Below are 118,013 nucleotides of genomic sequence, written 5' to 3'. Positions count from 1 at the left end.
CTCATCTGGCTTCTGAACACTTGCCTGTCCCTTGAGCTTGCCAAAATCTGATTAACTATGTGTCCTCTGGCGGGACTGCTGTTTCCCAGGCATCTTACTTTTGCCAGGAAAAAAAATTGAGCATTGGCTAACATACACCTAGAAAGAGATTAACTCCAAATATTTCTTATCAATTTCTCATGAAAACAGTGTTTAGTAGAGCCTTAAAGTTTTAGGTGTCCCAATATCTGAAACTCGGGACATACAGCCTCCATACAAGTGTGGGGTAACGACTGTCCCTTGAATTTGGGGACTTTGCCAAGTTTCCCCTCCATACATTTACCTTTAGCTGTTGGCCAAACTTTTCTTCAGTTTCCCTTTGATGCCTACATTGGTATGTAATTACACCAAGCGCCATGCACTTCGGGCTTACTACATGCCTGATACCGCAGGAGGTGCTTTACCTTGTATTCTCTTTCACTCCCACAGCACTGACAAGTGAGCATTATCCTCATTTTACAGGTGAGGACCCAAGCTCTGAGACATTAACATGTCCAAGGGTCAGAATTGGGATGGGAATGCATTTACACAACCCGGAGCAGATGGCAGTCTGTCTCAGCTGAAACGTAACTTCCTCAAAGACGCTTCGTCTGAAACTCCAGACAGCTGAATTCCCCCCATGACACACTCTTACAGCATCCTGAACTTGCTAGAACTTACCACATTTGTTAGTATTGTATTGTTCCACGTTGGCCTCACCTACTGGATTATAAACTCTGTGAAAGCAGAGATGGGGTTTGTCTTGTCTACTGCATTCATCGAAGCTCACAGCACCGTGCTTGGCACTTAGTAGGCATCCAGTCAATATTGAGTAAGCAAATGACACCAAAACCCTTAGATTTTTCTGCTTAGATTGTACCACCAATAAAGTAATAAATAAAAATGGATTGTTTTGAAATTTATGTCTAATTTTCATAGATCTGTCTATTCTTAAGCAATTTAAAAGATTTTTCCCCGTGCTGCGTGGCTCGTGTGATCTTAGGTCCCCCAAAGTCCCCCAAAGTCCCTGACTAGAGATCAAACCCGGGTCCCGGCAGTGAAAGTGCTGAGTCCTAACCACTGCAGAATTCCAGAGAATTCCCATTAAAAGTTAAATGTATAGTTAATTGAGGAAGGTTACAGTTTGGAGATTTTGTGTGTATGTATCCATTACTTAGCAACTGTGCAATCTGAATCAGGTTTCTATCCTACAATTACACATAAGAAAAAAATTCATATATAAACACCAAGCTACCAGGGGATCATATGGCCACAGACATGAAGATGGAAAAGCAGATGCCTGGGCTCCTTTTCTGCCTTTGTTCATACAACCTACCCCACTCCACCCATGCCCCTGTTGTCATGGGGCAAATCACATCAATTTCTTTGGAATATTTGGACGAATTTGAAAACTGATCATGGCAAGTTTTTTAAATAGTAAATCCTTGTGACATGGTGAGATGTGGGTCAGTGCGGTCCACATGTGAGTTACTAATATGGAAACTGGGAAAACATAAATGAGGAAGTGAAGAAAAGCGACTTGCATAAATGATGGCTGAGATCAGATGAGTTCCCAGCTCCTGGATCTAAGCTGGTTTGATTCACTGCGCCAGATAAGAATATACAGGCACATAGAAGGGAGGCTATGTGGTAATATTAAAAGAACTTGTCATTTCGGAGAGACTTTATAATTAGATACCTTATATTTTTATGGCAAGTCCAGCTTACACACATCCTAGCTAGAGCCCTTTTACATGCATCTGAGGCCTGCAGCTTGAAAGGGTGTGGAAGCTTGGGCCAGTTTTTCAACTTCCCAGAGCCTCAGCTTCCTCATTTGGAAACTGGGTGTAATAATACATATTTCACAGTGCTTCTTTTAAGACTCATTTAACCTAATATATGTAACACATCTAGCTCCATATGCAGTATGAAGTACGTGTTCAACAGATGAGTTATTATTATTACTCATTTAATCTTCATAATAATCTTGTAAAGTAGATTTGGACCCAGCTTTCTGATTCTAGGTCCAGAGGTTTTCCACTACTATCTCCCAGATTTAGTGACTCACAAATTATGTGACAATAATGATTTAGAAGTAAAAACCTTTAAATGAACTATGACCACTGCATGCAAATCATTTAATAATTATGATGTAACATCATTTCCATGTGGCCTTGGATTGACTTTCAGTAGTGGCATTGGACTAAAAGCCTAAAAGGGACTCACAGAAAGTTTACCAGGTCAATGACTACAAACACTTGTAAGACAACAGCTGACTGCAGGGTGTCTTCAGAAAATAATAATCTTTTCACTTGTCTGTCTAGAAAATTAAGATTTTCCTAATGTAGAAATCCCTTAGTGATGGCAATCTCTCAGGCATTTGTGGCTCCCTTCAGACTGTGTAAATAGTCACAGATAATATGTTGTTTTCAGTTACTGGGTTAAGACTTACTAAAGTTTTACTTTTAATTTTTCGACGATCAAACTATACTCTAAAACAAGGGGAAACTAAAAGCAAATATATGCTAGAGACTGAAAAGAAGGAAGTTAACATGCACTGAGCATATGTTACTCTTCAAGGTGATTTCACATATTTGTTTATTCATCTAACCATTCAAAAATGTATTGGGTGCCTATCATGTGTCAAGCAGTGGGCTGGGCAGCAGGAAGTAGCAAGCAGGAGGGGTCCCTGCACTCTGCAGTTCTCAGTCTCCCTGGGGAGGCAGATGGTATTAAAACATAAAAATCACACAGAAGTGAAATTGCAAGTGTGACAGATGTTTCAAAGATGATCATGGTGGTTTACACGCGTTATGTTGGAAGATTTGAATTTGTGTGGGTGGGAGAGTTCCAATGGAGATAAAACAAGTCGAGAGCTGAAAGATGAGTAAACAACTTGGAAAAGTTGGGGGCTGAGAAGCATTCAAGGCCAAGGGGATGGCATGTGCAAGGGTGAGGGAGCCAGGAAGGAAGAGGTTAAGAGAAATCTAGGGGAGCTGGACAGAGAGAGTGAGGGGACTGGCATTGCAGGGTCTTGCAATATCCTTGCAGTGATGGGGTTGAAGCTCTGGAAGGGCTTCAAGCTTTCAGCAGGCAGAGTGGGGATGTGATGTGATCAGATTTATATTTCATTTTATTAAAAAAATTTTTTGGCCACGTTGGGTCTTCGTTGCTGCGTGAGGGCTTTCTCTAGTTGCGGCGAGTGGGGGCCACTCTTCGTTGTGGTGTACGGGCTTTCTCATTGCGGTAGTTTCTCTTGTTGTGGAGCACGGGCTCTAGGCGCGCGGGTTCAGTAGTTGTGGCTCGCGGGCTCTAGAGCACAGGCTCAGTAGTTGTGGCGCACAGGCTTAGTTGTTCCATAGCATGTGGGATCTTCCCAGACCAGGGCTTGAACCCGTGTCCCCTGCATTGGCAGGTGGATTCCCAACCACTGCACCACCAGGGAAGTCCCAGATTTATATTTTAAAAAGTAAACTATAGATGTTCTGTTTCCTCTCTTGTGTGTATGTCTGTTCATAGAACATGGATGTGCATTTCTCTATAGCTCTAGACTGGGTTCCCAGTTTTTTTCTATTAAGTTTATGTCTATGTATACCTTATAAATATGTATTTCACTCTGTGTCTGTAGGAAAGTAGGTACTTGGGGCCAGGAAGTGAGCCTGGGGGTGTCAGAGAAGGCAGGAAGTGTCTCTAGAATAAGGATTTATAAATCCCAGTGGTCACACACAGTAACCAGGTAGGTTACTGTGGTGTAGGCTGAAGGATTATTCAAAGATCCCCAGAGGAAAGCTGACAGCTCAATTTTGGTCACCTGTCTCTGGGATGGTGAAGGCCCTGGAAGACCCTGTTAATTATACTTATGCCAAAAAAAGCACAATAAAGTGAGTTAAGTGGACATTATTTATTATTATCTCCAGGTTCTATAAACAGTATAAACAATACAAACATGGGCAAAGAAGGAAATTTCCAGCAAATGCATTGGAAATAAGTAAATGGTTGGGAGATAGGGAGGAGGTGTCCTACCCCCACACTATATGTAAGACAGACTCTCTACTATGTTCTTGACTTGGGTCCAGGCATCAGGTAGTTTGGGGCCCTCTCAAGAAATAAGTGCTATGAAGTGGGGTGAAAGTATTCCCTGCTTTGTTGACTCCAGATAAACAGTTAATAAGGAAGGTGGCCTGTGTAGGAAACTGTCCTTGTGATGGAACTGATTTAGTGCTGGTGACTTAGGCATTGTAATGGCTACTGTTTGCGTCCAGATTGTGGCCAAAGTGCATGTTGGAATGCTCCATGAGCTGGGCAGGCAATGGCTTCTACAACTTCCATTGAATAGTTGGTTCAGGCATGATTGTGCAATTATTTGAATATTGCATTAGATTTTGTCATTATTTTATAAAAAGAATAGAAAATGGAAAATACTATTGCTGAGAAGCATGCATCTCATTAACTTATTTCATTTGCAACCAGGTGGGAAATCGTTAGGTGTGCTGATAGAGAAAAATCTTTTTTTTTTTGCATTTTTTAAATTGAAGTATAGTTGATTTACAATGTTGTGTTAATTACTGATGTACAACAAAGTGATTCAGTAATGCATATATATTTATATACTTTCTTTTTTTTAATATATTCTTTTCCATTATGGTTTATCATAGGATATTGGATATAGTTCTCTGTGCTATACAGTAGGACCTTGTTATTTATCCATTCTGTATATAAAAGCTTACATCTGCTAACCCCACCCTCCTACTCCATCCCTCCCCCAACCCCCTCCACTTTGGCAAGTACCAGTCTGTTCCCTATGTCCACAATTCTGTTTCTGTTTCATATATAGGTTCATTTCTGTCATATTTTAGATTCCACATATGAGTGATATTATATGGTATTTGTCTTTCTCTTTCTGACTTACTTCACTTAGTATGATAATCTCTAGCTGTATCCATGTTGCTACAAATGGTATTACTTTGTTCTTTTTTATGGCTGAGTAGTGTTCCATTGTGTATATGTACCACATCTTCTTTATCCATGCATCTGTTGATGGACATTTAAGTTGTTTCCATGTCTTGGCTATTGTGAATAGTGCTGCTATGAACATAGGGGTGCATGTATCTTTTTGAATTATAGTTTTGTCTGGATATATGCCCAGGAGTGGGATTGCTGGATCATATGGTAATTCTATTTCTAGTTTTCTGAGGAATCCCCACACTGTGTCCCACAGGGGCTGCACCTAGATACAAATTTTTATCCTCAATCTGAAGCTCTTCAGACATACTCAGGCCAAATGTGCATTCAGTTCTGAAGGAAAAATTTATATTAAAGACTCTATTCAAAAAATGCTAGAAATAACCTGATTCCAATCCCAACTCAAACAAATAAACTTTGTTTTAAAAAATTTATGAGGCAACTAGGGAAACACAGACTGGATATTTAATGATACAAAACAAGTTATTGTTAATTTTTTTTAAGGTGGGATAATGGCATTGTGGCTGTTTTTCAAGAATCTTTATGTTTTAGAGATATACACTGAAAGTATTTATGGGTACAATGATATGATGTTTGGGATTTGCTTCAAAATAAACTCAGCAGGAGGAGGGAAGTGGGTTTGGGTATGGATGAAACAAGAGTGATGGGACTTCCCTCGTGGTTCAGTGGGTAAGACTCTGCACTCCCAATGCAGGGGACCCAGGGTCAGGGATCTAGATCCCGCATGCATGCCACAACTAAGAGTTCGCATGTTGCAATCATGAACCTGCGTGCCACAATTAAGACCCAGTACAGGCAAAATAAATAAATAAATATTTTAAAAAATAAGATAAAATCAAGGACAAAGAATAATAAAAAAAAAGATTGACTGTGAGTGAATGATTATTGATGCCAGGTGATGGGTATGTGATTTTATTTTCTAAATATGGAAGTAACAGTATTTCCCAAACCACATATTCTTCTGTAATTTGACCTATCCAACCTCCCATAGAAAGGTGGGGATCTATGTTTCTTCCCTTTGAAAATTAGGCAGGCTTATAATGACTTTGATCAATATGGCATAAGAGGAATGACACAAGGTGACTTCAAAGGCTAGGTTATAAAAGCCACATGGCTCCCACCTGATTCCCTTGGTACACTTGCTCTCCAGACACTCCCTCTCAGGATGCTCCATCTGGGAACCCAGTTGCCATATTATGAGGAGCCCAAGTCAAATGGAGAGGCTATGTACAGATGCTCCAGTTGACAACCTCACCTAAATTCAGCCTCGAAGTCACCCCAGCACCTGGATGGATCTGTGAGTGAAGAAACCTCCAGATGATTCCATCCTTGGTGATTCAAATCACACCAACCATTCTGTTCTTTTCACTTGAGGCACCAGACATTGTGAAGCAGAAATAAGCCATCTCTGCTGTGTGCTGTCCAAATTCCTGACCTTTAGAATCCATGAACATGGTAAAATGGTTCTTGATTTCTATCATAAAATTTGGGGTTATGCAGCAACAGAGAAATGAAATAGAGGGGCATTTTGTTCTTTATCTTTTGTATATATTTGAAATTGTCCATAATATAAAGTTTTGAAAAGGTTTGTATGGACATTAAAAAAAAGAATGCTAGAAATACACCATCAGGTTGTCTAAAAGGTGAGATGCAATGAAGGATTTTACAATGGTTTTAGCTCTCTGGGGACAGAATCCCCCTTACGGTACGGTAAACTCTCAGACCCCTTGATCATACACGTGCAGCCTGTGAGAAAGTCAGAGACTGTCTAGATGAGATTTCTTGTATTAAATTGGAGAGGAGAGAGTGTGGGGAGATAGTGGGAAGGGTAGACTCCTGTATTCAGAGTGAAAGGTCAAATAGAGTAAATTGCAAGTTCTAGGTAGATTTCTTTTTTTTTTAAGATTTTCTTTTTTTGATGTGGACCATTTTTAAAGTCTTTATTGAATTTGTTACAATATTGTTTTTATGTTTTGGCTTTTTGGCAGCGAGACATGTGGGATCTTAGTTCCTCGACCAGGGATCAAACCCACACCCCCTGCACTGGAAGGCGAAGTCTTAACCACTGGACCGCCTGGGAAATCCTAAGCTTCTGGGTAGATTTCTATATTTTATGTGTCGAGAAGCTGTCTAAGCCCTTATTTCTTCTTCATGAATATTGAGATTGTGAAGTAAAGTTCATATTTTATGGAAAGACAAGAAAAATTTAAATATAAAAAATGTTCTCTGCCCTTTGCCCTCTCCTCTCCCCGCACTGTGCACTGTGTATCTGCATTATGCAGTGAGCAAAACTCTCCCGTAGGCAGAAATACCTGCTCAACCATAAAAGAGCAACATTCTCCCAGCACCAATAAGACAACACCTTAAAAGACAACATTCCTTCTTGATCATGTAAGGGGTCACGATGACGCTTAGATCTGGACTGTGTGAACTGTCAATAATATGTCATTTGATGTACAGCCCTTGGTCTCAAAAAACTGATGTAACTCTGCCTTGACTTCTAAAGTTCTCAGAGCTTTCTGAGATGTTTTTCCTGAGTTATAATCCTCAAATTTGGCTCAAATAAAATATTCCATTTCTTGCTTAGATCGACTGCTTAATTTTTCATTGACAAGATTATGGACAATCTTTTCTTTTCCTTCATAGTTGACTAAATTCCCAGGAGTCCTGCACAATAGGCTGATCAGCTAAGTTAAAGACCTTTATACCTCCCTTTCCTTCTCTTTGTTACCTGTGCTTTTCGAGGGAGAATGTGTTGTCTTTTTCCAAAATGGATATAGCCTTATTTTATTTCTATTTATAAAGTGAATTCATGTTCTTTAAAAAATTAGTATGTTTAGAAGCAACTCAAATGTCTATTAGTGAATAAATATGTAAACAAATGTGGTATATACATACAATAAAATGTTATTGTCTTAAAAAGGAAGGAAATCCTGTCACATGCTATAACATAGATGAACCTAAGTGATATTATGCTATGTAAAATAAGCCAATCACACACACAAAAACCAAATATTCTATAATTCCACTTATATGAGGTTCCTAAATTAGTCAGATTCATAGGAACAAGAAGTAGAATGGTGGTTGCCAGTGGCTGGGGGCTGGGGGGAACAGGGAGTTTTTGTTTATTGAGTATAGAGTTTCAGATTTGCAAGCTGTAAAATATCTAGAGGTCTGGTTCACAGCAATGTGAATATACTTAGCACTACTGGACTGTACACTTGAAGAGGCTGAAATGGTGAATTGTATGTTATGTGTTTTTTACCACAGTAAAATGTTTCAAATTAGTATATAAAGAAAAGGAATAAAGAAAATAAATATCTTCATAATCTTATAACCTAGAAATACTTAGCATTAATAGACATGTATCCTTCCATACATTTTTCTCTATGGGTATACACACACACACACACACACACACACACATTTATTTTAATTAAATATGGGATCACACCATACCCATTTAACAATAAAGAAGATATCTTTTCATTCAATAGATATGTTTCTATGCTCCATTTCAGTGGTTGCAGAGTTTTCTGCCATACTGGATGTGTGGCAGAATGAAACTTTGGCAGTGGTACTCAAAGTTTTTGCTCGTAGGAACTCTTTACACAATTATAAATTATTGGGGCCTCTTCGCCACGTCTGCCTCCCTCTCCCTCCTACGTGGGCATTGCTGTATCTCCCGTAGAACAATGAAGGGCTACCAAGTTTGCTAAGACTCCCAGGCACATTCTTTGGACTTCTGTGATAGTCTTCAAAATGTTTTGCCACTGACGTTTACAAGAAGCTGTTTTTTTAAAAGCCCTTCCCTTCATGGATTGCTTTGTCTGAAGATTACTCAGGGTGACCATGGCTCAGCACTTTAGCTTCAGAAGGCAGCTAATCAGGAGTGTTTTTGTGTGTGTCTATCTGTTGAGACTTAGGAAACTAGCCACAAATGTTGGTCTCAACAAATTCTCTTTGGGCAAAATTGAAAATCTGACCGAGGCTATTCAGTATCTAGTGCCCAAAATGCAGCATCCGGGAGCAAAGTTTCACACTTGGAACTCTGGTCTGAAGTACCAGGTGGAGGCCTCTGCATGCAGCATCCTATGAGCAAGTGAAACTAGATGAAGCACAAAGGAAAACAAACAAACAAACAAAAGATCTAAGGAAACCAGAGGCTGGAGATGTGCAGTAATTGTCCCAGCTCTCAAGGTGATAGAGTGAACATAAGTGTTTGTATTTCCTTTCTCATGCTCTTCTGGGTATTGTCAGAGCCTAAGAGCTGGATTTAGAAGAGGCAGCAGTTCAAACCCTAGTAACACCACTTCCAAGCTGGGAGACTGGTCTTTGTGCTCTGGCCCAGTGGCAGGCCTGAGCCTCTGAGGTGGGAGAGCCAAGTTCAGCACATTGGTCCACCAGGGATCTCCCAGCCCCTCATAATATCAATCAGTAAGAGCTCTCCCAGAGACCTCCATCTCAATGCTAACACCCAGCTCACTCAACAACCAGCAAGCTCCAGTGGTGGACTTCCCATGCCAAACAACTACCAAGACAGGAACACAAACCCACCCACTAGCAGAGGCTGTCTAAAATCATAATAAGTTCACAGACACCCCAAAACACACCACCAGATGTGGTCCTGCCCACCAGAAAGACAAGATCCAGCCTCATCCACCAGAACACAGGCACCAGTCCCCTCCACCAGGAAGCCTACAAAACACACTGAACCAAACTTGTGCACTGGGGGCAGACACCAAAAAATAAAATGGAAACTATGAACCTGCAGCCTGTGAAAAGGAGACCCCAAACACAGTAAGTTAAGAAAAATAAGAAGACAGAGAAATACACAGCAGATGAAGGAGCAAGGTAAAAACCCACCAAACCAAACAAATGAAGAGGAAATACGCAGTCTACCTGAAAAAGCATTCAGAGTAATGATAGTAAACATGATCCAAAATCTTGGAAACAGAATGGAGAAAATGCAAGAAATGTTTAACAAGGACCTAGAAGAATTAAAGAGCAAACAATGATGAAAAACGAAATAAATGAAATTAAAAATTCTCTGGAGGGGGGCTTCCCTCGTGGCGCAGTGGTTGAGAGTCTGCCTGCCAATGCAGGGGACATGGGTTCATGCCCCAGTCTGGGAGGATCGCACATGCTGCAGAGCAGCTAGACCCGTGAGCCATGGCTGCTGAGCCTGCGCGTCCGGAGCCTGTGCTCCACAGCGGGAGAGGCCACAGCAGTGAGAGGCCTGCGAACCACAAAAAAAAAAAAAAAAAAAAAAAAATTCTCTAGAGGGAATCAATAGTAGAATAACTGAGGCAGAAGAACGGATAAGTGACCTGGAAGACAAAATGGTGGAAATAACTACTGCAGAGCAGAATAAAGAAAACAGAATGAAAAGAATTGAGGACAGTCTCAGAGACCTCTGGGACAACATTAAATGCACCAACATTCGAATTATAGGGGTCCCAGAAGAAGAGAAAAAGAAAGGAACTGAGAAAATATTTGAAGAGATTATAGTTGAAAAATTCCCTAACATAGGAAAGGAAATAGTCAGTCAAGTCCAGGAAGTGCAGAGAGTCCCATACAGGATAAATCCAAGGAGAAACACACCAAGACACATATTAATCAAACTATCAAAAATTAAATTCAAAGAAAAAATATTAAAAGCAGCAAGGGAAAAGCAACAAATAATATACAACGGAATCCACATAAGGTAAACAGCTGACCTTTCAGCAGAAACTCTGCAAGCCAGAAGGGAGTGGCAGGATATATTTAAAGTGATGAAAGGGAAAAACCTAAAACCAAGATTACTCTACCCAGCAAGGATCTCATTCAGATTCAACAGAGAAATTAAAACTTTTACAGACAAGAAAAAGCTAAGAGAATTCAGCACCACCAAACCAGTTTTACAACAAATGCTAAAGGAAATTCTCTAGACAGGAAACACAAGAAAAGGAAAAGACCTATAATAACAAACTCTAATGATTAAGAAAATGGTAATAAGAACATACATATTGATAATTACCTTAAATGTAAATGGATTAAATGCTCCAACCAAAAGACATAGACTGGCTGAATAGATACAAAAACAAGACCCATATATATGCTGTCTACAAGAGAGCCACTTCAGACCTAGGGACACATACAGATTGAAAGTGGGGGGATGAAAAAAGATATTCCATACAAATGGAAATCAAAAGAAAGCTGGAGTAGCTATACTCATATCAGATAAAATAGACTTTAAAATAAAGACTATTACAAGAGACAAAGAAGGACACTACATAATGATCAAGGGATCAATCCAAGAAGAAGATATAACAATTATAAATATATATGCACCCAGATTAGGAGCACCTCAATACATAAGACAAATGCTAACAGCCATAAAAGGGGAAATCAACAGGAACACAATCATAGTAGGGAACTTTTAACACCCCACTTTCACCAATGGACAGATCATCTAAAATGAAAATAAATAAGGAAACACAAGCTTTAAATGACACATTAAACAAGATGGACTTAATGATATTTATAGGACATTCCACCCAAAAACAACAGAATACACTTTCTTCTCAAGGACTCATGGAACATTTTCCAGGATAGATCATATCTTGGGTCACAAATCAAGCCTTGGTAAATATAAGAAAACTGAAATTGTATCAAGTATCTTTTCTGACCACAACGCTATGAGACTAGATATCAATTACAGGGAAAAAACTGTAAAAAATACAAACACATGGAGGCTAAACAATACGCTACTAAATAACCAAGAGATCACTGAAGAAATCAAAGAGAAAACCAAAAAATACCTAGAAACAAATGACAATGAAAACACGACCACCCAAAATCTATGGGATGCAGCAAAAGCAGTTCTAAGAAGAAAGTTTATAGCAATACAATCCTACCTCAAGAAACAAGAAACAGGGCTTCCCTGGTGGTGCAGTGGTTGAGAGTCCACCTGTCAATGCAGGGGACACGGGTTCGTGCCCTGGTCCGGGAGGATCCCACACGCCGTGGAGCGGCTGGGCCCATGAGCCATGGCCACTGAACCTGCGTGTCAGGAGCCTGTGCTCTGCAACGGGAGAGGCCACAACAGTGAGAGGCCCATGTACCGCAAAAAAAAAAAAAGAAAGAAACAAGAAACATCTCAAATAAACAACCTAACCTTACACGTAGAACAATTCCAAATAAGAAAAGAAGTAAAAGTGTCACTGTTTGCAGATGACATGATACTATACAAAGATAATCCTACAGATTCTACCAGAAAACTACTAGAGCTAATCAATGAATTTGGTAAAGTAGCGGGATACAAAATTAATGCAGAGAAATCTCTTGCATTCCTATACACTAATGATGAAAAATCTGAAAGAGAAATTAAGGGAACACTCCCATTTACCACTGCAACAAAAAGAATAAAATACTTAGAAATAAACCTACCTAAGGAGACAAAAGTCCTGCATGCAGAAAACTGTAAGACACTGATGAAAGAAATTAAACATGATACAAACAGATGGAGAGACATACTATGTTCTTGGATTGGAAGAATAAACATTGTGAAAAGGACTATATTACCCAAAGCAATCTACAGATTCAGTGCAATCCCTAACAAACTACCAATGGCATTTTTCACAGAACTAGAACAAAATATTTCATTATTTGTATGGAAACACAAAAGATCCCAAATAGCCAAAGCAATCTTGAGAAAGAAAAACGGAGCTGGAGGAATCAGGCTCCCTGACTTCAGACTATACTACAAGGCTACAGTAATCAAAACAGTATGGTATGGGCACAAAAACAGAAATATAAATCAATAGAACAGAATAGAAAACCCAGGGATAAACCCACGCACCTATGGTCAACTAAATTATGACAAAGGAGGCAAGAATATATAATGGAGAAAAGACAGCCTCTTCAGTAAGTGATGTTGGGAAAACTGAACAGCTACATGTAAAAGAATGAATTTAGAACACTCCTTAACACTGTACACAAAAATAAACTCAAAATAGATTAAAGACCTAAATATAAGGTCAGACATTATAAAACTCTTAGAGAGAAAAAAAGACAGAACACTCTATGACATAAATCACAGCAAGATCCTTTTTGACCCACCTCCTAGAGAAATGGAAATAAAAACAAAAATAAACAAATGGGACCTAATGAAACTTCAAAGCTTTTGCACAGCAAAGGAAACCATAAACAAGACCAAAAGACAACGCTCAGAATGGGAGAAAATATTTGCAAATGAAGCAACTGACAAAGGATTAATCTCCAAAATATACAAGCAGCTCATGCAGCTCAATATCAAAAAAACAAACAACCCAATCCAAAAATGGGCAGAAGACTTAAATAGACATTTCTCCAAAGAAGATATACAGATTGCCAGCAAACACATGAAAAGATGCTCAACATCACTAATCATTAGAGAAATGCAAATCAAAACTACAATGAGGTATCACCTCACACTGGTCAGAATGGCCATCATCAAAAAATCTATAGACAATAAATGCTGGAGAGGGTGTGGAGAAAAGGGAACCCTCTTGCACTGTTGGTGGGAATGTAAATTGATACAGCCACTATGGAGAACAGTATGGAGTTTCCTTAAAAAACTAAAAATAGAACTACCATATGACCCAGCAATCCCACTACTGGGCTCATACCCTGAGAAAACCATAATGCAAAAAGAGTCATGTACCACAATGTTCATTGCAGCACTATTTACAACAGCCAGGACATGGAAGCAACCTAAGTTTCCATTGACAGATGAATGGATAAAGAAGATGTGGCACATATATACAATGGAATATTACTCAGCCATGAAAAAAAGCAAAATTGAGTTGTTTTTTTTTTTTTTTTTTTTTTGCGGTACGCGGGCCTCTCACTCTTGTGGCCTCTCCCGCTGCGGAGCACAGGCTCCAGACACACAGGCTCAGCAGCCATGGCTCATGGGCCCAGCCGCTCCACGGCATGTGGGATCTTCCCAGACCAGGGCACGAACCCATGTCCCCTGCATCAGCAGGCGGACTCTCAACCACTGCACCACCAGGGAAGCCCCAAAATTGAGTTTTTTGTAGTGAGGTGGATGGACATGGAGTCCGTCATACAGAGTGAAATAAGTCAGAAGGAGAAAAACAAATGCCATATGATAACACATATATATGGAATCTAAAAGAAAAAGAAAAAAAATGTTTCTGAAGAACCTAGGGATAGGACAGGAATAAAGACGCAGATGTAGAGAATGGGCTTGAGGATATGGGGAGGGGGAAGGGTAAGCTGGGACGAAGTGAGAGAGTGGCATGGACATATATACACTACCAAATGTAAAATAGATAGCTAGTGGGAAGCAGCCACATAGCACAGAGAGATCAGCTCGGTGCTTTGTGTCCACATAGAGGGGTGGGATAGGGAGGGTGGGAGGAAGACACAAGAGGGAGGAGATATGGGGATATATGTATACATATAGGTGATTCACTTTGTTATGCAGCAGAAACTAATGCAACAGTGTAATGCAGTTATACTCCAATAAAGATGTCAAAAAAATGATTAGGATCCCAAATAATTTTTTTGTAGTTATATCTGTGATATATGATGTACTAGATATTAAAACTGAGGAAGTTAAAATATCTATTCATTTAAAAATAACTATAATAAACACATTTTAAATTAATATAAATAACATTATTGTGAAAAAGAACTATATTTTCTAAAATGACAATTAGTGAAAGAGGTGGCATTGTTTTACATTTCTGCAAATCCCTTTCATGTCTGGCTTAATAGAAGACGCTGGATTCTCATATCAACTTCTGCAGTCAATCTGTTAGCATATCACATATGTAGCTCCTGGAAAACTGCACTGTTCTCTCATGAGAGAATGAAAATGAAAAGACCAAATAACATTTTAGTATTGTTATGAAAAGTGCTTTGATCTCACAGACCCCCTGCATGGGTGTCTGAGACCCTTTATGGACTGTGGACTACATTTCAAGAACAGTCTTTTTATACAATAGATATTACCATATGTCCAGTTCAAAATTTTTTTGAAAATTTCAGTTCTATTGAAGTACTCTTGCCAAAATTTTAAGACATTTAACGTGTACATGAGGACTTCCCTGGTGGCACAGTGGTAAAGAATCCACCTGCCAATGCAGGGGACACGGGTTCAAGCCCTGGTCTGGGAAGATCCCACATGCCGCGGAGCAACTAAGCCCGTGTGCCACAACTACTGATCCTGAGCTCTAGAGCTCGCGAGCCACAACTACTGAGTCCCTGAGTGCCACAACTATTGAGGCCTGTGTGCCTAGAGCCTGTGCTCTGCAACAAAAACAAGCCTCCACTATGAGAAGCCCGCGCACCGCAATGAAGAGTAACCTCCGGCTCACCGCAACTAGAGAAAGCCCGTGCACAACAACAAAGACCCAACACAACCAAAACAATAAATAAATAAATAAGTAAATAATATTTAAAAAAAAAATAAAGTGTATGTCATGGGAATTCCTTGGTTGTCCAATGGTTAGGATTCCGCGCTTTCACTGCCGAGAGTGTGGGTTCAATCCCTGGTTGGGGAACTAAGATCCCGCAAGCTGCGCAGCGTGGCCAGAAGTAAAGTGTACATCATAGTGATTTGATACATGTTTGCACTGTGAAAGGATTTCCCACTCTAGTTAATTAATACATCTATCATCTCAGGTATTTATTTTGTGTGTGTGAGAGAGAAAACATTTAATTTCCACTCTCTAAGCAAATTTCAAGTATACCCTACAGTGTTATCAACTATAGTCACCATGTTTTACATTAGATCCTCAGACTTTATTCATCTTATAGTTGAAAGTTTGTACCCTTTTACCACCCTCTATATGTTTTGTTTTGTTTTTTCTTTCTAGTCTTCCCTTTAGAACAAGTAACCAGCCAGGCTCATTGCCCCATGGTAGGGATGTGACAAGGCAAAAAAAATAAATAAATAAGAAAGATAAAAGCTTTCATTTCTAAAAGCATATGCCTAAATCCTCTAAGGAGCTTATATGATGTGCATCAGAGGTAACATGTCACCGTAGTGCAGCTGCCCAACCTCGTACTTGTTTTGACATACACAGGAAACTACAGCATTTGTAGGGCACTCTAGGGAAAGCTAGTGCTTTGGAGGGAATCTATATATACTTGGTGAAAAAGCATTCCATTTTGTATATTATATAATTATGATAAGAAAAATAAAATACAGAGCATATGTTTCTTAAATATTTGATTTGTACACAACTTCCAAATACTGTCTCTTCCATTTTCTTAACAAAAGACTTAAGCTTGATTCCATGAACAAAAATTTTTAACATCCAATGTTGTGCTTGAAATGGCTGGCCACCATCTTGGTCAAAAGCTTTAAATGATGATCTCTTCAAATTCTTGAGAAAAACTTTACTCACGCAGTATATAATTAAAAAAAAACTTTTTTTTACTAGTTGTAATTCTGTTACAAGAATCTTACAGCAATTCCTTTTCTTTCATGACAAAGATAATGTTGAAATTTCCTGTGATAAAGTGAATAGATTTTTAGATATAATTTAACTTTTCATAGTAAGTATTTCAAAATACTGATGAAGCTGTAATTGGCAGAAAGGGCTTGCTGATGACCAAGAGGCAGATGGGCCAGTAGACGTTCCAGCTGACACCAGAGTGGACGGATGCCCGGAACCTCAGTCCCATCCATCACTTGCCTGCTCCCTCCAAATACCACACCTTGGCACTGTGCAAGCATCCCCAAACTCAGAATAATCCTACAGAAGAGGGAAAATTCTTTTTTTATTTTTCTTTTCCATTATGGTTTATTACAAGATTTTGAATATAGTTCCCTCTGCTATACAATAGGCCCTTGTTGTTTATCCATTCTCTATATAATAGTCTGCATCTGCTCACCCCAAACTCCCTCCCCCTCACCCCACCCCACCGTACCAACCTCAAGTCTGTTTCCTGTGTCTGTGAGTCTGTTTCTGTTTCATAGATATGTTCATTCATGCCATATTTTAGATTCCATGGATAAGTGATATCACATGGTATTTGTCTTCCTCTTTCTGACTTGCTTTGCTTAGTATGATGATCTCTAGGTCCATCCATGTAGCTGCAAATGGCATTATTTCATTCTTTTTATGGCTGAGTAATATTCCACTGTACCACATCTTTTTTAAAAAATGCCATTTATTCTATGAGTATTATTTTTTTGTTTTGTTTTTTGGCCGCGTGGCATGTGGGATATTAGTTCCCTACCAGGGATCAAACCTGCACCCCCTGCATTGGAAGCACGAGTCTTAACCACTGGACCACTTGGGATGTCCCACCACATCTTTATCCATTCATCTGTCAATGGACATTGAGGTTGCTTCCACATCTTGGCTGTTGTAAATAGTGCTGCTATGAACATAGGGGTGCATATATTTTTTGAATTATAGTTTTGTTTGGATATATGCGCAGGAGTGGGATTGCTGGATCATATGGTAACTCTATTTTTAGTTTTTCGAGGAATCTCCATACTGTTCTCCATAGCTGCTGCACCAATTTACATTCCCACCAACAGTGTAGGAGGATTCTCTTTTCTCCACACCTGAAGAGGGAAAGTTCTTAATTGACTGAGATTTTGTCTACCCTTCCTATGGAATGGGCTCAAAATAAAAATTAAGTTGTCATAGAAAATGTGTTTAAAGTTTTTTGTGTTTTTTTTTTAAGGTGGAACTCTATTCTCTCATGTTCTTTTTTCTAAATCTTTATTGGGGTATAATTGCTTTACAATGTTGTGTTATTTTCTGATGTATAACAAAGTGAATCAGCTATATGTATGCATATATCCCCATATCCCTCCCTCCCACCCTCCCTATCCCACCCCTCTAGGTCATCACAAAGCATCGAGCTGATCTCCCTGTGCTATGCAGCAGCTTCCCACTAGCCATCCATTTTACATTTGGTAGTGTATATATGTCAGTACTATGTTTAAAGTTTTATACTTAAGGCACACCTTAATTTGTGCTCTGGGATTCATTTCTGTCACAGTATTTTTTAGGATATTTCCAAGTGTTTTGCTATGATAAACAACACTTTGGGAAACTTCTTTCCACATACATTTTTTTCAGTTAAGATATGATTATTTCCTTAGATTAAGTTGCTGAACAGACTTGCTGGGTCTAAAGTTTGTGGTATCTATCTATCACCTATCATCTATTTATACTCTGTTTTTTTATTTTTTAAAAATGTCCTTGATATATGTTGGTAAAATCATCTTAAAAGTTGAATAAATTGATCATTCGGGGTTTTTTTCATCATTTTGTTATAAAAGCTGCAAATATACAGAAAAGTTGAAAGAATCATACAGTGAACACTCATAGCCACCACCTAAATTCTACTATTAACATTTTGCTATGTTTGTTCTATCACGTGTCTATCCATCTAACCATCCCTCTATCCCATCCATCAATCCATTTTATTTTTCTCACTGAGGTACAATTCTCATATTATAAATTCACCCTTTTAAAGTGTACAATTCAGTGGTTTTTAATATATTCACAATGCTGTGCAACCATCATCACTATCTAATTCCAAAACATTTTCATCACCCCTGAAAGAAATCTTATACCCATGAAGCAGTCACTCTATGTTGCTATCTACTTCCTGTCTCTATGGATTTGCCTATTCTGGACATTTCATACAAAAGGAATCACAATCTGTGGCCTTTTGAGACTGGCTCCTTTCACTTAGCACAGTGTTTCCAAGGTTCTTCATTGTTGTTGCATGACTCAGTATGTTGTTCTTTTTATGGCTGAATGATATTCCATTGTATGGATATATACCACCTGTATTTATCCATTTATTGGTTGACAGACATTTATGTTTTTTCCATTTTTTAACTATTATGTATAGTGCTCCTGTGAACATTCATGTACAAGTTTTTGTATGGACATATGTTTTCAATTTTCTTAAGTATATACCTTAGGAGTGGAATCGCTGAGTCGTATAATAACTCTGTGTTTAATATTTTGAAGAATGTTTTTCCATGGTGACTGTACCACATTCCATTTCCAACAGCAATACATGAGGGTTCTAATTTTTCCACATACTTGCAAATACTTGTTATTGTCTGTCTTTTTTTTTCATTATACTTATCCTAGGAGGTGTGAAGTGATATTTTATTGTGGTTTTCATTTGCATTTCCCTATTGAAAAATGATGCTGAACATCTTTTCATGTTCTTATTAGGCACTTGTATATTTTCTTTGAAGAAAAGTCTACTTAAATTCTTTGTCCATCATCTTATTTTTTTTGATATTGCAATGTAAGCTGCAGATAGTATACTTTAAAGACTTCAACATGCACATTATTATCTATAGTTCAATATTTGTTTATGGCTTTTTTATTTTTAGGAAAATTTTACATACAATATGTTAAAAACAACAGTCCCCAAATGGAGTCTTTTAGGCTAAAACCCATGTCACTAAACCTAGATAGATATAGTTTCAGCATCTCCCAGAAATGGAATCTTCAACCAGTCAATCAGGAATCACTTGATCAGCACTAGTTAGGTAATCGGCCTGCTAGACCCCTGCCATCCCCTAAAGAAAAGTGATCTTGCAGTAACCAACCTGCTTTTTTGCCTAGGATAACTTCCTTGTTACCACTCCCTTCTGCCTATAAAAGTCTTTCATTTTGTACAGCTCCTCGGAGCTCCTTTCTGTCTGCTAGATTGGATGCTGCCTGATTCATGAATCATTGAATAAAGCCAATAAGATCTTTAAAATTTACTCAGTTGAATTTTGTTTTTTAACAAGTGAAATGCACTAATTCTAAGTGTAACATTTGATGAGTTTTGACAATGCGTGAACCCAAATCTCTATCACTCCAGAAAGTTCCTTCAAACTCTTCCCCCGTAAATCCCTTCTCCCATCCCCAAAGGCAATCACTGCTCTGACTATATTCATCAAATATTAGTTTAGCCTGCTCTAGAACTAAAAAAAAATCACTAGAATCATACATTATATACTCTTGTGTAATACTCCTTTCACTCAGCATAATGTTTTTTAAATTAATTCAGGTTGTTGCATGTATCAGAATTTATTCATTTTTTTTTCTAAGCAGTTTCTTTTTTTTTTTTCTTTTCTATACGCGGGCATCTCAGTGTTGTGGCCTCTCCCGTTGTGGAGCACAGGCTCCGGACGCGCAGGCTCAGCGGCCATGGCTCACGGGCCTAGCCGCTCCGCTGCATGTGGGATCCTCCCGGACCAGGGCACGAACCCGCGTCCCCTGCATCTGCAGGCAGACTCTCAACTGCTGCGCCACCAGGGAAGCCCTAAGCAGTTTCTACTGTGAATATACCACAGCTTGTTTATCCATTTTTCTATTGATGGGCATTTTAGGTTGTTGCCTATTTGGGGCTATTATGAGTAAAGCTGCTTAGGACATTAGTCTTTTTGTGGACATATATTTGCATTTCTCTAGGGTAAATAGCCAGGAGTGAAATTGTTGGGTCATAGGGTCATTATGAAACTGCCAAAACTTTTTTCCCAAGAGACTGTACCATTTCACACTCCCTTAAACAATGTTTGGGAGTCCTGGTTGTTCTATGCCCTCAACAACATTTAGTGTTGTCACTTTAAAAAATTGTACCCATTATATGCCCATACAGGGCGTATAATCCTATCTCACTGTGGTTTCAATTTTCATTTCTCTGATGACTAATGATGTTATTTATGTGCTTATTTGCCATTTGAATAGCTTCCTTTATGAAATGATTGCCCAAAAGTTTGTTAACTGTATAGCGTTTTAATATATGTAAGGGTTGTATGCCCTTCAAGGTAGTAAAATTTTAAAAAGAACACAGAATTCTGAGAATTCAGACACATATATCTGAAGAGCCAAGGAAATGCAAAATGCATTTGGCATGAGGGGCCCATCTAGGTGGGATGTCAGAGTTCTGCAGATTGATTTAAGAATTAGGTCCTGATAGAACTCACACACAGGGAAGTGGGCTAAGTGACTAGAGTGCCATTATGACTTCATAGACTCTGGGCACTTTTGCCTTTATGGAAAAAAGATATTAAAATTTGTATTTTACTACTGCATTGGAATAAAGATGAATATAATCCACGCTTGATTTGATATTATATATTCATTACTGTTATACTAATATTTTTCTTCTGATTTTAAAAGATATTAAAATTAGAATATATTTGTGGGCACCTAAAAGTATTGTAGGTCCTAGACACTGTGCCACACAGCTTAATGGATAATTCATCCCTGTTGTTTGTCGCCCCTTCCTTAAATTATGGCATAAAACACCACAGTGATTACAGATGGGAACTCAGCCTAGGCTGGGATTGTAAGAAAAGCTGGTCAGGTTGCAACTTCTGGTTGATCTGCAACCTCTCAAGCATCTGAGAAGATAATTCCCTAAGAGTGTGGAATGACATCATCTTTTCCTTGGTGGGTAAGCATCTCTCAAGCTCAGAAAGCATTAAGTATAGGAGTTTAGGAAAATCACACCTATACATGAATATCTTTGGGTTAAAGAAACTGTACATATTTGATATTTAAGTGTTTAAGGGAATTTGGCCTCTTTTCTTAGTATTTTAGCTTTGTAACTCCCAGTTAAATGTATAACTGAGCAACTGATTTAGCTCCTGATTTTAAGTTGAGGTGTTATATAAATTTAATTTATTAGATTTTAACTCACCTAAGAACATAGGAAGGTTTTGTTTGTTTAAACAGTACGTGAAAGGTAAATCCAATATGTTAAAAGTATAAATATAGTTGGAAATATTTAAGGGAATCTACTCCCTTTAAAAATCCATCTTTAAGGTGAGTGTTAAAATTGTCTAGAAATATAAAGAGAATTATATGTTTTAAAAAAACTGTGACTTCTTGTGTGGCGAATCGGGAGATTGGGATTGACATATATACGCTAATATGTATAAAATGGATAACTAATAAGAACCTGCTGTATAAATAAATAAATAAAATTCTAAAATTCAAAAACAAACTGTGACTTCTTAAAAGCTTAGGAAATAATCGGGTTTTAAATAAATGAGATACTAATTTTTAAAATGAAAATACCTTTCTGTGCACAGAAACTACCCATGAGGACATTAAAAAAAAAAAAACAAAAACGTGTTGACAATATATATTGCCACAGTGGAGGAAACTTGCTTTAGATGAGTGGTGAGGAGAACAGGTTGTATAAAGCGGGGATGCCAGGAACACAGTGAGAATAAGAGCCTGCTCCTTTTACCCAGATCTCAGACTTGCCATTCTGGGGGCTTAGTCCTAAGCTCAAACATGTATCTATGAAGGCATATGTGCTAGATAATGACACCCCAATATCAAAGCCTCGTATCAATCAATTTGTATGGTCACCCTCCCACAAAACACACTTTAAATCTTTCCATCAGTACCCGAGCTCTCAAATACGACTTCTACCTTGGCCCAGACTGTCTGCTTTTGCTTATTTTTCTGCTTATTTATCTAGCTATTTATTCCACCCAGACTCTTCTTTGTACTCCCTGGGTGCAAATTAGAGCTTTTGGAAGGAGCCTCAAATTTTTCAGTCACTAGGGTCCTATTTACCCTCACTTCTCAGAATAATAATTCCTCAAATGGTGCCCTGGTGGCCTGAATAAATGGAGGCCCCTTCCACATGGCCTAATTTGCGTCCTGAGCATGATTTAGCCACCTAGCAACATCTAGGATTCTGTTTCTATTTACCTCATTAGTTAACTTTCTACTTACTTTGATAACTATTCTCAGAGTAGCCATACCACACTGCTTGGATAAGAGAAATATTAAAGCCACAGAGCTAATCTGGGTCATTTTAAGTTGCCGTATGTGAATACACATTCATATGCAAAGAGTATCATTTTTTAAAAGTAAAGCATGATATTCCTATATGTGGGCAGTTTAAGAGTTACATCAATTCCACATTAAAGCTACAAAGTCCTTGTTCCCTGGGACATTGTCATGTACATACGACAGTGTGTTTACCTGCTCTCCATCCTCCAAGAGCTTCTCCTCCCACCCATCCACAGCGTTGATTCTGTGCAGTAAATTTGTCCTGTGTGATGGCCACTGTTTCCTGCCACAGTTGATTGACCAGGGATGGGAAGGCAAACTAAACGTGGTCATTCTGGGAAATTAAGACTTAGAGAGCCAGGAAAGTGTCTACTGGTCTGCAGACGAGAGGTCCTAGGAACGAGGTTCTGAAGCTATGGCTGTGGGGCAACCATCCTGCACCACACATCTGTAGAGACCAAGGACTCTGTCTGCAGAGTGAGAGAGAGAGAGAGAGAGAGAGAGAGATGCAGAAGTGCTGAGCAAAGCAAAGGTAGATATGTGCTAGGCAGCATGGGAGAGACACAGAGCAGCTGTCTGATAGCTTTCTAGCTCCTGGTTCCATCCCTTATGAACCTGAGGGCACATCCTGTCCTTGGAGTCTGTAAAGTGACCCTGCATTTTATAACAAACCCCCCCCCATTCACCCTACATTACTCTGCTTGGGTTTCTCTTACTTGTAACACAAAGAACTTTGACTAAGAAATAAAGGCCACTTACTGGGACTTCCTTGGTGGCACAGTGGTTAAGAGTTCATCTGCCAATGCAGGGGACACGGGTTCGAGCCCTAGTGCCAGAAGATCACACATACCGTGGAGCAACTAAACCCGTGCGCCACAGCTACTGAGCCTATGCTCTAGAGCCCACGAGCCACAACTACTGAGCCCATGAGCCACAACTACTGAGCCTGCGCTCTAGAGCCTGTGCTCCGCAACAAGAGAAGCCACCGCAATGAGAAGCCTGTGCACCGCAATGAAGAGTAGTCCCCGCTTGCCGCAACCAAGACCCAATGCAGCCATAAATAAATAAATAAATAAATAAATAAATAAAAAAGAAAGAAAGAAAAGTCACTTACTAAATAGTAGTCACAGAATCTGAATATCATTGTAAAATTAACTTATTTGGTTAATTCAATCTTAAATGAAAGAGGTGTCACGGTTTCAACAGTTTAATTAGGTTCTACTGTGTAGGGATTTCCATTCTCAGCTTAAAGCAAATATGTGTGAATTCTGTAATACACTGTGTTCAACAGCTCAGTTCAGACCTTTAACAGACATTTGATGAGCATATAATAGATTGTGCCAATATTAGGGATACAAGATGAATAAGAATGGTCTTTTGCTTCTAGAGGAGTGTCCAACACAGAGGGACTGTCAATAACTATAAGTTCCCTTCCTTCCCCTTCTCTGCTGTAGGCTCCATGGGGAGGTGGGGCGTGATCAGCAACCCACCTTGGATCAGCTCCAACCATCCTTGGAGTCTGCTCCAGCAGAAAAGCATTGAGCAGGACACCGGGTTTCAGGCTGGGCTTTACCAAAACTAACACAGCTCTGTGACACCTTCTCCTAAGCCAGTTTTCCTGTTCATTTTCACAACTGTAAATGGGAAAAGGGAGACTGAGAAAGGGGCTCACGTGGGTAGATCACTCAAGATTCAGTTGTGGGAAACAGACGCCACTCCATGTACACTACGCAGAAAGGGATTTCTAAAAGGTAATTAAGCACTTAAAAGTTGCTGCAGGGGCTATAAGAGAGGACTCCAGGCTGGGCCTCTGCAATGAGTCTCAAAAGCATGTTGCAGAATTGGCCCACCAGGGAATCAGAGGCTGAAGCAGGACTTAAAAGTTGCTGCAGGGGCTATAAGAGAGGACTCCAGGCTGGGCCTCTGCAATGAGTCTCAAAAGCATGTTGCAGAATTGGCCCACCAGGGAATCAGAGGCTGACGCAGGACCCATTGACTTCAAGGACATACTTCCCCTGCCTTGATCCATGACCAACTGCCTCAGGACACCTAGGAAGCTAATGATGGACACCAGACCCAGGCTGTAGAAAACCCAGGACAGTACTTGGCAGAAAAAGTCAGCTACATAGCAGGAAGGTGGCCTGCACTGCACTTCCACCTTCAAAATAACCACCACAACAAAGATGATAATAGAGCTAACATTTATTGATACTATGTGCCAGACTAAGCAGTTTATAGGATTTAATTCACTAGTTCTCATAACAAACCTAGAGGTAGATGCTGTTATTTCTATTTTAAAGACAAGGAAGCTGAGGCAGAGAGAGTAAGCATCTCCAGGTCACGCAGGTAGTAATAACAGTAGAGGTGTGCATGCATTTTATGGTGTAACCTCTTTCATGTCTAGGACCCTAGTTGCAAAGAAGTCTAGGAAACAAAGCGTGGTTTTTGTTTTCCCATCTCTGGAGCTTTCACGATCACACTACAAGGCAGTCAGGCTATGCTGCATCGATGTCCACGACATCCATGCCTGTGAAGCAGCTGCAGACCCAGGGCTGAACTTGGTAAAAATGCTGCAGCAACAGTAGTTCAGTGCAAATAGATTCAATACACCTAATCTCTTTGTCATCTGTTACCCAAAGATTAGCTCACCACAAAACCCTAGCAAAGCAATACAGACAGCTTCTAGATTGTGTCTGACATGTATTCCTGTTTGAATAAGGCTTAAATTAGTGTGTTGCTTGTGTTTATTTCACCAATACAAAATTACAGCCTTAAGTTTGGTGCTTCAGATTTACACATTTTTTGGGCAAAATATGAAGTGTTTTTCTTTAAAAACAAGCAGACCAACTCTGAATAATGATTACAAGCTCACTGGGTGTCAACAATTCCCCTTTATTTTTCAGAACCAAAGTCAAAAGTCATCTCTTTTGTGAGGATTTCCATTCTGGCTTTGCACACTTTTATTAATTGTATTATTTTCTGTAAAATACCTTGTACGTGTATGCGTTAGTTTGCTAGGGCTGTTGTAAAAAAGTACAACAGACTGTGTGGCTTAAACAACAGAAGTATATTTTCTCACTGTTCTGGAGGCTAGAAGCCCAAGATCAAGGTGTTGACAGTGATGGTTTCTATTGAGGCCTCTCTCCTTGGCTTGTAGACCACTGGCTGTCTTCTCCCTGTGCCTTCAGGTGTCCTTCCCTTTGTATGCCTGTGTCCTAATCTCCTCTTCTTATAAAAACACCATTCATGTTGGATGAAGGTCCATCCTAATGGCCTCATTTTACCTTAATTACCTTTTTAAAGACTATATCTCCAAATACAGTCATATTCTGAGGAGGAGTTAGGGCTTCAACATTTGAGTTTAGCGGGACACAATTCAGTCCATAACAAATCCTTTGCCAACTAAACTATTTTGCTCTCAGGATTTTTCATACCAAATACATTTTTTTCCAAATCTAATTTTATTCTTCCATGTAGGGGATAAAACATTTTATGTAGTCAAATATGCCCATCTTTCCTCCAATTCTTCAATTACAGTTTATTTTTTGTTCCGTTTATTTATATAACTTTAAAGTATCTTGAGCTTATTCAAGTGAGAACCTAGTTGTTATTCCTCTAAATTTTTAACTAATTATCCCACCACCACCTTCTGAATATGCCTTCCTTTACTCAGTTGAGTAATAACTAAATAAATAATAATATCAAATGAATAGTAAAATAAATAATAAATAAAGTTGTATTTTTATGTAACTCTGTTGTTTTGCACCCAAGACCTGTATATAGGTTCAAACCTTCACCAGAACAAATGGCAGAATGCTTCTTTATGTTTTCAGCCGGCACATCCCTCGGTCTGTCTGGAGGCGGCTGAGGATGGTCATTTGCCAGTGGCCCTACTTCCCTCCTTGCTCTGGTCTCCTCTGCTGCCCCCCCGGGGTGCAGACTCCACCTCGCTTCACTGCTAGCTGCTGGGGTTGGTGGAACCATTTGCTCTTGGCATCTGAGACAGGTAGGACGGATTTTTTCCCCATTGTCCTGGAGGGCGATGCATCCTTACAACCTTCAGAGATCTGATGGGTACGGAGGCTTGAAATAGCCGTTCTGTTGAGTGCAAGAGGGAGTTGATCAGAGAAATGCAGTGTGATTTCTGGGCAGGGCTGAGACCATTTGAGGTTGGTGATCATGAATTTAGAGTGGAAACCAGCAACTCCATCCTGTGCATCTCTTCAGTGGGGACTGGAGAGCTTTGAATTCTTTTGTGTGGGGATTGAAAACAAGCGGAGTGGAGAGGTTGAAATCAGAGGAGAGATGGAGACAGTAGACAAGAGAGAAAATACTTCACCCTCTTTGAGGAGGGAGGAGAGGAAAGGGAGTGTGCGTGTACATGTGTGTACGTTTGTGTGTGTGTGTGTGTGTGTGTGTGTGTGTGTGTGTGTGTCGGGCAGGGGGCATGTGCAGAAACTGAGGGAGTCCCTGCCTGACATGTCACAGTGCCCTCCTTCTGACAGGGGCAGCGGAAATGGGAGGATACCTCTCTCCCATCCCTTTGCAACCAGGGCCAGGTCATATGTTCCAGGCTCCCTCCATCTGATGCTGACCTGGGACTTTGAATCTGGAACAAGCAGCTGTTCTTTGCAACTGCAGTGATGTTCTGCTGAGGTGGCAACAGTGTCTGGTGTCACAGTGTCTCTCCCAACTGTCGCAGCTAAAAGATGACTTTATATACTTCCTTTTTTGTTCCCCAGAGCTGCCTTGGTTCCAGCTAATTTTCCAAGTCTGGTCCTCAGGCCTGAAGCCAATATCGTAACCCCCCACTATCCTTCTGTTATAATAGTCAGTGTCAGTTTCTGTTACCTGCAACCAAGAACCCTGACTGTTGCTTGGGGGTGGGCTTTGGAACTAAGCACAAGTTTTCATCTCAGCCCTGGTACTAGCTTTGCAGCCTTGAGCAAGACACTTAAGCATTCTAAGCCCCAACTTCTCTCATTTTGTACAATAAGAATATGTATCTTACAGAGTTGTTGTTAGATCAAATGAAACAATAAGTGTAAAATAGCCTCAAAAATACCTACATTTCGGTAAGGCCTTGATGAAGAACAGTTGTTTTTTCACAACGTGCTTTTATGTATGTAATCTCACATGACCTTCATACAAGGCAGGGTAGAAATCCCCATTTCACAGATTTGGAAACTGAGTTTCAGAGGGGCAAGGTGACACCCTCGAGCTCACACAAGGAGTGAGTGAAACTGAAGTTTGAGTCCAGGTTTTCTGATTTGTGGCCCAGCTGTCTAAGAGCCCTGGCTGCAGGCTTGTAAATGGATAGGAGAGTTTCATTGGGTGTTCATGGAGACCTTTGGGCAAAGGTAATTTGGGGCTAGGAATTTGGAACTTAGGACCAGCAAGAGGCATTGTAATCCTACAATTATAGTGAAGAGGGGGAGAGTGAGTTCTATCTGGTGTGCACCAGCTCAGAGGGTAAAGAGTCACAAATAGAAGGTATGGAGTAGTTCACAGAGAAAAGAATCGGCGTCTTTACAAAGCCTGAGAATAAATAAATAAGACCATGGGACTGCTTGACAGAATCAGGCATTTCAAAGAGGTCAAACAGAATGAGGACTGAGAACAGGCCATTGAACGCAGCTACAGAGACGTCACTGGTGTCCAAAGACTCCTCAATGTTCCCTAGTTTACTCACCAGACTTATCTATATCATCAGATCAACAAACTTTTTTAAAATTGAAGTATAGGTGATTTACAATGTTTCCAGTGTACAGCAAAGTGATTCAGTCATACATGTATATTTACATATTCTTTTTAAATGGACATTTTAAAACATTTGTTTCATTCACAAAAGTAGACAGAAATAAATAGAATAACATCAGTGACATCTTTCATTAAATATACTGTATTATGGTTTTCATTAATTATCATTAATCTTCTAAATATTAATGTTCCCAGAAATGGAAGAATATAATAATAATAATTTCTAAAATCACTCCATTTGCTGAATTTCAGTACATTTTTCTATTGGTCCCTGGAATAAAATGAATAGCTTTTCTGATACATGTAAGTGCACAATGAAAACATTTTAAAAAGCCAGCTATACAGGTAATGTAAATCTATCTCCTAATATCTAGAAATAGGAAGTATGTAATACCAATGAGCAGTTTGGATTTTTTTTGCAAGGTTCAGGAATACAAATGAGCGCCGAGACTGACAGGTTCACTCAGCTCTAAAGTCATAAGTTAAAGACTGAGCACAGTATTTGCAATTGAGTTTGGAGGTCAATCAACACAGACAAGCAAGAGGATGGATGTTAAAAAAAACCTTTCTCTGGTGCTTCGCATTGTCTCCTCTATATCTTCTGGGGATAATAATGACACTGGTTTCTCTTTATCACTATGAAAAAGACATTATTTGGAGAATATAGTGTTATTCTATTTTCTTTTGCTAGTTTTTGAAAATCTATTTTCAAATATATTTTAATATAAAATATAAATATATTTTTACGAGAACGTATTACTCCCATGTTTGCATCATCAAAATTTACTATCTTTGGGCTTTGTTTAAGGCCAAAAGAAACATTGGCTACTTTGACAGCCTTAAAACAGACTCCAGGAAAGCCATCAACATTGCGGCCTTTGAGACCAAACACAGCAACCTAACTTCTTCGTTTTCCTCAATACAGTTCAAGCAGCCATCACTGTTAGGTCTGGTAGAATTTGGCTGTTTGAGTTCAACCCTACTTTTCCCAGCACCTCCAAAGGGCCTGGCTTTCAGGGCTGTGCCAGACGGTTTTCTTGTACTGTTTACCATGCCACTCCTGCTCCTGTGGGTGGCTCAGAGCTTCCTAGCAGTGGGAAGACTGCAACACTGGCCCATCATGCCAGCACTGCAGGCCTGAGCAAAAAGGCGAGGTAACGCAGGCTCTTTTGTGAATTTGAGGGTAAATATTATAAACACTCAGAAAGAACAGAGAGGGCTTCCCTAGTGGCGCAGTGCTTAAGAATCCGCCTGCCAATGCAGGGGACACGGGTTCGAGCCCTGGTCTGGGAAGATCCCACATGCCGCAGAGCAACTAAGCCCGAGTGTCATAATTACTGAGCCTGCCCTCTAGAGCCCGTGCATCACAACGAAGAGTAGCCCCCACTCGCCTCAACTAGAGAAAGCCTGCATGCAGCAACAAAGACGCAATGCAGACAAAAATAAATAAATAAATTTTAAAAGAAAAGGGATGGAGAAAAAGAAGAAAAGCCCAGGAAGGTTTAGTGTCCAAATGTGATCTTAGTGTGTGTGTGAGTTATCAATTTACTGCCCATCAGCTCGAAAGCTACAGTTATCTGTTCTGTGATAATGGGCTTGACCCTTGCATCACTTCTCGTTTGCAGAGTGCGCATTGTCAGGCTTTGTCAAGAAAAGACACACGGGAAGGACGCGCAGGAGGAAGGGGCTGCTCCTGGTTCTGGTTCTTCCATTTTATTTCCCCCAGTTACACACATTTGCTCACTCAGACAGAAGCTGCCCGGACTGCAAAAGGCTCTCTGTGGTGGAGATGGCTGTGGGACCCAGATCCGCTTTGCCATCAGGTGCGCCCACCCCCTGCTTGCTGGCAGTGGTGGCCGATAACACCCCACACTTCCTGCCTTCGCCAGAGCATTGCCCACGGCCACATAGGGCTGCCTCAGCCTGCCCAGGAGGCTCTGCTATCCTCTCACCTGCCCCTGAGCTGTCCAGTGACTGGCTGATGAAGGAGGGTACAAACGGCCTCAAAACAACGAATTCTGTGTTGCCATCTGTGCTCCCGAGCTGCTCTGTGGGATTAGACTGAGCTAGGCTCCAGTGAAGACCACATGCTTGCCTCGCTTTATTCCCCTCTCCTGCCCGGCTACCCTCACTCTGCCTCTCCTGAGAGCGTTCCCCCGATACAGCAATTGAAAGTGAATTCGCAACTGAGGTTCTGCTTCTGGAGAACCCAACAAAAGACCCACCTCCAAAGGGAGGTCAGCCCGATACCATTCACAGCTTGCAAGAGCTGAACAGGATGGAGGCTCCCTGAGGGCAGGATCATGCCAAAGAGGAAACTGAGAGAAGACAGATGTGGGATCCCAGCCCTGTTCCTTATGCCAAACTCAGCAGGGGGAAGAGTGAGTAAGGGGTGGAGAAGGCAGGAGTATTCAGGAGTGTTAGAATTTCAGTGCTCCCTCCTTCCACGGGCAGAGGAGACCAGGTGTGAGGAAGAAGCATCAACACCAACGTCATCAAACTGTTATTTATTATTATTATTATTATTGGCCTCGCCAGGCGGTTTGCGAGATTTTAATTCCCTGACCAGGGATTGAACCCCAGCGTGGCATTGGAAGTGCCAAGCCCTAACTCCTGGACCGCCAGGGAATCCCCAAACTATTATTTTTTAAATGTTACACTGTTGTATTCGTTTCCTAGGGCTGCTGTAACTGAGTACCCCAGACTGCATGGCTTAAACCACCATAAATTTATTCTCACAATTCTGGAGGCTAGAAGTCAGAACTCAGGGTGTAGCAGGGCAATCCTTGGATTTCAGACGCATCACTCCAATCTCTGCCTCTGTCACAGCGTTCTCCCCCTGTGTCTTCACATCGTCTTCTTATGAGGACATCAGTGATACTGGACTTAGGGCCCAGCCTTCTCCACTATGACCCCGTCTTAACTAGTTACTTCTGCAATAACCTATTTCCAGATGAGGTCACATTCTGAGGTACTGCAGTTAGGACTTTAGCATATCTTTTTGGAGGACACAGTTCAACCCGTAACAACTGTACAGGTCAAATAAGATGCACACGAGGGCCAGATTCAGCCAGAAGGCTGTCAGCCAGCTGACAGGTACAGGTATTCCTCCTCTGTGTTACTACAGCACCTGCCTGTGTGTGCAGTGTACCCGTCTCTAGCACAGCACCTGGTACACTGTACAATAATCTTCACTCTGCTTTGATTTCCTCTTATACTGCAATGCCTTGAAGGCAGGAATAATTTATTATTTGCATCCTCAGCACCAGTATGAAACCTGCCACATAGGATTCACTCACCAAATGTTTGTTGAATAGAAGAAGAATGGTTCTAAGACCCTCTAATATTACACTTTGGCTCAGATCACTGGGCCCATTACTTAACTTCTCTTAGTCTCTAGTTTGCTATTTTGTAAAATGGGATTAATCAAATCCAACCCGGTAGAACTTCTGTGAGTAAAGAACCCAGCCCAGTGCCATGATTCAGAAAGGGTTGGCGTACATCCTTTTGCTGCTTTTCCATTTCTGAAGGTGTGGGGACCCACTCAGAATGCTCAGAGTTGTTCTAAAGATTATTTTAGGCTGAAGACATTTGAGATTTAACAGATGTAGAAAGAAGCCTTCTCCAAGCTTCCCCTTATCTGACTAAAAGTAGAAACTTCTGAGAAATGAGGCTGCCCTAAAATCTCTCTTTGGCTGCATAAACAAACAGCACAAACTTTCTTATCTCCCATTTGATTTTTCTCCTAAAAATCCATGTGTCTGTCCTAAAGAAATGTATTTGTTCTTCCCATAGAAGCTGTTAGATATACAAGCCTCTAACTTTAACCATTTAACTAGCCAGCTGCTTCTTTTATTGGCTTCTGTGTGTATACCAATAAACCTTTTTTCTCCTGTTAATTGTCTGTCAGTTTAATTCACAAGCCCCAGGCACTAAACATAAGAGGGTAGTGAAAAAAACTTTTTCCTTCCCTATAAAGGCTTTGGAAAAGAGCTATTTTTTCATTTGTGGCTGTGTGGCTTGACTATGTATAAATGCAAACATCCCAGCATATTATCTTAACAAGGATGGACAATTCTGCCAAAATAAGTGTGATCATTATTACTCTCATCAGCTTCTAGCAACTGCTAGATCATGTCTGTTTTTTTTAAAATCATCTTTATTGGAGTATAATTGCTTTAAAATGGTGCGTTAGTTTCTACTTTATAACAAAGTGAATCAGCTATACATATATGTATATCCCCATATCTCGTCCCTCTTGCGTCTTCCTCCCACCCTCCCTATCCCACCACTCTAGGTGGTCGCAAAGCACGGAACTGATCTCCCTGTGCTATGCGGCTGCTTCCCACTAGCTGTCTATTTTACATTTGGTAGTGTATATATGTCCATGCCACTCTCTCACTTCGTCCCAGCTTACCCTTCCCCCTCACCATGTCCTCAAGTCCATTCTCTACGTCTGCGTCTTTATTCCTGTCCTGCCCCTAGGTTCTTCAGAACCATTTTTTTTTCTTTTTCTTTTAGATTCCATATATATGTGTTAGCATACAGCATTTGTTTTTCCCTTTCTGACTTACTTCACTCTGTACGACAGACTCTAGGTCCATCCACCTCACTGCAAATAACTCAATTTTGTTTCTTTTTATGGCTGAGTAATATTGCATTGTATATATGTGCCACATCTTCTTTATCCATTCATCTGTCGATGGACACTGAGGTTGCTTCCATGTCCTGGCCATTGTAAATAGAGCTGCAATGAACATTGTGGTACATGACTCTTTTTGCATTATGGTTTTCTCAGGGTATATGCCCAGTAGTGGGATTGCTGGGTCGTATGGTAGTTCTATTTTTAGTTTTTTAAGGAAACTCCATACTGTTCTCCATAGTGGCTGTATCAATTTACATTCCCACCAACAGTGCAAGAGAGTTCCCTTTTCTCCACACCCTCTCCAGCATTTATTGTTTCTAGATTTTTTGATGATGGGCTGGACCATGTCTGAACCACAGATGTCCACAGTGACACCTCTCTCCCTTACACAGGACTAATAGGCAGCACATTCACTAACGGTGTTAAAAATGTAGATGCTTGCAAGGGAAAAAGAAAAGAATACATACCAGCATGAGTTATTTCTGGATGAGACCATTTTTAAATTTCCTTTTTTGGGCTGTATTTTCTAAATTTTCAGCAATGAATATTAGTATTATAATTTTAAAAAGCTATTTTCTCCACAATAAATATTTAAAAAACAAAAGTAAGTGATCGGGACTTCCCTGGTGGGCCAGTGGTTAAGACTCCGTGATTCCACTGTAGGGGGCACGGGTTCGATCCCTGGTCAGGGAACTAAGATCCCACATGCTTCATGCTGCAGCCAAAAAAAAAAAAAAACAAATGATAGTAAAATTTTATAAATAAATAAAAACAAAAATGTAAGATAGGCAATGTCCTCTAGATCAGTCTTGTTTGCTGGTTTTTTGTTGTTGTTTTGTTTTGTTTTTGTTTTACCTTCTACCCAGATTTGACATTGTTTTTAAAGCATTTACTGCATATTCAGCACTCCTCACTCTTTGGATAGTTACATTAGTAGTAGAAGGTAAAGTCATTTCCTCTGGGATTTTGCAGTCTATGCAGAGGTTCAACATTTGCCTCCCAAATATGAAACTAGAGCTCATTTAACTTTATTTTATTTTATTTTTGCAAAAAAATACGCCAGCTAATCACTACTTCTTTCTAGAGCTCAGCTATGGGAATTACTTTTATTAAGTATAGTTACTATTAATAAAGAAAAGGAGAAATTTTAAAAAGAAATGAGTAGAATGATTTCTTGGAAAGGAATATGAAACAGTAAAACTTCCTTTTGAAACAAAGGTGATTGTAAGACCACATATAAGTTATTTGAAAATAATACTAACATTGTAATTCGGTTAAGGACAGCTTATAAGAACATTTAAACAACAGAGAACTTAATCTTGAATTGAATCAAGATGAAAAGAAAATCACAATGAATTGGTGTGAAATATCCTTATCAGAAAACCACGGAGAAATGTGTACGTCCACATGTCTGAGTTTTAGAGTTTGCCCTTTAATCTCACTAATCAATTGGCATTTACTGGGGAAATATAATTAAAAACAAAATATCTTCACAGCCCGGAAAATCCGTCTACGAAGGAAAGAAAGAAAACAATTGTTATTATTGAATAAGCATCAACCAGAATGCGATTCACATGTCGGGCCATCTGCTAAGAGATGGTGGAGACCGAAAGTCACCTCACACTCACAGCAGAGAGGGTGCAGCCCATGGTGTTAGGTTGGGTTTGCAATTTGCAGTTGGGGACAGCTGACGTTAGGCCCACCTCCTCCTGGGAAAGTGGGAGATGGGGTGATATCTTCCTTGATGCAACTTTCTTAGATATGGCTCCCAGGTTCTTGGGAAATACTCCCGAGTTGTGAGACCAAGAAGAGGTTTATCTAGCCATTAAAAGGATTTACATACAAAGTGTAGTGGAAAAACTGAGGACATGGAAAGGAGACGTGACCCATAGGCCAGAACCCCTCTGCAAAGCAAGGGGCTGGCACCCCTCGGCAAACCGAGGGCTAGCCAATAGACCAGAACCCCTCTGCAAGGCAAGGGGCTGGCACCCCTCGGCAAACCGAGGGCGGGCGAATAAGCCAGGACTGCAGGCAGTCCTGGATACTTTGGGCACTGATCCATGAAATGACCTCAGTATAATCAGAATACAAGGAAACGTCCGTGTGCTACTTTAGTATAATCAGAATGATGGGAACACAAGGAGATGTCCTTGTGCTGTTTATGAGCTCAAGGACGAATGTCTTCAAGAAAGCCCATTGTTGCTTGTATAATAAATAAAAGCATATGCTGCTGCTTTGGCATTTCTGGAATGTTAAGAAAACTAAGTCTTAAGATGTAAACATAGATAATGCTTAAATAAAAGCTACCGCAGCAGGACAGATGGCGCTGTTTTGCCTGAGCGAGCGGCAGCCCTCTACTGCTGTGCTTCGGCACAATTCATCTCGAGTGATGAGCTTGCTTTCAGAAACCCTGTCATAAGATAAACTGCAAAAACAAAGCAAGAAATTTTTAAAGAAAAGGGAAAAGTAGGGGGGTCTTTCCAGCAAGAATTAAGCCTCTTATTTGCTCTCACACATACTGTGGGGTAATTTACCAACTCAATTTACATCCAGTAATGAGCAAAAATAAATAAATAAATAATTCAGTAATTCTGGTTTATAGTTTTTCCTTTTTTGGCAAAACAGAAGAAATGCACTCTTTTCTGATTGCCCGGACCAGGGTTTTTAAAGTGTGGCACTATTAACATTTGGGGGCCAGATAATTTTTTGTGGTAGGAACTGTCCTGTGCACTCTAGAATGTTTAGCAGCATCCGTGGCCTCTACCCACTAGATGCCAGTAGGACATCCCCTCCCCCCAACCTATGACAACTAAAAATGTCTCCAGACAGTGGCAAATGTCCCAGGTGGCATGGGGATGAAAACCATCCTCCATTGAAAAGTCCTGGCCTAGACAAATTATCAAGACACACAGCCCAGATAGTTGAGCCCAGACTGGGCTGGGATGCCAATTGAAGCCTTCTGCTCTCACTCCATGAGCCACACCTGTCTGATTCATGTTGCAATAATGTTTGCTGTGGGCTGAGCACTGCAATTCTTAGAGGAACTTAGAGTCAGTCCTCTTAGTGGAAGACATCTCTGACCAGCCCAGAGTCAACCTCTTTTTTTTTTTTTTATTAAAGTAAAACAACACCTTAATTGTCTTTCTCAGTTAGTCCAGGGAGGGGGGTTATGACCCAAACCATTGTAGCTTTAGGGGTTGTCTCGTACCCAAGGCCTAGTCAATTGCTTATCCTTCTAGCCACCATGAAAAAGTGTGAAAGAGGAATTCTTTTCCTTAGCTGTGAGGATGAGCCTGACTGAGAATGGAAGCAATTCACAGGAAAGCAGAATTAAGATAAAAGGAGACAGTATCCTGGGGAGAAAATTTGAGTCCTGGATCTAGCCATGCCTGAAGGCATCTTCTGAATTGTTTGTTTATGTGAGCCATCAAAGACATGGATTCAGTAAGCAAGTGGCACACAGCACTCACAGACTCTCCATGCTTTCCTCTTTTCCCAAATGAATCAGGGAGGTGGAGGTGGAAGAGCTTGGGTTCTTAACATCCTCTTCTAATCTAGCTCAGAAGTATGCTTCTATCTCTGCTCTGAAGTTCCTCTCCTAATCACTTTTGTTATAGTTATTTACACGGATGGCTTCTCTCTGCTACTGAGCTACATGTTTCTTAAGGACCAGTTCCTATCAGATTCACCTTTACATCCCCTGCAGCACACAGCTGCCCCTCAGTAGAAAGTACAGATTGTGTAAAGCAACTTCAGCAGGTACCAAACTCTGTGATCGACATGTATCTTAAATTGATGCCCTTCTGGTTTCCACAGTAAGATTAGAGGGAAATTTTCAGCAGTGTTCAGATTCTGGAAGCTGGGCCTGTTTATTCCCCCTTAGCCCTCTGGACTCCATCTTTCCTTTCTGTCTTTCTTACTCATAGTTATGGACAGACACAATGGCCAAACAGCTCAGTTGTCACTTTCTTTGCCAGCCAGTCCATGTTTCTTTGCATTTGAGAGACCTCCACCATGCATGAAAACTATCAATATAATTTTATGTTGGTTTATAAGTAACACCAAATTGACGTGCTTAAATAAACTACCCAAATAACACTTGGAAGCCTCTTAACTCACAGTATGGATGTGACAAGTGCCCCCCCCCCCCAGAAAAAAGGAATAGAGCTCATTCTTTTCCAAACAATTTGAGTTACCTATGAAACTGTTACCAACCAGGGTTCTTGGCCTTCCCCAATCAATAGAAATTGATAAGAGGCTGGACAAGACATTCAGGCGAGGCTTTAGTGGGGCCCCTGCTGCAGCAGTGGGGAGCGAGAACAAACAACAGTTTCCCTTGCTTGCTAGCTCCCTGGGGGAGGGGTGAGGCAAGCTTATTTCTTACATGGGGTGTGGGTAGGGGTGTGTCCAGGGGTCAGGCCAGAGGGGTGGCTTAGGTGTTTTGCCCACACCTTAGGTGGTGGTGTGTGCAGGGGGCATGAGAAGTACCTTGCTTTTGCTCCCAACACCCTGTTTTTGCTCCAGGCTCTTCAAAAGCGGCAGTTGGGTTTTTTGGTCTCTTTGCGTTTTTTGGGTCCAGAATTTGGTCCTATAGAGTTTCTTTGTATTTTGTTGCTCAAGGAGAGGTGTGTCCAGGTCCAAGCACTGCAGCACTGCAGCAAAGGGTCCCAGGTCCCAGGCTGTCTCAGAACAATTTCCCTACGGTTCCAGCAGAGGCCAGTCAGGGCACCTGTTTCCAGGAGTAGAATTCAAGCTTCTCATTCAACAGAGATCACTGAAGTTCACTGTGGAGGAGCAGAAATCTGGGATGGGATGCCTTGATCTTAGCCTGCTTGGTGGCCTGCCTCAGACACAGGAACCCAATTGACCACTGTGTATGAATGAAACCACTAGCCATTATGAATCAGGAACATGCCAGGTATGCATTTGGAATAAATAATGGGAAAGATGCTTTCTCTCTGCTGAATTGACAAGAAAGGTTTCAGCAGCATCTGCTAGAATCTGCTCATTTCGCAGGAAAAGATAACAAAAAGGTCACCTCACAAGTCAGCCTCCACCGGAATTACGCACTGCCCTTGGTAACAGAAGGGCAGACGCAGCCACAGCCGAGCTTGTTCTTCTGCATGTGGGACCATTTGGTGAGGCAGCACATCATGCTCACCTTTTTCTATGTGTGGATTCATGTCCTCCTTATGTGCTTCTCTCAAGAACTTTCAGCTTCTCCTGCAAGAACACGTGCTCCTCCAGTGAACATCTTGGCAAAGGTGAGTCTTTTTGGCAGCGGGGCCATTAACGATAGTAGGTGCCCGCGTAAATCTAGGAAGCCAGGGCACAGGGGAAGGCTGTGACCCAATTACTGACAGCTGTTAGAGCCTCGTTTCTCTGCATTTTAGTTTCCCCAGCAGAGTGGCACAGACACCACCATCATTAACATTTAATTTTGATTTAGTACGTCTGCACAGGCTGGAACAACTAAAGTGCAGCCTGTTGCCTATAAAAGTTCAAGCCCCCTTGAGGTCACTCTGGACCGCACCTGCTCAAACCCAAGTGGTTGGCAGACAAAGCTTTTCAAGGTCGCTCCAGTTTCTGAAGGCTTCCTTCTGCTGCAGGAGTTCTGAAAGGTGAACTTAAGAGCTATGTGAAGAGCTGGAATAACTCATGCAAAACCCCCTTCCTACTCCCCTGTGATCACGCTGAGAAAAAGAACCAAGAACTAATATTAAAGGCCAAGGTCTAGGTTTCATAACGTAGATTGAAGGAAAGCAAATATCAATCTTAGTGATGGCATGTTTTAAAGTGAGCTAAGTGGTGCATGTGGAACAAACCTTGGAAGGTGACAAAGATTCTCTTCTTGACCAAACTTTAAGTGGGCTCATCTGAGCCCTCTTTTCGACCAGGCCTTAACTCTGGCCTAGAAAAACTGCAGCCTCTCAGCACAAATGATTCTGTCCCCCCACTCCCCGCCCAGTCCCAAGCCCCCACTAAAAGATTTGAACAAACACTAACATAGCTCCTAACAGCTCAAGGCTGCACCCCTAGGATGACTCTACTCCCCCCTTAAACTGTCTGCCTGAGAAAACTGCCAGGAGGATTACTGTTTGTTCCAGCCCAAACCTGGTAATAGGCCCCTGCACGGCCCCCATTCCTGTTTAGTAGGCTCTGGGGGGCTTGCTCTGACTTACACCACTACCTCCTGTCATACAGATACTAGAAGCTTGATTCTCCTCTGGATAAGCACCAATCAGTAAACCCAGTCTCTGCTGGAGGGCCCGCTCTTTCCCCTCCTGTCCCCCATTCTTCCTTGAAAACGCCCATCACCTCTGCACTTAGTACTGAATAAATTCTATCCTTAACGCTTTACCTAGTGTCCAGCTTATGTTTGACAAAGCTCAGATCTACATTTTCTATCTGTCCTCAGCAGCAAGGACTAGACAGACAGATCACAGTGCTAACAAGGCCAAGCTTATGAACTTGATCTCCATATGGCTCTGTCCATATTGTGGTCACACGTGTTCACCCGTCAGGTGTTTCACCAGGGCCTTGCATTGATCACAAGGTGAACCAGATGAGCACGTAGAGATGGCTCAGCACAAATCATTTGCTGCTGCTTTTTTGGTTCCTCATTACTGCTTTAAGAGTGCAAATATACAGATGGTGCTTGCAGCCTTTACTCTGTATAGCTCAGCTAGAAGAGAACCTTCCTGTTGTCGATCATGTTCTCCCCTCTCCCACCCACCCTTCTCCCTCTGTCTCAGACATTCCCATCACCTCCCACTTCTGTCTCTAGTGCCTATAAGCATTTATCTTTTGTACACTGTGCTTCATGATGTAACCATCAGTGGCTCATGGTTCATGTATTTATGCTTTACTGCGCCTGAAAGCAACAAGAACCAAATATTCCCTCTTGTTTTCCACCAGCGTCTAGCATCAGGCTAAGCACATCAAAACTATTCACTAAAATGCATGTAAATATTTTCATTGAGCTTTCAGATGACTTTGACAAATTTCAGCAAAATGATATTGAATTCCTTCATCATTTCTAGGATGGGCAGTAGACTCTCAAAGTGCTTACACATTTATAAAGTAAACTAGTGTTATTGTACTTCATGTAGAGTGAGTAGTCTTGTCTGTAGATTTTTTCCAATTTTATGTGTGATCATACAGTAATACTATATTTAACTACAAAGAACGATCGTTTAGCATGCAGCATTACAATAGCTAGTTCTTTATACTTACATTGCAGTTAGCCTACATTTTCCTAGTTTTATACATATCTCTTTATCATGATAACATACTTTTATGCCCCTTTGAAGACAGAAAAGAAGGTCTGGGGAAATATCATAGACTAGATGGCTCATAAAACTCCTCAGAAGTTAGGGATTCAAACTTCCAATCTCTGTGGTAATTGGATCTTTTTTGTTGTCATTTTGTTTTAGTCAGCTAGGGATAGGACTTTTTTACTTAAGTTGTTGAAGGAAAAAAAAAAAATCTTTTTACTGGAGAAAATGCAATTAATAAAAATGGTAGGGGTACTTCCCTGGTGGTGTAGTAGTTAAGAATCCACCTGCCAATGCAGGGGACACAGGTTCGAGCCCTGGTCCGGGAAGATCCCACATGCTGCGGAGCAGCTAAGCCCGTGCGCCACAACTACTGAGCCTGCACTCTAGAGCCCACGAGCCACAACTACTGAGCCTGAGCTCTAGAGCCTTCGTGCCACAACTACTGAAGCCTGCACACCTAGAGCCCGTGCTCTGCAACAAGAGAAGCCACCACAATGAGAAGCCCATGCACCGCAACAAAGAGTAGCCCCTGCTCGCCGCAACTAGAGAAAGCCCGCACACAGCACCAAAGACCCAATGCAGCCAAAAATAAACAACAAATATATTTAAAAAAAACGCAGGCATTCACCACAGTTAATTTCTATAGTTTTCAGGAACACAAAATAATCCTGTCAATGGGCCTAACACATTTAACTGAGATTGCTCATATGCTAAGATCCAGAAGGGGTCCTGCAGAATGGTAGTTCCCCAATTGTGTTCCAGGCTATTTTCAGATGTGTTCGTTTCCTATTGCTGCTGTGACAAAGTACCACACATTTAGTGGTTAAAAGCAACACAAATTTATGTTACAGTTCTGGAGATCAGAAGTCTCAAAGGGTCTCAACGGGCTAACAGCTGGTGTCAGCAGAGCTGAGTTCCTTTCTGGAGAATCTAGGAGAGAATCTGTTCCCTTGCCTTTCTCAGGTTCTAGAGGCTGTCTGCATGCCTTGGCTTGAGGCCCCTTCCATCAGTGTATTAACTTGTGCCGCCAGGTTCACATGTTTTAGTGCAGCCCTTAGACTAAAGCTTCTACTGCCCTCTCTGTGCATATGGATCATTTGGGGGAGGTTTAATCATCTAATACGTTTGGTTCAGCTGGAGCAAAATCACTCATTTCCTCTACAGTGGTAGTTTTAGTTCTAATAGCAAATTTTTTATACATTACAAACATCCTGAAAGAGATGTATGTAATTCTCCTGAAAGAGAATGATCACATCTTTAAGTTTTACTCCAAGTGACCACATATCACTTGGGTAACCACTTACTGAAGAAAAGGATCAAAAGACTATTTTAAAAATGAAAAATGAAGCATGCTAATTCATCACATCAAATTTGTATTTTTAATCACTTCATAGGATTTTAGGCAGGATGAGGGGCTATTATATTGATATATGCTGTCTGCCATCTTGATCAACTCCTTTCTAAACACACATAGGGTAGCTTATAATGCAAATACACAATCAAAGAAAGAATTATCAGCATGACCTAGGTGTGACCTAGGCTCTGTCTCTTATTAATGGAGTGATCCTGGGCAAGCCACACTTTCTTCATTTGTAACATAGGGTAAAAAACAACATGTACCTCAGATGGCTGTAAGGAAAACAGTGTGGAATTAAAAAGCTGTAGTGATTCTTGTGTGGGAAGGTTCTTACGAATGGAAGCAGAAAGCCCAGGAGAGTCTTACATTAGTCCTTCCTGAAAGGACTGAAGAAATATCAGTTTTGATATTTGTTGAGAGGATAGCTGGGTTTGAAACGCTTAAACTTGACCCAAAATTTGATGTACCCAATACAATAGAAAAAAAAATCCTTTTTTCTTTTTTGGTGGTGGTTATTTAAGCTTATAATGCAAATCCAAAGAAGCCAGGACATTATAAAGATCTTGGTGAAATTAAACATTCTAGAAATGGGCAAGTTTGAAAAAAATACAAAAAGGAAAATTTTTTTCCTTTTTCCTGGACTTGCTGAAATTTTAATGTCTTGAAGCTTGATACAAAGGAACCGTGGGTACACTCCTTGATGCTTCATGCAGTCAGATGATACCATCAAAAAGTCCACATTCAAATCTTTTCATTTACCTAGAATTTAACTTGGTTTAGGAACATAGGAAGAGATTCAGCTTAATATTTTCCTAAAACATGAGATAGCCACTGTTTGAATTCCATTCACTGAGTTATCCATCTTCTCCACTGTGACTCAAGTGTCACCTGTAGTAGCTACTGATTTCCATGCCTACCACCCCTCCCCTCCAGCTTCTGAAAAAACTAACACAAAATAAAAACTCTACGCCCTGGCCACAGAGGTGGGCAAAGGACCAATTAGACCAATGAGAATCCCTCCCAGAAGCTTCTCTACCTGGAATGGCAGCAGAGAGCTCATTTTGCTTTGATCTTGAAGCTCTCGAGTCAGTCTAGAGTTGCCTGACAAAGAAGAGGTGGCAAGTTCTGAGGCGCTGAGTCTCCGGCTCCAGTTGCTCCAAGGCCAGTTCTATGGCTGCTATGGTTTGAGAATGTGGCTACTAAATTTTCTTTTTTGTTTAAGCTAGATATACCTGAGTTTCTATCGATCAAAACTGAAAAACCATGTTTATTATATATTGTATATAAGTTCTTAAATATTTTTGAATCTATTTTTACTCTCCACTCTGTTCCCACTAATCTACTTTTCTCTTCTCTACAGCTGAACTGTTTCAATTTCTTTACATTTTAATATCTTTCAGGGCTAATCGCCCATCATTACCCTTGGTTACAGCCTTTCAGTTGGATTGACCTAGAGAGACCCTGATTGGGGGAGGGGGAGATGGTCCTAGACTGCAGGTACAGGTTTTCTAGTTTCCGTAAAGGTACCCCTCCAACTTGCCATCTCGAATCTTAAATTAATAAGTTGGGATTATTGATCAGTCTCTTATAAATTGGTTATCAAGAACCAGGGTTCACTTAGAGACTTGCTCACTTGAGCAAACTAACCATACTGGAGTTTCTAGATTTTAAAACACCGAAGGCTTAACTATGGACCTCTGGGGCACACCTCAGTGGCTGTACCCAAGCAGCCAGTAGGGGGGACAGCTGCTCTTTTACAATCTTTTTAGTTGCAATAAATGGAATATGTGCAGTACAGCCTAGGATTCTACCAGGACATTAGGATGCCATACTGTGCCTCATATGGAGGGGTGAGGTGTGACAATGTGATGTAATGCTAGGGACAAAATCAAGCAAGGTGAAAGGGACATTCAGAAAGGACAAAATGGGAAAAATTCTACGAATTTTTGGTTAAGTAAAATTTTTGGTTAAGTAAAGAGACTTTAGATTGGGATTGGCTGGGTCTGAATCCCTGCTCTGCCACTAACAGTACGTGACCTTGGGCAAGTTACTCTAATTTTATCGGCACCACTTTTCCAACAGCATTTGCTCACTTTGTGTCACATTTTGGTAATTCTAACAATATTTCAAACTTTTTCATTATTATTATATTTGTTATGATGATCTGTGATCAGTGATCTTTGATGTTACTACTGCAAAAAGATTACAACCCACTAAAGGCTCAGATGACGGTTAGCACTTTTTAGCAATAAAGTATTTTTCATTAAGATATATACATTGTTTTATTTGAGACATAATGCTACTGCAGACCTAACAGACTACAGTAGAGTGTAAACATAACTTTATATGCATGGGAAAACCAAAAAATTCATGTGACTTGCTTAACTGCAATAATTGCTTTTTTGTGGTGGTCTGGAACCGAACCCACAATATTTCTGAGGTGCGCCCATATCATAATGGTCTCTAATGGTAAGGCACAAAGAACTTAGACTCTGGATCTATTTGCAAAGTTTCCAATGGATGTCTCTCAGATAGGTGAGGAAAACTTTAACTAAACCAGTTCAGTACTTATAAATATTGCTAGTTATTACTTTTTTTCTAGTTTAACCAGTCATCTACATTTGAACTATTAATCTGAAAAGGGAGGTGGGAGAGCCAATATTTAAGTTGTGTTTAAAGAGAATCTTTAAATTATTAATTTGAGTAGAATTCCGTTTTCACAGAGGTTCTTACTTTGTGCAATAAACTGGGGTAGGTGCTGTGTGGATACAAAGATGGTAACAAAGGTCTTGGCCCTCCAGGAGATTTCAAACTAGTCACGTTAAAAAAGACATGGGGGGGACTTCCCTGGTGGTCCAGTGGCTGGGACTCCGTGCTCCCAATGCAGGGGACCTGGGTTTGATCCCTGGTCAGGGAACTAGATCCCACATGCCACAACTAAGAGTTCACACGCCATAACTAAGGATCCAGCATGCCACAACTAAGACCTGCAGCAGCCAAATAAATAAATAAATATTTAAAAAAAAAAAAAAAAAAAAAAAAAAAAGACATGGGGAAGGAGGAACCAAGACGGTGGAGAAGAAGGACGTGCTCTCACTCCCTCTTGCGAGAACACCAGAATCACAACTAGCTGCTGAACAATCATCGACAGGAAGACACTGGAACTCACCTAAAAAGATACCCTACATCCAAAGACAAAGGAGAAGCCACAATGAGACGGTAGGAGAGGCGCAATCACAGTAAAATCAAATCCCATAACTGGTGGGTGGGTGACCACAGACTGGAGAACACTTATACCACAGAAGTCCACACGCTGGAGTGAAGGTTCTGAGCCCCACGTCAGGCTTCCCAACCTGGGGGTCTGGCAATAGGAGGAGGAATTCCTAGAGAATCAGACTTTGAAGCCTAGTGGGAATTGATTGCAGGACTTCGACAGGACTGGGGGAAACAGAGACTCCACTCTTGGAGGGCACACACAAAGTAGTGTGCACATCAGGACCCGGGGGGGAGGAGCAGTGACCCCATAGGAGACTGAACCAGACCTACCTGCTAGTGTTGGAGGGTCTCTTGCAGAGGCAGGGGGTGGCTCTGTTTCACCGTGGGGACAAGGACACTGGCAGCAGAAGTTCTGGGAAGTACTCTTTGGCGTGAGCCCTCCCAGAGTCTGTCATTAGCCCCAGCAAAGAGCCCAGGTAGGCTCCAGTGTTGGGTTGCCTCAGGCCAAACAACCAACAGGGTGAGAACCCAGCCCCACCCATCAACAGTAAAGTGGATTAAAGTTTAATGAGCTCTGCCCACCAGAGCAACAGTCAGCTCCACCCACCACCAGTCCCTCCCATCAGGAAACTTGCACAAGCCTCATAGATAGCCTCATCCACCAGAGGGCACACAGCAGAAGCAAGAAGAACTACAATCCTGCAGCCTGTGGAACAAAAACCACATTCACAGAAAGATAGACAAGATGAAAAGGCAGAAGGCTATGTACCAGATGAAGGAACAAGATAAAACCCCTGAGAAACAACTAAAGGAAGTGGAGATAGGCAACCTTCCAGAAAAAGAATTCAGAATAATGAGAGTGAAGATGATCCAGGACCTCGGAAAAAGAATGGAGGCAAAGATCGAGAAGATGCAAGAAATGTTTAACAAAGACCTAGAAGAATTAAAGAATAAACAAACAGAGATGAGCAATACAATAACTGAAATAAAAACTACACTAGAAGGAATCAATAGCAGAATAACTGAGGCAGAAGAATGGATAAGCGACTGGGAAGACAGAATGGTGGAATTCACTGCTGCAAAACAGACTAAAGAAAAAAGAATGAAAAGAAATGAAGACAGCCTAAGAGACCTCTGGAAAAACATTAAATGCAACAACATTCGCATTATAGGGGTCCCAGAGTTGAAGAGAGAGAGAAAGGACCAGAGAAAATATTTGAAGAGATTATAGTTGAAAACTTAACTTAATGAAAACATGGGAAAAGAAATAGCCACCCAAGTCCAGGAAGAACAGCAAGTCCCATACAGGATAAACCCAAGGAGAAACACGCCAAGACACACAGTAATCAAATTGGCAAAAATTAAAGACAAAGAAAAATTATTGAAAGCAGCAAGGGAAAAATGACAACATACAAGGGAACTCCCATAAGGTTAACAGCTGATTTCTCAGCAGAAACTCTACAAGACAGAAGGGAGTGGCATGATATACTTAAAGTGATGAAATGGAAGAAACTACCATCAAGATTACTCTACCCAGCAAAGATCTCATTCAGATTCGATGGAGAAATCAAAAGCTTTACAGACAAGCAAAAGCTAAGAGAATTCAGCACCACCAAACCAGCTCTACAACAAATGCTAAAGGAACTTCTCTAAGTGGGAAACATAAGAGAGGAAAACCCAAAAAAATTAAGAAAATGGTCATAGGAACATACATATCAATAATTACCTTAAATGTGAATGGATTAAATGCTCCAACCAAAAGATACAGGCTTGCTGAATGGACACAAAAACAAGACCCATATATATGCTGTCTACAAGAGACCCATTTCAGCCTTAGGGACACATACAGACTGAAAGTGAGGGGATGCAAAACGATATTCCATGCAAATGGAAATCAAAAGAAAGCTGGAGTAGCTATACTCATATCAGATAAAATAGGCTTTAAAATAAAGAATGTTACAAGAGACAAGGAAGGACACTACATAATGATCAAGGGATCAATCCAAGAAGATATAACAATTATAAATATATATGCACCCAACATAGGAGCACCTCAATACATAAGGCAACTGCTAACAGCTATAAAAGAGGAAATCGACAGTAACACAGTAATAGTGGGGGACTTTAACACCTCACTTACACCAATGGACAGATCATCCAAAATGAAAATAAATAAGGAAACAGAAGCTTTAAATGACATAACAGACCAGATGGATTTAATTGATATTTATAGGACATTCCATCCAAAAGCAGAAGATTACACTCCCTTCTCAAGTGTGCACGGAACATTCTCCAGGATAGATTACATCTTGGGTCACAAATCAAGCCTCAGTAAATTTAAGAAAATTGAAATCATATCAAGCATCTTTTGTGACAACACTATGAGATTAGAAATGAATTACAGGGAAAAAAACGTAAAAAACACAAACATATGGCGGCTAAACCATACGTTACTAAATAACCAAGACATCACTGAAGAAATCAAAGAGGAAATCAGAAGATACCTAGAGACAAATGAAAATGAAAACATGACAACCCAAAACCTATGGGATGCAGCAAAAGCAGTTCTAAGAAGGAAGTTTACAGCTATACAAGCCTACCTCAAGAAACAGGAAGAATGTCAAATAAACCATCTAACGTTACACCTAAAGGAACTAGAGAAAGAAGAACAGACAGAACCCAAAGTTAGCAGAAGGAAAGAAATCATCAAGATCAGAGCAGAAATAAATGAAATAGAAACAAAGAAAACAATAGCAAAGATCAATAAAACTAAAAGCTGGTTCTTTGAGAAGATAAACAAAATTGATAAACCATTAGCCAGACTCATCAAGAAAAAGAGAGGACTCAAATCAATAAAATTAGAAATGAAAAAGGAGAAGTTACAACATATACCACAAAAATACAAAGCATCCTAAGAGACTACTACAAGCAGCTCTATGCCAATAAAATGGACAACCTGGAAGAAATGGACACATTCTTAGAAAGGTATAACCTTCCAAGACTGAACCAGGAAGAAATAGAAAATATGAACAGACCAGTCACAAGTCATGAAATTGAAACTGTGATTAAAAATCTTCCAACAAAAAAAAGTCCAGGACCAGATGGCTTCACAGGTGAATTCCATCAAACCTTTAGAAAAGAGCTAACACCCATCCTTCTCAAACTCTTCCAAAAAATTGCAGAGGAAGGAACATTCCCAAACTCATTCTATGAGGCCACCATCACCCTGATACCAAAAGCAGACAAAGATACTACAAAAAAAGAAAATTACAGACCAATATCACTGATGAATATAAATGCAAAAATCCTCTACAAAATACTAGCAAACAGAATTCAACAACACATTAAAAGGATCATACACCACAATCAAGCGGGATTTATCCCAGGGATGCAAGAATTCTTCAATATATGCAAATCAATCAATGTGATACACCATATTAACAAATTGAAGAATAAAAACCATATGATGATCTCAATAGATGCAGCAAAAGCTTTTGACAAAATTCAACACCCATTTTTGATAAAAACTCTCTAGAAAGTTGGCAGAGAGGGAACCTACCTCAACATAACAAAGGCCATATACGACAAACCCACAGCAAACATCATTCTCAATAGTGAAAAACTGAAAGCGTTTCCTCTAAGATCAGGAATGAGACAAGGCTGTCCACTCTCACCACTGTTATTCAACATAGTTTTGGAAGTCCTAGCCAAGGCAATCAGAGAAGAAAAAGAAATACAAATTGGAAAAGAAGAAGTGAAACTGTCACTGTTTGCAGATGACATGATACTGTACATAGAGAATCCTAAAAATGCCACCAGAAAACTACTAGAGCTAATCAATGAATCTGGTAAAGTTGCAGGATACAAAATTAATGCACAGAAATCTCTTGCATTCCTATACAATAATGATGAAAAATATGAAAGAGAAATTATGGAAACACTCCCATTTACTATTACAACACAAGGAATAAAATACCTAGGAATAAATCTACCTAGGGAGACAAAAGACCTATATGCAGAAAACTATAAGATACTGATGAAAGAAATTAAAGATGATACCAACAGATGGAGAGATATACCATATTCTTGGATTGGAAGAATCAATACTGTGAAAATGACTATACTACCCAAAGCAATCTACAGATTCAATGCAATCCGTATCAAATTATCAATGGCATTTTTTACGGAACTAGGACAAAAAAATCTTAAAATCTGTATGGAGACACAAAAGACCCCGATTAGCCAAAGCAGTCTTGAGGGAAAAAAAATGGAGCTGGAGGAATCAGACTGTCTGACTTCAGACTATAGTACAAAGGTACAATAATCAAGACAGTATGGTACTGGCACAAAAACAGAAACATAGATCAATGGAACAAGATAGAAAGCCCAGAGATAAACCCACACACCTATGGTCAACTAATCTATGACAAAGGAGGCAAAGATATACAATGGAGAAAAGACAGTCTCTTCAATAAGCGGTGCTGGGAAAACTGGACAGCTACATGTAAAAGAATGAAATTAGAACACTCCCTGTCACCATACACAAAAATAAACTCAGAATGGATTCGAGATCTAAATGTAAGATCAGACACTATAAAACTCTTAGAGGAAAACATAGGAAGAACACTCTTTGACATAAATCACAGCAAGATCTTTTTTGATCCACCTCCTAGAGTAATGGAAATAAAAACAAAAATAAACAAATGGGACCTAATGAAACTTCAAAGCTTTTGCACAGCAAAGGAAACCATAAACAAGACAAAAAGACAACCCTCAGAATGGGAGAAAATATTTGCAAACGAATCAACGGACAAAGGATTAAGCTCCAAAATATATAAACAGCTCATGCAGCTCAATATTAAAGATACAAACAACCCAATCCAAAAATGGGCAGAAGACCTAAATAGACATTTCTCCAAAGAAGATATACAGATGGCCAAGAAGCACATGAAAAGCTGCTCAACATCACTAATTATTAGAGAAATGCAACTCAAAACTACAATGAGGTATCACCTCACACCAGTTAGAATGGGCATCATCAGAAAATCTACAAACAACAAATGCTGGAGAGGGTGCAGAGAAAAGGGAACCCTCTTGCACTGTTGGTGGGAATGTAAATGGATACAGCCACTATGGAGAACAGTATGGAGTTCCTTAAAAATCTAAAAATAGAATTACCATATCATCCAGCAATCCCACTACTGGGCATATACGCAGGGAAAACCATAATTCAAAAAGACACATGCACCCCAATATTCACTGCAGCACTATTTACAATAGCCAGGTCATGGAAGCAACCTAAATGCCCATCGACAGACGAATGGATAAAGAAGTTGTGGTACATATATACAATGGAGTATTACTCAGCCACAAAAAGGAATGAAATTGAGTCATTTGTTGAGATGTGGATGGATCTAGAGACTGTCATACATAGTGAAGTAAGTCAGAAAGAGAAAAACAAATATCGTATATTAACGCATGTATGTGGAACCTAAAAAATGGTACAGATGAACTGATTTGCAGGGCAGAAGTTGATACACAGATGTAGAGAACAAACGTATAGATGCCAAGGGGGGAAAACTGTGGTGGGGTGGGGATGGTGGTGTGCTGAATTGGGCGATTGGGATTGACATGTATACACTGATGTGTATAAAACTGATGACTAATAAGAACCTGCACTATAAACAAACAAACAAAAAAACAACTAATACTAAACTTTCTTTGGGTTATTTGTATGGAAATATGTTAATATAAATGTTTCAGACAGTACATGAAATTTCTAAAAATCTTATATGTTCTGGTATAGTAAGTCATAATTCTAGTTATTACTTTAAAATGTACATCTCAGAAATAACTAAATCTCCTTGTCAATTGCATTATTATGAACTTTCATCAAATCTTTAATCGTGGTCATTTTTAAGTCTTTTGTCATTTGCAGACAGTTCTGGGTGTACTCTGATGCTTTTGCAAATATATTCCTATAAAAGGGTTTCATGTTCAAGGAATTCATGGAAAAGACTCAACAAGTACAGGTTTCTGGTAACTGACTATACTGCTGAGCTGAATGAATAAGCATTTTCAGAACTCTAATGGAAAGCTGATGAATTCATAAAAGTGCTAACAAAATATCAAGATAAAAAAAAATTAATTACATGGGACTGAGTGAACTGATGAGGATGATTATAATTTTTGTGACTTTCTGTTTGAATAAAAAAAATGGGGATTAAAAGAAAATAAAAATAAAAAAGACATGGGCATAAATGAGGGACTCACAATACTTATAGGAGGGTAAGAACCCATGTATGGGGTGGGGAGGAGGTTGAACTTGGACAATTTCTTAGAGGAGATAGTATTCTAGCATTCTTAGTTGAAACTTGAAGTATTTAGTACATTTTAAAGATAATTTCCCATGCATGGGGAATAGCATAAAGCAGTTAGGAAAGAGAGAGTCTGGAAATCCCAGGGAAAATTCTGGGATTTTAAATAGTCCAGTTTGATGAAAGAAATGGGTAAGAGGATAATGAAAGATCTGGCTACAAGGGTAGGCTGGGGATATGTTGAGAAAGTTGGATTTCATTTTGTGGTAAACCCCTGATTTTTGAGCAGAGAAATAATGCATAATTATGTATGCAATTATGGGTGACAGGAATATTCAAACATCATCCACAGTTCTTAATATATAATTAAAATATATTTTTTTCACTCATAAATTACAGGGAATCTTTAATAAAACATATGTACAATAAATAATTCACACTTAAAAATGTTCATGTGACAGTTTCATGCCTTTTCAATAGAAGAGGCCACAATACCAGGAAAATCAGAAGGCAGTCTCAGTAACTCTTCTACTTCTTCTTGCAAAGCCTCTGCTTTCTCATGCAACAGCAGCTACAATAAAAAATCAAGACATGAGGCAAAAACACCAATTTCTAGAGAACTGCTAACATTTTACCACCATCTGTTTGACACCTGAATCCTTACATACCACCAAACTAGACATTAAAACTAATAATGAGATTGAAAAATGGCCACTTAAGAACAAGTGATTACAATTAATGAAGCTGAGACATTTAGTTAAAGCCATTTTAGCTGATCACTGCATTTGGTATACCAAAAATAAGGGAGCTTTAATACTCTCAAAGATTTGTTTTACTGAAGACTCAGCCACTTAAAAATTAACTTTTAATCTATAAAATTTAAGACAATTTTGCAAAAATTTAATTAGTTCTTAAAAATGTTATCCTTTATATATGGATTTTACTATTCCTCAAAGTTTAGTATGCTATCTTTTAAAAGCTTATCAGTGTTTCAAAGAAAAGTTTTATTCAAACTCCTAAAATTAATATGGCTAATTTCAAAAGAAGCATAATGAGCAAAGAAAGTATTTCTAAACCCAGCGCATAGTGGATGTCAATGAATATCTGCTGAATAACGATTTCTCCCCTTTCTTTAAAAAAGCCAGAAATAAAATATTCATATTTGTTGCATCTGGGTTTTGAGTATATTGGTGTGAAATATTTGCACTATTTCTCTTATAATATTTTTATGATAAAAAGGTCAGCAAAATCACACAGAGGAAAAAAACCACTCTCTACCAATTTGATATAAAGCATAGTATTATTTAGCACTATATAAAGGAGTCTAAAATGTAATTAGGATGTATAACTGACACTTTGCTGTATAGCAGAAATGAACACAACATTGTAAATCAACTATACTCCAATAAAAATTAATTAAAGAAAAGAAATTTCAAATATAAAAAAAAATAAAGCAATGAAGTCAAGGAAAAAAAAATGTAATTAGGTAAGCTTTCCAGTAACTGAGGAATGGTGACCCTGCAAAATGAATCTACCAACACATCCTGTAAGCACTCTACAGATCACAAAGGACAATAAGTAAACCATACAAAACTCACATGTCAACATTACTAGAATACAGAGAATACCACCAACATCAAATGACTTGAAGTGTTCTGTTTACCCCTTAGAGGCCAACTAGTAACCTCTGTTACTAATTCTTTTTTTTTAAATTTATTTTTGGCTGTGTTGAGTCTTCATTGCTGACTAATTCTTTATATTAAGCTTTCCTGTTCAAATTACTGTGTGGTTTCTGTTGCTAATGATTAGACCCTGACAGATACAACCAGAAAGTAAGAAAGTACACCAATAATGATGGGGACACGCCAAAAAGACACAGGAGACAGTCTGCAGGGGCTCTTCCTGGCCAACTCTGAGACCATTTGAGTATCAAAATAAGTATGAACCCATCATTCACTCTGATATAAATAAATGAATTAAAAGATAAATGAGGAAGGAATAGCTTTTCCTCATAGTAAAATGCCAATAAAAAATATAGAGGGAACAATGGAGCTAGAAAATCACCACTTGACAAACATCATAGAAATAACTGAGGCAAAAATCATCAATGAATGCTAAAACAAGTGTGTGAAAGTTTAATGAAGAATAGGATATCTACATAGTCTCAAAGTATCCACTCCAAAAATACTAATAAAAAGGGAAAAATAATAATTTTACAGTGGAAAAGCTTGCCAGATGACACTTCCTTAACCAAATGATCAAAGTCATTATCAGTAATGTGATAAAGTGACAACCTGTGGCTCCTGATCTGATGTACTAAGGACATACAACATTTTTGTGGCATTCCTGCAAAAACCTGTTTAACCTCAGTATAATCCTAACTGTTTTCCTTACTTCCATCCCCTATTTGCAACCTCTAACCCACTCTTCTACTCAAAATCCTGCAAGGAATATCCATTTTACTCTTTCAAGCTTACTGGAAAAGCAGAAGGGATGGTGGGAAGGAGAGCGTGTACCTCAGTCCCTAAGATGGAAGCTATATATTAAGACTGGCTGAGCAATTAGACAGGGGCAGTATGGGTCCTTGGACACACAACTGATTCCTCATATCAGCTGTGAACACTAATAAACCGTTAACATTTAAAGTCACTTATTTTGGCCATCGTTACCGCAGCTCCATTTGTATCCTTAATAACATACAGTGTAACTCTATAGTCCTGCCCTACTACTTACTAACTAGCTGTGTTTCCTTGGGTAAATCAATTTCTTTAAATCTTATTTATTTATTAATAGATTTAATTTATTTATTTATTTATTTTTGGTTACGCTGGGTCTTCGTTGCTATGCACGGGCTTTCTCTAGTTGCTGAGAGCAGGCGCTACTCTTTGATGTGGTGCGAAGCCTTCTCATTGCGGTGGTTTCTCTTGTTGCCAAGCATGGGCACTAGGTGCACGGGCTTCAGTAGTTGTGGCTTGCGGGCTCAGTAGCTGTGGCTCGTGGGCTCTAGAGTGTAGGCTCAGTAGTTGTGGCGCACAGGCTTAGATGCTCTGTGGCATGCGGGATCTTCCCGGACCAGGGCTCAAACCTGTGTCCCCTGCATTGGCAGGCAGATTCTTAATGACTGCGCCACCAGGGAAGCCCCAATTTTATTTATTTATTCAAATATTTGCTAAATATCTACTATAGGCTGAATACTGTGCTAGGTGCTACAGAAATGGAAATAACTATAACTTCATTCCTATCAACCCAAAGAACTCCTAATCTAATGGAACAAGTTTTAGTGTCTTCATTTGTAAATTGAATGTAACACCAACTCTGCCCACCTCAGAGGACTGTTGTAAAGATCAATCAAAGCAATACAAACAATGTGAGCACTATTCACAAAGCAAGATGTATATTTACTTTTCAGCCATTTCTGATCTATATATGACAATAGCATAACGATGAAGTTAAAAAACAAAAACAAAAAACTATGAGATTTCAGACCACAAGGATAGAACTATAGTTGAGATCAAGAAGGAAATAATCCCAAACTGTTGTGTAATGGATTTACCCACATGGAGCAGGAGGGTAATGACAAACTGGATTGCATCTAGCAAAGGGTGACCAGTATAGTGAATAGTCTAAAACTAGGTTATTTACTACAGGTGAAAGAAACAGAAAAGATAAGCCCTTGGAGGCAAGAAGAGCCGTTTTCAAGTATGTGAAAAGCTACCAAATGAACAAAGCAACAGTCTAGTTCCACAGGGTAGTACTCTATGATGCCATGGTAGACATTTTAACACAGCCTCATTATATTGGGATGCTCTTTGTAACACTAGGGGTCCAAAAATAGAACTACTTAATTTTTGAGGTTGTAGGTTCCTTGTCAGTGAAGGTGTTGGGGATGCTGAGGAAAGGACTTCTGTGTCAAGAGTAGCGGGAGGCAGAGTTCAGCGAGTTCCAGAGTTCCTCGTACTTCAATGAACTCTTGAAAGTGTCTTTATTTTTTAGGAGATCCTTTTCCTCCTTTTAGCAAACCTTGTATCATAACACGTGTATTATTTTTATCCACATATTGTGAGTATAAACTTTTGCATATATAATTAAACGTTTTTGCTTTTATATCTAAAGTATAAGGAGATTACACTACAAAATATCATAAAGATTGGGCTTCCCTGGTGGCGCAGTCGTTAAGAATCCGCCTGCTAATGCAGGTGACGCGGGTTTGAGCCCTGGTCCATGAAGATCCCACATGCTGTGGAGCAACTAAGCCTGTGCGCCACAACTACTGAGCCTGCGCTCTAGAGCCCGCGAGCCACAACTACTGAAGCCCACGTGCCTAGAGCCCGTGCTCCACAACAAGAGAAGCCACCGCAGTGAGAAGCCCGCACACCGCAAAGAAGAGTAGCCCCCACTCGCCGCAACTAGAGAAAGCCTGTGCACAGCAACAAAGACCCAACGCAGCCAAAAATTAATTAATTTAAAAAATATATATATATCATAAAGATTAAAAAATAGTTTGCTTACCTTGGCTGATGAAACAATTTGCTTGGCCTGGCGTCTTGATAAATGATCAATTGTTTTTATCAGCACTTCAGGATTTGCATTAGCTAAGTGCATTAGACTTTTATAACCTGCATTGTATAACTGTCTTGCTCGACCCTGAAAAGTATTACAAAAATCATTAGGATCAGAATTTGGGATTAGGAAAAAGTAATTAAGTGTCTTACTGAAGGGAAAAAATTCACTTGCAGAGACAGGAATAAACTAAGATAATAAATATGAAGAGATAACACATCAGAATCCCAAGGAATTTTAAAAGATGCATTTGGGTGGTTCCAATCTGACTGCAAGATAGCTAGTTTTCTGTGCAGCTTAAGTGAGCTGATGTGTGCTGCAATCAGAAATAAGAAACCCATTAGGGCACTTAGGCTAGGGGCATCCCCAACCAAATATTTTAGTCCAGTATCCCTAAAATGTTCTTACCATCTACTCAGGGGACCTCTGAGGTAGGGGTGTGTGTCTGCATTCCCAAACAGAACTCCTCTGATTTAAGAACTGAATAACAGAGGATAAACTGAAATCAAGGGTTGGTCAAAAATAGAAAGCTAAGAAACCAGCTGAGGATACTTTCTCCTCACTCCCTTAGAAAATGTAAATGACCCTCACTGCCACCAAGTCACCACCACCTTCAACAAGCACTGTTTAAACTGACAGAAGGTGATTCTTCACTGGAGTAGAGGAAGGAAGGGATGTTAAGAATGACGGATATACTTGGGAAGAGTCACCCCATCCCTACTGTTATTTTTTCCCATGAATGTGATTTTTCATCAGAACTTTCTCCAGATTAACAGGGATTTCTGGGAGACCATGGCAGCAATTAATTTAAAAAAAAGATCCCCATGATAAATGGACAATAAGGCTATTGTCACTTACCCTGTGACATGACAGTAAAACCTGATTTTTCTGTTAGTTGAAATCATCTCAGGTGGGAAACTGGGAGGCTACTAACCTCTAAAACTCCAGTCACTTCCATGAGAGGGATTAGCTCTGCCTTTACACAGTAAGTCAACTTCTTGGTAAGTTCTACCAAAAGGGCTCTATAAACCCAGAACTCCTCAAGTTCCTGCAGAACACAAAGAAATATGCAGAATTTAAATCTAGTAAGTTATTTCAAAATCTAGTTTGCATGGTAGAGGGCTCAGAGAGGACTCTCCCTTCTGTAAATTCTGGAAGTTGGGTTAAGCCGGAGATGAACAATGACTCCAAGCAAAATTATTACAAGGAAACATGGCAGAGACTAAGGAATTTGATGGAATGGTTTTAGGATGAGGAAAAAGATTGAAAATTGAAAAACAAACAATTATACCCCAATTAAAAAATAAAAAAGAAAAAGAAGTCAATAAGAAGAGTTCTATTCATCTTTATCAAAACATCAGCAAGTGACTGCATAGTTTTTCTTTCCCAAATGATTGAAAACAATTCCTACCTCTGGAAATTTATCCTGAAGACAAAATACTAAATATGGAAGGATTCAAATACAAGATGATGCTCAGTGTAGCAATATTTAAAATAGTATTAGAAACCATGAGTTGGTAATTCTTAAAGCTGGGTGGGTAAATGGGTATTCATTACATTACCTTGTCTTTTTAAATATAGGGTTGAAATTTTCTGTAATAGTAGTTTGGTTTTTTTTTTTTTTTTAAGTTTCCTTTCTAACCGTTGGGTATCACTGTGAGCGTTTGTGATGCATGGAACAACATTAGCTAGCTACTTTGTGACCTACTACTTTCCTACTATTAGGAAAGTAGTCAATGCACTAGCATAGCAGCAAAAAAAGAAGAAAAGAAAACCTTGAATAGAACTACTGAATCAATCAATCCTAAACTGCCTTAGCTCTGGCTTTCCTGCTACATAAGATATTCATTTTTCCTTATTGTTTAAATTTCTATGGAATTTTTCTGTTACTTGCAGTTAAAAGTATCTTAACTAATATGATCGGTATACTATTTTATTCCACTTACATAACTTTTTTTGTTGTTGTTTTTATTTATTTATTTTATTTATTTATTTATTTTTGGCTGTGTTGGGTCTTTGTTGCTACACGTGGGTTTTCTCTAGTTGCAGCGAGCGGGGGCTACTCTTCACTACAGTGCATGGGCTTCTCAGTGTGGTGGCTTCTACTGTTGCAGAGCACGGGCTCTAGGCGCACGGGCTTCAGTATTTGCAGCACGCAGGCTCAGGAGTTGTGGCTTGTGGGCTCTAGAGCACAGGCTCAGTAGTTGTGGTACACAGGCTTAGTTGCTCCACGGCATGTGGGATCTTCCCAGACCAGGGATTGAACCCATGTCCCCTGCATTGGCAGGCAGATTCTCAACCACTGAGCCACCAGGGAAGTCCTACATAACTTTTTATAAAGAAAAAAATGCTTTAAAATATTGAAAATACATTCATGAGAGTTGTCGGGTAGACTGACCCTAGGATCAACCATCAAGTTATAGTTGCTTTTGAAGTTCAACCTATAGATTCTTTCACTTGAACAATTCTGTAAGGCTCACATCCTTATAGTTCTAAGTAAAACAAAGGGATAGAATTATCAGGGAACACCTTTTTAAATATGAAGAACAAACACAGTAAACTTAAGAAAATACATTTTAAAGGCCAGCTTCTCCTTATTATCCATAATGTTTGTGTATTGATTAGCTACCATGTAATTAGGGAATATAAGCTAAAATTTAAAAATCAGCATAAATTAAAGGTATTTAAAAGGTAAATTTGCTAAAATAATTATCATTTAATCCAAAGCCAAGTAGTTTTGGATTATTTACTCCATTAGCATATATGATAGAACTAATTGCCCTATACACACACAGAATTTGGAGGCTTAAGATAGTGCAAATGAAGTAGATTTTAAGTTTAAACGTAGAATTCATTGTGGAAAAAAAAAAAAATAAGTACAGAAAAAAAAAGTACAGAAACAAATATTACTATGCCACCCCAAAATAATAAATTTCAATGCAGCAAAAATGGCTTATCTTATAAACTCATCAAAAAACTGTCTGGGTAGAAAACTCTGGTAAGCTTTGTTGTGTTATTTAAGGAAATTCTGAAAGCTTCTTTTAGTAAAGTCTTAAATATATCGATCTCAAATGCATATGGCCAAAATTAAGTTTTCTTCTTTATTTTATAAAACACACATTTGATGTAGAAACTGACATAGCTGCTTGACACTGGAAGCAAAAATGGGAAATTACTATGGTAATCAAAAGAACATGGTACTGAGTAGTCAGGTATCTGCTGGATATTGGTAACATACCAATCAAACACTTTACACAGTTACCACTCATGAGAAAGACACTCACGCAGAATCTACATCAATGGAGAAATGTTATTTTAAGAGTTGATTCCAGGGACTTCCCTGGTGGTCCAGTGGTTGGGAATCCACCTTTCAATGCAGGCAACGTGGGTTTGATCCCTGATTGAAGAACTAAGATCCCACATGCCACAGGGCAACTAAGCCCTCATGCCGCAACTACTGAGCCCTCATGCCACAACTAGAGAGAAGCCTGTGTGCCACAACAAAGAGCCCACGTACTGAAATGAAAGATCCCTCATGGTGCAACTAAGACCCAATGCAACCAAAAATAAAGAAAGAAAGAAAAGAAAAAACAACAACAACAAAAAGAAAGAGTAGAAAAAAAAAGAGTTGATTCCAAATACTTGAAACTATTAATGATAGTTCTAAAAGTAGGGATAACTAAGGACTTCCTACTTGTTCATTATGTTTTAGTTGATTCTGTCATTCTGTAATACCTTTATTACATGCATGTATATAGTATTTTTGTAAGTGGATAAAAACAAAGATATTTTAAACAAATTTTGAGTGCTTTGTAATAACAGAAGAAACAAGAGAACATATTGACTAACTGGTTTTTGAGTTCAGTAACAGTTAAAACAGAAGATGCACACAGCATATATCATCTATTTAATGGAATTACCTCACAGAAGTGTAACACACAAGAGGAGAATGCGGCAGCTCCAGAGAGAAGGTTTTGTATATATCCTCGAGGCATATTGAATTTTTCAGACACACTCCAAATGTTGGTCTCTTTGAGCAAGGTATAAAGAACGAAAGACAGGTATAGTCTGTTGACAATATTCTTGTCCACCTTCTAGAAAGACACAAGTAAGTTTATGTATTGGACCTGCTAAAAAATGTACATTACATTCAAAATGGACAAAAGGTAAAGAGCATGAAGTTGTACCACAGGAGAGCAAGGATAGAATGGTTCCACAGAAATAAATCTAAGTTCTAACAAACGTACTTTAGATTAGTTCAAATTACCGTTTTTCTGAGTGTAAAAAAAGAGATATGCCAAATTGTTCCCAATTTAAAGTTCCTTCTATAGGGAGTGTAGTGAGTTGAATTGTTCCCCAAAAAAGATATGCTCAAGTCTTAACCCCTGGTACCTTTGAATGTGACCTTGTTTGGAAATAGGATCTCTGCAGATGTAATTAGTTAAGGATCTTGAGATGAAATCATCCTGGATATACAGGGGGCCCTTAAGGGCCCATTATTCAATGACTGTCATCCCTTACAAGAGAGACGACACAGAATGACACAGAGTAGGCAATGTGAAAATGGAGGCAGACTTTGGAGGGATGCATCTACAAGGATTGCCTGCAACCACCAAAAGCTAGGAGAGAGGCAAGATGGTTTCTTCCTCAGAGCCTCCAGAAGGAACAGCCCTGCCAGCGTCTTGATTTCAGATCTCTGGACTCCTGAACTGTGCCAGAATACATTTCTGTTGTTTTAAGGCACCTGGTTTGTGCTAATTTGTTATGGTAGCCTTAGGAAAGAATACAGGAAGGAAAGGAATTGGGGAAACCTTTACATTTACTGTAGTATTTATAGGTGGTATATATATGTGTGACTGTGATTATAAATTAGACAAACGCATTTGTTTAGATAAATATGTTAGTAAGTCTACAAAGTAAACACTAGATTCTATGATTTCCACATGGTCATGGTAAATAATTAATGTTTCCAAAGTTAAAACACTGAAAGAAAAATGCTTCCTGTAGTTGACTATTTCTATTCTGTTATGTGCTTTTGCCTGTGGTGCCCAGTGATTATTTTTTGGCTAAAGCATTTCATAGCTAATATTAAGCTAACTCAGAAACTGAGTAACTCATGCTTAAAATCAAGAGGAAAAAAAAGATGAATTTTAAAGAGAAAAAGTAGGTTTAAAATATAAAATTATATCCTTTACTACAGTAAAAGAATGTTTAAGATGAGAACTTAGGGTGGCACATTGAAGGATATAAGAATTACAGATTCTGCATGTTGTACTGGATCACCCTTTTAAAAAGCATTAAGCTGAAAAAGCATGATAGCTGAAAAACAAGTAGGAAAAGATTACCTTTTAATTTCCCAATTTTAGTGCATCTTCATTATTAACTATAAATTGAGTCAATGTAGATTTTGCTTAGAATGTATTTTCTAAGCCAAGAAAAACGATGTGATTATATTACATGGCAAGATAAGCCACATCATGCCAATTTCAAGATTTTTACAAAAAATGTTTAAAGGTCTTTTTCAATGTGAAGACATCAATTAGATTCTAAGTAAACATCATGTTCTGCAGAAGTTTTTTAAAAAGATACTTCTAAAGCACTGAACTAGTAACTAACCCATTTGTAATTAAGACAAATCCATGCCCATACTATTTAAAATATTTAATTATCAATTGAACAAACATTTATTGACTATATTTCATTAAGTATAACAAAAATAAATTTTGATTCAAGTTTTAAAAGATACATTATTCTAATAAGGTTTTATAAATGTTTATTATTTGGTAATGAGTTGCAAACTAATATGATTTTGTTTTTATTTTATATTTTAGAGTTTGATACAAAAGGCTTGTTTTAAGAAATATCTTTAGTCAACATTTTGAAGGCCTAAACAACATAGCCATTTCTGAGGTAAAAGACCCAATTTAAATATTGACAACATGAATACTGAAGTGATATATATTTATAATTTTATGATACATCAATACAGGGGACAGCTGCACAATTCAATTCAAATATAAGTAAACACCACCTTCCATTTTTCAAAATGAAATCAGTAAAATCTATATAAATTTTGAAGATATAGGGGAAATGGTAGGTAAGGTAATTAGGTTTCAAGGAAGATTAGCTTACCAAAGAAAATGAAAAAAAGTGTATTATGAGGTGGAAGATTATATGAACTTAAGGATTTTGAATGCATGTTTGCCACAGAATTATTTCCACTTCTCTTAAGGTTAGTGTGTACATTCAACACTTGCTTCATGTTTGTTGACTAAACTTTAAAACACAAAAATATAAGATATCACACAAGAGTATTGGCTTTTCCACTTCAACCTTCTAAAATGCTTTATGTACTTCAAGTACATTGGGAGTTCTTTGGGACAACAGCAACAACAAAAACAAAAATCCCAAACTCGTCCTATCTTAGAATCCCTGATACCAAGTAGAATGCTTAATAAAAAGTTTCTAGAAGATTTTTTTCTCCCTTTAACTGCACTTATTTCAGGATTCCATAATACTGTGAAAACATTTTACAAATATTTTACAATTTATATAATTTAAGCCATAATAAGTAGCCTAAGAAAAATAGATAAAATAAGGTTTACCTTTTCCTATGATAAAGACTTACATATGCATGACTATTTTAGAAATACAAAGGTACACAAAAATAGGGCCATCACACCACCCAGAAATAAATACCGTTTAAAAAAAATACCTAAATTTCTGGTCCTCAGATGTTTTAAATAGTAAAATGGGAATTATATTAAAGAGAAAAAAAGTGAACCAAAAGTATCAAGTCAACGAAGGAGATGATACAACAGCATTAATTTTGTTTTATGAACTTAAGTTATTTAGGAAGGAGAAAAAGACTATGGTACCTTCCTGATAGCTTGACCTGATGCTTTCTTCCCAATAAAGTTCTCAGAGACTCCAACCAGAACAGCCACATTTTGTTCTGCTGGGCTGAGCTGGCTGAACTACAGAGAAAAAGAGCATAAATATATAGAAAAATTAAATTGTAACTTTAAAAAGTCTGCCATTAATCAAATCCAGTATTTAGTCATATCACACTTTCATTATTATAAAAGATATGAAAAACCCCACATATTTTGTTTACAAATATTGCAAGCTTAAAAGATATAGTATTAAAATATTTGGGCTGGCCAAAAAGTTCGTTCGGGTTTTCCCGTAAGCTGTTACAGAAAAACCCGAACGAACTTTTGGGCCAACCCAATATAACAAACTTTAGTAGAATGACTTAAAGACACGGCCACAAATACTGTGACCATGGACTATGATTTCCATGGACTATGGGCTCATGTTTAATATGGGAGATGTCTGTGGGAAGAGAGAAGAGGGAAAGCTTTTGAAAGTAACTGCATTGTATAATACCACTTAGAAAAACTTAGAGTAACAATTTTAAAAAACAACATTAAAAAGAAAGTTAATTTCCTGCAATTAAAAGCTACATATTGCTTCTGCCTAATATGTGTTCATGCATCTAGCCTGTTCACAGTAAAATCATAATAGACTGTACTCTACCACTTGGTTTTGTAACAAGTATGGCCAGTTCCACCTTGCTACTGTTGATAAAGATGATATTCCTTCTCAGGTATTAACATCACCTGGTTTGGTGTGACATGATGTGACATCACGTGTGACTGTAATAGAGCTTTCATGTAATTAAACTATCAATCATCAGGGATGGCTTTCATGGTTTTCTTTATATTCCAGGCATTATAAAATGTAGTGGTCACCAAATCATACGAGTAAACTACCTTTGGGGAAATGGGACCAGGGATGATCTTTTTTTCTTTTCTGCACCTTTCTTTATTTTTTTGATAATGAACATGTGTATATTTAACAGAAAATATTTAAGTGAAACAAACAAAAAATGTTATTGACATATTACTACTTTAAAAATTCAAAGACAAATGGCCCAATTTCAAATATATTTTAATAAAGAAAAAATGTGAATAATCACTTGACAAAAATCAAATCCTGATTCATTATTGTAGCCTGTATTGCAGAATCTTATTGTCTCACCTGCCTGAAGTATATCATCCAATCAGGGTGACACTGAGAAGCCATATCATAGGGAGTTGTTAGGTAAATTAAATGAAGAAGGCTTTCAAGCACAAGTCCTTCAAGACCTTTCTTCAAGTCTCTGTAGAGATTGTCACAATAAGCCAAATCTATAGCTCCTAAAAGAAAGACACAAATAGTTCATCTTTCATAATCACCAAAGGGGGAAAGAGGTGACTTTAAAGTAAGTCTATTTTAGGAGTTAACTACAAAAGTCTTTAAAATCTCTTAATATGTAACTTAATACAACTATTTTGGAGGTCATTTTGATAGTATCCATCAGCATTTAATAAGTATATACCTTCTGACCCAACCCCTCTATTCTTGGGAATCTAACCCAGAGAAACATTTCCACACATATCCAAAAATACATGAGCAGAGATGCCCAAGCAGCCTTGTTTATAATGGAGAAAAATCAGGAACACAGTAAATGTCCATCAATAGGGGAGTGGTGAAATAAATTATGGTATCCATACTATGGATGACTATTGTAGTAAAAGAAAAATGAGGTAGATTTAAAGGGATTAACATGTGAAGATGCTCATGATATTTGAGCATCTTCTGTGTGTGTGTGTATATATATACATATATATATGTATATATATATATACACACATATACACGTACACACAAAAATGTTTGGAAGGATATATGTATCAAATTGTTATGAAATTTACAGATAATGTCTGCAAAATATATACCAAATTGTTATTCTTGGTAAGATATTATGATTTTATGACTGCTGAGGGAGGGGAGCATGAAGGAGGGATGACCACCCTTTTCTCCATATACCTCTACAGTACTCTAAATTACTTGTTTCAAAACACTTTTCAACTTTTTAAAGTTGAAGTGGTCCAACAGTTTGTACGATAAGATTAATATTATTAATATGAAATTACAAATCCAACTTAACATTACATAATAATTTCCATTTTTTCCAATGCATTTCCTCAGATTAGTAATGAGATTTAGGTAAACTCTTACCCTTAAAAGAAGCTCGTCCCAACTTTGTAATGTGAAAACTATATTGGAACTCTTCTTCCGACCCATGAATAGTGTCTTTTTGTAGAAGTCCTTTTTCTGTCAAAATAGTATCGTTTTGTAGGAGTCCTTTTTCTGTCAAGTATCTAAGTGATTCGACAGTTATTTCCCAGAGACTTCTTTCTTTCAACAAAATCTTCTGCTGAACACCAAAAAATGTACCACTCATAAAGTGATATATGTCACCGAGATTTGTTGCAATCTGAAACAATTCAGGACATCATTAGAGCATCTTCCCTAATTCAAGGCAACATTTTGAATGAATAATTAATCAAGATGATGACTCATTTCCATACCGCAAAGCTATTTAAATAAAAAACTATTATAAAATCTACATAGTTGCATAAAGGTAATTTTATAACAGCATTTTAAAATCAAAAGAAGAAAACAATTTAAGGAAGAAGATAGTTATCATATTCCTATTTTTTTTTTTTTTTGTAATTTGTGGTACGCGGGCCTCTCACTGCTGTGGCCTCTCCCGTTGCGGAGCACAGGCTCCGGACGCGCAGGCGCAGCGGCCATGGCTCACGGGCCCAGCCGCTCCACGGCATGTGGGATCTTCCCGGACCGGGGCACAAACCCGTGTCCCCTGCATTGGCAGGCGGACTCTCAACCACTGCACCACCAGGGAAGCCCCATATTCATACTTTTAATGAAAACATCTACACATTTCTCATTCAAAAACCCCTTAGGTTTTTGAATAATTTTTCACAATACCTCCAAAGCTGTGCTCTCTGTTTACTCCTCAATTATCACTAATTCCCACTTAGCCTCCTTCAGAAATCCTTCCTCCACCCCTTTCCAGCCACATGTGAAAACATTCTTTAGCTTTAAAAATTGTATTAAAAAAACAAACACGGAAAACACAACTGAAAGCCTCCACTAAAACAGGATCAGGCAATACTTTCCCTGACATATTACCTAAAATAGACAGCAGTTTTTTACTGCTTTTTGTCTCTCATTCCCATCTCCTTTTCCTGTTCTTTTGCTGACTTTTTTTTCCTCCCCACTTACTCACAATTTAAAACTTATAATGGCAATCATAAGTAATACTTAACTCATCACTTGGTATTCAGATGTAGAGCTGTCTCTGAATTAGAATAATTTATATTAGCCAATTTCAATGAAATCAGCAAATTATACTAAAATATAGTCAATCAATAAGCATATTTTTCTCTCTCACAACTCTGACGATATTTCAACTGGAAAACTTAACTAGTAATTTCATATTAAACCATTATAAGTGATAACAGAAAATAAAACGGAGCACAGACATTTCCTATTGTTTCTCCTTTTAATAAAAATCATTCTTAATATAGTATTCCTTCAGGCCAAATTGTACTTTTAATATACTCAGTTTGTAGATTATCAACATACTTAGTTTCTATATTGTTTTTTGGTTGGCCGATTACAGTTAACCGTGGGAGTAAACAAACAAACAAAATGCTTTACTTGATCCTTCTAGCGACCAACAGGTTACCTTTCTAGCCCTCTGTGAAAACTTTTAGACATAGTGGTTTAAACCCACTGGTAGAGCCTCTGCTTCTGGCTTCTCAAAGCTGGGTTCTTCACTGTTGCCCCAACCTGCAAGTTCAGCCATGACCAACTCCAAAGTCAACCCATTCATTAATTCAAGTGTTTACCAAGTGCCAACCACATGCCAGGCACTGTGCTAGTCACTGGGATTCAGTGATAAATGAGAATACATGTGGATCCTGCTGTCACAGGGCTTACATTCCACTGGGGTAAAGTTATTAGCCAAATAATGGCACTAACAAGAATACGACTACAAACTGATAGGTGCTATTAAAGGAAAGAATGTGTTTCTACAAAGCATACAATAGACTGACTGGACTCAGTGGCAAAGGAAGGCTTCCCTGAGGAAGTGGTGGTGAAGTGAAAGTCTGACTGTTAAGTGGGAGTGGGTGAGGGTGAAACTGGAGACGGGGTGGTAAGAAGGGCGAGTCCCAGGCTTACGGAACACTGCAGTAAGAGCAAGTATAGAATGTTTGAGAAATGTAATAGAAGGCCAGTATGTCTGGAGTACAGAGTATACGAAGGCTGGTGAGAGATGAGGATGAAGAGACAGGCAGAGGCCAAATCTACCACAGTAGACCATGATAAGGAATTTGGGCTCAATCCTAACAGCAACGGGAAACAACCAGTGACAAATTTTAAGCAGAAGGGGGTGACACATTCGGATTTTATATTTTGCGAAGATCAGTCTATTGAAGAATTACTTGGAGGGGATGTGGGAAGGCAGGGCAGACAGTGAATGCAAAGAGACCAACTGGGAGACCATTACAGTGATCCAGGCAAGACCGCAGTAGTATGCACCAGAGTGTGCAAGCAGCCTACATAACCTACCTTTTTGCCTTGGATTCTTTTTTTGTGAAAGCACAGTTATATTACTTTATTCAAAGGTATGCAAAGATCAGAGATAAAACATATAAAGTGTCTAGCAGAGCATCTGAAACATAGTTGTGAGAAACAATAATTGGAGGCTCCCTGTATCCCATGGCCCAACAACTGTTATGATCTCTTATTAATTCCTGGAGTTTCCATCTCTTCCATCAAACCCTGGACCTAGTCTCTCCAGGGATGCCCACCTCTACCTCCTGCCTCCTGACCTCACACTGCCCTTCTTGCCTCTCACCCCTATCCCACCTGGTTGTTCCTGTTCAGAGGACTTGACTTCTGCTTCAGTTCTAACTCTAAAGATTTTCCCACTTCTCCACCCGGTCTGTAATTCTGGCCTCCTTCCACAACTAGAGCCCTGTTATGAAGCCCTACCCCAAGGAGTAGGAGGAACCCTGATGGCCTGTCCTCCTCAGGACGGGGTCCCGTAGTCTCCTATGGGCGGGCTTGAAACAACAGTTGCCTATAGGCTAATCTCCTGAGCTGACTCTGCCTGGACTTCTTGCTGCTGTACTTCAATTGTTAAAACAGAATACAACGGTTGCATTGCCAGGCCCATAAAACCAGACTTTTGGGGCCAAGTCAGTTCCCCCAGGATTCCTGTACCTGAGTGCACTGGTCTCAGTGCACAGGGAGTGCACTGAAGTCCCAATTCCCTCCTAATTCCATTGCCTTTTGTGGAGTCCTCACTCATGACATACTCATATTTGTCAGATGTATAAACATTTTCCTCCGCCTTTTCATTTGTTAAGCAGGCTCTTTTGAAGAGGATTTTAAAATAATGATGAAGCCTATTAAATTGATTTTTTTCTTTCAAGGTTTACGGTTTTTGTTTCCCACGTAAGAAATCTTTGCCTACCCCAAGGTAACAAAATTTTTTTCCTAGATTTTCTTCTAGAAGTTTTATTTTAGCTTTTAGGTCTAGGTCTACGATCCATTTTGAGTTAATTTTTTTGGACAGTGGGAGGTAAGAGTTGGGGTTAATTTGTCTGTGGTTGTTCCATATTGGTATCTACTTGTTTCAGCACCATTTATTGAAAAAAAAATCCTTTCTCCATTTAAATACCTTGGCACCTTTGTTGAAAATGAATTGATCATATATGGGTCTAATTCTGGACTTACTGATCTATTGGTCTATATGTCAACCTTTGCACCAATATCACACTGTTTTTATTATTGAAGCTTTACAGTAAGTCTTGAAGTCAAGTTCTTTTACAAAACTATTTTTGGCTATTCTATTCCTTTGCATTTCCAAATAAATTCTAGTATCAGTGTGAAATTTCTACAAAAAAACCTGTTGAGATTTTGATTGGGATTGCACTGAATTTATAGGCCAATTTGGGAAGAAGTAACATCTGAACAAAAGTGAGTGTTCCAATTCATGAACATGCTATCTCTCTCCATTTATTTAGGCCTTCTTTAATTTCTCTCAGCAGTGTTTTATAGTTTTCAGTGTACAGGTCTGACACATATTAGTTAAATTTATCCCTAAGTATTTCATGTTTTTTTTTAATTTACTGTAAATGGAATTGTTTTTCCAATTATTTGCAGTGAGTATATAAAAATATAATTGAGTTTTGTACATTGACCTTGTATCCTGTGACACCACTAATTACACTCTGGTTTTTTGGACATTCCTTTGGATTTTTCTTGAATTCAATGCCATCAGCAAATAAGATAGTTTTAGTCTTCCTTTCTAAACTGTTTGCTTTATTTTTTCTTCCTGTCTTATTGTATTGGCTACAAGTTCTGATATATGTTGATTAGTAGGGTGAGAGCAGATTTCTTTTCCTGATCTTAGGGGAAAAAACATTTAGTTTTTCACCATTAAGTGTGATGTTACCTGTAGTTTCTTTTTTTTTTTTAAATAAACAACCTTTATCAGATTGAAGAAGTTCTTTTCTACTCCTAGTATGTTGAGTTTTTATCATGAATGTTGAGTTCTGTCAAATGGATAATTATCAATACACTGATGAACTTTGAATGTTAAACCAACTTTGCATTATTGGAATAAATTCTGATTGATCATGGTATATTGTTCTAATAATGTATTGTTGTATTGTTGTATTACTAGTACTTTGATATGGGTTTTTTTTTTTTTTTTGGCAGTACGTGGGCCTCTCACTGCTGTGGCCTCTCCCGCCGCGGAGCACAGGCTCCGGACGCGCAGGCCCAGCGGCCACGGCCCACAGGCCCAGCCACTCCGCGGCATGTGGGATCCTCCCGGACCGGGGCATGAACCCGCGTCCCCTGCATCGGCAGGCGGACTCTCAACCACTGCGCCACTAGGTAACCCCTGATATGGGTTTTTATATGTATGTTTACCAGAGACATTGGCTTGTAGTTTTCTCTTCTTGTAATATCTTCATCTGGTTTTGGTATCAGCATAATGCTGGTCTCATAAGATAAGATGAGCAGTGTTCCATCTTCCTCTACTTTCTGAAAGAATGTGTGTATGACTGATATTATTTCTCCTTTAAATGTTTGTTAGAACTCACCAGTGAAGTCAGTTGGGCCTAGAGTTTTCTTTGTGGGAAAGTTCTAAATTATAAATTCAATTTCTTTAATAAATATAGGACTATTCAGATTTTTTATTTCTTCAGTCAATTTTGGGAATTGTGTCTTTCAAGAATTTTCCCCACTGGACTTCCCTGGTGTTGCAGTGGTTAAGAATCTGCCTGCCAATGCAGGGGACATGGGTTCAAGCCCTGGTTCTGGGAAGATCCCACATGCTGTAGAGCAACTAAGCCCGTGCGCCACAACTACTGAGCCTGTGCTCTAGAGCCCGTGAGCCACAACTACTGAACCCGCATGCCACAAATACTGAAGCATGCATGCCTAGAGCCCGTGCTCCACAAGAGAAGCCACAGCAATGAGAAGCCTGAGCACCTCAATGAAGAGTAGCCTCTGCTCACCGCAACTAGAGAAAGCCCGCGCACAGCAACGAAGACCCAACACAGCCAAAATTAAATAAATAAAATAAGTAAAAAAAAAAAAGAATTTTCCCCATTTCATCCAAGTTGTTGAATTCATTTTTCAGTATTCAAGGATACAGCTATTCAAGGGTAATTCCTTACTACCTTTACTATCTCTGGGATATCCAGTGATGACCTTCCTTTCATTCCTGATATTGGTAATTTATGCGACTCTCTTTTCCTTCTGATCAATTCAATCAATAATCTTACTGATCTTTTCAAAGAACTAGCTTATGGTTTCATTAATATTTTCTCTTGTCTATTTTTTGTCATTGATTTCTGCTTTTATCTGTTATCATTTCCTTCCTTCTACTTACTTTGGGGCTTTTTGTTTTGTTTTGTTTTAGCTTCCTAAGGTGAAACTTAGATCACTGACTTTGGATCTTCCTTGAATTTTAATAAGCATTTAAAGCTATAAATGTCCCCTTAAGCACTTCTTTAGCTGCCTGCCACTAATTTTGATATATCTGTTTTCATCTTCCTTCCATTCAAGATATTTTCTAATTTCCCTTGTGATTTCTACTTTGACCATAAAAGTATGCTGTTTAATTTCCAAATATTTGGGTATTTTCCTGATACCTTTCTATTATTTATTCATTTTTAAATATTTATTTATTTATTTGGCTGCATCGGGTCTCAGTTGCAGCACGAGGGCTTAGTTGCCCTGAGGCATGTGGGATCTTAGTTTCCCGACCAGGGATCGAACCTGTGTCCCTTGCACTGGAAGGTGGATTCTTAACCACTGGACCACCAGAGAAATCCCTACCTTTCTATTATTGATGTATACTATAATTTTGTTGTCATTAGATACCATTCTTTATATGATTTCAATCCTTTAACTTTACTGATACTTATTTTATGGCCCAGAATATGGCCTATTTTGGTGAGTTTTCAAGTGCACTTAGTGAATGTTCCACATTTACAATGGCATACTGGAAAGAGTACAGGCCAGCAAGGCAGGAACCTGAATTATAATCTCATCTAAACAGAACACACTGAATGACCTTAAACCAATCACGAATTCTCTGTTACCTTATTCAATATATAAATGTAATAAGACTCAATGATCTTCATGATCTCTTTCCCTTCTTTATTAATTCCTTGGCAACCCTCCAACTGCAGGTCTTTATTACATTATACATGGATTACTACAGTTGCTTCCAAACTAGCCTTGCAATACTTCTGCATACTATTATTCCCATTTTACAGATAAGGCAACTGAGTGAGGTTTAAGAGAGCGTTAGTAATTTACACAGGATAACAAGAGACACAGCTGTCACCCAGACACAGATATGTGTGATATCAGAGCCCGTGCTCGAAACGACCACAGAACACTTTGACTATTACTCCACTGATAAGTGACTGTGTCACAACTCTTGAGTCTACTATTTAAGCACTCTCTCCTGTCTTCCCCAATCTACAGCACACACTCTGCCCCAACTTTTTCCACCCAACCTTCTACTCTTTGGTATCTTCAGCCCTACTCTACAGCTATAATATCTATTGACTGTTACCCCACATCATCTTAAAGTTTCTCATCTTTCATTCTATTTTAAGTACCTGGAATGGCTCATTCCTTCCCTCTGCTTATCTAAAACCTCTATCTCCTTCAATACCCAGCATTAATTCCTTTTCTTTCTTGTAGACTTTCACTTTGTAAATGGCCAGGGGATACTGCAACGTTACACCATTCATCTGCAAGGTAATCAAAACCTGTCTCATATCTTTTATTTATCAATTAAATTTTGGATTTTCCCTTAAACCATTCAGGTTGATGAAGAGAAGCTACATGATAGGTTAAGAACATTGGTTTTATCATTAAAGAAAGCTGAATTCAAACCCTGGCTTTGCCACTTTCAGGCTGAGTGATTTGGGCACAAAGTTAAAATTTACTTAAGGATAACCCTAAAAAAAGGTTTAGCTCAAGAGATATCCTAAAAAAGAGCACCAATTTCTAATCTTAGGAAAAAAAGAGTGTTTTCCCATTATGCCCCACCCAACTTTTTTTTTTTTTAATTTTCTGCCTGATAAAGGCTATACTGATCTGACAAATGTTTATGGTCACAGGACTACAATGAACCTTATTCTTAACAATGGCAGAGATGCAGGATTATCCCACATCAGGACCCATGTCTTTAGAGCTCCTTCTATCCCCCATAGTATACACCAAAGTTTCTTACTTGTAATGGATGCCCAGTTATGATTTGCTGATTTTTCACATTCTTTATAATTCAAAGGATTAAAAATGCACATATAAATCCAGACTGTCACAGACTGTTCTTTTCCACATTAGATTAGACGTTAACATTTTTTTCATACTTTGTAGTTTTCAAAACTTTTTAATTTCCATTATCTCAGGTAACAGCAATAAGATATAAAAATATTAAAAAATACCTTCAAACCAATCAAAGAGAGAAACAAAGTTTGGATTCCCTTGGTGAATTCTTGAACAAGTTGGCTATAACAGTTTTCCAATGGTCTGCTTATTAACTCCAATACCTACAAGAGTTAAAGCGTTATTATAAAAAATAAATTTATGTTTTGCATTACTATAAAAAATAAATGGTGTTCTATATAAATTTTATATTTTGCATAGATTGTGTGAAGGCTGGGGGAGATAAAAAACATAAAGACAAAAAAATAAGAATTTAGCAGTGTTCTCATGAAAATGGAAGAAGATAAATAAGGAAAATACTTTTCATTGTTTGCCTGAAATACAAAAGTATTTGAACTACTCTTTCTAATTCTTAATCATGGGAGAGAAGGAAACATTATTTAAAGGAATATTAATAATTAATTTTTAAAAGACAGTCTCATAAAAAGGCTAGACCAAAGTCCAAGAAAAGACAACAAAATGACCAACCATCCACCAGATTATTACCTGTTGCTTGTCTTTTTCTTGCAATATAAGAATACTCTCCCCAGTAGAATCTATTCCAGCACGGCCAGCCCTGCCAATCATCTGTTTATATTGATTCTTCTTTAAAAATTCTTTACCAACATAGGGGGCTCTTAAAATAACTCTATGGAATCGATAAAATTAATTAAAAGTGGTACTCCATCTATAGCAATAGCTTCTATTTTTTAAAGTTTTCATTATATTTATGTGATATTAAATTTAGTAACATATTAACTCAAAATAATAGGCAACTACTGTTTACCAAGAATCTATGATGTCCTAGGCTCTTTATGTACATTATTTATAATCTTACAAAACTCTTGGTGATAACATTCTTTCTTACTTATTTACAAAGGAGCTAACTAAAGTATATATATACATGTTAAGTCATTTAGCGAAACTCACAAAATTAGCAATTACCAGAACCATAACTTGAACTTAAGTCTGCTTAGCTGTAAAACATACGGTCAATCCACTAGAGCAATAATCTCAAAATAGTTTTGATTTGATACTCCATAAATGAAAAATCTGACCATGGACCACCAACATATGCATATTCATTTATGAGCTTACAATACTGTCAACATAAAATTGTAGATTTCATCTGATTCTGACCTACAAACATGGTGATTTCAATCCTGTTCACATATACAGAAGTTTGTAGCCAGCTTTCCTATTCAAAGGTGAGAGAAAACCTGTCATTTACCTAAAACAATCAGCCTACCTCTTTATTTATAAATCTCAATGGACAGCCAAGATTACCAAATACACGAAGAAAACTAATGACATAAAAGAAAAACAATGAGAACATACAGAAAAAATTTCTGACAGAAGTAGATAATATGCAGAACAGAAAAGAACTTTAAAAAATTCTAATTAGTATCTACAGAAAATTCTAAAGGGTACTGTATTCACACAATGAGAGCAGACTGTTATAAAGAAAGGACAATAAAAGAGAGTTCTTAGAAATTAAAAAAAATTAATTTAAACAATTTAATAGAACAACTGAATAATGAATGAAACACAGTTAACGGAATAAAGTTAAAAACTGATTTTGTTATATAGAAAGTAAAGATGGGCTTCCCTGGTGACGCAGTGGTTGGGAGTCTGCCTGCCGATGCAGGGGACGCGGGTTCGTGTCCGGTCTGGGAGGATCCCACGTGCCGCGGAGCGGCTGGGCCCGTGGGCCATGGCCGCTGGGCCTGTGCGTCCAGAGCCTGTGCTCTGCAGCGGGAGGGACCACAGCGGTGAGGGACCCGCGTACCGCAAAAAAAAAAAAAAAGAAAAATGTGTAAGAACAATTAAGAGATGCAAGCTCAATTTAAGAGGTTTTGACTGTCTAACTGAAGTTACAAAAGCAGAGAACAGAGAAAACAGAAGAAAAGAAATAATAACTGAAAAAAATTACTCTAAGATGAATAAAGGCATAAAACTTTAGATTGAAAGCATGTACCAAAGGGCTAAGCCCTATGAATAAGAAGTAGGTAAACTGGGAGAGTTAGGATTGCAGAATTAGATTTCTCAGTTTCTTCAGTTTCAAACCTTGGCTTTGAAACTCATTTGTTGGCCGTGAAGTTGGGTAAGTTACTTCATTATTCAGTGCCTCAGTTTTCCCTTCTATAAAATGTGGATAACAAAATACGACCTTCCTCACAGAGCTGTTGTGAGGATCTATTAAGTCAACGCATGTAAAGCTGTTATGACATAGTGAGGGCGTGTAATAACTGTAATTATTATTATACACTATGACAAAATGTTAAGGTTAAAGAGAAAAGTCTAAAAGCTTCTGGAAAGGGAAAAACAGTAAGCCTATGCAAAAACAAAAATGACCAACACTAGCTCCTAAAAGACATGGAAGAATACTACAAGGGCCCCAAAGAAAAAAAACTGAACCTAGAATTCTGTTCCTAGCAAGGTGTTCAAGTGTGAGGCTAAAATAAAGACATCTTCAGCTACGCAAAGATTCAAAAATTTTTACTCCCAATGCAGCATTTAAAAAAAAATTACCCAAGGATGGCAAAATAAAAAATGGATCATAGAAGGAAGATGTGAGACACAAGAGGCAGTGGTAGGCACAAAAAAAAAAAAAAGTATAATTTACAGGTAAGTTTAAAGAACTATTGATTATAAGATGAAAGAAAATTTTAAATCTAGAACTAAAATTCCAGGTAAATGCAACAATACATGAGGCAGTGTAGAAAAATACACAAATGCTAAGACTCTTGTTATGTTCAGCAGAGGATATAGTTATTGATTAATTCTAAAATGACAGAAAAACACAGTTGCGTTTTTTAACAGTTTTACAACTGTTAAAAAATTTAAGAGTAACCATTGAAATAAGAGAAATAGGATACATAACTTCGTTTTTTATTTCAACAATTGTCTGAAAAAACAGAAAACTTAACCAGTGACAGAGTTTGAAAATAAAAGAATAGAAAAAAACTATACTTGGCAAAAAATGTAGTCCCAGTATTCAAAATAAAATCACTAAATGAGGAAAACAAGGATGTATTCTATTCATAAAAGGTATAATTCAGCAATAAGATATTTGCAGTAAACCTTTATATACCTAGTTTTGAAATACAAAGCAAGAACTTTTATAAATGTAAAAAGAAGAAGTTGACAACTCCATAATTACAGTGGGAGACTCTGAAACTGACAAATCAAAGAATCACAAAGAAAAAGGAGGAGCTGATGACTAATAACTGTTATACATTGAGCTATATGAAACTACATACTCAACAGAAAATACATATTTTTTTAAATCTCATGGATGATTTATAAAAACTGACCATTTATTTGAAAAAATGTCACAAATGACAAAGAGTAGAAATCAATTATACTGGTAATAACCAAAAAGATAATCAAGGATCTACTCTTTTAAAAAAGATACTAGACTCAAAAGTCTTTATGGATGAGTTCTCTAAAGTTTCAAGGAAATCTGTTAAATAAACTCTTTCAGATCATAAAACATGGTCAAAAGCTTGCCAACTGTTTCTACACAACCAGGATAATAAACCATAACATCAAAACCAGATAGGGAGAGTAACAAAGAAAGAAGGAATTCTAACAGCAAGAAATCTACTAGTGTTATTTTTCATTAAAATATTAAAGTAAATAAACCAATCAACTAAGCAAATGCTGAAAAAAACATTTGATAAATTCTCACCCACTACTGAGAAAGAATAAAACAACAAAAAAAACTGTTGGCAAGCTACGAACTGGAAAGTTTTGAGACCGGCCAACAATGACTTATATCTTACCTTCGAGCTGGTAGGTTAACACCTGCTGCTAGGGTGGATGTGCAGGTAAAAAGGCAGAGAACTCCTGCGGAGTAGGCCTCCTCCAAGAGCTTCCTTTCATCACTCGTTAAACCACCATGGTGATAAGCAACTCCAAATGGGATGGTGTGCTTTAAAACAGGACACAGGTTGCCATTGCTGATATTCTTCAAGTTCTTAATCACCTCATGCTTTTCTTTCTCTTTGTGTTTCAGATATTCCCTGGGAAAAAGATGTTAGACGTGAACCCTTGATCTTACAGTGACAAAGTACCTAAAATTTTAATTTCAGTAGGTGCATGCAAACATTCTTTTTTTAAAAGAACTTATTACTTTTATTGATATAAATACATAGAATGTTCTTAGAATTTTGATTTGACTTCATTAGCTATTAGGCAGTTTCTCTGAACCTTTTTATGGATCACAGAGCCCTGTGAAAATCTGCTTAAAACTAAGGAAAAAAAATATTCACATAAACACAACACTTTGCATATAATTTCAAGGATTCATGGACTTCCTGAAGTTCAATCCTGTACCTCCTATGAATACATGAACTCCAGGTGTAGACCCCTGCTCTAGATGTTACAATTATTTTTTCACAAGAACATATATCTTTAGTGAAGATGATTTGTTTTAAGTCATAAATTTTCTTCTCTGAAGATGAAAACATATATTATTAAATCATATGAATTATATGTAAAACTGTCTAAACTCTAGCATTTTAGAAGCCTCAGTAATATCCTACAATGTCTTCTTACCTAGAAGCACCTGTTATTTTAAATTCCCTTCTAGAAAAGAAAAAAAGGAAAGAAAGACTAAGTACAACTAACTACTAACTGACTACAAAGCAACAACTTCTGAATACCAGTAGCAAACAAATATAGTCCAAGATATAAATATAATACACACAGCCCTATGTTGTTTTCATGGAAAGCATAGAGAGCTCTGGCTGGTGCTAACTGCACAAGGACAGTCATTTCACACGAAGTTGAGAAATGGGAGGCCAGGAGACAGTGAAGAATTGGGAAGAAAGTGGTCAAGATTCATCAGTGCAAGAACTAGAAGTGGCCGCTGAGTAGGGAGCAGCAGACTTTATGTTACTACTTTCCGGCCAGTGTTTGAGGTCCTGAAAGGGACAAATCCTTCTCAAGGAATTAAGACTTATGGATAATCACCTTATAATTTTAGAGAAGGGAGACATTATTTGTAACTGACCAGATAAGACATAATTATATGGAGAAGGGTTTTGTGGGAGAAGTTGAGATGTGAGCTGGGCCTTGAAGAACAGGTGTTAGAGAGGCAGCAATGAGGGGGCAGGAAAGTGCAGTGTTGGCAGAGGGTAAAGCAGGATTGTAGGCATGGAAATGGGAAGTTCAAGAATAAACAAAGAAGACAAGTAGTTCAGTCTGGATGAAGTGCAGGGTGGATAAAGAAAGGAAGAAATAAGGATGGAAAAGTAAGTTGAGTCATTATCTTAGCATGAATTCTAGGCTAAGAAGCACTGTGGTATCATTTTCAGGGACATTTTTAGGGAAAGTGATATGACCAGAGCTCTGGCAGTTGTCAGCAAATAGTGTTTAAAAGACATCCTTAACTTAGAAGTCAAAGGTGGTAATAGCTATAAAAAAGATAATTTTCTTGAGATTGAGACAATCACTTGGGAAAAAATCTGCTTCAGTCTTTGCACTTAGACATACAAGCATATTCTAGGTGATTTTACTATACCTGCTTCACATGAAATGTCTGATTAGGAGGCAAATCATTAAGACATAGACTGATATTCCAGGACTCTCATGAAATTACGTTTTAAGGACAATACTGAGATCAGAAACCATTTAGCCCCAGATTTTACTTCATCTACATGTAAACTATAGAATAATATAAAAAAGTATGCTCTAAACATGACATTTTAGCCAACAGCCACCAAAAAAGGGGGCTAAGCTATACTCAGAACATTCACCTTATGAAAGCAGCAAGTAATATGGAAAATGTATTTTAGAGGAAGTTTTCCTTCAGAAAGAGTTTAAGAAAGTATCAAGTGTCCATAATAATTCATTAACTAAGGGCTCTGGAGAACCAAATTTTTAAGTAATTCAATATTAAACATCAACATTTATGACCCAAATAAACTGTTATCACCAAAAAGCAAAATAAGTAAAGGATATAACTTGACTAATAATAAACCTCACATCTCCTAGTCAAAAGTTTGTCTCTAAATTTCCCCATTACTTAGTGCTACACTACCTTATTCTAAGAAAACAACTGATTTACTGAGAATATCTCAATGATAATTTAATTTCCTTAGGTTTTTATAGTCTACATCACCACTATAAAGGCAGACTGTTACTGAAATGGGAAACTCCTGAGCTTTATCCCGAACATCTGCATCTCTGTACTAGTCAATGAATTTAACTCTACATTAGATCAATCCATGATGACAGCAGGATTGGGAGGGGAGGCGGAGGATGGCTAGATTAGAATCCATAGTACTGGTCTGTGAACAGTGAGATAGCCCTGGCTCAGGGGCCAAAAAGAAGTCTGAAAAATATGATAAAAGTACACATGGGACAAAAAGGTACAGAAAAAACTAAACTGTTCATACTTAAGTTCATTTTATACTTATCTCTATGACATAACAGAACCAACATTAAAATTTTATAGTATAAAATTACAAACTAATACATTTCTTAATTATTTAGGAAATTCAATTCAAATGTCCACACAACCTAAGTGTGAAGTTTACTAAGAAAACAAAGGCAACAGTACTTAATTAAAAAGAAAGTTAAGCTGAAGATATGATTCATCCACACAGTGATTAGTGATCAGTCCTCTGATCATGTAGGCCAGCAGCTGACCTTGGCTGCATGTTGGACTCTGCCTAGGAGCTTTACAAAATAATGGTGCCTGGGTCCCACTGCCATATATTCTGATTTGTCTTGGATGTAGCTTGGGCACTGAAATTTTAAAAAGGCTCCAAGACGATTCACTGTGCAGCCAAGCCATTATATTAGTCAGCGTTCTCTTACAGGTAGAATTTTTCTCTGGCCATTTCACATATGTGAATTTCACAGTCCAACTTTCTTCAAGGTCAGGGCCTTTAGAATCTATTATAACAACTTAGTATAATGTTCTGCAAGAAGTAATTAGTGCTTGCGGAATAAACAGAACATACAGCATGTAAATCATAATAAAAATGAAACAATATTTTTAAAAGAGTAACATACTTGCTTAAAATTTTGCATATCATTTCTGCAACATTTTCACAGTTCTTCTTAGTGGGACAAAAAACTAAGCAGGAATAATTGGGAATAACTTCTGTCACCAATGCTATCAAGTGATCAGGATCCATCTTTTTCAGAGTATCAGAATACTGCACAACAAGATTTAGGAACAAAGTAGTTAGCAACCATGAAAGCCTTTCATTTTACCAGTGTAAAAGGTAAGTGAAAAGGTAAGCTTTGAAAGGTAAGTAAACCAACCATAATTTTGAACTTCTCATTTAAAATATGATCATTTAAAAGAAAAGATACAACCTATATTAAACAGCAAAATGTTAAGTCCCACTTTTCTCTTGGGTTATTAGGGTTTCGTTAGGTGTATTTAGTTTTAAATAAAGGAAGTGAAAATAGTTAATGTTATTAATAGCCCCACTGCACACCCATCTTCACTGAAGCAGAAAAAGTCCACAGAGAGAAACACAGATTGATCCTAATAATAGTCAAAGAACTGCATAAATAAGCTAAACCTCCTGCTTTACTAACAGTTTGCAAAAACATAGATTCAATCATACTACAGGACATATTTTCAGAAATAAAAAATATATTTATCAAGCAGATGCAAAGAACTCAAAGAACATGAAGAAAAATGTAAAGTTATTTAAAATCTCCTCACTTCCTTCGACTTTACTGAAAACTAATTAAGATACAAATTTAGAATAATATACCTTTATAGAATTCTAAAACTGTTGTAAAATCTCTTTCTTCCTCTTTTAATGTCCTTCACATAAATCACAGAACATTAACATAGTATACATTAACATTTTCATACACCAGTATCTGAGCTATACAGCCCACAAATATTTCTTCTTGTTTTGCTGTTGTTGCTGAATGAATAAACATTTATGGGAGAGGTCTCCAAACGTTCTTGGTTCCTGGAGCCCCAAGGTCAAAAGAAATAACTAACAGTTCTGATTCTTAGGTAGTTAGGTCCAAACAACTTAATAAGTATGTATTTCCTCACAAATTAGTAGCCATCTAAATAAATAATACACATCAACTGAATAAAATATTTTTTTATTTCATTCTTCAATAACCATCAGAGCCCACTAACAGGATGTGCACACAACTGGGCCCTGCAGTCTTTCAAATCTTAGAAATCCTCATTTCCTGTCCCACATTGATTTTCACATGGTATTTGCTTACAGTAAGTGCAAAAACAACCCCCAACTTCACAAAGATACAATATCGTAGAAAGTAATGTAGTGTGATCTAATGTTGACATAGGAAACTGCCTATCTTGAACCAGTAGTTTGTGTGGTGTCCAAGAGTTGTCAACCATCAGCTGTTTCTCTGAAACAACCAAACTACCCCATGGTACCCATGCAACTCTTTTGTGGTGCCCCAGGGAAGCTGGGCACAAAGTCTGGGAACCTCACCTTTAGGGATTATCAAGGTTACCTTATAGTTAAGGAGACGTGAAAAAGTCATGCCATTCTCAGCTTTGCTGTCAACCTCATATATTGTGTCCTTTATTTTCAGATATTCTTTTAATTCAACCTCGAATTAAAAGGACATTTGCAATTAATATCACATGTAAATTCCTTTTTCCAGAGTATCAAATTTTGTAAAATATGCTGTAAAAAGGAAAGATATACAAAAATTTTAGCTTTTCTAAGGTATGTAGAATGCTTCAACTTAAAAGTTACTTCTTTCCCATCTAAGTTTATTTTTCCCTTTAAATCAAAACAGGGATTAATATCCTTGAAGAAATACTTATGAATTGAATAGCCACATACCTAAAAGAAAATCAGATACTTGTATGTGTCACAAGAGGAAGTATAAATGAGTCAAGTGTTCACACTCTTTTATTAAGGAGTTATTTATGGTATTCCTCAAGATTTAAAGGTTCATTAGTCATCAGGTTTAATCTAAAAATGACCAAATTATTAATTTAACTATTTGTAGACAAAAAAAGCTTGTAAATACAGCTCATTGAATTTTTAAAAGAACAGCATCTAATTTGACAATTAAGGTCAGAAAATGTCTCTTGAAAATTCTCATATTTGGTGCAAATGTAAAAACACTAAATTTCAAATTAAAATTTGGTGATTCTAAAAAAATTATTTTCTGAAAACCTATTTAGACACAGAAACTTCAAACAGAGTATATGTACATTATAAGTTACTTTCGAATAACTATGAACTACATTTATTTACTTTCTTTCTTTTAGGAATACTATTATTGGGGAGTTTAAATTTAAATCCATGTGAAGTCTTACCTTATTTTAAAAAAGGATTAAAACTACCAAAGCATAAATATTTGAAAATATTTTAACTTTTAAGATAAATTTTTTTATGTGTCAATAACTTGAAACATGAGTCACTAAATTCTCACTGAATGAAAAAATTTACCTTACTGAATATAAAGTAGAAAAGCAGAATGGGTCTGAAAAACTCCATTCAATAAATATTCATTGCAGGCCCATGGGTCACGCACTGTTCCAGGTGTTCCCCATACAGTACTGACCCAAGCCAAGATCCCTGACCTCTACACACAAACTTGCTACCATTTAGCCATGGTGAGTGGCATTATGTTCCTTCACTACTCTTAGAATTTTTATACAGTACATTTGCTACTTTTCTTTCTAAATAGAAGATGATACATAACAAACCAAACCTTAGGTACATACTGGTCTAAACTGACTCGTGTAATATTCTGCTTGCAGGAACTCTTGTAGGTCTTCAACATTGTTTAATGTCGCACTCATACCGATAATTTGAGTTGTTTCTAAAAAAAAAAAACCCAAAGTATTGAGGAAAATGTGTTACTTAGTATATCATAACAATAATTTTAGCAACCTTTTAGTGTTCTTATTCTTCCTGAGTGATTTAAGAGGGGGCAGGTAAGAAAAATACCAACACAGTTGACCCTTGAACAACACGAGGGTTAGGGGTACCAACCTGCTTCGCAGTCGAAAATCCGTGTAAAACTTATAGTCGGTCCTCCATATCCTCAGTTCTGCATCCCTGGATTCAACCAACCACAGATCATGTGGTACTGTAGTACTTACTATTGAAAAAAACCCACATATAAGTGGACCCATGCAGTTCAAACCTGTGTTGTTCAATGGTCAACTGTATAATACCAGAGTATTAATCTGGCAGATGATATTACTCAGAAGAGAGGTATAAGCTGGTAACACAGATTGGGAGCCATCAAACACAAGGAGCCCTTGAAGTAATGAGTATGGATGAGAATTAGCAGAAATTGTATGAAGTAAGAAACAAGAGAAGAGTCTAAGATGAATCTATGGTAACACCAATGTACATGATGAATACGCTTAAAAAGCAGTGTCACAAAGGTGAACAAAAGGAGAAACTAAAGAGATTCCTTTCATTCAAATATCTATTAAGTGTAAGGCACTGGTGACAGAAGGACAAATAAGTATACAGCAGTAGCAAACACATGTCCATTATGTGCAGGTACTATGCTAGATGCTGTACAAAGACTGATTCGTGCTATCTTCACAGCAATTCAGTGAGGAAGGTTCTATTACTATCATCCATTTTTGATGCATAAGGAAAAAGAGGCACAGTTACTATAACTTGCCCAAGGTCACAGACAAAGTTAAAAGTGAGCCAGGATTTGAATCCAGCTCGAGTCTGCCCTTAGCCATTATGCTATGCTATCTCTCAATGCTAACACATGATCAGTCTTACAGACAGATAGTAGGGAAACCAAGACAGAATGATGTTTCAGCATCCAAAGGAAAAATGAATGATAAATAATCAAATGCTGAAGAGAAATTAAGACAAGGACAGTCAGTGTACACTGGATTTGACAAGTAGATGATCATTTTCCCCTCTTCCTCTGCTTTATATTTTTCCATAGAATTTGTCACCATCTGACACACCGTATGTTTTCTTGTTTATCTGCTTATTATTTGTTCACTTTCACTAAAATATAGGTTTGACAAAGGCAGGGCCTGATGCACAGGGGGTACTAAATAAATATTTTTTTAATAAATAATTATAAAGTGCTACAACCTGCCTAAATACCACTGTTATCAAAATTTTAAAAATAATTCTTAAGATCTGACCTTTATGATTAATAATTTTCCATATATAAACTATTAACAATATACAACAACTAATAAGCTATTGCAATAGTATATCAAAAAATAATAGAGAAGATATTTAGAATATTTCATATATATTTAAAGACTATCTGATGTTGTAAAATAGCTCCTTAGAGTGACTATTTATATACAATGTTTTCTTGGTATGGTGATCATACTGATGGTGGCAACAACAGCAAACCCTTATTGTGCTACGTGCTAGGCATGGCTGAATGCGTCCGTTACATGTGTTAACTCATATAATCCTCACAATAATCCCATCTGGTTGGTACCATTATTATCCCCATTTTACAGATGAAGAAAGAGAGATTGAGTCACATGCCTAAGCACACATAGCTAGTAAGTGGAGGATACTGATAGGGGACATCCTCAAATGTTAACTTCATTTATCTTCACAATTCTACTCACTCATCCATTCTTCAAACAAAAATTTATAAGCTTACTTTAGACATAAAAAACTAAGGCAGAAAACTTAAGTACCTTTCTCTAGGTTACATAATCTAGCTAGTGACAGAATTAAGTCTTTTATAGGTCTCTTGATTATAAATCAATTAGTGACCACATTTGAAAGAATACTTACTGCTAGTGTAGAGGATTTTTGCTAGAGTCATTTCCAGTATAGCCCCACGGCTTCCTTCACCAATCATGTGCAACTTCGAGATTTAAAAAAAAAAAGGGAGAAAAGTAAATCTGCATAAAATACCTAAATAAAACAAGCATACATTGGATGAAATGAAGAAGCAATCTTTGCTTTATAACTCAAGCATTTTCGTTATGGCAACTAGAGTACATATATATTATTTCACTGGTATTTTAAGTTAATGAGGTTGTCCCAAGTACAACATTCTGGCATCTGGAATTCATAAATACTATTATAAAACTGAACATATATACATATATTCACTCTTCAAGAAACACTTGACACAAAACTGAATTTAAGACCACCATGCATGGTGGCTTCCCCGGTGGTGCAGTGGTTAAGAATCCACCTGCCAATGCAGGGGACACAGGTTCGAGCCCTGGTCCAGGAAGATCCCACATGCCGCGGAGCAACTATGCCTGTGCACCACAACTACTGAGCCTGCGCTCTAGAGCCCAAGAGCCACAACTACTGAGCCCGTGAGCCACAACTACTGAGCCCACGAGCCACAACTACTGAGCCCACATGCCACAACTACTGAAACCCGTGCACCTAGAGCCCGTGCTCCACAACAAGCGAAACCACAGCAATGAGAAGCCCGTGCACCACAATGAAGAGTAGCCCCTACTCGCCGCAAATAGAGAAAGCCCACACGCAGCAACGAAGACCCAAGGCAGCCAAAAATAAATAAAACAGATACAACATTAAAGAAATAAAAAATGTTTTAAAAAAGATTACCATGCATGAAATGTCTTTATCTGTGTTATCTATATATTAAAATAAATTACTTATTTTCATAAAGGTATTAAGCAGATCCACATAATAATAAATGTTAGTATAATAAAAATGTTGATAAATTAATAAATGGAGTAACCAACCTCATCTACAACAACCAGACCCAGACTGTTAATCCTTTCGGTTTCAATCAAGGAGTTCACCAGACTATGTCCTTTTTCAATAGTGGCAATATATAGTGATTTCTTTTCCCTTCTTTTAATTGGAGGAAATTTTCCTTTGCTTCCAGCATATTCTTCAACAAAGAAACCCAGTTCTACACCAAAACTTGACAAACCTGAAATCTAGAATATTAGTTAAAATAAACAAAAAAAATCAGATAAGAACCCTAATGGTTAAGTGTTCACAGGGATTTAAAAAATCTAAAATAGTGTTTAATACTGACAATGGGAACAAGGTCACAGATAATACATACCTACATATATATAAGAAATGTCATAATTAATGTATTAATCTTTGCAAATAAATGCCACTTTTAAACTAGATAATATAAATTTTAAGTGTCTCTTCTGATGTTAAAAAAATCAGAATAACTCATTCATTTTGATAAAATAATTGGTTAGTTTCTGCTTGAAAAAGCAGGCTAAATATCAATATAACATGTAAAATGGAGTTTAATCCACAGGTTTAGAAAAAAATAAAACCCCTTCTGAAACAGGTAATTAGAAGAGATTTTCGATTAAGTACTCCACACTGTATGTGCACATCCTAAAAATAATAATTCTCCATCATTAATAGAGATACCTTTTCTCAGTCAATAAAAAGTTGTTACATTTATGCTAGTTTTTATATCTGAATGTCGAAATTACATTAGCAAATACCACTTGTTAAAAAAAAAATCACACCTTTTCTTGAACAATTGCCACATATGGTAGGATCATTAAAACATCTTTTCGCCGGCAAAGCAGTTCTTGCAGCATTAAAATCTCAGCCACGAGGGTTTTTCCACCACTTGTTGGCAAGGAATATATTAAATTTTTTCTTTCTTGCACAGAATTCAATGTTAAGCAAGCATGTTGCCATTCTGTGGAATTGAAAAAAAAAAAGCCTTGTTTTCCCCTTCTACAATCTCAAAAGTTTTCTAAGAAGATAGAATCAAATCTTACCCTGTGTAGCATCTTCTCATAGTGATAAATGTAACTATGTATCAATGTTAATTGTCAAAATCCCCAATGCATGGTGTGCATTCTAGTTCAGGCCTGGTCAGTGAGGTGGGCAACTAGCCCACCTATTTGCCAGCTGCAGGCTGAGGTCTAAGATTCCACAGGGCAGACAGCACCTGCTGGACAAGAGATGTCACCTGGGACATGGAGGGGCTAACGGGCACTTCAAGGATCTGTGTGAATTCTAAGGACTTCCTCTTATGTTCTGCAAGGATACTGTGTGAGCTTCCCTTCCTCATTCACCCAAATACCATCTTAGAGAGAAACAGGGCGAGGAGGAATAAAATTTATAAGGTTTTACACAAAGTAAGAAAGACTATTCAACCAGCTCTCACAGGGAGCTGAAGTTTGAATGGCCTGAATACCACCTTAAACTGATTGATGAGACTGTTTAAACCATAAAAGACTAGGATTATTAACTAGGACATCCAGGATTTCTACAACTTAGCAAGGTGGAATGTATGAAAAGGATCACATCAGATCCGAAACAATGTGAAAACTAGTATAACTACTCTGTAGAAAAATTTGACAATGTAGATCATCAAAAGTCTTCAAACTATGCACCACTTTTATCCCTAGAAAAATGGGCAAAAGATATGACAAGACATTCACACCAGGTAGAAATGCAAATGGCTAATAAATACACGAAAAGATGCTCTATTGTTACCTATTAGGTTGGCAAAATAAAAAATGTTAAACAGCTACCAAAAAAAAAAGCCCCCACACATAAAATCCAGAGTTTACTAGACTGGACATGAACAGGCATTTCTGTGTGTGGTTGACGAAAGCAGAAACTGCTACAATCTTTTTGGAAAGCAATCTAGCAGGATCAAAAATAAAACTGCACACTGCCTTTGACCTAGCAGTACTGCTTGTAGAACTCTACACCTACAGAAATAAAAGCAAGGGTATATGTGCAAGATGTTCACCGTAGCATTGTTTATATATAACAAAGAGCCATCAAGGGGTAAAGACTGAATTATTGCACAATCATATGATGTAATTCTTTGCGGCTTGAAATATTTGCAAATGACTATGTATTTTTACTTTAAAAGTATCTCAATATTTTACAGCACAAGAAAATACAGCCATTATATTGTAATAACTTTATTTACTTATTTTTTTATCTTTTGGTTGTGCTGTGCTGCATGTGGGATCTTAGTTCCCTGACCAGGGATCGAACCTGTGCCCCCTACAGTGGAAGCATGGAGTCTTAACTACTGGACTGCCAGGGAAGTCCCCTGTAATAACTTTAAATGGAGTATAATCTATAAAAATACTGAATCACTATGTTGTACACCTGAAACTAATATTGTAAATCAACTATGCTTAAATAAAAAATTTTCAAAAATATTTAAATAAATTGAATGTTTAATACTTAAGTATTAAAAAATACTTCAGACTAGTATCACCCACTAGTTATCAAACTGCAGATGTTTATGTGAAAATACAACTTGACCATATCCACATTTTATCCAACTCAGACTTTTAAAGTATAAAACGACCAAAATAATGAATATTTAGGAATAACATCTATCTTCACACACTAAAAAAAAAAAATTACATTAACTTAGTTCCCAACATTTCTATAAAACAAATTAAGCATAATTCTACACTTAAGAGGCAAAAATAACAGTTTAAGGTTGAAGTTCTCTAGCTCAGTAGCTCTCAAACGTTCCACACATCAGAATAACCTGGAGGACTTACTAAAGCAGATTGCTAGGTCCCACCTCAAGGTTCTGATTCAGGAGGGCTAGGGTGGAGCCTGGGAATGTGCATTTCAACAAATTTCCAGGTGATGCTGCAGTAGGAACTGCACTTTGAGAAGCATTGTTTTAGCTCAATGAAAAGTAGCACACATATTTATGCTTTAACTTGGTCATCCTTAAGCCAGATTTACAAATAAAAAGAGATTTTAAAAAGTTATTTACTGGGACTTCCCTGGTGGTCCAGTGGTTAAGAATCCGTCTTCCAATGCAGGGGACGCGGGTTCGATCCCTGGTCCGGAACTAAGATTCCACATGCCACAGGGCAAACTAGGCCCGCGTGCTGCAACTAGAGAGAAGCCCACATGCCACAACGAAAGATCCCACATGCTGCAACGAAGATCCTGAGTGCCGCAGATTAAGACCCAACACAGCCAAAAAAAAAAAAAAATAGTTATTTACTGAAGTTCTTACTTAGAAGCAATCAATATAACTACTGACAGTCATTACCAACGTCTAATTTGGCATGTCCTTGACACAGAACTGGAAAAACAACTATTATTATTATCCCTTTATAACAGAGCAGGAACTAAGGCTCAGAGTGCAAAACCTGTGTTTAAGTGACATGGCCAGAATTCATAACTAGGCTGACAAACCCCAGCAGTTGAGAATCTACCAGAGTGTACCAGGCACAGTGCTAGTCACATAAGAAATAGATGAGTTAGATAGAGCCCTGTCCTCAGGGTACTCATTCTGGCAGGAGATGCAGATTAGACAAAAAACAAGGTGCTAGGAGAAAAGCAGAGGGAAAAAAGTTAACATCTACTTCAAGGGCAATATACACCTGTAGCTCTTAAACTGCAAACCTTGCAATTTAGAATTTGTTAGACTCTTGTAGAGCCTTGTATTAGACTTTGTTTCCTGTAGTCCTATTTCTTCAACCTGATTGTCTTCTCCCGAGATGCGAACTCATGTTTTCATGTGGTTCATAAGATACTAACTTAGGAGTTTCAGAAATAATTTTGAAGTAATTGGATGATAGGCTGCTCTTCAGGGATGGAAGCAAGTGTCCCTTCTGTCTAAAATGACACATATTTGAAATATATGCAAGGACCCAGGATTTTTGAAAAACGTTACAAGACAAATGAATTATTATTAATACTATTTCTTTGCACTTAAATCCTAATGTTAGCTGTCCTTAAAAATGTTTAGTTTTAATCAAACTAAACAGTTCAGTCAGTTTTACAAATACTGACTTCTTTCACTCAAGACATATTAGTAGTCAATGGAATTTCAGCAACTAAGTTTTGGTAGTAAAGTAAGAGCCAGCTAAGGAAGCATTAGCTAAGAAAACTGAGCAGCAGCTAGACAACCAGAGGAAAAAAACCAAGAGTGGAATGTCAAGAAGTCAAGAAATGGGTGTTTCAAGAAGAGTTTGGTCAATTTTGTCAGGTAAGCAACTGTCAAAGAAGGTAAGAACTAAAAGTATCACTGAGTTGTGACACCCTAGTCATTATATCTTAAGTGACAGCACAAAACCCAGAGTTGGAGTGGACTGGGAATTATCTGAAGTGAGGAAAGGGAGGCAGCAAGGATAACACGTTGGAGAAGTGTGACCACGAAGGGAAGGAAAGAAGTTCAATAGTAGCAGGATAGGAATGGAAGACTCAGAGAGGACTGATGTTTTGATTTGTTTTAAGGGGAGAAATATGACGATGGAAGCATCGGTTTTCTTTTGATTTGCATCAATATTACAGTGATGATGGTAAATTTTTTTCATTCCAGCAAAAAACATTACCATATAATTTTTCAATTCCCTTGAACTGAACATAAAGGTCTCTCACTTTGCTGGGTAATGAATAAAAAGGACCAAGGTCATCTAATGATGACTCGATTGTTTTCTTAGCAACATTAATTTCTTCAGATAGAAGAGTCTCTTTGAGCTGTTTAGTCCTAGAAAATACTGGTGTTTGAGCCTTGGCATTTCCAGTCATGGTATTTTTTAGATGATCTTTAAGACTTTTTCTCCTATTTGCATCTGAACTAGTTCTGACTTTAGAAGAGGATTCATCAGTTTGCTGTGGTTGCTCTACGTTATTAATGGGCAATTCCTCGTTCACAGTCTTGTGAGAGGATGAGTTCCAATCCCTCTCTTCAGTAGATGGATCACCCAAATCATTTGAAGAGTTATATAAATTTTCAAAGAATAAAACCTGTGAAGAAGGTATATCATACAAAACATCAGCTTCAGGATCAATAGAGACATCTTCATGCCCACTCTGGTTCTTCGTGTGCGCATCTATTTTTAATTCAGTACAGTCGCCTACAGTAGTAATGCTGAGTGTGTTGTGTTTAATGCTTTCTGAACAAAGATCTTCAGTGGCATGGTCTGTAGCATGTTTCCTATGTTCAGGAAGTTGCAAATATTTTTGTTCCAGGTCATCAACTTGAGCTAAAAAAGAGTTTTCAGCAAAGCTATCATAGTCGCCAAACATGTCCTCTTCACTGTCAATATTCTGGAAAGAAGACAAAAAGATTTATGGTCAATTCTAGCTTCATTAAGAATAAAAGTTCCAGGTGAGGGCTCTATCAAGCATATAATTATATGGTCACTTATGGATCACAGACCTAAATGTAAATCAGCCTATAAAATAGATACTATCATCCCATTTTACAGATAAAGAAATGGAGGCCCAGAGAGGTTAAGTGACTGGCATAAACTGTCCTCCTAGTGATGCTGGGATCCTAATTCTTAAGCTAGTGCTAAATCCTTTAAAATGGCAGCAAGACCGATAACCATCTACTGGAAGGGGAGAAGTTTCTGATAACCGCAGTGCCGTTTCACCTCCAATACTCCATTCTGCAGAGACTGGCCTGTAATAAAATCATGCTTGTACCACTGGACACTCCAAGGAGATTGTTCTTAGAAATCTGGAATTGAAAGGGAGTGTCTGACTTGGTATGGTCTATAAACAGAAGAGATGGAATTTGGAGGTAGCAATATAGGGGAGTGATTAAGAACCCAAGATTTGGAGTGGGAAATGTAGTTTCTTAACTTCTCAGGGCCAGATTTCTGTTGTAAAATCTAGATAACGTAAATAGTTTAACAAAGTACCCAGCACATAATAGGTCTGCAATAAATGGTAGATTTTTAGTACAAGGAGCAGCAGAAACTTGGAAGTCTAGGTTTGCGTCTGGTCATGCCACTTACTTGCTGCATGTACAACTTCTGTCTCGGGGTTTCAAATCTATATAATAATGGGGCTAACAGTGCAACACCTCACAGGTGAGAATTAACAGCGATAACAAAGACGAGGTAAGCCCACGAAGGCTAGTAGATAATTGGTCAATTGTTTGCACCCGTGAAGGGAACTGCCAAACTTCTTGGCGTTCCAACCACGCCTTCTTCAGGGGGGTCTCCCGCGCCTCTTTCAGTGAGCATGCGCAGTGGGAGACCTGGATTTGTAGCATCAACCCACAGGTAGGAAATGGAACGTGGAACTCAGGGGAATTTGAGAGGTGACGGGGCTGTACCTCGACCGGCTGCACGTCCATGGTTTTTCGCCGCCGGCTCCCAGCCACCGTCTCCTCGTCCTCGTCCTCCTTCTCCTCATCGCCGGGCTTAAGCTCGGCCGCGGTGAGGGCGGCAAAAACGCTCTCCAAGCTACGACGGTTCCTTTTGCGGACCGACACCCGCCGGCGGATGCGGGAACAACCTTCATCCATGGCAGGGGCTGGGGGCCCTGCCCGGATGTCGTTCCGCGTGACCCAGCTGCCAAACCCCAGTGAAAGGGTGCACGCAGCAACAGGGGGAGGGTAGCAACAGGCGGAAACTGCGCTCGCCTCTCCATCCACCTTTGGGAAGGATCACAAACCAATTGTCAGGGCTTTGGGACCGGAAACGGAAGCACAGACGTAGGAGCCCGCCCTCTCTTCGTCCAATCTTGCGGCGCGGCAAGAGGGAGACGAGGAAAATGGGAAGGTACTGCGCAGGTGCATAGAAATCCCCACCTGCTCTTTCCTTGGATTCCCAGCGCTCGCCTTCGGAACCTTTGAACCGAGTGCTTGGGCTAACAGGGGAAGCATACCGGAAGTGGCTTGTCCAGACGATTTGGAAAAAGGAAAGGAAGAGGAGGAGCAACGAATCATGGCAGCTATGGTATCTCTTTGCAGTGGGCTAGGAAGGAGAGCGTTAACGCACTTCGTAACGGCTGCTGTCTGCCTCACAGATTCTGGGGCTCATGCAGGTAAAGTCTCCATATCCTAGGTTCCTTTATAGCATTGCAGCCGTTTGGCTTAGCCCTAATTAGGTCGGTGGAGTCGTCACTGTTAGCTAAAGGACTCCGGTGTCTAGGCAGTTTTCTCCAAGGTAAATGGGAATCTGTAGTGGCCCATGACTAGTATTTTAAAGCTGAAGAGAGCGTGAAATATAGCCCAGTACTTTTTTTTTTTAAACGTACGAGGAGAGTGATGGGGTGATTCTTAAAAAGAGGCAGGGACTTGCCCAAGATCTTCGGGTAGACTTGGTAAGGAAGGAGCATTTTCAGTCACCTAGCAGCAAATTCCAGATGTCTGAGGGCCCAGATCTGGGCGAAATTGTGACATGGGCCCTGGAATCTATCATTTCTGCATTTTATCTACTTTGTGCTTGTCTGTAAAAATCTTTTCATTTTCCTTTGGTATGACAATGCCTTTCAGTTTGCATTAAAATCTGTCTCTTCCCATGGAGAGAATGGAATATAAATTTCCGGAACAGGGAGGTTGTATGGGTGGAGATATATATGCCCTTTTCCCAAAGCCCCAGAAAGCACATTTATCCTAAGTCTAACTCTGCCTCAAATCTGAAGACTTTTAACCTTCATTTAACCTTGTTAGTATAATGAATATAAAACCTTTCCTTTCTGTTAGGTCCCTTAATTCATCTCGCCTCCACAGAAGCAAAATCTTTCCTTTGCTGCTCAGCTAACAAAAATAATTAGTTCGTTGCTGTTTCTGTTTAATTGCAGTGCTGTGGAGAAGTTGTTCACAATATAAACAGGTAACCAGCAATGAGGACCTGGTAAGAATTTTTTTCTTACTTGTAATAAAGCATTTGCAAATACGACCAAGTTCTTATGTCTTTGCTATTTGAAGAGTTCAGCTGAAGGACAAAAACAATTAAGATGATAATCATTAGTCTGTGTTGGAAAATTATAATTTATTGAGTAGTTACTTAAGTGAATTTTGAAGTAAGAGAATCCCTAGATTCCTAGCAAGAAGCATGGCTTCTGTAACACCATATTTTGCTTCCTAGATATGTGCTTTGGGAATTTAAAAAGGTAGTTTTGGTGCATGCAGTAATTGCAGAAGACCTAACAAAGGGATTGTACAAAGTTTACATATACCTTGGCTCTCTTCCTCATTTCAAATTCAATTCTGTCTTCCTCCTATTCATCACTTTGGCTGGGTGGCGGCTGCTTTAATAAATGCGGGATCAAAATTAAAGTTTTATACCAGGACATTAAGTACAGTCTCTTCTAAACTGTAGATGTATTTTTATGGGTTTCAAGTACTATCATTGGGCTTGGGCAGTATAGGTTTTCTTGCTACATGCAAAGATAATTTGACACTAATCAGACCATATAAAGCACTTTGCACAGTGTAGAGAAGGAACACAGTCATTACAGGTAAGCTGAATGTAAATTGGATTAAGAACATTTGAGGGGTTGGAAAAAAACAGAAGAACCCCTCTAGTCCCTCTGAGCGTCCATCTCGGTCATCTAATTCACACCATAGTCAAGAGAGTAAAGGAAATTACTAGAGCTCCTCTTTAGGTCATCAAACCCACTAAGACTAATGAAAGCTATGGGCTCTCCCAGAAAAAGGCACACAGTCCCATTTATTTGAAAATTTGCATACAACTACAGCGGTTCAGGGACTTCCATAGCCATTTCTACATTAAGAATCTATACTGGAGACACCTTAATTGATTTTAGGAGGGAGGCCTTGTGATAGAAGCATTAGAGGCAGTAGTGAACAAAGAAAAACGAAAAATGCTGACAGAAACTTACAAAACAGTCTGGGACCATAAAATTGTAGTCAAAGAACCTGATAGTATTACGCTAAGCCTTGTCTTTTTTTATCTTAATTTATTTATTATTTTTGGCTGCGTTGGCTTTTTTTGTTGTTGTTGCGCGCAGGCTTTCTGTAGTTGCTGCAAGCGCAGTCTACTCTTTGTTGCAGTGTGCGGGCTTCTCATTGTGGTGGCTTCTCTTGTTGCGGAGCACGGGCTCAGTAGTTGTGGCTCGCAGGCTCTAGAGCGCAGGCTCAGTAGTTGTGGCGCACGGGGTAGTTGCTCCACGGTATGTGGGATCTTTCCTGGACCAGGGCTCGAATCCGTGTCCCCTGCATTGGCAGGCGGATTCTTAACCACTGTGCCACCAGGGAAGTCCTGCATTGTCTTTTTACAAGAAAAATAGCGATAAAACATCTAGAGAAATATGGGGATGGATTTAGGGATTATAATTTAAGAATTTCATATGGTATCTCTTGTGCTTAAGTTTTTCTTGATTTAAATCTGAGAGTTTTTAGTCACCTACAGTCTGGACAAAGCATTTGAGGAGAGAATCATTTATCGAAGATTTGAATTTTCTTCCCCCCTCCCATAAGCCCTTTTTTCTCCAAAGATTGTATTTTATCCCAGAATCCTCCTCCATGACTTAATTCCTCCTTAGCCAAACTTAAACAAGACACTTGCACAAAATATGTTTGAGTACACTGAAACCTTTAAAATAGTGAATCTTTTTCTGAAATACTCGATTTATCCTTTACAAGCCTAGCTGTTGTATTCTCTTTCACAGTAAGAAAGGTACAACTAATCCCTTGGAGAGATTTAAATGTGGTAACCTAAGATTTTAAGCTTTTTCGATTCAAAGTTAATACAAACTATATTATCATATATTTTTTTCCTTTAGCCTGTTCCAATGGAAAATCCTTATAAGGAGCCTCTGAAAAAATGTATCTTGTGTGGAAAACGTGTAGATTATAAGAATGTACAGGTGAGATCTGGTTTTACTTCACTATGATACTTGATTTTGGGATTTTGGCTCCTTTATTAATACAATAGAGAAGCAAGTCAGTTTTTATAACAGGCGTTGTGTAGGGTGACTGTTTTAGCGACTTCATAATTTCAGATCTCGTTATACTTCTACGTATTGATACAAGGCATCTCTTTTATTCAAATAAGAGCCCCTTGGCTGTCCCTCATTTACTGTTAATTCAGCTTAGCATTCCTCTTTTTTCTTTGCCCAAAATGTCTTTACAGTAGCTCGCTGTGGCAGTGATTCTCAGTTGGTGGAGTTCAGTAGTTTGGGAAAAGCTCCTCTGGTGAAGTTGATCTCTGTACCTCACCACCAATATCGCTATTTCAAATGTAATTTTATCTGTTGTCGAGCACTCAGCAAATTAAAAGTGGCAAATTTAGGGGAGAGAATGGTGCTGGAGCTAAGTATACTGACAGTAGTATAAAGTGATAGCTGCCTTGGTGGGAGAAAAGCCAAGGAATTTTAAAATGCAACGTATTAGGATTATGCATAGTGCCTAGAATGATGCCTGGTACATAGAAAGTGCTAAAGAATTTAAATTAATAAAACCTAAATAACAGCAAACGGCCTGATGTACCTGTGCATCTTGAAGACCTCATTGTAGTCTGATATTATGTGATAGCCTATCATGATAGATGAAGTGTTTTGTACCTTGTTATAAAAGCAACAGTATTTGAGAAAAGTTATCTGTGGAAAAGTCAAGAGAACAGTTTTAGCACTGAAAGAGTACGCTCATTAATCTGTTGTATAGATTTTTTGACACACTGGATAAGAGATGTTAACTTTAGTGATTACTTTAGTTATTTAAAAAGATAACCTATTAATAGAATGAACATAATTCAGTGTTTTTATTCATATTTTTGAAGTTTGTCTGAAATGTATTAATAAACCTTTACATAACTTGAAGGTGTGGCATAAGGTTTTTTTTAAATTTACCATTCAAGATTGAATAACAAGTGTATTAATGTAAATTTTTTTCCTTTTCAAATATAACTCAAAACAGCTTTTATCCCAGTTTATTTCTCCATTTACTGGATGCATTTATGGAAGACACATAACAGGTATTTTGTTTTCTATATATTATAGCAACTTAAATGTAGGTAAGACATATAAAGCTACTTCTGTTATTTAAGGAAACTGGCAGATTTTCAAATAGTGCTACAAATTACTATGACACCAGATACTATGGCTAGTTTGAGAAAGCCTCTTCTTAGGCCAAAGGATAATTATTTTGCATGTCTTCTTATACTCAGTTACCTATAGGCTGACAATATGTAGAAAACTTGGGCTTAAAAAAAATTGCTTTGCTGTTTGGGAGTATACTATAATCATCCCCAGGCTATTATTTAAACCAGGGGCCTGTTGCCTATAGGCCAAATCGGACCTGCCACTTGTTTTTGTAAATAGCTTAGTTTCCATAGTGTCTGAGCTACAATAGCAGAATTGAGTAATGCTGATAGAGACTGTATGGCCCACAAAGCCTAAGATAGTTACTGTCTGGCTCTTTACAGGTTTTCCAGTCCTTCCATGACATAGACATTTGTTATGCATTTTGATTACTGGCATTTTTTTACGAATAAGAAAGCAATTTCTTTTATAGGTCTTTGTGGGAAGAAACAAAAAGAAATCACAAAAGCAATTAAGAGAGCTCAAATAATGGGTAAGAGCATCTGAAAACCTGAATTATGCTAACCAAAATTTTGCTCATTATCTTTTGTGAAGAACTTATATTATCTCTTTACAGGGTTTATGCCAGTTACATACAAGGATCCTGCATATCTCAAAGACCCTAAAGTTTGTAACATCAAATACAGGGAATAAATTCTATAAAGTTATCATCAATAAATTTATTTTACAGTTGTGTGGTATTAATACTGGCTCAAACTGTAAGATTTAATAACCTTTGAGTAGAGAACTGATAGGCTAAATCTTATCAAACTATAAAGTATTATGTTTTTAATTCTTAATAATTTGAAATTATATGAGGAAAAAGTATTTCAAGTGTGAAGTTTCCTCTCCATATCAGAATGTTCATTAAGTAAATCAGATTATTTAAAATGTTAATACTTATACACAATGGAATATTACTCAGCCTTAAAAAGAAATGAAATTGAGCTATTTGTAATGAGATGGATAGACCTAGAGTCTGTCATACAGAGTGAAGTAAGTCAGAAAGAAAAAGACAAATACCGTATGCTAACACATATATATGGAATTTAAGGGAAAAAAATGTCATGAAGAACCTAGGGGTAAGACAGGAATAAAGATGCAGACCTACTGGAGAACGGACTTGAGGATATGGGGAGGGGGAAGGGTGAGTTTTGACAGGGCCAGAGAGAGTCATGGACATATACACACTAACAAACGTAGTAAGGTAGATAGCTAGGGGGAAGCAGACGCAAGGCACAGGGATATTGCTCGGGGCTTTGGGACAGCCTGGAGGGGTGGGATGGGGAGAGTGGGAGGGAGGGAGACGCAAGAGGGAAGACTTATGGGAACATATGTATAGCTGATTCACTTTGTTACAAAGCAGAAACTAACACACCATTGTAAAGCAATTATACCCCAATAAAGATGTTTAAAAAAAAACACTGGGATTAAAAAAAAAAAAAAAGTTAATACTTGTTATATTTTACATACATATGAATTAAAAAAAGGTACTATGGGATTTTCACTTATATCTGGCCCCCAAATAGCTCATACAGCATACCACTGATAATGAGATGTTAAACATGGAAGGGATGACTTGTATTGGGATTTTACTTTAGGCCCAGATTCTGTGTTGTAAGTAGTATTGTAGGGATATGGGTGCGGGAAAGTGGAATGCTTATATAATGTACAAATCCCACATGATAGGGTGTGGATTTGAAATTGCTAAGAAAGATTTTCTAACACGTAAATAATTATGCCTGGCTAGGACTATGGGTCTTCCCTCTGTAGAGATGTTATGTGGGGATGAACAGTGGTGCTGTCTGTCACAGGACCTAACATTTACTCCTGGACTAGTCTATCATGAACTGGTAGTGTCCTGTAAATAAACCGATCCATAGGCAATCTGTTGTATCATTTTCTCTTACTCCAGTGATACAAACTGATCGCCAAAAGATGGAGAATAACTGAGAAAAAATGTCCTACAAGGATTCTTTTCCTCCTTTTCATTTAGTACCCTGAACGTTGGGACATCAAACTTAATTATTTTAACATTAGGGTTCAGAATGAACCCCATTTCCTATCCTGCCCTGTGCTTCTTATGTAACTAGTAAAGCAATCCCAACAGCAACTCATTATTTGCACAAATCATCCCTGGTATTATGTGGGCTTCATAAACACCCCATGGTAACTAATGCATGTTAACACATGGATAAAAGATGATAGTTTTTGATACTAGCTATGAATTTGCTCTATCATTTAGGAAATAAGTGATGGAAGAGCAGTGGTCAACATGTGGGTTCAGCATTTCACCCAGTGAGTAAAGCATGAAGGCGTCATGTGATGTGTGTGCTTCATGGGAAATTCTGTTATGGAAAGGATAAATAGAAAAAACGAACAGTAAAAGCTCTCTTAACCAACCTCCACTTAACCAACTCACTGGATTAAACAGGGGCTTTACATCCTCCTTAAAAATCACACGGAAGCCCATGACTCTTAACCTGTTGAGTTCTACATTACCAAGAGTCATCTATTTTGTTCCCAGACCTTATCAGTTGTATTTTTGTAGTGATGAATATGAGCATTAAAAATAAAGTTTCAGTTGCAGTGAAAACCAAGTAAATGCTCTGAGAAGACTTGATAAAGATAACTAGCTTTTTAAAAAAAAATAGTTGTCAAATTAGGTGTGGTTAGGACAAATAAGATTGGGAATGGAAAATGAAAAAACCTAGTAGCATTTTGTACTTAGGTTGCTTTGCAAATTTCTTTAAAGAAACTAAAATTGGGGATTATATAGGGTAAGTAATGGGTTTGATTTACATAGGAACTCCAACACATTCGTAAAAAAGTTTCTGGCCCTGCAACAAAAGTTTGATGAATGTACACTTCTGCTTTATGTTAAAGTGAAATCTCTGATAGACACCTTATTTATGTATCATTTGAGTCCCACTTAACTGGCCTTTTCACCTAACTAACCAACTGCTGATCCCAAACATATTGCATTACCAGGCTTTGTTCTGTACTCAAATTCTTAACTGACTCAATTTAAAGTACTTTATAAAATAAATGAACTAGAACTTACCTATGTGTTATTGCAAAGAGCTGAACATAGTAAAAACAATAGGCATGTTTGGCTTTACCCTTCATCTGATGAAAAATCTCCTTTCGGCCTAAAAGAATCAAAAGGTAGGAGACTGTGGATATTCACCAGAACCGTTCATTTTCTCAATCTCTTCATCTGTTTCTGGGCTGCTCACTGTGGATGCCTTTTCTTGGTTACTACTATCAGTATCTGTTTTAGATGGTTGGTTCTGTATCTCTAACAGCCGTGACTTCTTGAATTGCCATCCACCATCTGTACCTGAAGCTTTACGCTTAATCATTTGCAGCGCACTACCAGCTGGACTAGCTTCAGGAATGTCAGTATATTCCACCATTAGGGTCAGGTTGTCTACCACATTGAGATGGTGGTTGGTATTACAACTACTTTTAGAAATATGTCTATTTTTCAAGGAGATAACACATGAATGAAGAAATTCACAATCGGGAAAAAAGGTCTGTAAAGCTTGACAAAGAAAAATGTTCTCCTGAGGGTGTTTCTGGACATTCTTCTCTCCTAAAGAAACAAACAAATATTTCAACACACAGTATTTATACTACAAAGGTTTTATAGTTATCTATTTGTTAGTAAAGTCAGAGACATTAAAGAATCATATCAAATTATCTAAATTAAGAGAAATGATAATCCCAAATATATATGCCACAATATCCTCAGAGAAAATTAAAGTTGTTATATTTTTTAACATCAAGGTAGTATATCTATAGTAGTACCATGTTCTCTGTTCAGTGGGATTTAAGAGTATTAATGAAAGTTATTTTTAATCCTAAAGTGAACAAATTGATCAGTTAGTGCAAGCAGCTCATCCATAATTCCAGTGAGAATTTTTCTTCAAAGCACAGAAAGTAGTGATATGTGAACTTTTTACTTACGTGTTGCTTGAATCTGTGCTTGCTTTCTTTTTTTAATTTCTCGTTTTAATCTGTTTATATCTTTTAGTAGTTTCTCTACTGCTCTCTCACTGTGTTCTACTTTACTGCATATACTCTGGAAAATAAAGTAATTTAAGAGCATAGATAAAGTTCCAAATTGTAATACTACAATCTACGTTCACAAATAATATAAAATCCTTCATGGTGTATAACATCAAATATTTTCCTTTATAAAAATTTTATTTTATTTTGCTATTTTCTGGAGGAACTCACCAACAAGCATTTGTATGGTGCTTCATAGATTACAAAATGCTTTCCAGATATATTAACTTCCTATTTATACAAAGTTTTATCATTCAAGTTATTTCCTAGATAATACACAGAAATAAAAAACAAAAATATTTAACTGCTTCAAAACAAAAAATACTGTACTATTTTGAGATGCATACTTATTGCAAACATTTAAGAAACTGCCAATAACAAAGTGACTTTCACTATTACAAAAGAAAACTACTGAAGATTTTAATTCCCGTAAAACTACTTTTGAAAAGCAGAATGGCCTTATGGGTCACCAGTTTTTAAGTACTAATACCCTTTGACTCAGTGATTTCATTGTGGGAATATATCTTGAATCAGTAACAAAAATTTATATAAGATGATGTTTCTTAGAATAGTATCAAATCAAAAGTAACTAATTTCCAATTATAGTGTAATGGGTTGTTAGAGCCAGTTTTAGTGGATACTTCATGGAACATCTGCCCAGCCTACTTCTCATGAACTTGTTCATCCTGCCATTAAGAGTTCACCAGTAACCCTTTCACCAACTTTCACCCTAGCTGACCCAAACAGAGTTAATTACAATAGCCAATTGGCAAATCCTAATCTCTTGAATAGAAGAGATTAAATGCAGAAGCTATAGGTTAGCTCTTTGGTCAGCCAGTGGGTGAATAAACAGCAAGATCTGTAAATACTATGAAGGAAACCAACAGGCAGACACAAAGGGAGTTAGTTTTTTTGTTTGTTTGTTTTTTGGCCACTTGGTGTGGCTTGTGGGATCTTAGTTCCCTGACCAGGGCCATGGCAGTGAAAGCGCCAAAGCCTAACCACCACCAGGGAACTCCCAGGAGTTAAAGTTCTGATGGCATTCAAGCTCCTGGTTCCAGTTCCTTCCTAGAGCTCAGTGGCCTTCTGCCCACAGTTCCTCTCACATACCTCTACATTCCCTAATTTAGCCCAAGTTGGTACTTTTTTTTAAAGTTAATTTATTTATTTTTGGCTGCGTTGGGTCTTCATTACTGCGTGCAGGCTTTCTCTAGTTGTGGTGAGCAGGGGCTACTCTTTGTTGCAGAGCACGGGCTCTAGGTGCGCAGGCTTCAGTAGCTGTGACGCAAGCGAACTAGTTTCGGCTCGCGGGCTTTAGAGTGCAGGCTCAGTAGTTGTGGTACACAGGCTTATCTGCTCTGCGGCACGTGGGATCTTCCTGGACCAGGACTCGAACCCATGTCCCCTGCACTGGCAGTCAGATTCTTAACCACTGTGCCACCAGGAAAGTCCCCAAGTTGGTACTTTTCACATTAGAGTTCTAATATACTGCTCTAAGAAATATACTGCTATTAAAAAGAACTAAAATGTGGAAAGTGTTTAATTGTACATCAAATAAAAATCATGACACAAATTTCTATGTCCCCATCACTGTCAACAATGTAAAAGCATGTATACATTAGGGGGAAACTGGAGAAAATTGGAAAGTGCAAAGAGTTAAGTTACAATGGTAGGATTCTGGATGTTTTCCTATTTTCTAAAATTCCTGTATTATATTAAAAAACAATGTGCAATATTATCAGTGTGTAAAATGCATTAACCCCATTTCTCTTAGTGTGCTCTATTGGTGAGTATGGTGGCCATGGAATATACTACTCAGATCTCCATTTGCAGGAAGCAGAGTTGACTGACAGTTCCAGGTGCCATCTTTTTGGGTCCACTACTGTGCTTGTGCTTAGGTCATGCTTCCCCTAGGTTGCTCTTAGCCACCGACTGAGCACAGTGAGTATATTGGTATAATTCTATTCCTGTAGGATGCCTTTGCTCAAAGACTCTCCATCAGCCTGGCTGAAATTTTTCAGGGCTTGCAGTCTAAAGCTCTTCCTACCCAATCATTCTCCTTTCCTTGTCTCCTTCCTCAGGTGTCAAACGTACATTGCAAGTCTCCCTGCCACTCCTGCTCCCTCCCCTCAAGGGACCTGAATGGACACAATGAGGTAGAACTTAGTACTGTTGTAGACTTTTTTGTTCCCAAATATTTGCTCCCTTTTTTATCCTGTAAAAGGGTTATATCTCCCTGCCTATTGCCATGACATCCTCTGGCCAATTAAATGTGAGTGGAAGTGACAGGCCAGCTCTGAGCATAAATTCTAAGAGCTGTTGTGAATTTCCACCAGCTTTCCTGCTCTTTTCCCTTTGTCATGAGAAGAGCATGTCCCACAGATGGGCTGGATCCTAGAATGAACATGACATTTAGAACAGGAGCAGAGCTGCAGCCAAGATATAATGTGAGTGAGACAAAACTTGTTTTCGTAGCCCACCAAGATGGAGGCCTTTGTTACTGAAGCTAAACTAATACAAAAATTTATGTCTAATCAACTGTCAGGTTATCCATAAACATATATTCAGTGAGCAATGTGATATGAACTCTATAGGTGATCTTTAAATGTTTTTTTAACTTACCTTTAATTCCTCTTGTAAAGAAGCATACAGTTCATTTATCTTATGTACCTCCTTTAAAGATCCATCTTCTTTAAAAAATTTAGAGCTGTAAAATATTACCATTTCCTCAGGCAAATGTACAGAACTCATTTAATAATGCAATGAAAAATTTATTCGTAGTTGAGGAACAATAGATGATTTTTTTTACTGGCTTTGTAGGGACCATAATTTTGTCAACCTACTTATTTACAGAATAAGTAAAACCACAGAAAACCTAGTTATCTATCTTCACCTCAGCAAACTTTTTAGCCTCCTAAGTACTATTTCCAGGACTCAGAAAAGAGGTTCAGTGAAAACAGATAAAGACTGAAGGCGGGGTGGTTCTTTCTTGGCAATAGGATCAGTCAATTATTTTACTGAGTTTAAGTCATCATTGATTGAAAGAGGCAACATTATTTTATATACCACGAAGAAAAAAGAAAAACAATTCTAAGGCATGTTTTGTAAAAATCCCAATTTGAGATAAATGTAAAACTGTGTCTTAGTATCAATGAAATGTGGTATTCAATTTCTATAAGACACTGTTAAGCATTGTGGGAACACAAAAATAAATGAAATCTAGTCCATGATTCTCATAAAGTTTACACTTAGTAAGTATCCTGTAGTACCAGTGTTGTTATTTCTGACATTAATTATTCCCTTATTGCCCACAAAAAAGTTATAGCTCAGCAGTCTACAGTGTGAGTAAGTCTTGGCTAAAGCCTCATTTTTTTGTCTTTATTTCATATCCAATCGAATTTCTTGCCTTTAATCTGAACTGCTGCCTTAGAAAATTATTATTTTGAGGCTAGCTCCTTATTCTTAGAATAAATATGTTAAAATATGTAGGCTACACAACAATGCCCCCTCTCTTTTGTATTTTATAAATGGACAGGTGCTAGAAGGAAATACTGAGAAATTAAAAGTCTGGTTTACTTGAGTAATGTCATTAGTCAGTTTTCCTTTCATTTTTATTCTTGTGTAATAAAAAAAATTAACTTCAAAAAATGAACAGGAGTTAAGTTTAGTGGGGAAGCAGTTGAGGAATCTCACCTGTGTGTTTTTACTGCTCGACTAAAACCAGTGGACATACAGGAATCAGATACAGTTTTATAACCCAGTTGTTCAGACATGCCCAAATTGGCCACCACTAAAGGTATCCTATGAAAAAGCCTGAAGAAATAAAATTTTTAAAAATAAATTTAAAATAAAGTGAAAGATTAGCATCTACTTATTAGTATATAGACTACCTTTCTTCTACAAGATTAAAAAACAAAACCCCATTCCTTACTACTTATCCATGACAGAATTTACTGACTTGAGGCAAATAGCTTTTAAAAACTGTGAAATGTGCATAGTGTAAGATAACTGAAAAAATACTTTAATGGTTATTTTAACTGATCACCACATGTAAAAATAAAGGCAGTATTGTTGCGATTCATCCTATCTTTCGTGAATGATAAAACTACTCTTCCTTGGTACTCATTTAACTTCATTCTCATACTCCATGAAAATGTTGTCTATATAACCTGCGGGGAGTCCTATTAACTCATTTTGGTGGATCCTCAAGAACCACCCTGCTTCCTGGCAGAGGTTAGAGAAAAGCTGCTCAGGTATGCAGGCTTCAGTTCTACATTATATTCCTTAGCAACCAATACCTAAAGCATGCATATTTTTTCCACCTTATGGTAAATAAGAGCAAATCCTCAGTGCCAGAAACACAAGTCATCATTCCATACTGGGCTTCTAATTTCCTTATCTGACATTCATTCTCCCATATAAAGAACCGATGGTAAGAAAGGCTAAAAAGGGTTATTGTGACAATCTAATGCAACAATATACGAAAATAGTTGGTAAGCCATAAAAAGTACAATAAAAATATTGAGTACATTTTTCTGTTAGCTGAAAACAGCCAGTGACTGGCCAACATTTACCCTTTCTGAGGTTTATATAAGGCATGCTCCAGCCGATGAGTAGAGCAGCTTTCTGTTATTATACTCGGTGTTAATAACAGAAAAACAAGTTCCTGGCTTGAAAGATGCTGCTGTAAGTTTCTGTGAAGCAGTCTCTCTCTGAATGTCATGATCTGGTCTGAATGACGTCGGAATTTATACCAACCAACCACATCCTGAAAGAAAATATAGAAAGACATCAGGCGAATACTTTAATGGTTACAGTTATTATGTATCTTACTGTCATAATCAAGCAGTAAAACTGGCAACCTTAAAAATGACTTTCTTGGGCTTCCCTGGTGGCACAGTGGTTGAGAGTCCGCCTGCAAAGCAGGGGACACGGGTTCGTGCCCCGGTCCGGGAAGATCCCACATGCCGCAGAGCAGCTGGGCCCATGAGCCATGGCCGCTGAGCCTGCACGTCCAGAGCCTGTGCTCCGCAATGGGAGAGGCCACAACAGTGAGAGGCCCGCGTACCGCAAAAAAAAAAAAATAATAAAATAAATAAATAAACTTAAAAAAAAAAATGGCTTTCTTGGGACTTCCCTGGTGGTACAGTAGTTGGGAATCTGCCTGCCAATGCAGGGGACGGGTTTGAGCCCTGGTCCGGGAAGATCCCACATGCCGCAGAGCAGCTAAGCCCGTGTGCCACAACTACTGAGCCTGTGCTCTAGAGCCCGCAAGCCAAAACTAGTGAGCCCACGTGCCACAAACACTAAGCCTACGCACCTACAGCCCACGCTCCTCAACAAGAGAAGCCACCGCAATGAGAAGCCTGCGCACTGCAATGAAGAGTAGCCTCCGCTCGCCTCAACTAGAGAAAGCCCCCACGCAGCGATGAAGACCCAAGCAGCCAAAAATAAATAAATAAAAATTTTTTAAAAATTAAAAAAAATTGGCTTTCTTAATATTTACCAAGATTTGGGGCCTATATTAAACAAAACGTACACTTAAGAATACACTTTACCTTTTATAAAGCATGCAAACTGACTTGCAGTTAAATTACTTTCCATTTACTTACCAGGCTACAATTTTATTCAATACAGATTAAAGAAAATAAATTCTTAACTTCCTCTAGTTTCTCTTAATGGCATTTACTGTCTTAACATTTTTAACCCTTAGTCAAAATTTAAATGAAGAAAACACCAATGAAAACTAGTTAACTTCCTGTATGGATACTTGGTTTGCTAAGTAAGTAAATTGAACCCAATAGCTTTTAATTGAAATTTATATGGGAATGTTATCACCTACCCTACAGAGCTGGTTCCAAGATTAAGATCATATTAAAGGGTTTTGTAAACTATAACACACTAAACAAATGTGTTGTTAGTATTTTTTATTTATCTTTGGCTGCATTGGGTTTTTGCTGCTGCACATGGGCTTTCTCTAGTTGCGGCAAGCGGGGGCTACTCTTCGTTAGGGTGCGCGGGCTTCTCATTGCAGTGGCTTCTCTTGCTGCGGAGCACGGGCTCTAGGCACGCGGGCTTCAGTAGTTGCAGCACACGGGCTCAGTAGTTGTGGCTCACGGGCTCTACAGCGCAGGCTCAGTAGTTGTGGCGCATGGGCTTAGTTGCCCTGCGGCATGTGGGATCTTCCCGGGCCAGGGCTCAAACCTGTGTCCCCTGCATTGGCAGGCAGATTCTTAACCACTGCGCCACCAGGGAAGTCCCTCAAAACGTTTTAAGAGGAAAAAAGTACCAAGAAAAAATGTATTTGGAAAAAAAAAACTATTTTGATCATTCAGCAAGTTTTAACTGAACACCAAGTGGGCTACAGAGGATCCAAATTAGGTGCTGTATAGGAAATCATCCCTGCACTAGGAAAAATAGTCACTTGTAGCTAAGTAAAAGAACAGCAATGGATTAAGTCCTAGAGTACGTGAGATCAATGTAAATCAGAGTAGTCAAGAGGATGAGAACAAGATGAAGATTTTTAATGACTAGCTTTGCTTTCAGGGAAACCCCTTTGAGTTTCTGGAAAGAACAAGCCTTTCCTCACCTGCTTTACATAGGACATTGTGAAGACAAATGCTGCTTTAAAGTTCTGTCAAAGTATTACATGTTTTTACGAGCTGAAAATAATACATATAATACGAAAAAAAGAAAGGTAAATCAGGGAATACCTTTTTGACACTTGATAATATTTTCTTCAGTGCTCGCTCATTTACTTCACCAGAAGAATTATAAAAGCTGTAAAAGCCAAAATTAAAGGCATTTCAAATAAGCTAAAAATATGAATGATTTTATTAGCACTTTTAATTGTAGTTACTCCTAGCCTAACTACCCAACCAAAATCCATATACTTATTGCCTGTTAGATGAAGTTCTAAATTAAATAGGAGAGAAAGTTCTCAAATTAAAAGACTTAAAGTGCTAGAAATATGCGGTCCATAAGCAATGAAAAAGGAAAAGGAGTGGAGGAACTTTAAAGGATAAGTTTGCGTAACATTTTTTTTTAACCTAAAACAAAACAAACTCTCCATTAAATACAGGTATTTGTTAAGTTCACATAGCTAGTTCACAATTTATTCATTAAAACTTTTTTTACAATAATGATACATACAAAAGAATGTAATGTGAGTAATGAAGCAGCACAATACCATAAAGACAGTTTACTCATTGCTAATTCCAAAAGCTATCCTTTTCTTTTATAAATTTATTCTATGATTTTATTTATTGTTTCTGGCTGCGTTGAGTCTTCATTGCTGCACGCGGTCTTTCTCTAGTTGCGGCAAGTGGGGGCTACTCTTCGTTGCAGTGCGCAGGCTTCTCATTGCGGTGGCTTCTCTTGTTGTGGAGCATGGGCTCTAGGCATGTGGGCTTCAGTAGTTGTGGCATGTGGGCTCAGTAGTTGTGGTTCGTGGGCTCTAGAGCACAGGCTCAGTAGTTGTGGCTCATGGGCTTAGCTGCTCCACGGCATGTGGGATCTTCCCGGACCAGGGCTTGAACCCGTGTCCTCTGCATTGGCAGGCGGATTCTCAACCACTGCGCCACCAGGAAAGCCCTCCAAAAGCTATTTTTAAATTAAGAGAAATGCTTTAGGAGTTGGGGTTTTTTTGTTTTGGGGGGCTAGGGGGGTGGAGGATAGGTATTGGTTTAGTTTAGTGACTTCTGTTCTGTAGTTGGAATGTCAAAGATTTAGGGAGAATTGAAAAATAATTCTAAAAGATTCTAAAGCATTTACTTTCAGCTTTCTTTCCCCTCCAGGGATTACAAATAATATTCTCCTCTTTTTAACATTCATCAAGATCAACAATATTCTTTTCTATGATGTAATATCTATTATGCAAAATCTTTGACAAATACTATTCATTATAATAGGTTTTTACTGGTAATTCTAATCTACACACTGAAAAAATTTAGTTACATAAAACTGGAAAAAACATATCCTGATAGGCAATATATTTTTTCTTTTTAACTTACAAAGTGTTCCACCTACCAAAGGGGGATAATTCAGCTCATCAAACAGATCCTTCCATCTTACCTATTTATTCCAACATGAAAAATCTAAATACAAGAGTTTATTCCTGTGTTTCTCTAGGATGGTCCACTCCTGAGCTCCTCAAACTGGGACATAATACAATACACCAGGGTATATAAAACAACAGGATAAAAGTGTACGTCTTCTGTGCAAGCACTGATTTTTATGTGAAGCTTCTGGGAAGGGGGGCAGTTTTTTTTTTTTTGTAGAAATAGATATACTGTACAGTAGAATTCATGTTAAACTGTGCAATTTTTTTAAAGTGACTTTAAGTTTTAGGCTTCAATGGGCTGTTTTCCAAATTCCCCCTAGATTTCTGAGATAAGGGAAACGGTGTATTTCAGTGGCAAACTTTGCAACCAATGTATCAGAGCAGGATTGACAAACTTTTTCTATAAAGGGCCAGATAGTAAATATCTTAGGCTTTGCTGGACAGTCTCTGTTACACATTCCTCCATTGTTCTTTTTTTTTTTTAACTCTTAAAAAATATATTAACTATTCATAGAGGTCCATATAAAAACAGGCCATGGGGCTGTACTCTGCCACCCTCTGTATCAGAAACATAAAACTGGTTATTAAAGCTTATCCAGCTTGGATTCCATGAAGTATGGTATCAGAAGACTTTGTTTTTAACATGTTCCATCTACATCATTTAAAAGAGTTGCCCCCAACCTTTTTGGCACCAGGGACGGGTTTCGTGGAAGATGGTTTTTCCATGGATGGGGGTGGGGGTGATGGTTCAGGTGGTAATGCGAGCGATGGGGAGCGGCAGATGAAGCTCTGTTCACTCACCCACCGTGTACCGGTACCAGTCCAGGGCCCAGGGGTTGGGGACCCCTGATTTAAAACAAGAAAGAAACAGCATAGTATGCTGTTGGATTAGAGCTCAAGAAATCCGGATTCTTCTAATTTTGCCCTACCACTAACCAGTTCTTCCCCCCATCCCCTAATTTTGTAAAGCTAAAAGGCTGAGGGACTTCCCTCAGCAGTGCAGTAGTTAAGAATCCACCTGCCAGTGCAGGGGACACAGGTTCGATCCCTGGTTCGGGAAGATCCCACATGCCGCAGAGCAACTAAGCCCGTGCGCCACACTACTGAGCCTGTGCTCTAGAGCCTGCGAGCCACAACTGCTGAAGCCTGCGTGCCACAACTACTGAGCCTGTGCGCCCTAGAGGCCGCTCACCACAACTACTGAGCCCATCTGCCACAACTACTGAAGCCCATGTGCCTAGAGCCCGTGCTCTGCAACAAGAGAAGCTGCCGCAGTGAGAAGCTCATGCACTACAATGAAGAGTAGCCCCCACTCACCGCAACTAGAGAAAGCCCATGTGCAGCAACGAAGACCCAATGCAGCCAATAAATAAATAAATAAATAAATAAATAAATAAATAAAAGGCCTAGGTATGGGTTTCTCATCACTGGATCAGATGGCTTCCTTGGCTCTAAGACTCATATTAAGTTGGTCTAATTATTTAAGGTAGTTGCCAGAAGGTATTGAATCACCTCTGTATTTTTTACTTTCCCTCCTTAATCCATTGCTGGCCCAGAGTCCCTCAAGAAAGTACTATTAATGAGTCTCCACCAAGAGTCCCTCATTCAAAAGATATTTTTTATATGCATTGTCTATTAGGCAATATAGGAGCTGTGCCCCTTTCTGGTACGGCAGTTTAAGACCACACTAAGCCTTCTGTCACACCTACCAATGGTGTTTCTCACCTTAACACTATGTTTCATGGCAACTCTTACACAACCTTAGAAATGGTACACACAGTGTGACTGTAAGACAGTAATGCTGATTTTTCATGTATGGTTTATATAAATCATAAAGCTATTTCACCAAAACTACACCGTGTTGTTTATGGTTACAGTTGTTTGCTTTATGAAACATCATTGATTTATATACTTTTCTATGTAAATACCTCAAAAGTTTTTAACAATATCATAGCCTATCAGGGCTAAGAGTACTACTACTATCTGTAGGACTATGAGTACAAGTTTCCACCCTGGAAAAGTAATAGGAAGCGGGTTAGATAAAGAACCTAACCAATTAATAGACAAAAGATAACATTAAAAAATATAAGTGAAGAAACAGATGATAAAATAAACTGGAATAAAAAGAAAAAAGGGCTGCTGTTAATGTATGAGAACGTGTTGCTGAGTTTATAATATGCGATGAAGTGACTGGGTGGGAGAAGGAAAAGCAATCCTCAGGGTAAACTGGTACCTGGGAGAGGCAGTGAAGACCAGCTAAAGGAAGCAGATAAATACAGAGAAAGAACTATTAGGGTTGAAATGAACAGGTGAATTTCAGGTACTTAAAAAGAGTCTTTACATTTTAATCTGTACCACCAGGTATAACTAAGATACTTTGTTAGTTTCAAAAATTCACTTGCAGAGAATAATTTTCACAATGGATCATTTACTTGCTCTTACTACTCACCTAAAAAGCTGATAGCATGAAACGTACTTCTGAATGTCTGGAAAAAAAGAATTTTTAGTTATGATTACATTAAGTATCATTTGAATAACATATATTGAGCACTTCATGCCAGGATGTACTTTACCATTATCTCGTTTATTCCTCACAACAAACCTATGAGACAGATGTTATCACTCCTTCCACTTTAAAGATGAGGTAACAGGCAGAGAGATTAAGTTGGTGGAGGCAAAATTCAAACCCAGAACCTCACTCATAACTACTGATAGAATGCTATACTCCTTCTAAATAGGTTTAGTAATGGCCACACAAAAGATTAAGTCACACTTGCTATAGTCATTGAGTTCTGAAATTGTGATGCTGTAATTATACCCAACTGATAAAAAACAGCTGCTAAAGGAATTCTTTTGTTATTCCAACTGGTTCTTTCATAAAGGATATGTCAATGTTAATTGTAGACTAAAGAAAAGAAGTCCAACATCTCTGAAGAGGTGAGTTTTATTCTCCTGTCAATAGAAATAATACATCTAAATACATCTAACTTCTGGTTGCTGCAGGTGCTGTGCAAACAGATTAAATTCTATCACAAGACATCATTACAAATCATGAAAGTATCAAGATGAATATAATGTTTCCTCTATCATCCCAAACTTTCAGATCCCTCAAGATTCAGTAGGGACGGCTTCCCTGGTGGCGCAGTGGTTGAGAGTCCGCCTGCCGATGCAGGGGACGCGGGTTCATGCCCCAGTCTGGGAAGATCCCACATGCTGCGGAGCGGCTGGGCCCATGAGCCATGGCCGCTGAGCCTGCACGTCCGGAGCCTGTGCTCTGCAACGGGAGAGGCCACAACAGTGAGAGGCCCGCGTATCGCAAAAGAAAAAAAAAAAAATTCAGTAGGGAACAGTGAAAGGAGTGAGACATTCACACAGAAAGTCATCAAGACAACACATATTCTTCTAGGCAGCCCATCTTTATGTGTCCCTGTGTCAACAATCAAATTTTGTCAGATACCATTTACAGGATCACTCTAGCAGTAATCACCTATTTCAGATAATTCCTGTGACTATGATGTTCTATTCCTTGGGGAGATCCTACCCAGAGTACTAGCAATTTCATTTGTCACCTAAATCAAAGACATCAGTTTGATTATGGAGAATCTGTGAATCTTCATCTAGGTGAGGAAACCCAATATCAAACTGCTGTTGAAGAATCTTTTCAAGTAAACAGCTGAAGAATGCAGACATCTTTGCATCTTTGTACATGCAAAGGCTATCTTTAAGGAGAAAACTACATGAAGTCACCATTTCAATAACTTGATATGTATATAAAGTTACTGACATTATACTATTATATATATATATATACTACTATAAAAGTAATTCAGGCTATTACAAAAAATGGAAAAGTTATCATCCTCTTCAGATATTTTCCTTCCAGCAAACATGTTACCCTCAGATAAATCCCTTTGAACAGAAACAGTCTGTAACTGATAACCAGCCAAACATAATCTGGTGTAGATAAGGCACAGTATAATAAAATGATGAAAATCTCATTAACCAAAGCAATGTAGTAATTTGTAGATCTTGCCACCTGTTTTAAAGTAATCCAACATTTTAAAATAATTTAAGCAAATACTTGAGTGCAACTACAGCACTTGCCAGATACCTTGAAGCTTAGCACTGCTCCTAGCACAGTGGAGTTGCTCAATAAATGGTTGCTTATTTAAACTCCTAAAATATGTCAGATACTTTGGGCAGCACACCAATTACAATTAGGGAAAAAAGACTTCGTAAGGGCTTGCTTTTTAAGCTCGTGTGAACAGAAAGAAAAACATTAAGAAAATAAAATTATAAACAATATAAACATGTGTAACACATGACAAAAGGCCAATTTCCTTAAGTTATGATATAGCATTACAAATCAGTAAGAAAAAGCAAAATAGCCTAGCAGAAATATAGTCAAAGCATGGAACAGGCTTGTTCTTTTCAAATAAAAAGTTCTCCCCAAAAGTCAAACACATAACCTCATTTGTAATTAAAAAATGCAAATTAGAAAGGGGGAGGGGCAAGATGGGGCAGAGGATTAAAAGGTACAAACTACTATACATAAAGTAAATAAGCTACAAGGATATATTGTACAGCACAGGGAATATAGTCAATATTTTATAACTTTAAATGAAGTATAATCCATAAAGATATTGAATCACTATGCTGTATATTTGAAACTAATATAATACTGTAAATCAACTATACTTCAAAAAAAAAGAAATGCAAATTAAAATTTTTTTTCCTCACTTATCAAGTTGGCAAAGATTAAAAGATTTGATAATACCCAATGGTGATAAGGGTATGGGGACCCTGGTACTTTCACATATTGCAGAGGAGTCTAAGATGACATGACTCTTCCAAAAGGTAATGGCCTACCTCTAGGAATTTTGCTTTCAGATATACTCAAAGGCACAAAGATATATGCACCATAAAATGTGCATTGTTACATTGTTTTGTATTAATAAAAAGTCATCCATAGCTGGTTAAGTACGTCATGGTACATTCATACAACGGGAATACGAAGACATCAGAAAGAATGACAAACTATACACATTCATACTACTCTGCACTAATGATATCTTGGAGATATTTATCCATGTATATAGTATGATCCCACTTATGAATATAAAAATACACATACATTTATATGTGTGTATTATGTGTAGTATTAATGAGTGAAAAAATACTCATGAAACCAAGTCATTGCCACAGAGGTGACTTTAATGAGTGAGTTTAAATTTATATGTTTACTTTATACATATGTACTAAATTTACATATATACTTCAATTTTTACCTTTTTAAAGTAGCAAACAAAAAGTACAGTATGAGTATAAACTGATATAATCTTTCTGGAAAGCAATTTGCTAATACAGATCAAGAACCTTAAAAATGTTCACACCCTTTGACACTGTAACACCATTTCCAGAAATCTACCTATAATAGGTGTAGAATATTTATGTACCAAAATGTTCCCTGTAGTATAATTTATGATAATGAAAAACTGGAAACTCTGATTATAATTTATTTATTTAAAGGACAACTAAAATCACATACAGTCATAAGAGTAAGACCATAGAGAATAGAATGCAGTTATAAGAAATAATATTTAGAGGATTATTTACTATGAGAAAATGATCATGACACCAAATTTTTTATAAAGTATACCACCAATTTTGTTTTAAAAAAAATATATATATATGTTTAGAAAAAAATGCATATGTTAGAGAATCAGAAAACTCCCTATGTATTTTAAAGCTCCGTTTCCCTTTTTTTCTGAAAGAACAGCTGCCACCAGCTGCAGTTGCTTCACCACCCACTTCTCAAACCCTCTGCAGTCTGGCTTTTTCCCCATTACACTTCTGAAATTATGTAAGGTTTCCAATTATTTAATCACTGAGTTTTTTCAGTTCTCATCTTCCAACTTTTCTGCAGCATTTTACATTTCTGTTGAACCTGTTTTATCTTTTTTCTTGGTCTTGCTTATTGGTTCTTTCTTTTGCTGGATCACCTTTCTGCCACTCACATATACACAGGAGCTATTTCATCCTTCTTTCCCCACAGTAATCTTAATCTGCTTCCTATGTCTCATATTGTTTCTTGCTTTAGACTAGGGCATAGCCATAGCTTTAACTGAGAAATGAGTGCAATATATTCCTTTTAAAATTTGATTTCTGGGACTTCCCTTGTGGCGCAATGGTTAAGAATCCGTCTGCCAATGCAGGGGACATGGGTTCGAGCCCTGGTCTGGGAAGATCCCACATGCCGCAGAGCAACTAAGCCCACGTGCCACAGCTACTGAAGCCAGCGCGCCTAGAGCCCGTGCTCCACAACAAGAGAAGCCACCGCAATGAGAGGGCCATGCACACCAACGAAGAGTAGCCCCTGCTGGCTGCAACTAGAGAAAGCCCACACGCAGTCACGAAGACCCAATGCAGCCAAAAATAAATAAAATTAAAAATTTGATTTTAAAAATTCATACCTATTTCTGGTGTTTTTGTTTCTTTGTTTGTTTTAGTTTTTGGCCGCACCACGCGGCACGTGGGATCCTTAGTTCCCTGACCAGGGATGGAACCCATACCCCCTGCAGTGGAAGCGCAGAGTCTTAACACTGGACCCAGGGAAGTCCTGATATCTATTTCTTAATAATTTAAATAGTAACTTATACTGACCCCTTTCACCATAAACTATCAAAATAGAAGACACAGAAATAAGTGACTCACCAATTGTATAAATAACTTCAAAATCATCCATTTGAGAATCAGTTATGCTGTTCTTCGCTTCACCTTTCACTTCCCCAAGGAGAAAACCTTCCTAAAAGGATAAAAATAAGCAGTATATGGAATACACTGATAGAATTTCCAAGTTCAGTCACTTAACTAACCAGTATTTCCCAAGAATTTTACAACACGTACAAGCGTGTGTTACCAGCTGGAGCACACACAAAAGAAAGACTAGGTGCATTCCAGTTTACCTGGGCAACATAACCAGGTTAAAAAACACGAGCAGAAGAGATTGTAAATACCACTGTGACTTTAGCACTCTTGGAAGTATAAAAGGCTTAAAGGCAGAAATGAGAACACAATGTTCAAGGAACAAGGAGTAGAGCAGTTAGCCTGAGAATAGAAGCCTCCCATCTGTAACGAAATCTTAGGTTGCTATGAACAGCACCAATAATGGACCATCCTGAATGACTGGCCAAGGAGTCTGGATTAACGGCACATGCTTCTGGGAGTCAGTGGAGGCTTCTGAGCTATGAAATGACACAGGATGGGCTTTTAGATTAAGTATGTGCACAATATCAAAGACCTGTAATTCAATATTAGAGTCTGCTGTATAAAAGAAGAGCTGTGAGCCCTGGTTCTTTTTAAAATGCAGGCATTTTGCCACCATAGCAGTGATCTCTTTGAGTTTCAGAGAGTTCACTTATTTCTCTTGGCACATTTAGAAACCCAATGAGCTTGACAATGAATTTTTTACCGTCTTTATAACTTCTTTAGTTAAAAATGCTTTAAAAACTGTTTTTTTTTCATTAAAAGAAAAACACAAAAGTAATGTTTCCACAATGTGAGTCTTTGCTGGAATCAAAGGGGAACAATACGGAACTCTACTCTCTAGCGTTCTATACAAACCCTTGGAAAAGAGACAATGCAAGTACAGCTCTCCATCAAACCACCTTTTAAGGACTTTAGGAAAAAGATCTAAGGAACAGAGTCCTCTCTAACACTACGGTACTTTGCAAGTGCTAATCCTTTAAGCTACAGAGGACTTACAGTCCCACTCTGGTTATGTTTACACTAAGGTATTCCACAGTAATTTCTACAGACACACATTTTAAATCATCATATATTTGCTCTTTGCTACGTGTTAATCTACAAGCGTATTTAAAATTGCATACATGAAAGATAGCAATTCCAGCCTTATTAGGACTATGCCAAAAAACTATTTTGTATAAGATAAGCCTTTATTATAAAGTGAAGGGCACAAAATTTAGCAGAAATCACTAGGTTTTATTCAGTATGATATTCTCTAAACCGTATTAGCAAGTTACTACACACTTACTCTAGGACACTACTTCTCAGACTCAAAGTTTTACAGTGTTTTTTAATTTCATAAAAATGAAAGTTTTTAAAAATAGGTACTGTATTTTTTTTTTGAAAAAAACTACTTCACCTAGAGGTTTTGAACCTAGGCGAAAGTGTGAAATAAGCATTTAAATATCTAATATTTCAGGATAAACTTAAATGTTTAAATTACAACCGAAAGCATCCGACAAGGAACTAACTCAGGCCTTACAACCTAATAAATTTGATACCAATGCAAACAAAAGTCAGCTATCCAATATACGAAATTAATCTTCTTCATCTACTAAGATTCCCCCCAAAATAGCCACTGGATGCATCGTTTCTCATTCCTTTACAAGCCTTCCATTTCAACAAACGTGCACAGTAGCTGCTCTGAAGGGGAAAATTGAGTTCTCTGCGAAAACCACTGTCGGTAGTTAGGAGAAAGTTAACCGGCAACCTTCCCAGCGAGCGGTAGCGGGAGAGCGCTATGTGAACCTTCTATTCCTTCACAACCAAAATGAACCAGAAAAGGGGGACTACTGAAAGAGAGAAATGCGGGTGTGCGAGACACTCCGAGCGGGGCGCGGAAATAAACACTGGTTGCGAGAGGGAGGGCTAACTCTGGAAAAGGCTCACCACCGGAGGCAACCTCCGGGGCCGCCCGGGAGCGGGAGAAGGCAGCCCCGACTGCACAGAGCCGGCGCGGCGGCGGCGTCGGGAGCCCGCGTGCGGCACCCGGGCAGCGGCGGCCGGGACGGCGCCCGCGCGCGCGCGCGCGCGCGCGGGTCCTTTTCTGAGGTGACGCCAGAGCCCGCCCCGGTCCTCGGCTCACCGTGTCCGAGTCGGTGTTGAGGTGCTGGAAGACAAGCGCGCCCAGCACAAAGCCAGAGAGCACCGCCGACGTGCTCTCACCCTCCATGCTTCCGCTGCCGCCGCCGCCGCCGCCGCGCTGCTGGAGCTGACAGGGCTAGGCGCGGGCCGCACCGGGCGGGGTCCTCGGCGGCGTGTAGGCGAGGCGGCGAGGCGGGGCCGAGCGAGGAGGCGGGATCTGCGCCGGCGCACTGGCCGCGGCGCGCTCCCCCGAGGGGCGGGTTTGGTGGGCAGTCGCTGGGGCTCTCGGGTGCGGAGCTGGCGGCTCTGACGAGGGCTCTGGTTCGTCCCTCTCGGTGTTGGGCACCTCTGCCCAGCGCCAGGCCACGGACAGCGCTTTTGGTGGCTAGCTGCTACTGAGGGACCCTGGCATATGTGCAAAACTGGAATAAATGAACACTTCTG

General features: G+C 38.4%; 3 protein-coding genes and 1 pseudogene across 6 annotated transcripts; 2 read left to right on the top strand and 2 right to left on the bottom strand.

Annotated features, from left to right (window-relative positions):
* Positions 1–51,840: 51,840 nt before the first annotated feature.
* HELQ (helicase, POLQ like) lies at positions 51,841–92,021 on the bottom strand. The gene is given in 19 exon segments (XM_065878000.1): positions 51,841–51,948; positions 55,887–56,021; positions 56,872–56,985; positions 59,858–60,031; positions 62,816–62,914; positions 63,984–64,141; positions 65,007–65,265; positions 72,851–72,955; positions 73,338–73,479; positions 76,619–76,858; positions 79,860–80,005; positions 81,312–81,410; positions 82,543–82,640; positions 84,572–84,644; positions 85,510–85,710; positions 86,272–86,450; positions 90,094–90,811; positions 91,696–91,785; positions 91,788–92,021. Coding segments are annotated over 19 exon segments (3,372 nt in total).
* Positions 92,022–92,433: 412 nt separating this feature from the next.
* On the top strand, positions 92,434–97,242 carry MRPS18C (mitochondrial ribosomal protein S18C). 4 transcript variants are annotated; one of them, XM_065878141.1, is made up of 6 exons: positions 92,434–92,542; positions 93,302–93,354; positions 95,249–95,332; positions 96,381–96,438; positions 96,978–97,037; positions 97,122–97,242. In XM_065878141.1, the coding sequence occupies exons 1-6, from the start codon at positions 92,443–92,445 to the stop codon at positions 97,196–97,198; spliced, it is 432 nt and encodes a 143-aa protein (XP_065734213.1). In that variant the 5' UTR covers positions 92,434–92,442; the 3' UTR covers positions 97,199–97,242. The 4 variants fall into 4 exon arrangements, with proteins under 4 accessions (XP_065734213.1, XP_065734214.1, XP_065734216.1 ...); XM_065878142.1 differs by lacking the exon at positions 95,249–95,332 and having other exon boundaries at positions 92,443–92,542; XM_065878144.1 differs by lacking the exons at positions 96,381–96,438; positions 97,122–97,242 and having other exon boundaries at positions 92,443–92,542; positions 96,978–97,034.
* A 2,176-nt stretch (positions 97,243–99,418) lies between these two features.
* On the bottom strand, positions 99,419–117,667 carry ABRAXAS1 (abraxas 1, BRCA1 A complex subunit). Its single transcript, XM_065877923.1, has 9 exons — positions 117,571–117,667; positions 115,395–115,485; positions 111,130–111,166; positions 107,332–107,398; positions 105,193–105,386; positions 104,312–104,431; positions 103,241–103,325; positions 100,517–100,631; positions 99,419–100,142 (listed from the first exon to the last, which is right to left on the bottom strand). The coding sequence occupies exons 1-9, from the start codon at positions 117,655–117,657 to the stop codon at positions 99,706–99,708; spliced, it is 1,233 nt and encodes a 410-aa protein (XP_065733995.1). The 5' UTR covers positions 117,658–117,667; the 3' UTR covers positions 99,419–99,705.
* Positions 111,676–112,357, top strand: LOC136123719 (E3 ubiquitin-protein ligase RNF138 pseudogene; annotated as a pseudogene).
* Positions 117,668–118,013: the final 346 nt, after the last annotated feature.

The sequence above is a fragment of the Phocoena phocoena genome, chromosome 5, assembly GCF_963924675.1.
Source record: "Phocoena phocoena chromosome 5, mPhoPho1.1, whole genome shotgun sequence".
Taxonomy (NCBI): Eukaryota; Metazoa; Chordata; class Mammalia; order Artiodactyla; family Phocoenidae; genus Phocoena; species Phocoena phocoena.
Note: the sequence above shows the minus strand (reverse complement) of the source record. Positions and strands in the feature narration are given on the sequence as shown.

Bases quoted from the DNA above. Each gene is read 5' to 3' on its own strand.
- MRPS18C (XM_065878141.1), top strand. From the start codon at position 92,443: ATGGCAGCTATGGTATCTCTTTGCAGTGGGCTAGGAAGGAGAGCGTTA. The intron at 96,439-96,977 runs GTATTTTGTTTT...TTTCTTTTATAG, and splicing joins TTATGGAAGACACATAACAG to GTCTTTGTGGGAAGAAACAA. The intron at 97,038-97,121 runs GTAAGAGCATCT...ATCTCTTTACAG, and splicing joins TAAGAGAGCTCAAATAATGG to GGTTTATGCCAGTTACATAC.
- ABRAXAS1 (XM_065877923.1), bottom strand. From the start codon at position 117,657: ATGGAGGGTGAGAGCACGTCGGCGGTGCTCTCTGGCTTTGTGCTGGGC. The intron at 107,399-111,129 runs GTGAGTAGTAAG...TGGCTTTTACAG, and splicing joins TCATGCTATCAGCTTTTTAG to CTTTTATAATTCTTCTGGTG. The intron at 105,387-107,331 runs GTATTCCCTGAT...ATTTTCTTTCAG, and splicing joins TATTATCAAGTGTCAAAAAG to GATGTGGTTGGTTGGTATAA.